This window comes from Gymnoscopelus microlampas, assembly GCF_963454915.1.
Source record: "Gymnoscopelus microlampas genome assembly, chromosome: 21".
Classification (NCBI taxonomy): domain Eukaryota; kingdom Metazoa; phylum Chordata; class Actinopteri; order Myctophiformes; family Myctophidae; genus Gymnoscopelus; species Gymnoscopelus microlampas.
The window spans coordinates 46,726,619-46,870,797 of NC_139958.1; the positions used below are offsets into that span (position 1 = coordinate 46,726,619).

The window sequence follows — 144,179 nt, forward strand, 5'->3', positions numbered from 1 at the left end:
AGTACTCACACTTGTACTTAAAGGGGGTAAGTGATATTTTAGTTTTTTGAGGGTTCGAGGCCTATAGGCTCGAAGCCTCTTTGTATCTCTTGGCTTTCACTATTCTTCCGTCGTTTTTTCTGTCCTGGCCTAACTGTGTGGTCTCTTTTTAAGAAAATCGCCAATATGGTTGAGGGCTATGCCAAACGGCGGAACTCAAAACCATTGGCCAAAGAGTGGCGCTATAGCACACAATTGAAAATGCAAACTTTGAACAGGTACAACTGTTTGACCTACAGACATGAAACTTACACACATGCGTCTCCTCATGCCGACCAACTTTGTCACTTTGACCTATGACCTCTGACCTTTAGATCTACCACCATTTTGAATTATATGAAAAGCAGTTAAAATCGAACTCCTCCTGGGATTTTTGAGCAATCCGCACAAAACGTTCTACACATTTTTTTTCTACGTGAAAAAATGAAGCTTTAGAATATTGCAGTTTTATGACAATTATTCATCTGCCACTAACACATACATGCAGACTCACATTTGTTTGAAACTTTGCAGTAATTTAGAGGGTTATTCCAAATATCACTGAAACCAATCTTACTCCAATTGTATCATTTATTTGGGCGACTTGTGCATTTAATTTGTCGGCAATACTTTGCCACGCTTTCTCCCTGGATCTATATTTATTGCAGCCGTGTTTCCTTTCTTGCTTATTATATTATTTATACATTGAACTTCCTTGTATGATTCCATGAGCTGCTGCAGTGCTGCTGTTCAGCCACAGAGAAGAACGTTGAGAATAACGTTGCTTATATTATACCATTATATAGTACATACACATTATTGCTGTACTATATTATACTATCATATATATCTTACACTATTATATGTGCTACTATTGTTACTGTTACTACTTGCACTGTATCTCTTTCTGTCTCTCCTATGTCTCTGTATCTCTTTCTCTCTCCTCTTTCCCCCGACACGGTCGAGGCAGAAGGCCGCCACCCTAGAGCCTAGGGTCTGCCTGACGTTTCTTCCAGTTAAGAGGGAGTTTTTCGTTGCCACTGTCGCAAAAATTGCTTGCTCAGGGTGGGATTGTCGGATCTCTTCTCTACATGTAAAGTGTCTTGAGACAACTTGTTGTGATTTGACACTTTAATAAAATTGAATTGAATTCAATTGAATTGAACGCTGCTCTGGTTTTGGGCTCGACGATTGCTCAAGTTCAAGGATTCTGCTATCGACTTTCATGGTCTTTTACAGGAATACATGAAGCCTGGCTTTACCATCCTAGTTCGACACAGTCTGGTTTGACAAAGTCTAGCTCGACAAAGTAGCTCCTTCTCAGCCTGGCTTGCCGTTCTTGGAACAGAATAAACCAGGCTGTACGGATCAGACTTTGTCAAACCTGAATTTGGCTTAAATCCAGGCTTATTTAATTCTGCTTTTGTGAAATAGGCCCCAGCCTTCAGTTCTGCTTAGCAGTAACAGTAACAACTCCACTGGAGAGCCCTCTGTCCTGGAGTCTCAGCAGGCCTGGGTCATGCGTCACTGAAGTGAGTTCACTTGTTCATGGTTGCATGTTGCAATTAGTTAAACAACACATAACCTTTAAGGTTGTTTGCCTTGAAATTCATAGATAGGTGTGTGTGTGTGTGTGTGTGTGTGTGTGTGTGTGTGTGTGTGTGTGTGTGTGTGTGTGTGTGTGTGTGTGTGTGTGTGTGTGTGTGTGTGTGTTGTGTAAGTAATGAACATAGCACATAAATACTTATTATAGAATTCAGGGAAATACAATAATCATTAACCTTAACTAAATATTGAATGTCACTTAGTTTATTGTAGTGTTAAATGTTGAATTGTATAATAATCTTGTGTTTCTATCTTTCATAGTGTAAAACCATGACTGTGAAGCCTCACCACCTCCTTGCCCAATCATAAAATGCTCATGTGTGCAACGGAACAATAAATGGCTTGAACAGAACTCTGTTGTCCCACATTCTTGTAGATGTGCCATGGTGATGTTCAATATTCTGTGAACCAAAGTAGAACTCTATCATACAGTAGGTGAGGGGGGGGGGGGCATTGCACAAAACATGACCATCCTCCTATAATTTGAGAAACGTCTGTCTGTCTGTAGTGGTGAGACCAAAATTAGTTATGCCCGGTTCTCCTCAGTGGCTGGAGCAATTGATCTGAATTTGCACACAGCCATTGACCATTACCATGTGCACGGAACAGCGAAGCCCGTTTTTCGATTTTCTCCAAATGTCAGCTGTTTATTAGAGTTTTTGTGTAAAAGAATGTCGCCATGGTTACGGGGCTGTCCAGCTGTGGGATGGCCCCGCGAGCTATGGGACGAACTGCCTCCCGGGTTGCCAGATAATGTGCGCATATCCCCCCACGGATGAATCGACCGGGTATGGACTAGTGTTAATTAATGCATTTGCAATTTTTAAAGATAACATGAAATGCCTTTTTGAGAGTAGTTATTTTCAATGTATACCCTATTTCCTTGTGAAAATAACCGATCTACAAGCTCACAACTTTTTGGATAGCAAGGCTTTGTGAGCTTGTAGATCGGCTACTTTCACTAGTTTTGGTACAGAGGAGGCATCACATTTCTCTATTGATAAATGCTTTGTGAACCACTGATCTTAGTGTTAGTGAAACAGGAGCTTGGTTCATGGCAGAAGGCAAGAGTCTATGATTTTCAACAGACACCATCAGGCTGGATGAAGCCTTAGCTCAATCACTAGTGTGTCAGCCTGTGAGTCAGAAGATTGAGGGTTCGATTCCTGTCTATTGCCATGGGTTGAGGTGTCCATGAGTGAGGTCCTTAACCCTGGATTGCTAGCCACCATTGCTCAGCTATTGAGAATGCTCATTTGTTAACTGCATGGGCTGCTTTGTCTCAAGTTCAATCTATTATGTTTCTATGTCTTATTGTGCTATTGTTGCATATCGCTTTTTGCCTATCATGCCACGGACCCGGTTATCGCTGCTTGCAGCTATATGTATATATATTTTTTTTTGTTAAAAAGGTTATAAAGGCTATATTTTGATAGTAATCATTGCTACAGAGCGTTTGTTCGGTCACAGAGGTCTCTCCAGCTCTTTAGTAAACAGAATATAGTACATTTTCAGGTAGGTGACAACATTTAAGCCAATCAGGAGAGAGCACTGAAAATGCATTTTCTGTTTAATAAAGAGATGGAGAGACATGGGAGACTCCTTTTACTGAACAAACACTATATAGCAATGAGAACTATCAGACTATAGTGCTATTTAATACTTATTTTAACAAAAGTAAATCACTTACCCTACCTTTAAAGTAGAAAGTACTCATTAGGCAGAATGTCCCGTTTCACAAGTTTTCAAATAAGTATAAAATGTATCAAAAAATCTTTTGAAAATAGCAGATCTACAAGCTCACAATGTGTCGCATCACGACACATTGTGAGCTTGTAGATCGGCTAATTTCAAATGACCGAAGTGTATAAAGGGCTGAAGTGGGCAATATATGTTTTGTAATAATAATCAAAATCCACAATGAAACTAGTAACTAAAGTTGTCAAATAATTGTAGTGGAGTGAAAGTTTAATATTTGCCTCTGAGATGTAGTGGAGTAGAAACAGAGTACTGAAAACTGGAAGTACTCCAGTAAAGTAAGGTACCTCAAAATTGTACTTACTGTAAGTACAGTACTTGAGTACTTAGTTACTTTAACCACTGCGCACGCACAAACACACACACACACACACACACACACACACACACACACACACACACACACACACACACACACACACGCACACACACACACACACACACACACACACAAAAGAAAGACAACGTTTTTCCCCATCTCCTGAAAAGTTACGGTCTTGGACTTCAAAGGTTTACCTCGACAGCGATGACAATGTTCTCTAACTGTCTTCCCTAACGGCTACAGTATGACACAGCGTCCCGTCTGCTTAGCTGGTTCAGTCGCTGCAGCAGGAGGCCATTGCCTCGCCACTCCTGTAGACAACCCAGCCTCCGTTTCTTCAGGCCTCTCCGCTTCTTCAACCTGTGTCTGAACTTTGATGTCCGCCACTTCATGTCCAGTTAGTCCTTCAGCAGTTTCTGTGTCACTCATTATCACCGCCATCGTTTTGCTGTCCTTCCTCTCGACCGTTTGAGCGTCACTGTCTGCCGCTTCTGGTGCTTCTGTACTCAGAGCTGGTGGAGCGTCTTCAGCTCGAGGAACCCCGGAAGAGGCCCGCTGCTTTAGATCGTCTCCATCGTCTCCTTCGTCGGCCGTCTCCACGGGCGACGCCATTTCTTTCTCCTCTTCTCTTTGCTCTTTCCCGCCGACCGCTTCTCCTTCCTCCGCGACCTCCACTGGTGTCAGAGGTGTGAGGTCCAGGCTTGTCTTGGGAGCTGAGTCTGCCTTCTTCCTTGGAGGAGCAACCGGCTTGGGCGCTCCCAACGCGAACGCATCGACTGCTGGCACCTCATCGTGTGTCATGTCGTCGTCCAAGTAAACCTCATCTGTCTGTTCCGCGGTTTCGTTGTCCATGGGCTGATTTGTTGGAATCTGTGGCGGTTTTCCTGTCGTTTGTGAGGCTTTTTTCCTGCGTCTGGCTTTGCTCTTTGCGTTTGACGTCGCGTCGTTCTCATCTTGTCGTGACTGAGGAAAAGGATCGATGTCACACGGAGAAGAATTGTCACTCGCACGTAGGAAGTCTGTGACTTCCTCCTCAGCGTGTAACGTGTCACTTAATTCACATTCATCAAAATCATATGAGTCCTGGGATAACATTCGGATTCTTTCCTCTTTGCTGTCGTCTTGGGCGGCGGCTTCCGTGTCCAGCGTGGGAGTGTCCTCGTCTTCCGGCGCGGGGGTCTCGTCCTTCAGGACGTACATCTCCAGGTAGCCCCTGGCCTCCCGGTCAGAATGCCGGCTGTGGAAGGACTTCTCCGAGGCCAAGCTCTCGGCGTCCTCCTCCTTGCTCCTGCTCCCCATGGCCTCCTCGTACAGGTCCGTGTACATGAAAGCCATGGCTTTGGGCTCCTCCAGCAGGATTTGGTCGATGATCTTGGCCGGGCCTTCAGGTAAAAATATAGGCGTGAGGATGTTCTCCTGGCTCCCGAACAGAGCGGAGCCGCTCGATTTCAAAGACAACCGAGGGGGTCTTCTCTTGCCTTCGTCCTCTCGGTCCAGAGGACTTTGTATGGCGTCGGTGCCGCCATAGAACACGTCGTCCAGATGATCGCTGGCGAGTTCGTCCCCAGGGAGGATTTCTGACGTTCCGTCTTGTACAGCTGCCGTCTGAGACGTGTTGCTGTCTTTGAGAAGGTTCGCTTCTTCAGAACCTTGAGGAGATAAGGTGAGATCAAATGAGACCTTTGTTTGATCCCGTGAGGGAAGTTCGGTTGCCTAAAGGCAACGCAGCAGTGTAAGACATTGGTTCTCAAAGTGGGGTCCGGGGACCCCCAGGAGTCCTTGTGGGGGTACCAGTGGGTCCCCAGCAAAATGTGTTAATAAAGCGTCACAATCATTTTTACCCCTTTATGCACCGAGTGCCGCGCTATACAGGGCCGTAGGAATGGGGGGGGACGGGGGGGATTCGTCCCCCGTGGGCCGCGGAGCAGCCTCGCGTGGGCCGCGAACCGGTATTTGGGCCGCGAGGCCACGGGGAAAAAGAGGAGGAAATTAACCGAATTAAAGTAATAAAAAACGGAAATAAAAGGGGAATAACCGCGAAAAAACACGAAATAAAAGAGGAAACAAAAACCCAAAAAAACCCGCGCGCACTGGTCACACACATGCACGTGCGCTGCGCGCGCGTGCATGTGTGTGACACTCGTGCATGTGGGCCGGTACAAATATATCCCCCCCAACTGGGAATAGCTTCCTACGGCGCTGCCGCGCTATGAGCTTGTAGATCTGCTATTTTTGAAAAATCATGAAAATGTGTGCAAATCTTTGAATATAAATATTTTTAAAGCAATTTTTTAAAACTCAAATCTTTGCTTCTGGGGGTCCCTAGAACTACTGTACATATTTTGAGATGGGGGTCCGCAGCCAAATACATATAATTGTGGGGGTCCTTGACATGAAAAAGTTTGAGAACAACAGGTGTAAGATACCGGGCAAAAGAAAGTACCTTAGATCAGTGGTTCTTAAAGTGGGGTCCAGGGACTCTCAGGGTTCCTTGAGGGGGTTTTAAATTGACCCATATAAGTCTGTAACTCTGACAGTATACACATGGAACCGGGTCCATTTGGTTCCATATACTGTCAGTTAAGGGGGGGGGGTCCTTGAAATGTAAAGGTTTGAGAACCACCGCCTTCATCACACTCAGAGAAACACCATCAATAATGAACAACATATACAACACTACACTCTCAACAGAGCTTGTTTTAAAAGAAATACAAGAGAACGCGCAGTAAGCATGTGTCCTTTACCAGTGGTGGACAGTAACTAGGTACATTTAGTTGAATACTGTACTTAAAGGACTGGTTCTCAAACTTTTTCATGTCAAGGACCCCCAAAATGATATGTATTTGGCCACGTACCCCCATCTCAAAACATGTTGTTCCAAGGACCCCCCAGAAGCAAAGAGTTGAGTTACAAATGTTCGCTTTATAAATATATATATTCAAAGATTTGCAAAAAAAAAATCACTATTTAAAAAAAAATGTAAAAAGCTTCAAATATGGATAAAGGGGTTAAAATGATTGTGACGCTTTATTAACTCATTTTGCTGGGGACCCCCTGGTACCCCCCAAGGACACCTGGGGGGTCCAGGGACCCCACTTGGAGAACCAATGACTTAAAGGACTACTTCACCCATTTTCAACCAATATTCATACAATTGGTCCTCACTAATGCTCATGATAAAATGGTAAAAAATAAATAATAATAATAATCTATACTCACTGTGTCTCGGAGGAAGATTTCAAACTTTTGATTTGGATTTGTATTAACGCCAGAACAATGGCTTCAATCATTGCATGCTAACTTTTCAGGAATAGAAAGCCTGCGGTTTCTTTTAGCTTGGATTCCCCATTGCTGATGTCACTGGTAGGCAGGTTTCTGAACTGTCCACAGCCCTCCTCTGAGACTGAGTGAGTAGACAAAAATGGTAGGCCTACCATATCATGAGCATTAGTGAGGACCAGTTATATGAAGATAGGTTAAAAAGGGGTCCTAGTATTTGTTTTTTGTCTGTCTGATGACTTTCACTCTGCTACATTTCAAATAGAAATATTGTACTTTCTCTATATTATGAATTAACCACTTTAGCCCTATATCAAATACAGTGAAAATAGCCAATCTACAAGTTCAAAAGGCATTGCAGCGTGATGTGTTGTGACTTGTGAGCTTGTAGATCTGCTATTTTGTATTTTTTATTTATTAAAATGTCTGAAAATGTCTGAAAATGTCTGAAAATGTCTGAAAATGTCTGAACATTTCTGAAAAGTTCAGAAAATGTACCCCGTAATTTGTACTTTTGAATACTTGAGTATATACTTTGCACTGGTCCATACTGTACTCAACTGTTGTTATTTCCGAGCAATTAGTCAACTGAACGAGCCGAGCGCCCATGGCATGCCTCATTATACAGTACATACCTTGACTCTCCATTGCTTCCAGGCTCTGCTGCTCCTCTGCTCCCTCAGTGACCATAGCTGGACTTCCTGGAGCCTGGCCATCGATCAGGGTGAACTTCTCAAAGTAGTCCACGTTGCCGGCTGCTTTTCTGCCAGGAGGGGGTCTAGAAACAGATCAGGGTTATTATAGTTAACTAAAAGGAACAAAATAGCAAAAACTAGAATTAAAACGTTTTAGTTAAGTGAAACAAAAATAAAAACAAAGCTTTGCAAAAAAGCTAGCTAAACAAAACTGTGTTGTGTGTGTGTTTACAAAACCAACTAACCATAATCATAGAGAAAATGTCCTTAGTTGTATTTTTTGCCAGTATACAATATGTTTCTTAAAAAATAGTGAAATTGAAAACATGAGGTCAAAACAAAATTAAGAACCTTGACACAGGAGCTCCTGGGGGATCCATCACGTTGGGACCCATCATGCCTCCACGCGACAAGGTCCCGCTTCCACGCGACAATGTCACTGCCTGCGCGGGCAGCGGCACTTCGTTGAAGGGTCCGAACACGTCGTCGTCGTATTCCTCATTGGTTTTAGTGGCGGGGGTCTCCTCCAGATAGGACAGGTTGTCCACCATCACCGTGCTCTCCTCCTCGTCCACAGAAGCTAAATTGGATTCTGAGGGAACCATGATGTTCAAGATCTCGGAGCCTTCGGAAACCAAACGGAATAAGCGTTGATTTTTATCTTCCATAAGATCTGCCGCTTCGTCTTGCTCTCTGTCTCCTTCAAGCTTCACGTTGGGCAGTGACACCTACAATAACATAACATAACATAACATAACATAACATAACATAACATAACATAACATAACATAACATAACATAGCATAGCATAGCATAGCATAGCATAGCATAGCATAGCATAACATAACATAAGACCTTTATTTACCCTGCGAGGGAAGATTCTGTCGCCAAAGGCAGCACAGCAGTTAACCAATTTAACGTTCTAGACTTTGAACATTAGTTGGCTCCGACTTGGACCACTCTACACCAAATGGGAGCGTGTCTATGTTCCCCGGGTTCTATGTTCCCCGCTTACCTAACCCTAAACCTAAACCTAACCCTAACCCTAACCCTAACCTTAGTGGGGGAACATAGAACCCGGGGAACATAGGGATGACCCCCACCAAATCTTTTCAGCAAAAATAGCCGATCTACAATATCACAATGTGCTGCAACACGACACAATGTTCCCCGCACGATATGTTGCAGGGGTTCCGGTACAGTTACATGGCAAGAAAAAGTACAGTGGATAACAGCAGGGTAAACAACGTCACATTCAAAAGAAACATCATCAGTAATGAAGACAATATGCAGCATTTAACACTATACGCCCTCAGCAGTGCTTGCATAGTGCAGGACAGACGAAACACAAGATAACACACTGTAAGCATGTCAGATAGTATCCATACTGTACTGAACTGTTTCCGAGCAATTAGCAGTGGTGTAAACTTAAGTAACTACATTTACTTTTTTTCAGTACATTAAAATGAAGTACAATTTTGAGGCATTTGTACTTTACTTGAGTATTTCCAATTTTCAATACTTACTTCTACTCCACTACATCTCAGAGACAAATATTGTACTTTTACTCCACTACAATTATTTGAAAACTTACTTACTTTTCAGATATAAATTATGATATTATGAAACATACATTAACCTCTTTAGCCCTATTTTATACCTAGGCTATTTCAAAATAGCCGATCTACAAACTCACAACGAGTCGCATCGTGACGTGTTGTGAGCTTGTAGATCTGCTATTTTCAAACATGTTAGTACATTTTGATGCCAATACTTTTGTACTTTTACTCAAGTCAATTTTGGATTCTGGACTTTTACTCGTTACAGAGTATTTCTATATTGCAGTATTGATACTTTTACTTAAGTAAAAGAATTGAGTACTTTTTCCACCACTGAATGAGCCGAGCGACCATTGTGTGCCTCCTTATACTGTACATCTTCATAGCTAGCGGCACAAAGGGCTATTGGATATCCCCTTGGGGAAGATGAATGTATCATGACTGTGTTTACATGGACCCTAAAACATGATATTCAGAATGACAGCTCAATCAGAATAAAAATGTGTTCTGGTCTAAGCGGAAGGAATCGTCATTGGAGTTGAGAGGGTCGGTATAAACCTTTTGATATTCAGATCAATAGGAAAATATCAGCATGTAAACATTTATTCTGATGGTTTATTTCTGGTTGGTTGGTCTCTGGTTGGAAAATTGACAGAAAAGTGATATTCCGATTAAATGCTTTGAGGCATGTAAACAAGGTTTACTTTTATTTAGCGTCCATGTAAACAGTTAAGTTGGAATCTCTGATCGGAAATATTTCATTCTGAAAGAATAAATATTGTCCATGTAAACGCAGTCATTGCTGTTACAGTGGTGGAAAAAGTACTCACATGTTTTACTTAAGTAAAAGTATCAATACTGCAATGTAGAAATACTCTGTTAGGCCGCGGCCCCTCCGCACCTTTATTTTACCTCTGGGGCGGAATCTGCCAATCCTTTGTCAATGCAAATGCGTGGATTCATGGAAAAATGCGTGGTCAAATAAAAGTGCGGTGGGGCTGCGCCCTTACAAGTGAAAGTATTGGTTTCAAAATATACTTAAAGTACAAAAGTAAAAGTACTCATTGTGCATAATGTCCCATTTCACAATTTCAAAATGTATAAACAATCTTTGGAAAATAGACGATCTGCTATTTTCCAATGGGCAAAATGTATATAGGACTGAAGTGGTTAGTGTGTTTTGCGATAATAATCAAAGTCTAAAAAGTAACTAGTAACTAAAGTTTTCAAAGAACTGTAGTCGAGTAAAAGCACAATATTAAGCTACTGAAAACTGGAAATACTCCGGTAAATCAAAATTGTACTTAAGTACAGTACTTGAGTAAATGTACTTAGTCACTTTACACCAGCTGCCATTACCTCCACCAACTCTGGCCTCCCAGAAACTCCATCCACATCTTCCGGAAGGAGGACCACTTTCTTCGGACTGCTGACTCTCTCCTTAGCCTTCTTCCTCCTGGAGATCTGCTCCTCGTCCATGACGAAGATGATCCTGCCCGCCAGGCCGGCCCCGCGGTGTGGCGTGGAGGCTCGTAATACGGGCGCTTCTGAGGAGGGGGGTGGTCCGGGTTCTGGAGCCCAGGGCGTGGCAGAGCGACTGCTGGCGCCCGTCTCCCACTCGATGCCGCTGTCCTCGCCCTGCACCGTCACCATGGAGAAGGAGGGGTCCATCATGAGGCACTGCATCTTGGGGCGGACCCCCTCGTCGTGGACCGCCTCGCGTAAACTGTACGCAAGCAAACAAACAAACAAACAAACAAACAAACAAACAAACAAACAAACAATCAAACAAACAAACAAACAAACAAACAAATAAACAAATACATTAACCCATTCAATCCGGGAACACATCTCTGTCATTTTCGATGTCTTTGGCTGTTCAAAAATAGCAGATTTACAAGCTCATAGCGCACCGAGTGCCGAGCTTTGAATGAGCTTGTATATGTGCTATTTTTTAATAGCCCAAAGTATAAAAGGTTAAAGTGGTTCAAATTATTGTGATGCTATATTAACACATTTTGCTGGGGACCCCCTGGAACCCCCCCAAGGACCCCTGGGGGTCCCCAGACTCCACTTTCAGAACCAATCCTCTATAGCTAGATTAAATAATATGATGTCTCAATTAGTTAACTTCAGTAGGCCTACTTAGTATGTTATTCACAACTCAACACAAGACCTCCATTTTGGTAGAAATCGTGTGGAAACGTCCAAAACAGTAGCAGTAGCAAAAATAGCAGATCTACAAGCTTGCAGATATTTTGTGTGACACTGTAGTATCATCAAGTAGGGCATTTACAAATAAAAAAAGTTAAAATATGGAGATACAATAAGAGGTTTCTGCCCAACAGCAGCTATATCCGCTAAGGACAGTGAATTCATGCCACTGAATATAATAGTATTGTTGCTGTCTGTTATCTCCATATTTTACATTTTTATGTTTTTTGGTAAAATAATGTCCTACCTTGCCATACTAAAGTGTCACACAAAAGTAGCAAATAGCTGATCTACAAGCTCAAAATCTATCTATCTATCAAGTACAAATTTCACAGAGCTTTCACGTCAAGTAGTACTTGACGAGGAGTCTCTACTTTGACTCAAGTACTTGGGTTGAGTACATTTGTCCACCACTTGTTATTGATGAACCACTATTTGCTATTTGTCATATGACAAATAGCTAAAATAGCAGATCTACAAACTCGCAACATGATGATGCGATGCGTTGCGAGTTTGTAGATCTGACATTTGCGTTATTTTTGAATAAATAAAAAAGAACTGAACAATTTTTGATTAAAAAAAGCCCAAAATAGGGCCACATTAACATGAACAAAATGATGCAACCGCGCATCAGTCCTTACCTGTTACGAAGGTCTTCGACCTCGTCGCTGAAGGCAGGCTCCTCTAACTCGGTCATTTCTTCGCATGTCAACATGGTCATGTGTGTGTCTGCGTGTTCTGACGTCCGAAACTCTTCAGACAACACGTCCATTGTTGTCCAACCTTTGATGGAAGCGCGCAGAAAGCTCTCGGACCAGCTCAGCCCTGCTTTCGGTGCAGTGGGTCGATGATCACATTCTAAATTCAGTTCCACTCTGCAGGTTAAGATTACATTTCATGCTCAGCAGCGTTAATCTGTAAATAGAACAGTGGTGGACAGTAACGAAGTGCATTTACTCTAAATACTGTACTGAAGTTTGTAGTACAATTTTGAGGTACTTTTACTTTACTTCCATTTATCAATACTTTATATCTTCTCCACTACATCTCAGAGGCAAATATTGCCCTTTTTACTCCACTACAATTATTTGACAGCTATAGTTACGAGTTCCTTTTAGATCAAATAAAATATACAATTACGCCCTTTTTTGTACTTAGGCAATTTAAAAATAGCTGATCTACAAGCTCACAACGCGTTCTGAGCTTGTAGATCTGCTATTTTTGTAAACGTTTGACACATTTTGACATCATTTACTATTCGTACCGCAAGTGTGTTTTGATGCTAATACTTCAGTACTTTTACTCAAGTAAATACAGGCATTTTACATGTGTAGCAGAGTATTTCTGCATTGCAGTATTGATACTTTTACTCTAGTAAAACATCTGAGTACTTCTTGCAGCACTGAAATAGAAGAGCAGACGTCCTGAGTTTCATCTCAGGCGTTCCAAACATGTAGGTTCGTTATTCTGCCATGTGTTTACACCACTGGCGGAAAGTAACTGAGTACATTTACTCAAATACTGTACTTCAGTCAGTACGATTCTGTGGGACTTACTTTACTTGTGTTTATCACCAAATAAATTCATTCATTCATTCATTAACGTTACTTGAGTATTTCAATTTTTCTGATATACTTCTACTCCACTGCTGCTTTTTTAACTCCATATGGTTGAGCAGAGTTCCTCAGGGAATAATGATAATTATTATTATTTTAGAAACATTTGAGTATTTTTACTTTGGTAATTTAAGTATATTTTTAATGCCAATACTTTTGCACTTTTACTCAAGCAATATTTTTGAATAATGCCTTTTACTGGTAACAGTTATTTTTATGTTAGTATTTCTTTACTTTTACTTTAGTCATTAAAATAAAATTACCTTTTCCACCACTTTAGTTGCGCTGACTGTATGACCTCTTGCAAGAAATCTTGATATTTTTCTCTGAAAGTGATTATTTCAAATGTGGACTTTGCTTTGAATAAGACATGTGTGGCATCTTTATGGGCAAAAAAAAACATAATATGTTTTATTCTTCATCCAGTATGAGCAGTATGTGTGCTGTTCTGAAATAATAATAACAATAATAATAATAATAATAATAATAATAATAATAATAATAATAATAATAATAATAATAATAAAGGTGAGCATAGCTTGAGTGTATAATTGATAAAGGCCTTATTTTATTGTTCTCATTCAGCTCATATGTATCTGATCATAAACTGATCAATTTGCAAGGATCGTTCCTCTCTGATTGTGACCTAAAATAAAGCATTACACACTTTTCTGATATCAAATACATTTTATTTCACATTGTGGATTCCCTGCATCCTGCTAAATGCTTTAGCCTGAACCTAGCAGCTGTCACTGTCTGTCATCTTACAGAGTGACATGGATATGACATGGGAAATTGTTGCTGTAGGGTAGAAACCTTGTATCTCCATATTTCAACTTCTTATATTTTCTTTTTGTAAATTAATGCCCTACTTCATCATACTAACTGGTGGAAAAAGTACTCAAATGTTTTACTTAAGTAAAAGTATCACTATCAATACTGCAATATAGAAATACCCTGTGAGTAAAAGTCCGGAATTACAAGAGTAAAAGTAGAAAAGTATTGGCATCAAAATGTACTTAAAGTAACACAAGTAGAAAGACAGTCATTATGCAGAATGTTCCATTTCACAAGTTTTCAAATGTATAAAATCTTTTGAAAATAGCAGATCTACAAGCTCACAATGCATAGAATCACGACACATTGTGAGCTTGTAGATTTGCTATTTTCAAATGGCCGCAATGTCTATAGGGCTGAAGTGGTTTTGTAATAATAATCTAAATCTATAAAGTAACTAGTAACTAAAGCTTTCACATAATTGTTGTGGCGTAAAAGTACAATATTTGCCTCTGAGATGTAGTGGAGTAGAAGTAAAAGTGAAAATTGGAAATACTCCAGTAAAGTAAAAACTACCTAAAAATTGCTTAAGTACAGTACTTGAGTACCGGTACATGTACTTTACTTTACACCACTGTCTATGGTTAACCCATTAATGACCCTGGCCCGATGAATGAACTGAAGGATAATCATCCTCCTTCATCTCTGTGAAAAAGCATTAACTGTCCACAAGATGGTAACCCAACTCCAAAAGTAATAGTCCTCATCCACTGCTAGTGTTGTAGTTACTTTAAATCAGCGGTTCTCAAACATTTTCATGTCAAGGAGGACCCCCAGATTAATGTATTTGTCCAGGGACCCCCATCTGAAAAGATCTTGTGCCAGAGACCCCATACAAGATTTGTGTTGTTTACATTTTATTCCACTTTTAACTAATTTAGCTGGGGACCCCCTGGAACCCCCTCAAGGACCCCTGGGGGTCCCCGGACCCTACTTTGAGAACCACGTATTTAAACAAATTGCTGTGTGTCATATCAACTGTTTTATAATTGTTATTAGTATTATTATTATTAATAAAAAATAATAATGGTGCATCTATGAATTATTATTATTATTAATGATGATAATAATAATACAAAAAAATAATAGGCCTAATAATTAAAGTATTATTATTAACATTATTATTGTTGTTATATTATTATTATTATTATTATTATTATTTACCGGATATGACGGCAGGTTTCAGCGTGGTGACGTCAGGCTGAAGGGGTGAATGGATGTAATGAATGGAATGAAGAGCAGTGAGACTCCAGATTGAACGGGGAACACTTCCATTCAGAACCCTCTGTACCGCTTGCCTGGGGAAGAAGAACACTATGGAGTCTCATCCTAACGCCTCTACACGTTGTTGTGACATGTGTATTATTCTGTAGGACTTAAAGAACCGCTTCACAGCAGGACCCGATGCTTGATGCCAAGAAGACAGCCTGTATGTCACCTCAAACAGCCTCATGATGACTGACCGGGATGAGTGACTGTGTTCTGGCTGTATGAGTGTGTTTTCTGGCTGTATGAGTGTGTTGATGCGGTGCAGCTGCATGTTAAACATCTACTCTGTGCTGTTTGGTGGAGATCCAACATGAAGACGCACCATTGGAGCATCAGATCGGCTTCTCATCGGTAGCACCACCACCACCACCACCACCATCATCATCATCATCATCATCAGGCTGAACACAACACACATCCAGTGGATTCCTGTAGATCTGACTGACAGACCATCACACTGGGCTGATTCTGCTACTGCAAAGCTCTACGGGGGGAAACACTTTTTTCTGTTCTTTTTAAGGAATAAAAATAGCAGATTCGTACAACTGCCTTTCTGATCCGAAAACGACGGCCTCCTTCTCTTATATATCTGCCACATTTTGGACTGGATCTATGTTACTATAATAGCTTAGTGATCATCATTCTCTTCAATGAAGCTTAGCGTCAGCTAACATCAAGTCCTGGCTGGTGTTATTTGTGTGTCTGTGTGTGGATTCATTTCCCAAAACCAGCCCAACCATGCATGCTCCAACACGCCTGTCTGGATGAATTCTCAACCAAAACCCCAAACAACCAACCTCCACCCACCCACCACCCACCCAACCATCCGTCCATCCCAGCCTGGGAGGAATAGGCTATCTAAGCCCAGGGAGGGTGCAGCCATGTCGGATTGAAGCTCCAGCGATGCACCGCTGATGAGCAGCAGCTTAGTGGAGCTTCTGGAGGAGAAGAGGATCAGAGACACAAAGCTAGCTTCAACCAGACAGGATCAACCAGCCAACCCCTCTATATCTGTCTGTCTGTCTGTCTGCCTGCCTATCCACCGACATGGGGTATGTATGTAATAACTTCACCAGACTTCTAGACTCTCTGTGATCAGATCTGCCGTTAGATTTCAGCTGTCAAGCCAGACATCTTACTGTCCAGAGTGCACACACATGTGTAATAACGGTGTCGTAACAGTGTTATAGCTGCTGTTATGATCAACGTGGCTAGCTTAGCTATACCCAAGGCTACACAAATCGGTCCTAAATACATGTGTAGCCTTGTGTAGTGTTAATGTGACTATGAGAGGATACAAATGTAACCAACTGCACCCGTAAGCAGTGGTGTAAAGTAACTAAGTACATTTACTCAAGTACTGTAGCCTACTTAAGTACAATTTTGAGGTATTTTTTTTACTTTCCAATTTTCTTTTACTTCTACTCCACTACACCTCAAAGGCAAATATTGAAAACTTTAGTTACTAGTTACTTTGCAGATTTAAATTATTACATTATAAAACATACATTTGCACTTTAGCCCTATTTTATACCTAGGTTATTTTATACCTAGGCTATGTTTGAAAATAGCAGATCTACAAAATCACAACACGTTGCGATGCGACGCGTTGTGAGCTTGTAGATTGGCTATTTTCAAACATTTTAGTACTTTTACTTTTGGTACTTTAAGTACATTTTTATACCAATACTTTTGTACTTTTACTTTAAGTAAATTTAGAAATCCGGACTTTTACTTGTAATATACTTACATTACAGTATTGATACTTTTACTTAAGTAAAACATTTGAGTACTTTTTCCACCACTGTCCGTAGGGGGGTCCTTTTGCCATATACTCCAAATAGAATATACTTCAGTGCTAAAGTATTCTACTGTAAATAAGTTGGCAGCTATACTGTTCTTGACATGTCTTGTGTTGTCAGGGTGGGAGCACAGAGCAAATCCTTCCACACTTTGGACTTGACTGGAGCAATGAATTCTTCATTGTTATGTGAATAATTGATCACGTACAAGTTAATTGCTCGATGTGGAATGTGCAAATTTAGCCTTTCAAGTCATTTCATTATATCTCTGACATTCTTCAGAGAATGAGGCATGCCAACCCCCTATATACATATAATATTTTTCAAGTGATTTGAGATATCACACAGCTATCAAACGAAATCACAGCTCAAACGTAAAGAATAATAAAAGTAAATTCTTTCTACTTTAAGGATAATCCCCATATGTAGCCTATATGTTAGGTTGGGCAATTAAAAGAAAACATATCTAAACCGATATTTAGAACCAATAAACCACTTATAATTGAATAATCGAGAAGCAAGGTTTTTTACTTTTATATATATATATATATTTCTTATATATCATCAAATCAACAAAGAATCCACAGAGATTTTAATTTTATTTTTTATAATCAGCCAAATCTATTAGTCTGATTAATCACTTAACCCTGTATTATACTTTGTTGTACAACGATGGAGTCTACAAGAGGTGGTTTGTCCCAGGAGAGATGGTAGCTTGACCCAGTAGATATGGTAGTTTGACATTGTATCGGTGGTTTGACCCAGTAGAGATGGTAGTTTGACCCAGTAGAGGTGGTTTGACTCAGTAGAGATGGCAGTTTGACCCAGTAGATATGGTAGTTTGACCCAGTAGAGATGGTAGTTTGACCCAGTAGAGATGATAGTTTGACCCAGTAGAGATGATAGTTTGACCCAGTAGAGATGATAGTTTGACCCTGTAGATTGACTGCTGTGCAATAGTCTTGTTTCTTTGTTTTATTGTTATAGTCTATAGTGCACCCTTCCTGTTACATGCATGATATCAAGGACCCCCACTTTGATATGCATTAGAACAGGGGTCTTCAACGTTTTTCAGGCCAATGACCCCTGAGGGACAGATGAAGCCGGGACCCCCAGTATATTGCATACATGTACATAAGTACATTATGTCATTGATAGCTTCATAGACTTGGTTGACAGAACTGTCATTGGTGTTGTGTATATTGATGTTTTTGTTAATGTGTATTTTCAGACATTTCACCACTTAAACCCTCAATAACAAGCTTCACCTTTGGCCCTGTATGTGCTTTTTCTAAGCCAAATTATTTTTGCTGAAAATAGCTGATCTACAAGTTCACAACATAGATCTGCCCTGGGGGGCACTTTGAGAACCACCGTTATAAGATGATGGTGACTACAACATTCAAATGAACTCACACAGGTGAAAGGATACACCCACTCTCTCTTTCATTCTGTGATTTCAATCTCTTAAAGTATTCAATGTCTTTGGACTTCATTGGTACTATCACTGAATTTGACAGTGTTTCCCTGCAGATCAGGCATACTGGCTCTATGTAGGAGGAGGGGGTATGTACTGTAAAACTTGAGAGAATATCAGTTTCAGTTGGAACAGACATTTAAACTCATATAAAATACCCCTGGCACCCCTGGACTGGAATCACGGCACCCTAGAATGCCACGGCACCTACTTTGAGAAACCCTGCACAAGGGTTCAGGGTGTTGTGGAACTTACTTTGATAATATTTTCAATTCACCAATTTATACAAGTATTTGATATCAGTTTAAGTTTTATCATCTTATAATAATAATAATAATGATGATGATGATGATAATGATGATGTATGAGCAATATCTCAATAATCTCAATAATAGGTGCATCATATAGTTATGCTAAATTTAAAAGTAGTAAAAGATTGTTTCTTTTTTTTTTACTCCATAATTTTTTATCCCACGATTTTTGTAACCCATTTTTTTCACCCGGTGCCAATTTCCTAAGTGATCCTGGGCGCTACACCAGCCCTACACCAGCGCTACACCGGTCCCCCACAGTAAAAGATTGTTTCAAAGGAAGGAGGTCGCACAACTCGTAGTCACGATGCAATACCGAGTGCCGCACTATGAGCTTATAGATCTGCTATTTTTTGACCAAAAAAATTGTGCAAATCTTTAAATATAAATTTTAAAACATTTCAAAATAATAATAATATATAATAAATAATAAATATATAATAATATGTTCGCTTTAAAAAATATATACCGTACTCAAAGATTTGCACCCATTTTTCAAAAATAGCAGATAACCCATTGAATGGGTTAGATTATTAAAAAAAAGGTTATTGCATTATGATTTTTTCGCCCAGTGCCAATTGATTGCCTATGTAATCCTGGGCACTACTCTCCCTCTGCCAGCCTAGGGAGAGCCCAGAACTGAGCTCATGCCTCCTTCAGTCCGTGGTCAGCACCTACGTACTACTGGTGTGAGCTCCTGTTCCATTGTTTGGCCAAAGTAGTAAAAGATGCCGTGCATATACGTTGCGAGAATGGAAAGTAACAAAAAGCTTGACGGAAGAAATAGCATGATGAGCCAGAAGGCATGGTGACTTGTGTGAATGTTTTCCAACTGTGACATCAAATCAACGCACACCAATAGAAGATAATTGGAAGCTACAACAGAACACTTTCCCTGCAGTCACACTCAATCTATCAGTCTACGTCTATGCAAATACAGGTGTGTGTGTGTGTGTGTGTGTGTGTGTGTGTGTGTGTGTGTGTGTGTGTGTGTGTGTGTGTGTGTGTGTGTGTGTGTGTGTGTGTGTGTGTGTGTGTGTGTGTGCGTGCGTGCGTGCGTGCGTGCGTGCAGTACTATACTTATGAGAGCCACATGTCCCCACTGGTATAGTAAAATTTGAGACATTATGCAGAATGTCCCATTTCATAACTTTTCAAATGTATAAAAAACATTTCAAAATAGCATAGTGGAGTAAAAGTACAATATTTGCCTCTGAGATGAAAAAGTATGGGAAATTGGAAATACTCCAAAATACCTCAAAACTGTACTTAAGTACAGTACTTGAGTAAATATACTTAGTTACTTTACACCACTGGATTTACTATTAGGAAATGATTCAGGTTAGGGTTAGACAGTTTGGGGTTTAGGTCTGGAGTTATGCCTGATTTATACTTAGTTGCGCACCCGTGCCGTGCACCGGAAAATAGGCGATCCACAAGCTCTCAGCGCTTTGCAGTGTGATGTGCCGTGAGCTTGTAGATCCGCTATTTTCAGATATACAGTACAGTTTTGGGTCAAAATGCCCCCGAGAAATTGATAAAGTGGCATTCATAAAATCACTGTCCTAAAATGTTGATGTCCTCACAAGTATAGTTATACAAACGTGTGTGTGTGTGTGTGTGTGTGTGTGTGTGTGTGTGTGTGTGTGTGTGTGTGTGTGTGTGTGTGTGTGTGTGTGTGTGTGTGTGTGTGTGTGTGTGTGTGTGTGTGTGTGTGTGTGTGTGTGTGTGTGTGTGTGTGTGTGTGTGTGTGTAGAACTGCTGTTGTGATAACATCAGCAGTCAGATGCTACTTGTCATTGAGACTCGCGTGTCTACAATACATGTCTTTGTGGAAGGGATTATGTGTTAACAATACACACACACACACACACACACACACACACACACACACACACACACACACACACACACACACACACACACACACACACACACACACACACACACACACACACACACACACAGACACACCTGGGCGGTAGCATAGAGATAACAGTGGACAGTTACTGTAAGCAAATGATGTCTGACGACATACTTTGTGACTGTGAGTATATTCATGACCAGGCCTTTCACAACTCAATCGCTGTACACCTCATTGACCGGGGTCCAGTGTTGCCAGATTTGGTCGACTATAGGCCACATGAGCACTTTTTTCAAGATTTGTTTGAAAATAGCCGATTTACAAGCTCACAATGCGTCGCGATAAGTTGAGATTGTAGATCTGCTATTTTCAAGAAAACAAAAGCAAAACCTTTTGTTTTCAGAACACTTTAACAACACAAATCTGGTTTGGGGGTCCTTGGTCCACAACATATTTTAATGAAAATGTTTGAGAACCACTGGTTTAAACAACATTATACAGCAAGCCCAAAATAAGCAACTACACTTTAGAAACAAGCCCAAAAAAACACGCAACCTGCAACTACCAATATTTTCAAGCAACTTTTCAGAAAAACAAGCCCAAAGTCGCTTATAATAAGAAGACCTGGCAACACTGCCGGGGTCCCCCAGGGGTCTGTATTAGGCCCCCCTTCCTTTTTTCATAATAATCTCTGTTTGTGCAAGATCACGTTGTTATGCAGCAATGCATACCACGCAGTTACAATCCATATTTACTAGGGATGCACAATAACTGGAATTTTGGCCGATATCTGATTACTGATTATTTGCATGGTCAAATCGACCGATACCGATACACAGGTTTCCAGTAGGGTTGGCCTTACACCTGTTATACAGTAAGTGTGGTCCTGTGTGCAGATGCAGACCTCTAATAAACAGTGCATTCTTTTAACCTGATTTATTACGCCTACTGATGCACATATTAGTTCAAACAATGTTATTGTAGTATTTCTATTTAACATTTTTACAACCTGTTAACCCTTTTGAAAGCTTCTCCAGAAAACACTGATTGAATCGGCAGCCTTCTTCACCACAAAAGGCTTTTTCAGCTTCACATTCAAACATAAATATTGTAAATTAAAACATTGGCTAAAACCGATGCCATTCTTTTGATACCTATATTGTATTTTTAAAGCCAATATTACCGATACCAATATGAGCGACTAATCGTGCATCCCTAATGTAAGCAGTAAGTAGTAATATAACCTATAAGCAGGCCTGGAATTTCATCTTTTTAGGGGCAAGGCCACTTGGTCTTTGGCCTTGTAAATGTTTTGAGGGCACAAAGGCCAAATGTTAGGACAGTGAGGCCATCAAATAAAACACTGATATTTAGTCCAGTGAAATAATACATTTAATTTAAGGGTTAAGCTTAAGAAAGAATTTGTATTAAATATGAAGTATAACTATCAGTGAAATAAATACATTTTTGTACAAACTCCTGAAAAGGAGTTAAAAAGTTTTTAGAGTCACTGGACTGGTTTGAAGAACGGGATGAGAACTGACGAGGAGTTAAGAATTCAGAATCTTGACAGTGAAATACATAACTGTAATTCTGTACACTGTCTGGTGACCTTATGTCCTGAAACTATTGGCCGAAACAGCGTGTGTATGATTAGCGCATGTGAGTTTATGTCTCTGACCACAAGCGCTTCATGTCCTGAGCAGTTCATGCAGGGACGTGCACAGATAGACTCTAGGTGGTGCTAGAGCACCTGCCCTTTGCCCTCTTGACCAGAAGTGCCCTTTTGAAAAAAATAAAAAAAAAGTTTTTTTTTTTCAGTTTACAGCAGGGGTCTTCAACAGGGGGTCCGGGACCCCTAGGGGGTCCTCAGACCCCCTAGGGGTCCGCCAAATCTTTATGTGATATGATTTTTCTTTTTACCATAACCACTCGAAACCTAGCATCCCTTTTCTGAGGAGAACTTTAGCCAAAAATAGCAGATCTACAAGCCCACAACGCCTCGCAGCGCAAAGCGTTGTGGGCTTGTAGATCTGCTATTTTTGGCAAAGAGGTATAGGTGTAGAGGGAAAAAAGAGCAGACCAAGTAAACAAAAAAAAGTATAATTTACTTGAGCACCTTCCCCTCAAAATGTCTGTGCACGCCACTGAGTTCATGTCTGTGAAGACTTCAGGAAAGAGACAGAATTGAAAACTGTTAAATCAGCTGGGATGGGCAGTGTAGATGGGGCATCAAGGCCACTGTGGCCTCAGGGCAGATTTGTTTTGAAGGGCAGAAGGCCAAACTGTCGGGCAACGGCGGCCATGGCCTCCCTGAAATTCCTGCCCTGCCTATAAGCCTTGCTATGCTTCCAGTGGTGTGAACTGTGAATAATGATGGCCTCACTCAGATTACTGTACGTAAATACAATTTTGAGGTAGGCCTACTTTTACTTTACTAAAGTGTTTCCTATTTTCAATACTTGTACTTCTACTCCACTACATCTCAGACGCAAATATTGTACTTTTACTCCACTACAATTATTTGAAAACTTTAGTTACAAGTTACTTTGTAGATTTTGATTATTATTACAAAACATACATTAACCACTTCAGCCCTATATATATATTTCGGCCGTTTGAAAATAACCAATCTACAAGCTCACAAGCATTGTGAACTTGTAGATTGGTTATTTTCAAATGGCCAATCTGCTAATTGTAATTGTAAAAGAGAGTATGTTTTACCCCCTGTCCGTCCGTCCGTGTGTCCGTCTGTCCGTGTGTCCGTGTCTCTGTGGCCCGGTCTCTGCGAAACTGTGCACACACACTCCTTGGATGCCAGAGTAGAACCTCTGCCCCCATTTTTTTTACATGGGCCTGTTATAGCGCCACCAGGAGGCCGATTTGTGCGAAACCCATTTTTTGATATTACTCCTACAGATTTTATCCAAACGACATGCTAATCGGTACACAGTATCACTATATCATCAACACTGATCTGTCCGATTTCCCATATTCCATCCTCATTGCCTAAGGTTGGCCTCCAAAGTTTGCAGGATTGGTCCGTTTTGAACAAAATGCCTCAAATCATGAACGCAGCTTGCGATTTCCGTGAAATTTCACATGCACATTCCCACTAGGCCAAGGAAGAAATGCCACCCTTTTCACATTGGCCTGTTATAGCGCCACCAGCAGGTCTAATTTAGAATACAACACATTTTTGGAACAAAATGCCTCAAATTATGAATGCAGTGTCCGATTGCCGTGAAGGCCTAAGAATATGAGGTTGGCACCCTTTTCACATTGGCCTATTATAGCGCCACCAGGAGGCCACAATAACGTACCTGACCTGGCGGAGACCTGTTCTCCGAGGAGCACTTTTTCTAGTTTCAAAAGATTTTTATACAATTGAAAACTTGTGAAATGGGACATTTTGCGTAATGAGTACTTTTACTTTTGTACTTTAAGTATATTTTGATACCAATACTTTTATACTTTTACTCAAGTACATTTTGAATTCCGGACTTTTACTTGTAACAGAGTATTTCTAAATTGCAGTATTGCTACTTTTACTTAAGTAAGAAATGTGAGTACTTTCTCCACCACTGCTTATTATGTAGTTGAGTCCAGGGCACACTGTATACTTCTCTGTCCTTAATTCAGGGTTGATTGCAGGTGCGGTAGTCTGACTAACATAGGGGGAAAAGGGTGGGAAAAATGAATTGCTCTCCACAAAACGTTTAAGGTAAAAAGGTGTGAAGTGCATCAAACGTTTGGGTCATGCGACCATCATCAGTTCAAACACTGCGGTCATGATGTGTGGCACTTTGTGCAAAACAGGCCCCTCCCGCAAACGTTGAAAGCAAATTGTAGCCAATGGGAATCTTAAAAATCTGACAGTTCCATCTTGATCACACGACTACAGAGATGAGGTGTACCGATTCGGGTACACATTCGACAAAATCTGTAGGAAAATGGCCTAAATGGGGAGTTGCATGTTCCAAACTTTGGAAGCCAGTCGGAATGGAATATGAAAAACCTCACAGATACATGTTGATCACATTACTACAGAGATAATGTATGAGGCATGAGGCACCTAATGGCATGAAGTTTGAACAAAATCAATAGGAGTAGTAGCAAAACGTTTGTTTTGCTAAAATTGACCAATTAATAGAATAAAATCTTCCTTTGCCTACTGGGAGTGTGTTTCAGGATGATTTTTCCAGCATTGCCCAAGATTAGCTGTTCACAGACAGACTAGCCTCGGAAACCCATGCTTTTTTTTTGTTACAAAAGAAAAAAAGCCTGGGCGAACGATGCAGGAACGATGGTCTTAGGACCTTGTTATCTCCAATCAGAGTGCAGAGGGGCGTCGCTCTAAATTTGGTGACGTCAGCGTGCTCCGTGCACAGGCCGTGGGGGCGAGGGGGGAGGGGAGGGGAGGCGGGGACATAGATTGGTGAAGCAATAGGAAGCCCCGCACAAATCCGGGCGGCTGGGTTTGGATCCGCCCTTCAAGACCATCGATCGGGCTCGTTCTTTCAGTCTACAGACAGACAGACGCGAAAGCATGCCACTGCTGTACCCAGTGGTGGAAAAAGTGCTCAAATACTTTACTTAACTAAAAGTATCAATACTGCAATGTAGAAGTACTCTGTAGTAAAAGTCCGGAATTCAAAATGTGCTTGAGTAAAAATACAAAATGAATGAGGTTTATTTGTCATTGTGAGCTTGTAGATCGGCTATTTTCAAATAGCCTAGGTACAAAATAGTGGTTAATGTATGTTTTATAATGTAATCATTTATATCTGCAAAGTCACTAGTAACAAGTTTTCAAATAATTGTTGTACGATATTTGCCTTTGAGATGCAGTGGAGTACAGTACTTGAGTAAATGCACTTTACACCACTGGCTATACCCCCCTCTCTGGTCATTCATTTTGATATCAGGTGGGGATCAGACTGAATAAAATACATCCATTTCCTTTTGGGAGATTTAGTCTGGTATGTAGTGTAATGGAGTGGAGTGAAAGTCAAAAGTATACAAAAATACAAATACTAAAGAGTAAAAACACAAAGCCTCAAAATGTACTCAAGTAAATGTACTTAGTATCTCTTAGTGCAGTGGTTCCCAAACTTTTTAGCTCGAGACCCATGGTGACCCATGGTGGTTGTATTTTGTCTCCCTGTCTCTATTGAGACATTTAGATCATGTCAAAGGTCATGTCTCACCTAGACACAGGATCTGACACGAATTTTGACCTGATGGTCAAGATTCAATTTATCTCCAGCCATTGAGCTACTAGAGTCAGCATGCAGGCTCTATTAGCTCAATGGTAAAAGAAATGTTAGCACTTGCGCAGGAAACCGTGTTCAAAGCTGAGGTAGAAGAGGGAAGTTCAGCTGTAAAATGTTCTAATTTATGTAATTTTTTAGATTTTTCTTATTTATTCCAGAGATTCTTTTGAAACATTTTAAAATTTGTTCTGAATTTATGAACATTTTTAATTATTATTATAATGTTGTTGAAAGTTTTGAAATAATAATAATTAATGATAACAAATATAAAACACAATGGGATTTTTACTCGGGACCCATAAAACATGGGTCCGTGACCCAAAATGTGTCTGGACCCACTGTTTTGGAAGCACTGTCTCAGTGGGTTGTGTTCCTGCCTGTGGCTGCTGCCTGTTCCTCCATTACAGCATTACAGCCCACACATGAGGTCAGGGTTCAAATAAGAGCTCTATTTTTACACACACACACACACACACACACACACACACACACACACACACACACACACACACACACACACACACACACACACACACACACACACACACACACACACACACACGTGAGGACTGGGAAAATGTAGTGGTGGAAAAAGTATTCACATTTTGTACTTAAAGAGGTGGTGCCATGGTTTTGAAAGAAATCTTCCTCCTAGTATAACCATAATACCTGATGATTATGTTTTAGGGGCGGGGGGAATCACTGAAAATCACGGCACCCCGTCTTTAAGTAAAAGTATCAACACCACAATGTAGAAATACTCTGTTACAATTAAAAGTACCAGTATTAAAAATGTACTTGAGTAAAAGTACAAAAGTATTTGCATCAAAATATACTTAAGTACTAAAAGTAAAAGTACTCATTATGCACAATGTCCCATTTCACAAGTTATCACATGTATAAAATCCTTCGAAAATAGCCGATCTACAAGCTCACAACGCGTCGCAAAGCGACGTGTTGTAAGCTTGTAGATTGGCTAATAGATTGGCAAATAGCCAAAGTATATATAGGTCTGAAGTGGTTAATGTATTTTTTTTAAATAAAATAATCGAAATCTACAAAGTAACTAGTAACTAAGATTTCCTCTAAGATGTAGTGGAGTAGAAGTAAAAGTATTGAAAGTGAGAATTACTCCAGTAAAGTAAAAATACCTCAAAATTGTACTTAAGTACAGTACTTGAGTACATGTACTTTCCACCACTGGGAAAATGGTCCTCACAATGTTTATTTCTCACATTCTATGCACTTGTGCGGACATTTGGCCCTGCACAAGCATGTCAATACAAGTAGGCAAGTCTGCCTACACGCACGCACGCACTCACGCACGCACGCACACGCACGCACGCACGCACGCACGCACGCACGCACGCACGCACGCACGCACGCACGCACGCACGCACATCCTCTCGTGTTCTGTTGTTCTTTGTCTTTTATGGACAGTATTTTCTGTCTCCCTCCCACTAAAATACATATTTATAGCTCAGTATGGATATTTGGCTTTGGATAATAACTAATATTGTTATTAAGAATGTATGCGTTAGATTTTTTACCAGTGTAACCACACGGACCCTAGCATCCGTATTCTGGGAATGTGGTAATCATAATAGGCGAACATTAGGCCAACAATTGCTATACAACTTCACAATACGTTGAAATGCAACACGTGAGCTTGTATGTCAGCAATTTTCTCTGAAGTGTAGAGGGATGAGGAGTATACGTATGCAGCATCACTCACTATGCGTCGCCAGGGGTGTAAAGTAACTAAGTACATTTAATTAAGTACTGTGCTTAAGTACAATTTTGAGGTATTTGTACTTAACTTGAGTATTTCCAATTTCCAATACTTTTACTTCTACTCCACTACATCTCAGAGGCAAATATTGTACTTTTACTCTACTACAATTATTTGGAAACTGTAGTTACTAATTACATTTCAGATATAAATTATTATATTATAAAACATACATAACCACTTCAGCCCTATTTTATACATAGGCTATTTGAAAATAGGCGATCTACAAGCTCACAACGTGTCGCATCGCGACGCGTTGTGAGCTTGTAGATCGGATATTTTCAAATATTTCAGTATTTCTATATTGCAGTATTGATACTGTTACTTAAGTAAAGATTTTGAGTACTTTTTCCACCACTGCGCGTCGCACTACGTGTGCTTGTAGATCGGCTATTTTCAAATACCCTCAGTATAAAATATCACTTAAATGGTTAATAAATCGTTGCTGTCGAGCAGAAACCTCTTATCTCTTACCTTTTGAGCTTTTTCCTAAATTAATGCCCAACTTGATCATACTACAGCATCTCACAAAAGTATAAAACATAGCAGGTTGGTGAAAGGGCCTCTCTGTGTGGAGTTTGCATGTTCTCCCCGTGTTCCCTAGGGTAGGTACCCTCACAAAACATGCCTGATGGAGGGGGAAAGGGACTGGTTGGAATAACATGTTCCTTCCACGCGCTACGTCCTACTGGGGAAACTCCCCCCTGTCAGGTGATAAGAAGGCTTGTTAGCTCTCATGCATTGAAGGAGGCATGAGCTCGGCTCTGGGCTCTCCCTAGGCTGGAAGAGGGAGTGTAGCGCCCAGGATTACTTAGACAATTGGCACTGGGTGAAAAAAATGGGGTTGCAAAATCGTGGGATAAAAAAGCGACACATTTTGAGCTCGTTGATCTGCTATTTTTGCTATTTTGGATTTTGAAGTTGAGGTTGAGGAAGCTCTCAGCTCTGAACTCTCAAAAATCCGTACCTGGCTTACCGATAACAAACTGTCACTACACCTTGGGAAAACTGAATCCATTCTATTTGGGACCAAACATTCCCTCAGTAAAATGAAGGTAAATGACTTCAAGGTCAAAGTCGATGACACAATCATCACTAGCAAAGAAGAGATTACCTATTTGGGATGTATTCTTGACAAATACCTGACAGGTGAGAGCATGGCAACAAAGGTGGTCAAATGAGTAAACCAGAGAACCAGATTTATGGGCAGAGTTTCCTCTTTTGTCAACCCTCAGGCCCTCAGGACCCTCTCAGGGGCCCTGATTCAGCCCCTTTTGGACTATGCTAGCTCCTCTTGGTACTCCAACACCTCAGTGTCACTGAATACTAAGCTTCAAACCTCCCAAAACAAACTGATTAGACTACTTCTTGGACTGGGGCCCATGACCCACCTCTCTCCCACTCACTTTGCCAGCTTAGGCTGGCTCAGGGTGTAAGACAGGGTTAAACAACGAAAAATGGGACTGGTCTTCAAAATTGTAAATGCAGATTTGCCGAAATGCCCCCTATACCCGCATATCTGTATAAATACCTCGAAAAAGTTAGTGACACCCACAGTCACGAAACTAGAGGGAGCGTAAACAACAATCTGGTACCACCCACCCATAAAACAAACATGGGCAAATTCTCCTTCTACTGCACAGCCACCAAGGATTGGAATAGTCTAACCCCATCCCTCAAAAAATGCAGTTCGCTGGGCCCATTCAAAACAGCCCTAAAAACTCATCTTTCTGGAGGCCTAAAGAGAAGCTAGTACCAGTTTCCCTGTAGACAGACGACCCCCCCTCCCCTTTTTTGTACATATTTTTTATTTCATCATGCTTTTTTTTGTATATAATTTTTATTTTCTCATGTTTTTCCCCCCTTTTTTTGTATATATTTTTTTATTTTCTCATGCTTTTTTTGTACATAGTGGTATTTCTTTTTTTTCCTCTGTATTTTTATGCTGATCTTTGAACTGTTTGGTTGCTACTATATATGTCTATGAAATGAATTCAAGGACCCCAACGGAAACAAGTCCGCAAGGACTTTTTTGGCCGGACCTTTTAGACAAAAGCATTATAATTGTAACTGTGCTGTTTTACATTCTTTTGCCTAAAACATTTTTCAATCAATCAATCAATCAAAAGAATCCTGAAAAGTAACAGTTTTTGAAATCTTTCCACCCGACAGAGAAAAGTAACTAGTAACTGAAGCTGTCAAATATAATTTATGTAGTGGAGTAAATACAATATTTGCCTCTGAGATGTAGTGGAGTAGAACTACTGTATATAGTATTTTTAAAAAAAGGAAATAATCAAGTACAGTAAAAAGTAAATTCAAATAAAATAAAAACAAATGAAGGAATAGTGAACATAGCCAATCTAGAAGCTCACAATGCATCACATCGTGTTGTGAGCTTAGATTGTCTATTACTTAACTTGACTTTTTGGGGTCTTAGATGCAGAATTTTTCTTTTGGGGGTCCTGCTGAAATTTTTGCGAACCCCTGCAGTAATGTCACTCAGACACAGGTGTGACTGCACACCTGTTATAATAGACAAGGCAAGCACACACGCGCGCACACACACCTTGTTGTAATGGATGCACAAAATACAGGAGAAGTTCAATTGTGCATTGCTGAAGTGGATTGTTTCAGCTGTTTTGTAGTGAAGACAAAGCCCTCAATTTGTTTGTCTGTTTTTTTGTTGTTGCTAAGAACAGTCTAACCTCGCTGTGTGTGTGTGTGTGTGTGTGTGTGTGTGTGTGTGTGTGTGTGTGTGTGTGTGTGTGTGTGTGTGTGTGTGTGTGTGTGTGTGTGTGTGTGTGTGTGTGTGTGTGTGTGTGTGTGTGTGTGTGTGTGTGTGTGTGTGTGTGTGTGTGTGCGTGCGTGTGTGTGTCTTTCCTCAGAGAGCAGCCTATCTTCAGTACGAGGGCCCACGTGTTCCAGATTGACCCCAGCACCAAGAAGAACTGGCTGCCCAGCAGTAAGCACGCCGTGACGGTGTCCTACTTCTACGACAGCACACGCAACGTCTACAGGATCATCAGCCTGGACGGGACCAAGGTGTGTGTTTGTACCCGATAACATGGTGGGAAAAGTGCTCCCATTTTTTTACTTAAGTAGGTATCTGTAGTTGTAGATCTGCTATTTTCAAATATTTTAGTACTTTTACTTTTGGTACTTTAAGAACATGTTGATGCCAATACTTCTGTACTTTTACTCAAGTCAATTTTGAATTCTGGACTTTTACTTGTAACAGAGTATTTTTTATATTGCAGTATTGGTACTTTTACTTAAGTAAAGAATTTGAGTACTTTTTCCACCACTGCACTGGAGAAAGATCACAACAACAAAAAATCTAATGCATGCACCTCGACCGTTGCTTTTCAGGATTTTTCAGAAATGTAACTTGTGTGTGCGGAAGTAGCGCAACGTCACTTTACTTACCGATTGCGTTCGACTCGTTTCACTAAAATTAAAACGGACTGCGGGTAATGGGACAAGTGTCTCTTGTTCACTATAAAGTATGGTTACATGAAATTAGTTAATCTCTGTGCAGGGAGGGAAATAGAAAAGGGTGCGCCGTTTGTCCCTGCCCTCTCCTACTACAGCGTCACACAAAAGTATCAAAAGGAGCAGATCCACACCATTTGAATCCTGAAAAGTAGTTTGGATATGAGGCTTTTCACCGTACAGTGATGATATGGTATTTTTAATGCTAAGCACTCCCACATGCACAATGCGTTGCAATGTGACGCACTGTATGTTTGTTTTTTTTTATGAGAAAAATCTAATTTGATTATCAAGGTATATGGTCAAAAATGTCATGATGTTGACCACATTCCCCCAGCCTTCTGTTTGTGTGTGTGTGTGTGTGTGTGTGTGTGTGTGTGTGTGTGTGTGTGTGTGTGTGTGTGTGTGTGTGTGTGTGTGTGTGTGTGTGTGTGTGTGTGTGTGTGTGTGTGTGTGTGTGTGTGTGTGTGTGTGTGTGTGTGTGTGTGTGTGTGTGTGTGTGTGTGTGCGTGTGTGTGTCTTTCCTCAGAGAGCAGCCTATCTTCAGTACGAGGGCCCACGTGTTTACACACACACACACACACACACACACACACACACACACACACACACACACATACACATGATTGGGCAGGTCTGTCATTAGCATGTGGCAGTGATTATTTTTAGTCTTTGGAGGGCTGTTATGTAATGTCGTCTGGCACACTGACCACTAGCTGTGCAGCTAGTGGTTATATTGTGTTGAGAATAGTGCCGTGGCACTTTGGTGCTCAAACACACACACAAACACACACACACACACGCACACGCACACACACACACACACACACACACACACACACACACACACACACACACACACACACACACACACACACACACAAAGAATCAAAATATGTGAGCACACACTATGTTCGTGCACAAGGAATTTAGCGCTGACCGGCCCAGTAGTTTGTGAGATTAGTCACAGCCAGACTATAGTCTCTTGAGCCAGACAACTCTACCACAGTCATGTACAGTGGTGTAAAGTAACTAAGTACATCTACTCAAGTACTGTTCTTACTTAAGTACAATTTTGAGGTATTTTTTTACTTTACTGGAGTATTTCCAGTTTTCAGTACTTCTACTTCTACTCAACATCATCTTAGAAGCAAATATTGTACTTTTACTCCACTACAATTCTTTGAAAACTTTAGTTACTAGTTACTTTTTAGACTTTGATTATCATCGCAAAACACACTAACCATTTATACATTTCGGCCATTTGAAAATAGCAGATCTACAAGCTCACAATGCACATTGTGAGCTTGCAGATCGGCTATTTTCAAACGATATTTTATACATTTTGAACTTATGAAATGGGACATGATGACATTATGCAAGTACTTACTTTTGTACTTTAAGTATATTTTGATTCCAATACTTTTGAACTTTTACTCAAGTACATTTTTAATTCCAGACTTTCACTTGTAACACAGTATTTCTACATACTTTTACTTAAGTAAAACATGTGAGTACGTTTTCATGTAACTAAAAGTCACAAACAGGAAGCTGTCATCTCAAAGTACACCAGATTGACACCTGCAGTAAAAAGCTGTAAGCGGGGGGAAAAAAGGTCAACATTTGTAACAGAAGAGTCTTGTGTTCTGAAGCAATAGCCTATTGGGAAGCGATCTTTCTTGTCTACCAAATGTTTGCAGTTTTAACGCAATTCAGCACTTTGTGTTTCCAGTTTCAATTCATTTGACTAACGTGTGGCCCTTCACTCACTTATGGCCCTCTGAAAGAAAAAATAAATGTTGCCCACCCCTGGCTTAACTGCGGTTAGGCCAGGGGTGGGCAACATTAATTTTGTTATGCTCATGTTACTGATTGTGTTGTGCTGTGTGTTCAACAGGCCATCATCAACAGCACCATCACTCCCAACATGACGTTCACCAAAACCTCTCAGAAGTTTGGCCAGTGGGCGGACAGCCGGGCCAACACCGTCTACGGCCTGGGCTTCTCCTCCGAGAGCCACCTGCTCAAGGTAGGAACCCCAACCCTAACAGACAAAAAGTAATACACCACAAAGCATTTTGACATCCCTGCATTAGGCCTTATGCTGAGATAATGAGTGGACAGCAACTTGGTTCAAGTTAAAGGTAGGGTAAGTGATATTTTTGTGTTAAAATAAGTGTTCATTTGTTATATATTTTGATAGTTACCATTGCTATAGAGTGTTTGTTCAGTAACAGGGGTATCCCTGTCTCTCCTGCTCTTTAGTAAACAGAACAATCAAATTTCAGGTAGGGATACCAACTCTATCCAATCAGGAGAGTAGTAGAAGTCACACAGATAAACAAGTGAAATTGGAAGTGATGACACAAATAAATGCGCTGACAAAATTGGAACTGGAACACTATTAAATTTAATCTAAAAAATGGGTACTCTTTTATGATTGGCTGAAAATTGGCAACCCAAAAAAAGCCATCTGAAATGTTTTAGTTTTAGTCTAGTTTTATTCAACTAAATCTACAGTTGATTTAGTCGATTGAAATTCATGTTGGCAGGCCTTGATGACGTCATAATGCCGGATTTATACTTAGCTGTGTGCCGAAAATAGCCAATACACAAGCTCACAACGTGTCAGCAACGCGCTGTGAGCTTGTAGATCGGCTAGAGTCCAGGAAAAAAATATGTTTAGACTTGTTGAGCTTATTTGCCCATGATGTGGGCATGTCATATCAGTTTGCAGATAAGTTCGCTGAGTTCAAGGAGGCAGCGAGGATAGCCAAGGAGAAATCTCAGGAAAAGATGGAGCTCACCAGCACTCCTTCACAGGTAACTTTCATAATAATACACATAATCGTATGAATCATTAGTTGATAGTTAATTAAATAATACGCATTCTCACATGACTTAACATACTTCAAATTCTCTTTTTGTTAACTCCACATGCTAATTTCATCAAGTTTTTAAGTTATGATTGTTAACGTTACTCATGAATGTGGCTGACATATCACCCATATGAGCCAATCAGATTAAAGTGAACATCACAATTGTAACCTGTCGTATGTGTGCACTCCTCCGTAAGTGCGTTGTTGCGGAATGGCGCGCTTTACGTCATCAAAAGCCATAAAGCTCTATTGTGTGTGTGTGTGTGTGTGTGTGTGTGTGTGTGTGTGTGTGTGTGTGTGTGTGTGTGTGTGTGTGTGTGTGTGTGTGTGTGTGTGTGTGTGTGTGTGTGTGTGTGTGTGTGTGTGTGTGCATGTGTGAATAAAATGTTTTTTGTTCAATCAAATGGGGTGGTTTTATTTGGTCTCCCTGCTCTTCTATTGAGACATTTAGATCCTTTGTCTAGGTTGGACATGACCTTTGACACAATCCTGTTTCTGGTTTGACATAAATCTTTACCTGAAGGTCAAACTTAAATTTCTCCCCTGAAGAAGCAGGCAGACTCAGTGATAAATATTTCAGCTCTTGCGAAGGAGACATAGTGCAGCTTTAAGGTATACTGTTGTATTCACCTAGCTAACCATGTGGTGAGGCCTCCTTTTCTGACCGTTTATACTCCCAACAATTCTTCTTCAGGTTGGTGCTTTAAAAAGGAATGTTTTAACAGTCAACAAGCCTGCTCAAAAGAAGGTAAAAGGAGACAGTCAGGAATCGTTACCCTTACTTCCTTATCCTGGTCTTTGACCTTTGACCTTACCCCAAGTGAACGCTGCATTTCAGGTCCTTATTCTGCTCTGTCCTATCTCCTCTATCCTCACCCCTAGAAGGTCATGTAAAGAAGGAAAGGACATGTGCAGTATGAAGGTAGATACAGTACAATTTGAGAGGTAGCAGATTTGATTTAAGCACTCAAACTCACTGGAATTTGAACCTGTTAACCTGCAATCCACACACGCGTAATCTGAATTTGACAAAACACATATTCACACTTGTAGATCGACATCCGCCCAACAAAAACTGTTTATTCTTTGTGACTTCAAATGTCAATTTATATGAGTACTATTTTATAAGAGTGCAAATTTCAACATACACATGTGTACAAAACAAATCTACACACTCAGGAATTTTGCAACACATACTACCTCCATATAGATGCCCTTTCCTTGTTTACATAACCCTTGTAGAGGATAGAGGAACTAGGACAGAGCTGAAGGACCTGAGATGCAGCGTAGCAGTCTCTGTAGTGCCCAGTCTCTACGTTCCCTAGGTGTCATTACATTATTCTCCCTGTAGGGGTCTCCCCACAACATCCAGCCCATTCTCGTTCCCTGTATTTGTAATCACTGTATTGCTACTGTAAGTGGGGCCTTGTTTACAGGAAGCATCCCCCCCCCCCTATAAAATAGGGTTAAAGTGGTTAATGTATGTTTTATAATATCATAATTTATATCTGAAAAGTAACTAGTTACTAAAGTTTTCAAATAATTGTAGTGGAGTAAAAGTACAATATTTGCCTCTGAGATGTAGTGGAGTAGAAGTAAAAGTATTGGAAATTGGAAATACTCAATTAAAGTACAAATACCTCAAAATGGTACTTAAGTACAGTACTTAAGTAAATGTACTTAGTTACTTTCCACCACTGATAGACTCCCGCGTTCTTGGATGATACCGACAATAATCCTCTCCGACCTTCTTATCCATGAAGGCGCTCCTCTTCCCAGAGCTTCACCAAAACACATCGCTCAAAAAACGCTTCCTGTTGACATGCCCCCATCACAGCTGTTGTTTTCTTTGTGTGTCTGAGTCATTTTCTTTCTTTCTTCTGCATAACTATAGGAGTCTGCCCCAGGTGACCTGCAGTCACCTTTGACCCCGGAGAGCATCAACGGTACAGATGAGGATGTAACGCCAGACACGCCCCCTCAACACCCCCCACCACGCCCAGAGCAATCCCTCAATGCACTGACCTTCTCACATAGGTAAGATGTTCTCTTAAAGATGCCATTAAATGGCCATTTTGCTGGCTTTATTCTTGAAGTTTTCTTGGAGGCATCACTAGAGAGAGATTGATTGATTGAGAATATTCAATCGAGAGAGAGAGAGAGAGAGAGAGAGAGAGAGAGAGAGAGAGAGAGAGAGAGAGAGAGAGAGAGAGAGAGAGAGAGAGAGAGAGAGAGAGAGAGAGAGAGAGAGAGAGAGAGAGAGAGAGAGAGACAGTACTGAAGCATGTTTATGTACTGCATTGCTCATTTCTAACCTAAAATGTTTGAGGGGGTTCCAGGGGGTCCCCAGAAGAATGTATTGATATCAATATCAGTTTAACCCTATCTATACTACAGTTTCATTCTACAGTCATGCGCGAGAATGTCTGTTTGTACGTTTCCTCAGTGTTGGCAAAGTGGACGTTTGTAAGTTGCATCAGTGTTGCCAGATTGCGCGCGAGCAACAAGCAACCAGCTTCATGCCAAAACACCGCGCTGCGCACTGCGCATACGTGGATGCACTTTCCCTAACCAATTACACGCCACTTCACGCTTACACCTCCTGGACATGGCAACCCCGGCAACCCCCGCCCATCACCAAATGCCTACGGCCCCAGCCGAAACATCACGAAGCGCCGGCCATTGAAATCAGCGGACTTCGCCCGCTCGCTCCACACACACACATTCTTCCACTATGATCCTCACCCAGCCAGCAACAACGACAAAACAATATTATGGTCCTACCTTTCTTTGAGGTAAACTGTGAAGAATAGTATTGCAGGACGTCCTGTTTAGCGAGTAATGGAGTAGGACGCAGCTCGCGGGAGTCGCGGCCTACTGCGCCAGCAGAAGCCTCGGATCATGGTAGTGGCCCCTCTCCCCCAATCAACGTGCTTTCAGCACGAACGACAACAACAAATCTACCGGATGTACCATCTCAGAGTGTTATGTAACACGGAATGAATAGCTTATTACTTCCGGTGGTTCCTTCACAATAAAGGTTGCAACAAATACACACAATATGCAATGAAATAATAATATGTGTTTCTTAAACTGTACATTAATACATTCCTTTTTTAACTGTTTTAACTACTACTGAAATTACATTTATATGAAATAAATCACAACACCCCCCTATAATATTAAAAAAAACAGCCGAAGGGGTCCGCCATGTTCCACAGGGGTCCGCGGACCCCCAGGGGGTCCGGGACCCCCTGGAAAAAAAATATGTTTTTTAGAAAAAAATAAAATATTTTTTTTACTTTTGGAAATTTTTGTCCCACGCTTTTGGTACCCCAAAATACAGGAGGGGCGAGATCCCAAAGTGGCGGTGGCGGGCGCCGCGGCGGTTGTGGCGGACGCCGCGAGCGCCGCGCCGGTTGTGGCGGACGCCGCAAGCGCCGCGGCGGTTGTGGCGGACGCCGCGAGCGCCGCGCCGGTTGTGGCGGACGCCACAACCGCCGTGACAACCGCCCAAAGCGCCGCGAGCATGCACGTAGGGTCCGCCATCCGGGCGCCGCGGCGGTTGTGGCGGACGCCGCGAGCGCCGCGGCGGTTGTGGCGGACGCCGCGAGCGCCGCGGCGGTTGTGGCGGACGCCGCGAGCGCCGCGCCGGTTGTGGCGGACGCCACAACCGCCGCAACCGCCGCAACCGCCGTGACAACCGCCCAAAGCGCCGCGAGCGCCACGTAGGGTCCGCCATCCGATCCATCGACCATATCTGCGCTCTTCTGGCGCAGCCCCCCCCCCCCCCACCTGTCCCCCCCCCCCCCACACCTGCGTGCCCCCCCCCCCCCCCCGCCCCGGGACGCCCCCCCCGGGACGCCCCCCCCGCCCAAGGGGTGGATAGTAATAATTGTATATTTTGCGCATTTGATCCAGAGCAGTTGAGATTTGATTCGGCCATATCTTTCTGAATTTAACTTGTATTTTTATAATTGTATTTTTTATATGATCTGTAAAGTTTATATTTTCATTTGCTACCAGGCATGAATTTATTATAATTTATTATTGTAGCACTCGTGTCGAACAGGCAATTAGAATATATGCTACTGGGCCAAGTTATACTCTCTAGGTTCGTGAGGAGTGGTGGAAAGTAATAGACCAGAGACGAGCTTAAATGTATAATAAGCCGGCAAGTTTACTGAAGCAATAATAAAGCAAAGAGAGTATGCATACAAACAACTATTTACAAGGATGGAGGTAGGTAGACAACATTCAAAACCTTTTTGTTTGATCCCTTCCTTATTCAGAGTAGGCTTTCAGGTTTTAGACTCCTATTTTAGTTATCAATTAAATGTTTAGTTCAATCAATTCAACTAAAATCTATTTATGTTCTATTTTATGACCGGTCAGTTTTAATCTTAATTTATAGCCTATTTAAACAGGTGAGTCCTATTTATTATTTTTAAACAGGTAAGTCCAATTTATTTTTAGCTATTTATCTTCAATGAGTTAATCCTAGTTTTTTCCTTTTTCAGGTGGACAGGTGAGTAACCTTTTAACCTCTTATTTTTCCTTTACAGGTATCCAGGTAAGAATACTTAAATGAAATTCCCTTATACAGGTAACCAGTAAGTATCTTAAGATAAAATAAAATAATAAATGAAATCCCTTTTCAAGATAATCAGTATCAAGTATCAATCAAAATCAGGTAAGTACCTTTAAACTCCCTTATTTAAACTAATCAACCTTTTTCAAGTTCAATCTTCAAAAGTAAAATAAAAATATCAAATATCAAAACAAAAACAATCAATTATCAAAAACAGTGCAATATCAAATGTTCAAATACAATATCAAAAATAACAAAATGTATTTTCTCTTTTTTTCCCTTAGGTCTGTGTTCAACTCACTCAGTAGATGAGAAAAGGTGTTCTGTTCAAAGTCTCAGTTCAAAAGTTAGTTCAATGTTCAATTAATCCAACAGTGAGAGTGAGTAGTTCAGTTCAAGAAAATAATCCAATAATCCAACTCTGAGTATGAGGCAGCAGTTCAGTTTCAAGTGCTAGTTAGCTTGTTAGCTTGCAGTTAGCTTGTTAGCTTGTCTCCATGAATGAGGAATTATCCCCAATCCTACCACAGTGGTGATGATCAGATTCTTTGGTTCAAACCGTGCAGGTGATCCAGATGAGATGATTCAGTTCTTGTAGAAGGTTCCTTGGGTTTACTGGCTCGCCATCTGATGTCCTATGTGTGTGTGTTGTTGTCTCCACTGCCACACACACATGGAGAGGAATCCATTTTGTCTCAACTTTTCAGAAACAAACTCCCATGCCTGTCTTCAGCTGCTAAACAGCCCAAAAGTTCGTTTTTTAGACTCAAACACTTGATAACTTTAGCTAACACTCAAACACTCAGGTGGTGCAAAAATAATACTCAGAATCTCAAAAATAAAGCTTAAATCTGTCTTTTGTCTGACGTTTTTTATCTGTGTCACTCTCTGCTCAAAACACAGCTTGCAGGAAGAGACTCTTAAAGGGGCAGTCCACTGTTTTAGTGGGGTGCACTCTTAAAGGCAGGTGTCAAACCCGATTTTTTGACCTCACACATAAAATGTTTTTGACACATTTTAAACATTACAGCATCATATTTTAACCTTTTAAAGATTATGTATCACTTTTAAATGAATCAGCTATTTATTGTTGCTTTTAAGGAGTAGTATTTAATACCATGAATTGACCATTAGTTTATTTAAACCACTATGACTTTTTATACAGATCTAGATGACTTTTTATTCTTTTATTTCACCCTGTTTGAAACCTGGGTTACATGCTCCCCTCCTTTCCTAATGCACGTCCCCGTGCATTGTATTAAAAGCTTACACTGTGAATATTCTGTGGGGCTCTGGGGAGTTGGGTTCCGTAAGGGAGTCTGTAATCGCTGTACTTAAGCTCTGGAACAGGGACTGGACTACAGCAATTAATGGGTTACCTAATTCAGGATAAGTAAATCTCTTTGAGGGTTCTCTATGTCTAGTAGACCTTCTTATGTCTTGTCTATCATCATTGTGGTCGCTAATGTCTGCATCTTCTTCTGTCTGTGCAGCATCAGGAACAGCGTTCGCTTGTTCCTTATCCTCTTCTACCTGTGCAGAGTCAGGAAGAGTGTCATCTGGTTCTTTATCATCCTCTTCTGTTTCAGGTTGATCCACTTCAGTGTTTTCAGTAGATGCCCCCTCAGGGTTCACATCAGGTAATGTCTGTTCAGGTAGGTTGTTTTCAGTAGGACTGATCTCAGGTAAGTCGCTTTCAGCGGGACTTGGTTCAGGTAAGTTGCTCTCAGCAGGACTCGTTTCAGGCAAGTTGCTCTCAGCAGGACTCGTTTCAGGTAAGTTCAAGTCAGTATGTGCCACTGGAACATCCTCAGGAAAAGCTTCGGCTACTTCTGGAGGTTTGTGCTCAACAGTGGTCACTGGTGTGGATTGTGATTCAGTGTTTCTTGTGCCAGATCCGACTGTTTCAGAGGCATGGTCGAGACCTGGGGTTTCTTCATGACCATACAGGTAAGTGACATATTCTTCAAGGTCAGAATCTTCTCTTTCAGATTCATCTGCGTTCTCATCTCTTGGGCTCTGACGAGTTCTTGGTCGTCTGGGTCTCTTTTCTGTGGTTGTTTCCACTTCAACTGGAGTTGTAGGAAGAAAACCACAGGGCAGTAACAGGTCTCTGTGGAGTGTGCGTAGTGGACCTTCTTTGTTTTCAGGTCTCACAACGTAGACTGGGACATCTCCGCACTGTTTCACTACGATATATATGTCTGTTTCCCACTTGTCTGCCAACTTATGTTTGCCTCGAAGTCGGACATTTCGAACCAAGACTCTGTCTCCTTCTTCCAAGGTGGATTCAACAACGTGTCTGTCGAACCTTTCCTTGTTACGGTCTGCAATCTTCTTTGCATTCTCCATCGCTACTCTGTAGCTCGCCTCAAGTTGGGTTCTCAGGTTGCGGACATATTGTGAGTGTGAGCCTGGCTTGTAGTTGGCTGGCAGACCAAACGCTATGTCAACTGGTAACCTCGGTTGTCGCCCGAACATCAGTTCGTAGGGTGTAAAACCAGTAACTTCGTTTTTTGTACAATTGTAGGCGTGTACTAATGGCTTGACATGGTCTCGCCAGTGGCTCTTTTTCTTGTTCTCTAAGGTACCAAGCATGTTCAACAACGTCCTGTTGAAACGCTCAACGGGATTCCCTCTCGGGTGATATGGGGTGGTTCGGATCTTCTTAATACCAGACAGTTCACACAGCTCCTTTATCGTGCGAGACTCAAAATCTCTACCTTGATCGCTGTGGAGCCTCTCTGGAATTCCGTAATGGACGATGAAGTGGTCCCATAAGCATTTGGCAACGGTCTTGGCCTTCTGGTTCGAGGTGGGGATGGCGACTGCATACTTCGTAAAATGGTCTGTGATGACCAGGATGTCTTTGGTGTTGCTGGAGTCCGGCTCCAGGGAGAGGAAGTCCATGCACACCAGCTCGAGGGGTCTCGTGGCTGTGATGTTCACGAGGGGTGCAGCCTTCTGTGGCAGGACCTTACGTCGTATGCAACGGTTACAGGTCTTGATTTTAGTTTCCACCTCTGCAGCCATTTTGGGCCAATAAAACCGTTTCCGAACAAGATCTAGGGTTCTCTCCACACCCATGTGACCCATATCATCATGTAGACTGCTTAAGACTGAGGGTCTCAGGTCTTCAGGCAACACAAGTTGGTGGTAACTTTGTGTACCCTCTTGTCGCTTTCGATACAAGACACCATCTAGGACTTCAAGCTTGTTCAACTCTCTTAACAAGAGGAAGAGTTCAGGGAGTTCTTTTCTGAGGGATGGAGATGGTTTCTCTCCCGTCTCCACTTGTTTTAGCACTTCACGGATGCCGATATCAGCTTGCTGCTTTTCCCTTAATTCAGCTGGTGTATACAGGGGAATGACTGGTAAGCCACCAAACTGATCCTCCTCTTCAAACCCTTCTGGGAGAGCATTAGGATGGTGGGCAAGTGACAAAACCAAGGTGGTGTTGGGCATTGACTCCCTGGGATCATTGTCGGTCACTTGGTGAACTAAGTGCTTCTCACAGATGGCTTTGACTGTGCTTTCGTTCACATGCCCATCCTCCGGCAAGTGTCTTTTGGTGAATTGTTCTATCCTTTCCAACTCTTTCTGCTGCATTTCATCATCAGGTAACCTGCTGTGTGGTCGTCTGGACAGCCCGTCTGCGTCCTGATTTTGCTTCCCGGCTCTGTATCGTAGTTGGAAATCAAACGTTGACAGAGCGGCCAACCATCTGTAGCTCGTAGCGTCGAGTTTAGCAGAGGTAAGGATGTATGTTAGTGGGTTGCTATCAGTGACGACAAGGAATTGGCAGCCATAGAGGTAATCCTGGAGTTTTTCGGTGACTGCCCATTTAAGGGCAAGGAACTCCAACTTGTGAGCAGGGTACCTGGATTCACAGCTTGACAGACCACGGCTTGCATATGCGATGACTCGCTTCTGTCCTTGTTGCTCCTGGTAGAGTGCAGCACCGAGACCTGAAGTGCTTGCATCTGTGTGTAAAACGTAGGGCAGCTTAGGGTCAGCGAACCCGAGGATCGGAGCAGTTGTCAGCTTTTCAATTATGGTCTCAAACGCTGTCTGGCAAGCAGCAGTCCATCTGTCGTTGAAGAGGTCTTTTGGATTGTGGTACTTCTTAGCACTCGCTGCAGCATTGGTGCGTTTTCTCAGCGGTGGGTATCCAGCTGTGAGTTCGTTGAGTGGCTTCACAATCTTTGAGTAGTCTCTTATGAATCTGCGGAAATAGCCGCAGAAGCCAAGGAAGGTTCTTAGTTCTTTGAGATTGTTGGGTCTTGGCCAGGTTTTCAGTGCTGCTATCTTCTCAGGGTCTGTCTCAATACCCTTCTCAGACACGATGTGGCCTAGATACTTTACAGAGCTCTGGAAGAACTTGCACTTCTCTGGTGAGAGTTTCAGGCCATATTCTTTCAATTGGTTGAGCACTCGCAACAACCTTCCCTCGTGCTCCTCCAGTGTTGAGGAGAAAACGATCACATCGTCCAGGAAGACTAAGGCTTGTTTCAAGTTCAGCTCTCCTATACAGCGCTCCATAAGCCTCTGGAACGTGCTAGGGGCGTTCGTTATCCCTTGAGGCATCCTGTTGAACTCGAAGAACCCTAGTGGGCAGACAAAGGCAGTTTTTTGTTTGTCCACTTCCTCCATTTCAATCTGGTAGAAACCAGACTTCAGATCTAACACTGAGAACCATTTGGATCCGGTCAGCTTGGAGAATGATTCTTCCAGGTTGGGTAAGGCGTAGGAGTCTTTTACAGTTTGCAGGTTCAGTTTTCTGTAGTCAATGCATAGTCTGACATCGCCACTCTTCTTCCTGACAACAACAATTGGCGAGGAGAACGGTGACTCAGACTCACGGATGACTTCCGCATCGAGGAGTTGCTGTATGTGATTACGCACAGCTTCTATGTCTTGCGGGTGTATGGGCCTCGCCTTGTGTTTGAATGGTGTCCCGTCACTGAGGTTTATATGGTGCTTTATTTTGTCTGTGCGACCAAAGTCGAGATCGTGCAGTGCAAATACCTCCGGCATGGAATGCATTTTTTCCGTTATCCTCTCTTTCCACTCGCTGGGTACTGGAGAGTCTCCAAAGTCAAAGTTGAGCTTTGGTTCCTGGTCAGACTTTGTTGGGGAATCTGGGCCAAGAGATTTGATGGACTGCACACTCTTGATGGCATGTATCTCTGCTATCACAGCTTTAGGACGCAGGATGATATCGTGGTCTGACTCGTTCTTCAGAATTACTGGTATACAGTGTGACAGCTTAGGTGATAAACTTGCTAGGCCGTTTGATACCAACATGCCACCTGGCAGGGACACTGCATTTGGGGACTCCACTGTCACCCACTTCACTGCATCTGAGGTTCTGCAGCTCACTGATCCTTCAAGGACCCTGGTTTCACCAGCAGGAACAGTTTCAGGGTCTTTGCTGTGCAGTCTGACTTCTCCCATGCTGGAATCTGCAGACTGTACTTTTCTGACTTCAAGGGTTTTCAAGACAACTTTGTAGCCGTATGGCAGTGACTCGTAGTTCTGAGGTGAGGTGTCTGCATACTGTTCATAAAGAACATCCAAAGTGTTGGTGCCTATCAACACTGATGATAGAGTGGAGCGCATATCAGGCACAATCAGAGCTAGAGTGGGGACTTCAATGTCTACTCCAAGTAAGCTCTCTGGGAACTTGATAGTAACTTCGACATAGCCAAGGTATGGCACATCTTGACCATTAGCTCCCTCCACTTCAAGCAGGTTGTTCAATGAGTTGATCGGTATATGGGACAGGTTTTCTTGGTAGAATGAATTGGGGATGGTCGTTACTTGAGAGCCTGTATCTAATAAGCAGTTGCAATCTTGGTCACTTATGGTAACTCGTGCGGTGCACTTGGCTCCAACTAGTCCTTTTGGGAGAATTGCTGGCGGCCGTTTGGCATGAGAGCACATGTTGGAGGTGCGCTGCTTTTGTTTGGGACTCTTGGTCTGAGTTCCAGTTCCTGTTTGTCCCTCAACAGGAACTGCCTCTAGTTTAAATTATCAGGCTTTGAGGCGCCGTTTTCAACATCCCATGCTAGCTGCTTTTCGATCAGCTGCTTTCTCTTTGAGGAAGCGAGAGTGGGGTTCGGTTCACTTTCACATTGGGGTTTGGTATGCCCATCCTCTCCACATCTGAAGCAATACCAGGGTCTAGGTCTTTTGCTTTTGTTGTTCTTTGCATCACGGCTGTGGGACTGCGGTTTCTGAGATGTGGGAGTGTCAACTGGGGGTTCTTTGGTAGCTGACTTTGCAGCTGCCGGTTTGGTTTGTTTCCTGCTGCTGTCTTTCTGGTTCATTTGTGTGAGCTGGGATTGTAGATCAGCTATTTGTCTTTTCAGATCTTGGATATCAGAAGTGGGATCAGCAGCACTTTCTGTTGGGGTGTAGTCATCACACCGCCCACAAGCGCCTTGGTACTGGGATGACACTTTTGTCTTTGATGCACCGAAGTGCTGTTTCATGCGTGTCGCTTTTGACATCCGCTTGTTCTCTGCTGTGCGGAGTAACATGAGAAGTTCCGCAAATGTAGGTGGGTTATCTTTCTTTTGCTGACTGTCTAGTTGCAGTTCAGATATCAAGCTGTTGTCCCAGCAACCTCTAACAAACTGCCTTAGGAGTTGCCGGTCAAGGTCACTTGCACATACACCTCCCCTCCTGAAGGTGGTGTTCAGCATCACTTGCAGCCGCTGAAGATAAGCCGATGGTTTCTCGTCAGCTGGTTCTTGCCATGTATTCATGTACTTTGCGAAGAGGTCGTCTCCATCCTCAACAGTGCTGAAAGCAGAGTCCAAGATCTCCAAATACGTACTCGGGGGAGATTCTGGTGGCACGTGTTTCACTATGTCAATGGCAGGTGAGGAGAGGCTCTCGAGGAGCTTACGTGATTTGTGAAGTTCTGACAGTTTTGTGTCCTTCAGGAGCAGCTCCACATTAGAGCGCCAAGTCTCGTAATCTACTTCGTTGTTGGGGCGAGGGCAACGCCCAGAGAAGGGTCTTAGTCTCAGGGCTGTGTGCAACTGCATAGCAGAGTCTTCATTTCTCACAATGTGCTCAACTATGAACTTTTGTACTTCCTTCTGTACTTCAGGTGGATTGACCATGGAAGCATTCAGAGCAGTCTGGGGCTTTTCTTTGGCTGGTGGTGAAGACCAGTTCTGATCGGGGTGAACATGTTGCTCTGTAACTGTACTGGGCAGAGGGATGGCCTTTTCAGTACTATCTGGACTATGTTGCTCCTCGTTATCAGGTGGGTTGATGCTTTCACTGGGGGTTTCTGTGCCGTTCGGGTTGACAGCTTCACTGATGACAGACAGTTCTTCTCGGAGGATCTCGGCAAAGTCCTTACCAGCCAGTCTTGCTATGTGTTTTAACTCTGAGAGGTAAGTCTGAGTCGCTGTCTTGCTAACTGTGGGCGTATAAGCATCTGACAGGGCTCTGATACGGATAGTGAGTTCAGGCTGAGTGTCACTTTGAAAGCTACGGGGCAATGGCATAAGGGATAGTAGAGCTGAGCCACTTGAGTACTCTATTATGACTTGTTCAGGATGGTCTGAGTCGGAACCGTCCAGTTTGATTGTTCTCTCAATTAAGCCATGCTTATTTAGGAAATCTAGCAAGTCTTTGTCTGCTTCTTTGTTAATTCCAGTAAGTCCACTAACTAGAACAGAGTTTGGGATTTTTACTCCTTGTGTCCTGATTACCTCCTCCATCATTAAATACTATTCGATGTCTCTGGTCTCTAAAGCTTATTATTACTAGCTTAATACAATAACACCACTCCTAGCTGGCTCGCCAAGATTTATGTAGCACTCGTGTCGAACAGGCAATTAGAATATATGCTACTGGGCCAAGTTATACTCTCTAGGTTCGTGAGGAGTGGTGGAAAGTAATAGACCAGAGACGAGCTTAAATGTATAATAAGCCGGCAAGTTTACTGAAGCAATAATAAAGCAAAGAGAGTATGCATACAAACAACTATTTACAAGGATGGAGGTAGGTAGACAACATTCAAAACCTTTTTGTTTGATCCCTTCCTTATTCAGAGTAGGCTTTCAGGTTTTAGACTCCTATTTTAGTTATCAATTAAATGTTTAGTTCAATCAATTCAACTAAAATCTATTTATGTTCTATTTTATGACCGGTCAGTTTTAATCTTAATTTATAGCCTATTTAAACAGGTGAGTCCTATTTATTATTTTTAAACAGGTAAGTCCAATTTATTTTTAGCTATTTATCTTCAATGAGTTAATCCTAGTTTTTTCCTTTTTCAGGTGGACAGGTGAGTAACCTTTTAACCTCTTATTTTTCCTTTACAGGTATCCAGGTAAGAATACTTAAATGAAATTCCCTTATACAGGTAACCAGTAAGTATCTTAAGATAAAATAAAATAATAAATGAAATCCCTTTTCAAGATAATCAGTATCAAGTATCAATCAAAATCAGGTAAGTACCTTTAAACTCCCTTATTTAAACTAATCAACCTTTTTCAAGTTCAATCTTCAAAAGTAAAATAAAAATATCAAATATCAAAACAAAAACAATCAATTATCAAAAACAGTGCAATATCAAATGTTCAAATACAATATCAAAAATAACAAAATGTATTTTCTCTTTTTTTCCCTTAGGTCTGTGTTCAACTCACTCAGTAGATGAGAAAAGGTGTTCTGTTCAAAGTCTCAGTTCAAAAGTTAGTTCAATGTTCAATTAATCCAACAGTGAGAGTGAGTAGTTCAGTTCAAGAAAATAATCCAATAATCCAACTCTGAGTATGAGGCAGCAGTTCAGTTTCAAGTGCTAGTTAGCTTGTTAGCTTGCAGTTAGCTTGTTAGCTTGTCTCCATGAATGAGGAATTATCCCCAATCCTACCACAGTGGTGATGATCAGATTCTTTGGTTCAAACCGTGCAGGTGATCCAGATGAGATGATTCAGTTCTTGTAGAAGGTTCCTTGGGTTTACTGGCTCGCCATCTGATGTCCTATGTGTGTGTGTTGTTGTCTCCACTGCCACACACACATGGAGAGGAATCCATTTTGTCTCAACTTTTCAGAAACAAACTCCCATGCCTGTCTTCAGCTGCTAAACAGCCCAAAAGTTCGTTTTTTAGACTCAAACACTTGATAACTTTAGCTAACACTCAAACACTCAGGTGGTGCAAAAATAATACTCAGAATCTCAAAAATAAAGCTTAAATCTGTCTTTTGTCTGACGTTTTTTATCTGTGTCACTCTCTGCTCAAAACACAGCTTGCAGGAAGAGACTCTTAAAGGGGCAGTCCACTGTTTTAGTGGGGTGCACTCTTAAAGGCAGGTGTCAAACCCGATTTTTTGACCTCACACATAAAATGTTTTTGACACATTTTAAACATTACAGCATCATATTTTAACCTTTTAAAGATTATGTATCACTTTTAAATGAATCAGCTATTTATTGTTGCTTTTAAGGAGTAGTATTTAATACCATGAATTGACCATTAGTTTATTTAAACCACTATGACTTTTTATACAGATCTAGATGACTTTTTATTCTTTTATTTCACCCTGTTTGAAACCTGGGTTACATTATGTTTTTCCTTATTTTCTTTCTTTATTTACACGTGCGTAATAAACGAAAATGTTGAGATTTCATCCGCCCAGAGTTTTCTGAATTTTTCTTGAATTATTATAATTTTAATGTTTATATGATCCGTAAATTTTATATTTTCATGTGGTATCAGGCATGAATTTATTTTAATTTATTTTATTATTTTATTTCATTTATTTACATGTGCCCGTCCGTCCGTCCGTCCGTCCGTCCGTCCGACAGACAGACAGACAGACAGACAGACAGACAGACAGACAGACAGACAGACAGACAGACAGATAGATCTGTCTGTCTTCTTATTGACGTAACCATGGCAAATATAATTAGCTTGCATAATGTTAATAGCCTAATATAATAATATAGCCTATCATAATTATGTTTGGTTATAACCGTGTAGCCTACAGTATAATATATTTATATTATCTATCTATCTATCTATCTATCTATCTATCTATCTATCTATCTATCTATCGCGCTGCAGAGCTTGTTGATCGGCTGGCTGTCTGTCTGTTGCATTTAACCAGTGAAATGAATGAGGATGCGATGAGTTGTGAGTTTATAGATCAGTTATTTTCTGACCGACACACCAGGTTCATTGACCAATGACCCAAGCTTTATTTATGCACGTAACATAATATACAGACAGACAGACAGACAGACAGACAGACAGACAGACTGTTTCTGTCTGTCTGCCTGGAGAATAAGTGTGCTTATATTATTAAGTTCTGCAAGCACTTAAGTTGCTCTAACATATATGTTGCAAGGTCTATTAACAATAATAATAATAATAATAATACTGCCACCGGTGATAAAAACACAATGTATTGACACAAGGAATTAACAGTCAGTCACACTTTTGTGGATTAGGCTACAGTAAAATTGTAATGACACATTTCAAGGTGAACTCTGCAGCCGCACCGAGACCCTCCAAGCCATCGGAGAGAACCCCTGCTCGTAAAGCAAATATATAAGAGATTAATTTACACTTTGCATTTGTATATATCGCTTTCTATGAGGACATTATCTGAATATGACTTATGACCGATAAGAGCTATAGAGCTAGCTTATAAGAGCAAAGAGCTGAGTCCAATAGTTAGATGCGTGTGTAATTGCGCGCATGTAAATAAATGAAATAAAATAATAAAATAAATTAAAATAAATTCATGCCTGATACCACATGAAAATATAAAATTTACGGATCATATAAACATTAAAATTATAATAATTCAAGTAAAATTCAGAAAGATCTGGGCGGATGAAATCTCAACATTTTCGTTTATTACGCACGTGTAAATAAAAATAAAATAAGGAAAAACATATATAATAAATTATAATAAATTCATGCCTGGTAGCAAATGAAAATATAAACTTTACAGATCATATAAAAAATACAATTATAAAAATACAAGTTAAATTCAGAAAGATATGGCCGAATCAAATCTCAACTGCTCTGGATCAAATGCGCAAAATATACAATTATTACTATCCACCCCTTGGGCGTGGGGGCGTCCCGGGGGGGGGTCCCGGGGGGTGGGGGGGCACGCAGGTGGGGGGGGGGGGGGCTGCGCCAGAAGAGCGCAGATATGGTCGATGGATCGGATGGCGGACCCTACGTGGCGCTCGCGGCGCTTTGGGCGGTTGTCACGGCGGTTGTGGCGTCCGCAACCGCCGTGGCGCTCGCGGCGTCCGCCACAACCGCCGCGGCGCTCGCGGCGTCCGCCACAACCGCCGCGGCGCTCGCGGCGTCCGCCACAACCGCCGCGGCGCACGCGGCGTCCGCCACAACCGCCGCGGCGCACGCCACCGCCACATTAGGATCTCGCTGTCTCTCCCAAAATAAGCAAAATAACCTAGAGCCCCGGGCGGCCGGACCTCTAGTATACATACATCTACAAGCTGTGATGCTGCTGATGCAACTCGTTGTGGTCTGCTATTTTAAAAATAATCTGAAATATTTTGAATATTTCAAACCCCATACACATCTTGTATGGGGTCCCTGGCACAAAATATTTCATGCTTGAGAACCACTTGTTCGTTTGTTTGTTTGTTTGTTTGTTTGTTTGTTTGTTTGTTTGTTTGTTTGTTTGTTTGTTTGTTTGTTTGTTTGTTTGTTTGTTTGTTTGTTTGTTTGTTTGTTTGTTTGTTTGTTTGTTCGTTCGTTTGTTTGTTTGTTTGTTTGTTTGTTCGTTCGTTCGTTCGAACATTTTCAAGATTGTTCAAATATTTTGGACGCGCTGTGAGTTTTTGATCGGCAATTTTTGAATAGCCAAAGTAATAATTATGGTAAAAGTGGTTGACATGATAGTGATGCTATATATATGACACAGATTTCTGGAATTTATAGCGATACGCAATTACATTCCAGCTAAGGGGTGGGGATGGAGAGCTATGTCACGTGAGGAGTAGGGCAGAGGCTCTACGTCCTCCCGATTGGGGCTCCTCACTGGCAGGTGAGCCAGTATGGTACAACAGTGTGTCCACCCAGTGTGGGCTCCTCACTGGTAGGTGAGCCAGTATGGTATAACAGTGTGTCCTCCCAGTGGGGGCCCCTCACTGGCAGGTGAGCCAGTATGGTACAACAGTGTGTCCTCCCAGTGGGGCTCCTCACTGGCAGGTGAGCCAGTATGGTATTAATCTCTCAAGAACAGATTCTGCTCTGCGTTGGAATCTGTCGGAGAGGTTCGTCATAACGCAGGCCACGCTTTACCCAATCAAATGTAGTGGGCGGGATTCACGTGTCCGTCGATCCTTCCCTACTAGAAACGAACCAAAACTAATTTAACAATAGCGTCCGCGGAGCAGACAAAACCACGGAAAGATATTCACATTTTAACTTACTCTTTCATCATAGAAACAAGTGGGCTTATAACCAAAACGATCCATGTTCTCTGGGAGAAGTGGTGTTAGTGTTCAAGTTCAAGTTCAAGCTCAAGTTTACTTTATTTTGTCTCCCGTGGGAGAAATTTGTCTTGGACACACAGACCAGCAGCATACACAATACCATACAGTACAGGACAAAGAAAAAAACATAAACACACAGTGACATGTACAGTCTGTTTTTCCTAGTCATCACCCTCCATAATAATAAATAATAATAGCCACCTCATTCAGCATATAGTGCAATAAGACCAACACCTTAGCACACCTCAAAACCTTCTGCCCCGCCGTCTGCCCACCGCAAGGACATCATTGAGGAGTGTAATTGACAGAGGGACAAAGGAGTACTTGTACCTGTTGTTGGACGCATGGGTCCCGTACCTCCTACCTGACGGCAGTAACCTATACTCAGTGTGTAGGACATGAGAGGGGTCAGACACAATCTTCTTAGCCAGCCCAATGGTGGACTGCTCAAAAATGACCTGGGGGGTAATGGGGGGTGTGGACATACCCATAATCTTCCCTGCCATTTTGACTAATCTAAGGATCTCAGATTTATACTTTACCGTCAGGTTTCCGAACCAACTGGTGATACCATATCTGACAACAGACTCTATACTAGCTCTATAAAAGATCAGCATTATGTTTCTACATACACCAAAGAGTCTAAGCCTATGGAGAAAATGAAGGCGCTGGTGTATTTTTGCACACACACTTGTCACATGAGTGTGCCAGCTCATTTCACAATCAATCTGTACTCCTAGATATTTATAGGAAGTGAACTGTTTGATGTCATGACCATGAATGGTGATCGTGGTGTGGTCTCCTATGGACCTGGGATCCACCACAATCTCCTCCGTTTTCCTTACATTTATTTGTAAGTGGTGTTCATCACACCATCCTACAAACCTGTCCACTCCAGTTGTATGGCTACTGATGTCACATTCACTTGTGAGTAGACTGAGGATAACAGTGTCATCAGAGAACTTAAATACATACTGATTGGGTTGTGAGCTGACACAATCATTTGTGTATAGAGTAAACAAAAGGGACGAGCTAACTGTCCCCTGAGGGGCCCCTGTACTACTCACTGCCTTATCAGAGAGTACCAAGTTAAATCTCACCTGTTGTGGCCTATTAGATAAAAAGGAAAAATACCACTTAATTAAAAACGGATTCACCTTCAGACCTAATTTACGGTGAAGAATATCTGGATGGATTGTGTTGAAGGCCGAGCTAAAATCAACGAAGAGAAGTCTTGCATATGTTTTTGTGTGCTCTATATGCTTCAATACACAGTGAGCTAGTGTAGAAATCGCATCACTAGTTCCGCGGTTCCTTGCATAGGCAAATTGATGGGGATCTAGTGATTGCTCTGTTTCCTTACGGAGCTCCTCAGTTATAATTCTCTCCAGGGATTTAACCACATTGGAGATTAGCGCTACTGGCCTATAATCATTATTTTCTAATGGACAGGGCTTTTTTGGAACTGGAACTATGATCGATTTTTTCCATAGTTCTGGCACCGTGTGGGTGTCGATAGATACCTGGAAAAGACGATGCCATGCTGGAGTTAATTCCTCGGCACATGTTTTTAGGAGGAATGCACACATTCCATCCGGTCCTGTCGCTTTGTTAGTCTGCAAAGCTTTAAACACCTTAGTAACCGAACCTGCATCAATTATTATTCTATCATCATCACCATCACATGGTAAGGCATTTATTACATCACAGCATTCTTTGACAGTGTCAGTCTCAAAACGCATAAAAAAATCATTTAGCTCATTTGCCTTTGCGCTCTCATTCTGAGCAGCCATGGGCTTCCTGGTAGGTTGCATGTTTGTCATCTTCCTGATAGAGTCCCATGGTCTCTTGATATTGGAGCTGGCTAACTCCTGCTCTGCACGCTCTTTATGCTGCCTTCTGGATTCCCTCAGCTGCAGACTAAGTTCACTTTCTGCAGCCTTCATAGCTGCTGTGTCCCCCATCCTGAAGGCTGTCTTTTTCCTCCGAATGCAGTCCTGGATTCCCTTTGTGATGTAGGGTTTATTGTTTGGATATTTCGTAAAGGTTTTCTGGGGTATTATTGAATCCACACAGAAGGTGATGTAAGCAGTTATTGTCTCTGTGGCTATGTTGACATCTGCATCGTGAAAGAAGACATCCCAGTCTGTGCATAAAAAGCAGCCCTTCAGCTCCTCCACTGCATCACCAGACCACACATGTATAGTCTTGGTGACTGGTTTGCTAGATTTAAACACAGATCTATATGTGGGGGTGAGATGGACAGCCTTATGGTCAGAGGTGGCTAGTGGAGCCATAGCTCTGGCTGTATAGGCGTCCTTGATGTTACCAAAGCACTTGTCCAGTATGTTGCTTTTCCTCGTAGCACACTTCACATATTGTTGGAAGCCTGGCAGATATTTCTCCAGAGGGCAGTGGTTTAAGTCACCCAGGACCAGCATAGGTGCGTCAGGCTTATTTTGAAGATGACGGTGTACACAGTCTGCGATCTGGCTAGCTGCACTGGCTGCCCTCGCATCTGGCGGTACATATACAACACATACAAAGATATTAGAATACTCCCGTGGCAGATAGTATGGTCTCAACGTGATACACAACAGCTCCAGGTCAGGGTTACATATATTGTCTCTGATCGCATAGTTCCGACATACATATACACACAGAGACCTCCTCATGTTAGCTTCTCAGAGCTATCCTCTCTATCAGAGCGTATATGTGAGAACCCTTCTACCTGTACAAGACTGTCCGGCATGTCCTTAACAAACCAGGTCTCCGTAAAAACCAATAACCCAGACTCACGGTATTCATAGCTGACTCTCGCTTCTGTGCGTAGTTCGTCCAGTTTATTCCTCAGTGAGCGGGCGTTGCAAAGTAGTATCGGCGGCAGTGGTAGCTTTGTAGCCTTCCGAGTACGTTGCCTGACGCCACCTTTCCTCCCCCTTTTCCTGGCTCTCCCAGCATGGTGCGGTGCCTGTCCTGGCGGCCTCAGTAGCTCTCCTGGAATCAAGCTCAGCATGTTCGGCGATGGTCCTCCTTCGCCCTCCCGTAGCTGTAGAAGCTCGGTCCCGCTGTACACTAGTCGGCCCATGTTGCTGGGTCCGCGAGCTAGGCACTCAGCTATCCAGCCAGACAGCATTAGCCATGCTAGTAGCCATACTAGTTTGCGGTCCAACCGTCTCCATTCTCCATAAAAATGTATAGTCCATGGTGCACACTTTGCAACCGTGTGATCCCTAGTGTACCAGTCACCACATAAAACAGCACGGAAAACAGCACAAAACTAAACAAATAAGGACATATAACAAGTTGCTGCGGAGCCTGTGTGCCAGTGTCGCCGCAGAGCAGCGCCAGTCAGATGACTCATACCGTGTAGAAATATTGTTAGTGGGAATGAAAACATAGTTGCACCATCCGGAAGTGATGCACTGAAGGCAGACCAAAACCCCGGTTTCCTTGCGCACGGGTGTTACATTTTCTTCCGCCCAGAGCCAACTGAGATAGAACAAACAGCAGAGGTCGCTGTTTTTCATTTTCAGTTGGGTCTGGGTTCCCAGATTGGTATGGTATAACAGTGTGTCCTCCCAGTGGGGGCTCCTCTCTGGCAGGTGAGCCAGTATGGTACAACAGTGTGTCCTCCCAGTGGGGGCTCCTCACTGGCAGGTGAGCCAGTATGGTACAACAGTACGTCCTAAAACAACCAAAGCCAAAACCAAAAACAAGACAAACTAAAAAACGCGTTGCTCTGCGACTCATTGTGAGCTTGTAGATCGGCTATGTTCAGTGCAGGACAGCGTCAAACGGACAGAGCATGAATGAATCTTTTCTCCTTGCAGTTCACCCAGCATCAACAAGCACTGGGAGGCGGAGCTTGCGGCCTTAAAGGGGAACAACGCCAAGCTGACGGCAGCGCTGTTAGAATCCACCGCCAACGTCAAACAATGGAAGCAGCAGCTGGCGGCCTATCAGGAGGAGGCAGAGAGGCTACACAAACGGGTACACACACAAAATACACACACACAACACATGATCTTCAGCCAGACCTGTACAGTATATCTTTGCTGTCGGGCAGAAACCTCTTATCTCCATGTTTTTACTTTTTTACGCTTTTTTTATAAATGAATGCTTTAATACTTCATCATACTGCAGTACAGTGTCACACAAACGTAGCAAAATTGCTGATCTACAAGCTCAAAGCTTCCCATCGCGACACGTGAGCTTGTAGATTTGCTTTTTTTTTATTTGAATTAGTGTTGGACATACGATGAGTACAAATAGTAGATGTACAATGCCTTGATTTTTGAAACATTTTGAAAAGGGCTTACGTTTTTAAATAAAAAGTTATTTATTTTTGCTCATAAGTTAATCAAATCTGCGGTTTTCATATTCATTAGAAAATGTTGCATTCAACCAAATAGAACTCTACAAAATTGGTCTGCCATCAGTCTGCCTCTAATGTGTTCGAACGTAAGCAAAATATGTAACATTTGTGTTTGTGTGTTTGTGTGTTTGATTGCTTGCTTGCTTGCTTGCTTGTTTGTGTTGCTAGGTGACAGAGCTGGAGTGTGTGAGCGGTCAGACAACGGTCATCAAAACTCAGAAGACTGAACTCAACCAAACGATAGAAGACCTGGAGCTGACCCTGAAGACCAAAGAAGAGGTATGTGTGTGTGTGTGTGTGTGTGTGTGTGTGTGTGTGTGTGTGTGTGTGTGTGTGTGTGTGTGTGTGTGTGTGTGTGTGTGTGTGTGTGTGTGTGTGTGTGTGTGTGTGTGTGCGTCTGTGCACGCGCGTGTGCATGTGCGTTAGTGGATAGCAGGGTCTGAACGGACCCGAGGAAAATTGCAATTACAACTGCAAAAAAAAGGTTAAACAGTTTAATATGCATTATGGTCGCCGGGTACTCATAGGTCTAAACTGGTCCATCAAATTCAGATGCCCCGACAAAACCTGTGGCAATTGTAAACAATTGCACAATTGTAACCAATTGTGTCTTTCTTTCAGGAGTTGGAGAGGCTTAAAGAAGAAGTGGAGAGCGCCAGTGAGTTCCAGTCTCAAAAAGACTCTCTAACACAGAAACTACAGGTACAGTATGTGACATGCAGGTCTGCAACATTTCATCCAACTAACTGCTTATAAATAGATAACAGTTGTTAATAGGCTTTAATACAAATAGTTTTTAGGCTACAAACTTGTAGGTCAAGGTGAAATCCACATGGATCCAACATGGAAGGTGAACTTTGACTTCCGTGGAGGTCAAAGTTCAAAGAGTGGATAGAGCCGTGGCTCTGGGGGAGGAGTTGCTGCATGACGGTGCAGCACGCTGAAAATAGCTGATCTACAAGCTCACAATGTGCCACGGATGCAATTCGGTGTGAGCTTATAGGTCAACCGCTTGTGTAATTAAGCAATATTACCCTCAAAGGTGTGCTTTGCCATGATTGTTGCACCACAGTGATGCAGTGAGGAAGTGTTAAATACAGTCCTTTTACTTGTCACAGAGGGTTGTTATATTGTGGGATTGCTAATGTTACTTAAAGCTCTATCTTGTCATTTTGTTAGTGAATACAATGTTGTTTTTGACAATCTGTATGGTAGAGTATGTTAATACAATATAACTTATAACTCAATAGTGCCAAACCTCAAACACAATTTTTTTGTTGCCGTTGTTTGCTGGTTCAAGTGTGGCCAGCATTTTGCATATTGGACTTTCATGCCAACTCCATACAGTATGTCACGCTCTTTATTTATGATATTGACCACATCACATTATGCATACAGTATCTCTAACCATCTGATGAGGATACAGTATGGATGAAATTTGTAACTCAAATCTATGCTTCTGGGGATTCTACAAATGTCTTCTAAATCCTAACAGCTTTTTTTTTTAAACTTATGTTGTTATAATATCAGTGGTGCTCAAACTTTTTTCATGTCAAGGACCCCCAAAATGATATGTATTTGGCCGCCGACCCCATCCAAAATATTAAAAATATTATTAGGGTATTTCCGGTTGCCTTTTATGGTGTTAAATGGGGCGTGGAACAATGCAAATGATCTACACACCATCGGTTCTCAAAGTGGGATCCCGGCACCCCCAGGGGTACTTGGGGGGGGTCCAGGGGGTCCCCAGCAAAATGTGTTAATTATCTTACCTTTTTAAGTAGTCACAGAATATCTATCTTTAGTATGATCGATCCTCTGATGGTTGGTAATCACGGGGGCTTTCACAGTGCTTCCATGGAAAAAAATCATTTTCACGCAACTTGCCTTTCACTTTCACTTTCACATTGAATACAGCATGTCTGGCCAAAAATGCAGGGGGAAAAAAGCAACTCGAGTTACAGCTGATTTTCTGCACACGCTAACCAAGGAAGCTTTTGAAAGGAAAGGACATAAAGTCTGTCCGTTCTCTAGATATACTGACATGACACTCATGGGTGGCAAATCTCGCACCGGAAGTTTGATGAAATACATTGCAGTGGATGGAGCCGGCTGGACCAGCTCATGAACAAACACTATTTCTGAACGATTGCGACCTTTGTCAAATAATCGGTTCAGGAATATAAGAGAAGACATATCACTGGTTGTTTTTTAATCACTTGCTTTTCGATGTGCAAAGCACATCATTTTATTGAGGCATCTAAACAGCGGTATCGTTTCTATCTCGGAGGTATCGCGAGATTTGGCTGCCAGACAGGACATTGTGGACAGTCTTGCGATACTTTGGTCGTTCAGAAACATACTTTGTGCCCTTTAGACACTCTATACAATTTTACAGTGTACAAATCGAAAAGCAATACAGCAGAAAACAATGTGTGATATGTCTTCTTTTATATTCATGAACCGATTATATGACAAAAGTCGTAATCGCTCATAAATAATGTTTGTTCATGAGCTGGTCCAGCCGGCTCCATCCACTGCAATGTATTTTAACAAACTTCCGGTGCGAGGTTTGCCACCCATGAGTGTCATGTCATATATCTAGAGAACCAACAGACGGAACGACCTTTCCTTTCAAAAGCTTCCTTGACGCTAACCAGGAAGCAGATGGAGCATAAAATGTTGTAGATCTCTCTGAAATGGTGGCTCATAGTATGCGCAAGGGTGCCATCTAGTGGTAAACACAGTTTTGGACGTGTAGTTTTGGGCGTGTACACGTTAATGGCACTGAATTTAATATAGTGTCGCAGTAATTTCAACCTTTTATACTTTGGCTATTAAACCTGTGATCCGCACATATCAGGGCTGTACACCCCCTTTCGTGAATTGCACGTCAATTTGTGCTTAGAGAAAATACACACCCCTTTAGTCACCTTTACTTACACACTATTTATGAACAGCCTAGTGAATAAGGCCCATTGTGTTTCTGTGTGCAGGACACAGAGTCCAGGAACTCGGCGCTGGAGGAACAGCTGTCGGGGTTGGAGAAGCGCTTAGAGTGCGACCAGCAGGAGAGAGAGGAGTTCCGCAAGAGCCTGAGATCTCTGCTGGAACTGCTGGACAGCAAGATCTTTGAGCTGACCGAGCTCCGCGACACGCTAGCCAAACTGCTAGAGAGCAGCTAGGAGGACACACACACACACACACACACACACACACACACACACACACACACACACACACACACACACACACACACACACACACACACACACACACACACACACACACACACACACACACACACACACGCGCACACACTTTTCTCTAATTCTACTATATACTTGTGGGGACATTTGGTCCTCAAAAGTATAGTAATACAAGTACACACACACACTTACGCACACACACACACACACACACACACACACACACACACACACACACACACACACACACACACACACACACACACACACACACACACACACACACACACACACACACACACACTTACCACTGCCTCCATCATAACATTTCATTTGGTGTTTAGAAAGGCTCTCTCAGAATAATTTCTACATACCGTACCGTAGTCAGTGGTGGACAGTAATTAAGTACATTTACTTTAGTACTCTATAGAAATAGAAGAAAAAAATAGAAATTGAGTATCTGTACTTGAGAATTTGGTGGGGGTTTTGATTGATTTCACTCCACTACATTTCAAAGGCAAATATTGTACTTTTGACTCTGGAGTCTGGACCCAAACAAAAATAAAAATAAATAAAAATAACCAGTTCAAGCCCTAATTTTTAAAAAAAATAGTGAAAATAGCCTATCTACAAGCTCACAATGCGTGTGTAGATTCTGACAATTTATTTAATGTTTTTGGAGGATTTTGAAATTTCGCTACAGCAATGCATTTATATTAAAGAGAAAATGTAAATGACTTAATTTGTACTTTTGAATGCTTACAGTATGTGTGAAAAAAAAAAAAAGTATTTTCATTTATTAAGAAATATAAACCAAGTATCCCAATTACAAATTTGGCAGAGCAACTAACACTCAATGTAGTAGAGTAATATTTGACCAGGAGTATCTATACTTAGACTCAAGTACTGGGGTTGAGTACTTTGTCCACCACTGGCTGTAGTGTGTGTTGGTACTCACATTGTCATGGACAGATAGAGCACTTGCATTTGATAGTTTTTCCACACATTTACTACAAATCGTCACTGTCGGGTGGAAACCTTGTATGTCCAAAAATGTTACTTTTCAGGAAATCAGGAAAAAAAATTAACCTGTGGTGCAATAGATCCAATGTAGTTATTATTTAGTCACAAGCTCTTCTTTAATACATTTCATTGGTTCAATATTTATAAAACCCACTTTCACACACACACACACACACACACACACACACACACACACACACACACACACACACACACACACACACACACACACACACACAAAATCTAAAGCAGCCGATCTACTCATGTTGTGAGCTTACGTATAAACATGTTTGCTACTTTTGTGTGACACTATAGTCTGATTAATTAGGGTTTTAATTGACGATATATTTTATTTACAACAAGTAAGACGCGCGAACGCTGGAAGCGAACGCAGCTCGAAAATATTGTATATTTACAGACTTTGTGTGTGTGTGTGTGTGTGTGTGTGTGTGTGTGTGTGTGTGTGTGTGTGTGTGTGTGTGTGTGTGTGTGTTTAAGTGTTTTGACTGTAGCTGCACTCTGGCGCACTCTGTTGGCCACACACAGGCAGTGCACTGCACACAGACACACAGACACACAAGCCGAGCAGACTTTCATAGTAAGGTCCACTTGGGCGGAGGCGCACCTTCGGCGCGCCTCCTTCCGCGTTCGCAATTACAACATAAAACTTTGAAATATGGAGATACAAGGTTTCTGCCCGACAGCAACAAAATACTTACCGTCGTTCACTTCTTCTTCGTCAATGCTGCACACTCTCACACACACAGACGCACACACGCACACGCACGCACGCACGCACGCACGCACGCACGCACGCACGCACGCACGCACACACACACACACACACACACACATTCATAGAGTTCTATTGTTACACGTTTACAACAGCCTACAAAAGACGTCTGGGTTCGAACCCCCTGACCCCTTCTGGGATATTCCGGAAGATTCTGGAATATTCTGCACTCTGATGGCAGACAAACTGCAGTTGTACTCTTCAGTGACAGACTGTTTCATAGGAGAGGACTCTGAAGATATCATTCTTCAATCAAGAAGACTGGGAAGTTTGATTCTTTTTTTATTATTATTTTTATCTTTGGCGCCCTCTTCTGGCCAGCTGGTGTAAGTGATTATCTTCCATGGATTCAGGTTCATGTTTCAGCTTCCAGGCGGTTGCGTCACTAAAAGCCCTGCGTCAAAACGGAATCCATCGTCAGCCAAACGGAGAGAGACAAAAACTCCAACCAGTCGGTCACGTCTTTCATTCTGTTCCCCGGACTCTGAGATGTTGACAGTGACTGAAGGTTCCAGATGAGGGGTTGTCCTGAAGAAACGGTGACCCCTCATGAATAGGGATGGGGATCGATCCCACTATCGATGCTTTTCTATTATTGGTAGCTGTTGGCAAATAGGCTCTATAAACAGCAGCCATATTGGAAAGAAATTGGGCCTCTTCCTTAGTTCCTTCATAGGTGTTACCAATTATACTAATGAAGGCTCTATTCCGTTCTGGTCAAACAGAGTCAGGGTGCTGATATTGTGCATGTTGGCTCACTGGAAACACTACACCAGTGGGTCTCAAAGTGTGGTCCAGGGACCCTCATGGTTCCTTGGGGTAAAATGGCCTCTTATGGGTGTGTAACCCTGAGAGTGTAACTCTGATAACTCTGATAGTGTTCCATTTGTACAATATCAGAGTTATGGAGGTCCTTCAAAATAAAATTGTGCCTTCATTATAATCAGTGGTAACAAAATGGAGAAGAGGCCCAATTTCTTTCCAATATGGCTGCTTTGCATAGAGCCTATTGGTTCTGATATGGGGCACTCCATCACTTTCATGTAATTTCACAATCAGAGGTAGAGCTTCAGGTTGAACTGATGCACACCATTGAAGCAACATGCGCATGCAAGCTATTAATTTAATGTTTTTCTTGTTTTTAGCCGTAGTCGGCAAGAAATTCAACAGAAGTCAAAAAGCTTTATTAGAACGACATACTTGTATGTTTGTGCCAGTGGTTTAATTTCAATGACGTGTCTCTAGTCTGTCGAGACATGACGTCAGTTCCTGCTATAGAATCAATGAGATAATTGATGAGCCAAAACCTGGTTGCTTCCCGGAATTTCCGGACTCCGGGATCGTTACGATTCAGATTCTCGATCCCCATCCCTACTCATGAACGCTCCCTTATGTACCACCAAACACCTGGTTGGGTCCGGTCGGGGGAGGGGAGGAACTTTTCCTTCCCTTTTCCTTCCTTTTCAATAAATGAGCAATACAAAGAGGGACCATCAGAATTAATCAGTGGTGGACAGTAACTAAGTACATTTACTTGAGTACATTGTTTTAATATCTGTACTTAACTTGAGTATTTGCATTTTTGGATACTTTCACTCCACTACATTTCAAAGACAGATATTGTACTTTTTACTTCACTACATTTCTGAGAAGGGGAAAAAAGAACATTATGAATTAACCGTTTAAGCTGTATTTCAAATATGGTGAAAATAGCCAATCCACAAGCTCACAAGGTGTTGCACACGACTTGACACCTTGGGAGTTTGTAGATCTGTTATTTTCACTATTATTGGAAATTCTCTGAATTTATTTGTAAAATGTCTACATTTCAATACAGAAATGTGTTGACATTAAAAAGAAAATGTGCTTTGTAATCTCTACTTTCGAATGCTTAAGCATTTTTAAAGCAAGTATTCCAGTACTCAAGTACAGATTTGACAGAACAACATTCACTTGTAATTCTGTAATATTTGACCAGGAGTATCTATTCGGTTTTTAAGTCTGACGTAATTTTGTAGTCCGACTTCACTTCCGGGTCCAAGAGGCACCAGCGCCGTCCACTCTTCATTGTAAACACATGACGGAACCCGTAAATCTTTTTACAATTACCTCCTTTTTCAGAAATGAACCATTCAGGGTTAAAAAGGGTCTTAATGCTAATATCATAGACAGTAAAAAGTAGGCTAATATATATATAAATATATATATTTATTTATTTATTTTTTGTACATGATTATTATCATTAGTATGTATATATATATATATATATATACATATATATATATATATATATATATATATATATAGGCGTTGTTTTAGTCTCAGATCTGTTAAAACAGCGAGGGACACAGCACTGTGCATATTGGCAAAACACACGCTTGGACCCGGAAGTTGTTCTGACAGGCGCATACGTCATGGCTTAACAACAGAATACTTTGACTCAAGTACTGGAGTTGAGTACTTTGTCCACCACTGATCAGAAGAAGGCTTAATTTACAGGTGCATCAAAAAAAAATGAATAGGCTATTTATAGAGAGGTACCTTAATGCAATTCAAAAAGTGCTTTGCACATAGTTTTTGAATGGTCAACATTTCTGTATTATGAATCCTTTTTTTTTTTATTGGTCTCATGTAACCTAATATTTTGAGATACTGGATTGGTTTTATTTGAGTTTTATGCCGTAATCATCAAGATTTAAAACAAGGATTGAAATATATATGATCACTTTTTGTCCTACATTACGTGGAAAAGAATACATTTTGATTTTTTTTAGATGCACCTGTATACTTCGTTCTATAACGCTGTCATGCTGTCAATTGGCGATCGTCAAGCTCACAACGCGTTGCACGTGAGCTTGTAGATCGGCTATTTTTTGGGGTGCAACACCATTTTATGACAGAGTATAGAGCAGGCTTAACCACTTGAACTCCATATGTTGTTGAGTGGAGTCCCTCAGGGCGCTATACTAGTGTTGTTTCTGTTTTAGCTCGACATTAAATATTGTCGCTGAAAATAGCCAATCGACAAGCTCACGAACGCGCACCTGTGAGCTTGTTGATCTGCTATTTCCTGCAAAGGTTTTCCCAGAATACGGATGCTGGGGTTTAAGTGGTTAAAACACTCTTCAGTCACTTTCAGGTAATTTTAGTGCTCACAAATGTGTAATGACCAGTTGAGACCACAAGGTGGCGTCTAAATCAGCTGTAGCTATGGATGCTATGGTCTTTCTATACACTTTTCTAAAAAATATAACACTTAAAATACTTAATGATACAGATTTATATAATTGTGCACTTGTAAAAATGTATGTATGTATGTCTGGGTGAATCAGTATTGATGATATGTTTTTCTTTTCTTTTCCCCTCCTTTTTATTGCAACTTGAAGTGCAATGATTGAATCCTTTTGTTACTATTTATTTATTACTGAAGCTGAAATAGCTATTATTGGATATAGTTGCTGTTGGGTGGAAACCTCATATGTCCAAAACTGAACCTGTGTTCCAATGGATCCAATTGTAGTTGTGTGTACAATTAACTACTTTTACTTTCCAAAATGTTCAATAATAGGCTATTTTTGCAACTTTTCCGTGGCACTCTTGTAGGACAAAGTAGATCTGCTATTATAGAACTCACAACTTTAGAAATATGGAGATACAAGGTTTCTGCCCGACGTCTGACTATAAGGATTATATTGGAAGTTGTATGAAACAATGATAGTTCCTTTCTTTACATCTCATTTTTACGTAATATTTTTTATGTCTGGTATGTGGGTGGCAAGGTTGTTGTATTTCTATTGTTATTATTATTATTATTATTATTATTATTGTTTTGTGTGTGGAAAAACTGGCAATATTTTTGAACTATTTATCAAAGGAATTCAATATACATACAGTACTTGTATAGCAGGTGACGGCTGGTTGGATTTGCAGATGTTTCTTTTGCCAAATATTTGTTCCTGTACAGATGTGAATTTAGCTTGTGTTGCCTTTGGTACAAAGATGCATCAATGGAGGCTAATGTCTCATTTATACTTAGTCGTACGACGGTGTCCCGCACCCCCAAAAAGCAGGTCAACAAGCTCACAAAGTGTTGTATTGCAATGCGTTGTGAGCTTGTATATCTTTTTTTTTTTTTTTTGGCACAGGACACGTTGTAAGACTAAGGATGAATCTGGCTTAACTGCGGTACTTTTGTGGGGTTTACTATTGCCAAAAATTCTGTTATGATGTACGAAGAATATCGTTGCTGTCAGGTGGAAACCTTGTATATCCAAAACGTACTTTTCAGGAAATAGGGGGCGGACGGGGGGGGGGGGGGGGTTCTGCTACTTTTGGGTGTGACACTGTAGTGTAGTATGACGAAGTCGGGCATTATTTTACAAAAATCAAAAACAAAATGGAGATACAAGGTTTCTGCCTGACAGCAATGATATGCATAAATGAATTATGAATATGTATATGTGAGGAAAAAAAAACACTATTCAAGGGCTTGTTGTTGGTTGTGAATGGTACATATCAGACACTTGAATAAGGTTGGTTGCAACTTTTATCACGTTTGAATTATAAATCCTATATTACAGCTTGAAAGGGAATATTATTGAAATAAAAGTTTTAAATGTTGATTATATCACATGCTTAAACACAATTGTAATTTTTGATTTATAGTAAAACAGAAAATAAATGGTTCAAATTAACTATAAAGCTTTTGCTATTATTTACACTGTAGATTAATCATGCAGTCACAGTATGGATGTCCTCACCCTGATTCTGGCACAAATAATTTAAAACATTCCTTCTTTTTTATTTCATTTCTATAGTGTGGGATTCTAAGAATGGAAATGAGTGCTAGGGGGCGAGGTGGAGTCTTAAGAGGTGAATGCTAGGGGTGAGGTGGAGTCTGAAGAGGTGAGTGCTAGGGGGTGAGGTGGAGTCTGAAGAGGTGAGTGCTAGGGGGTGAGGTGGAGTCTGAAGAGGTGAGTGCTAGGGGGTAAGGTGGAGTCTGAAGAGGTGAGTGCTAGGGGGTAAGGTGGAGTCTGAAGAGGTGAGTGCTAGGGGGTGAGGTGGAGTCTGAAGAGGTGAGTGCTAGGGGGTAAGGTGGAGTCTGAAGAGGTGAGTGCTAGGGGGTGAGGTGGAGTCTGAAGAGGTGAGTGCTAGGGAGTGACTGATGTGGAGTCTGAAGAGGTGAGTGCTAGGGGGTGAGGTGGAGTCTGAAGAGGTGAATGCTAGCTGGGTGACGTGGAGTCTGAAGAGGTGAGTGCTAGGGGGTGAGGTGGAGTCTGAAGAGGTGAGTGCTAGGGGGTGAGGTGGAGTCTTAAGAGGTGAGTGCTAGGGGGTGAGGTGGAGTCTTAAGAGGTGAGTGCTAGGGAGTGACTGATGTGGAGTCTGAACAGGTGAGTGCTAGGGGGTGAGGTGGAGTCTGAAGAGGTGAGTGCTAGGGGGTGAGGTGGAGTCTGAAGAGGTGAGTGCTAGGGGGTGAGGTGGAGTCTTAAGAGGTGAGTGCTAGGGAGTGACTGATATGGAGTCTGAAGAGGTGAGTGCTAGGGGGTGAGGTGGAGTCTGAAGAGGTGAGTGCTAGAGGGTGAGGTGGAGTGTGAAGAGGTGAGTGCTAGGGTGTGAGGTGGAGTCTGAAGAGGTAAGTGCTAGGGGGTGAGGTGGGGTCTGAAGAGGTGAGTGCTAGGGTGTGAGGTGGAGTCTGAAGAGGTAAATGCTAGGGGGTGAGGTGGAGTCTGAAAAGTTGAGTTGTCTGACTGCTGTGGAAATGTGAGAGTGAGTCTGCAGTTCTAACTGCAATAGGGAGTTTGTTCCAGTTCGGGAGCCAATTTAAGTACAGTAGCCTAGTACTTAAATGTACTTATTTAGATTCATTCAACTAATCTATCAAGACATTTCAACGGGCTGCAATACTTCATATACCACATGGGGGAGCCAAAGGGAACAATATGCCAGGTGGCCGGACGGACAGCGCATGTGGCAACAGTGCACGTCATGACGTCGACCAACGTTGTCGACGCGTTTTCCACGTGACGTCACCACGTCGGGCCACGTCAGAAGTGTTGTCCACGTGCGGATGTTTATGCTCCTCGTGCAAAGCTACGTCAGCAGCTGAAGGACATTGCATGAAAAAACTAAACAACTGTACAAGAACAATATAGTCGTGTTTTTACAACGATGATTATCAGAAAAATCATCAAATTAATTACAATTCTAACTGAGAGCCTTTTATAATGTTTGTCTGTTGTCGTTTGATAAAAATAAAAAAAAACGTGGTGGAGGAAAAGCAAAACAAAGCAGACTAAAGGTTCACATCTCGCGAGAAAAAAAGAGCAGATCCACAAGCTCACAACGCGTCGCGGTGCGACGCGTTGTGAGCTTGTGGATCTGCTCCTTTTTTTTGCCTCCCCTAAACCCCGCCCCCCGCCCGGACCCTGACAGCACGCACCTCTCATCTGCTTGTAAACACGACGCTCACGCACGTGACCACCGCACGCGCACCGTGTCTGAGAGAACACACAAAGGAGAGAGAGAGAGAGAGAGAGAGAGAGAGAGAGAGAGAGAGAGAGAGAGAGAGAGAGAGAGAGCGCATTAGAGAGACAAGCAGGTGCTAATATGCTTACAGCGACATTAGCCAACTACCCGTTATTTATCTTTTTTTGTTTTTAAATGTTTCTTACGTTTACATTTGACAAGTTCTAAGCGTTACGAGGCAGGAGAAGTCTATTTAATATTTATCAAGCGGTCCAATGAATATTCATGAGCTCTTCTCGTTAATATTCAGCAGCTGGCGACGTGTAAACAAAACCTCTCTCTCTCCATTGTTTAGTGTTGGTTAGCTTCTCTGTGCTGCCAGGAGCTAACTGGAGCTCCTCTTTATACCGGCCAAAAGGAGGACATTATATGTGTCTTTGTGGATATTTCCCCCCAAGCTAACATGAGCCAACGTTGACTTTATAATTATAGATTCTTTGTGACATCGTATGTGTTGTCACTGAGCATAATGGAGGAGTGTTAACTAGCTCCTTTTTATCGTCATAAAGGGGGGTATTTTTTTTCTCCTCCGCAAGCTAACTTGAGCTCACGTTATAACGTTATTATTATAATTGTAGTTTTTAATCTAGTGTTTCTTGGTGGTTTGAGCCGTTACTAAGTGGTCATAATGGAGGAGTGCGTGGAGGCGGACTGGGTGTCCGTTCGGCCCAACGTGTTCGAGGAGAAGGAGCGACACAAGCTGGTGTTCATGGTGGCGTGGAGCCTGGTGGAGGGCAGGTAGTGTATTCACTATAGTGTATGTCTGTCTGTCATCAGTGGTGGAAAAAGTACTCAGATTCTTTACTTAAGTAAAAGTAGCCTACCAATACTGCAATATAAAAATAATCTGTTACAAGTAAAAGTCCAGAATTAAAAATGTACTTGAGTAAAAGTACAAAAGCATTGGCATCAAAATGTACTTAAAGTACCAAAAGTAAAGGTACTAAATGTTTGAAAATAGCCGATCTACAAGCTCACAAAGCATCGCTTCGCGACACGTTGTGAGCTTGTAGATCTGCTGTTTTCAAATAGCCTAGGTTTAAAATAGGTTTAAAGTGGTTAATATATATGTTTCATTATATCATAATTTATATCTGAAAAGTAACTAGTAACTAAAGTTTTCAAATAATTGTAGTGGAGTAAAAGTACAATATTTGCCTCTGAGATGTAGTGGAGTAGAAGTAAAAGTATTGGAAATTGGAAATACTCAAGTAAAGTACAAATACCTCAAAATTGTACTTAAGTACAGTACTTAAGTAAATGTACTTAGTTACTTTCCACCACTGTCTGTCATTTAATGTCACTATGAATTGAGTGCAAACAGTGGTGGAAAAAAGTACTCAAATGTTTTACTTAAGTAAAAGTGTCAATACTGCAATGTAGAAGTGCTCTGTTAGGGCGCGCTCCCACCGCACTTTTATTTTTACAAGGAAAAGTCCGGTATTCAACTTTTACTTGAGTAAAAGTACAAAAGTATTGGTATCAAAATGCACTTAAAGTACCAAAAGTAAAAGTACTAAAATGTTTGAAAATAGCAGATCTACAAGCTCACATGCCACACGTCGTGAGCTTGTAGATCGGCTATTTTCAAATAGCCCAGGTAGAAAGTGGTTAATGTATGTTTTATAATATAATAATTTATTTAAAGTAACTAGTACATATAGTTTTCAAATAATTGTAGTGGAGTAAAAGTACAATATTTGCCTGAGATGTAGTGAAGTAGAAGTGAAAGTATTGAAAATTGGAAATACGTAAAGTAAAAGTACCTCAAAATTGTACTTCAGTACAGTACTTGAGTAAATGTACTTAATTACTTTACACCACATGGGTTTTTTAATGACTATTAGCTGACCTTGTATTGAACTGTACCTTCATGTGCAAACTTCTAATGAAGTATTCAATCAATCAATCAGGTTCGCCCTGACCTGCCACGACAGGACGGAGCAGCGGAGGAGGTGGTCCCTGCACTGTCAGGACCCAGGGTCTGGGGGTCCCCACCCGCCGGGGTCTGGGACCACCAGCACCCCGAGGATCAGTCCCGCTAGGAGGACGGAGGAAGTCGGGTCGGTCTGCACACCTAAAGGAAGACATACAGCGAAGAACAGTGGTGGAAAAAGTACTCACTTTTATTTATTTTTTTAACTTCAGTTATTGTCGAAATACTCTTGTTATTCTTGTTAAGTAAAAGTCCGGAATTCAAAATTTACTTGAGTAAAAGTACAAACGTATTGGTATCAAAATGTACTTAAACTACCAAAAGTAGAAAGTAGGCTACTCATTATGCAGAATGTCCCATTTCACAAGTTTTCAAATGTATACAAATCTTTTGAAAATAGCTGATCAACAAGCTCACAATGCGTCGCATCGCCACGCATTGTGAGCTTGTAGATTGGCTATTTTCAAATTTTCACGAAATGTATATAGAGCTGAAGTGGTTAATCTATGTTTTGTAATAATAATCAAAATCTACAAAGTAACTAGTAACTAGAGTTTTCAAATAATTGAAGTACAAGCCTCTGAGATGTAGTGGAGTAGAAGTAAAAGTAAAAGAACTGAACATTGGAAATACTCCAGTAAAGTAAAAATACCTCAAAATTGTACTTGAGTACAGTACTTGAGTAAATGTACTTAGTTACTTTACACTTCTTCTTTTCTTTTTTAAGAATCATAATAACGTGGATGTTGAAGGAAGAGACACCGTGTAATTGACTATATTTGCACAAGAATACATATGCTATTATATAGACCAGTGGTTCTCAACCTTTTCAGACCGTGACTCCCACAGTAATCATATTTGATCTAGGGACCCCCCACCCTGATAAGCACTTGGAATGTGGGAGTTGAGGCATTACATTTTGTTTGACTCGGTTCCACAGATAAATATTGTGAAAATAGCAGATCTACAAGCTCACAACGCCTCGCAAGTTTGTCTATTTCCATAATTCTTGCACTTTCTTATATTATTTGACAATTTGGCAAATGTTTGACCAGTTTTTATAGAATAGTTTGTGGATTACTTTTGATGCAGTAATGGTCTTTTTCTTCTCTTTCTTTTATTTTATTTTGTTGAGGTATTAAAAAGGTCTTAAAAGTCCTTAAATTGTCCCGACCCACAGGATGAGAACCATTGATATAGGCTATATATAATCAATATTGCTATACTGCTGCACATCTGTTTTTGCTGCTACATTTTACCCCCCCCCCCCAAAAAAAAAAAAAAAAAAAAAGCAAAACAATGTGCCTACTCAACCCCAGTACCCACTTGAGTCAAAGAAAAGTATAGATCCTGCTCACATAGTACTCAACTACAAATGAAAGTTGGCCTGTCAAACTTAAAGGCTTCTAGAGTATTCAAGTATACTATTATAACTAGTATAATTAGTTTGTACTATATTCAAAGTACATTTTCTTTTCAATATCAATTCAATTCAATTCAAAGGAGCTTTATTAGCATGAGAAAACATACGTTTACATTGCCAAAGCAAGTGTCAAAGCAAAATATAAGAAAACAGTTGAAGATGGGGAAAGTATATACAGTTTGAGGGAGTACAGTATTGTGTTAAACAGAGCTATGTCACATTGTGTCGTTATATACATATTATATATACAGGGTATAAAGATTTTTTTAAACAAATAGCAAATGTTCGAAAAATATCAATAATAGTGCAAAAAGCAGGTCTACAAGCTCACAATGTGTTGCATCTTGACACCGTGTGAGCTCTCTCAATTCAATTAAATTCAAAGGGCTTTATTGGCATGAGAAAACATACGTTTACATTGCCAAAGCAGAAAGCACAATACAACAATACAGCAATACAATCAAAACAAAAAGATCTCTCACTACTCTCTCACACAGAGTTGTTATGTTGTGACGTGTTCTGTTATTTTCACTATATGCAAAATAGGGCTTAAGTGGTTAATTCCTAATGCATTGTTTTGGTAGTTGGAGGTCCAGCCGGACTGAACAGCACCAGTGAAAGCAATGACATCATCCTGGGGTCCTGGGACATCGTGACAGCACAGGCTGTGGAAGACATCCAAGCCCTGGAACCCATGGAGGACATTCCAGGTGCGACACTGTTTTCTTTCAACAGATGCTAGTGCAGAGTTTCTCAAACTTTTGTTGAGGTTTTGTGCCAGGGACCCCCAGAAGAAAAGATTTATGTTAACCCATTAAGACCTGAAGCCGATTCTACAAATGTCTTATAAATCCCAACAGATTTCTGAAAAACTCATGTTTCTATATCAGTGGTGCTCAAACCTTTTCATGTCAAGGAACCCCAAAATGATATGTATTTGGCTGCCGACCCCCATCTCAAACCATTTTGTTCCAGGGACCCTTAGGAAAAGATTTGAGTTAAAAAAATGTTTGCTTTAAAAGAATATGTATATTCAAAGATTTACACACATTTTCACGATTTAAAAAAAATAGCAGATCTGTTTATATTGACATTCATCCCTTTGCAGGGACTGAAAAGTCTGTGGGGGGAGAGGGGGGCTCTGCCGGAGCTCTTAATTGATCCCTTTGAACTTCATAGGGGTTGTGCATTGAGTTGATTGATAGGGCCATAAAAGTGTCAACCACGTCAGTGCTCTCTCTAATCATTGAATGCATCAGAGACAGCAATCACTTTGATACCTGTCAGAGGGGGGAGGGGGGAGTGTGTGTGTTCAAACACAGATACCTAGTATCCCTTTAAGTAAAAGTATCAATACTGCAATATATAAATACAAGTTAAAGTCAGGAATCAAAAATGTACAGTACTTGAGTAAAAGTACAGAAGTATTGGCATCCAAATGTACTTAAAGTACCAAAAGTAAAAGTACTTATTATGCAGAATGTCCCATTTCAAGTTTTGAAATGTAAAAAAATCTTTTGAAAATAGCAGATCTACAAGCTCACAATGCGTCGCATTGCGACGCGTTGTGAGCTTGTAGATTGGCTATTTTCAAATGGACGAAATGTATATAGGGCTGAAGTGGTTAATGTATGTTTTGTAACGATAATCAAAATCTACAAAGTAACTAGCAACTAAAGCTTTCAAATAAATGTAGTGGAGTAAAAGTACAATATTTGGATTCGAGATGTAGTGGAGTAGAAGTAAAATACTGGAAATGCTCAAGTGAAGTACCGTAGACAGGTCATGTGACAAGTCTAAGCCAATGGGGAGCCACTAGCAGTGTTGCTTATTCTCTCGCAGAATCTGGCAACGCTGCTCGGCCAGAACGGACGCTGCGCAGCTCGTCTGCAGAGGTGTAAAGTAACTAAGTACATTTACTCAAGTACTTTGTTACTTTCCACCACTGCTTGTAAAGTGTCTCTGGATAAGAGCATGGATGCCTGAACTGTAAACTTGTGCTAATCGTAGGAGTTCCGTCGCTTTGCGCGGAGGACGGCGACGAAGGAGACGATCCGGAGGCGGACCCCGGCGGTGGCGGCGGCGCAGGAGAGAACTTCAGCTGGGCCGGTCTGTTCTCCTTCCAGGACCTGCGGGCGGCTCACCTCCAGCTGTGCGCCGTCAACTCGGACCTGGAACCTTGCCTGCCTCCGTTCCCGGAGGAGCGGTCCGGCGGTGCGCTGTGGTCGGTCCTGTTCGGCACGGCCGGCGATCATCACGCCTCGTCCCAGCGGGAGACGGACGCCCTGTGCTACCAGGTGCAGGTGTACCTGGGCCACGCCCTGGACACCTGCGGCTGGAAGATCCTCTCTCAGGTGCTGTTCGCCGAGAGCAGCGAGCGCCACGCCGAGGAGTACTACGAGAGCCTGAACGAACTCCGACACAAAGGATACGAGGATGCGCTGGAGAGGAGCAAGAGACGGCTTCAAGAGGTGAGACACATACAGTAGATGGATGGATAGACAGTGGTGTAAAGTAACTAAGTTCATTTACTCAAGTACTGTACTTAAGTGCAATTCTGAGGTATTTTTTACTTTACTTGAGTATTTCCAATTTTCTGTACTGCTTCTACGTCACTACATCTCAGAGGCAAATATTCTACTTTTACTCCACTACAATTATTTGAAAACTTTAGTTACTAGCTACTTTGTAGATTTTGATTATTATTACAAAACATACATTAAACACTTCAGCCCTATATACATTTAGGCCATTTGAAAATAGCAGATCTACAAGCTCACAATGCTGCTATTTTCAAAAGATTTGTATACATTTGAAATCGTGTGAAATTGGACATTCTGCATAATGAGTACTTTTAATGTAATGGAGTATTTCTACATTGTAGTATTGATACTTTTACTTAAGTAACTAATGTGAGTACTTTTTCCACCACTGTGGATAGATGCCTTTATTGATCCCGTGGGGGAAAGTCAGGCACCAGAGACAGTACAGCAGTACAAGTTAGCGGCGAGGACAAAGAAGTACAATAACACGTACAGGAGAATAACATCACCATAAATACACCTTCAAACAAATATAAATAGAGTATGCAGAGCTGAAAGTATAAAGGGTTTATGTGGTTAAAGTAACCATTTGTATCAATCTGAGAGAGTACAAAATGTCACCATATGGACCCTTCCATTTGGTTACCTTTTGTGGACTCTGAGATTGATTCAAATTGATACATACACACACACTGTGTGTGTGTGTGTGTGTGTGTGTGTGTGTGTGTGTGTGTGTGTGTGTGTGTGTCTGTCTGTCTGTCTGTCTGTCTGTCTGTCTGTCTGTCTGTCTGTCTGTCTGTCTGTCTGTCTGTCTGTCTGTCTGTCTGTCTGTCTGTCTGTCTGTCTGTCTGTCTGTCTGTGTGTGTGTGTGTGTGTGTGTGTGTGTGTGTGTGTGTGTTCTGTTTGGGTAATGACCTTGTGTTCAGAGGATGATGGGGGTCAAAGTGCACTCCCCCCACCCTCTCTCTCTCTCCCTCCCCCTTTCTCTCTCCATCTGTCTGTCTGTCTGTCTGTCTGTCTCTCTCTCTCTCTCTCTCTCTCTCTCCCTCCCCCTTTCTCTCTCTCTCTCTCTCTCTCTCTCTCTCTCTCTCTCTCTCTCTCTCTCTCTCTCTCTCTCTCTCTCTCTCTCTCTCTCTCTCTCTCTCTCTCTCTCTCTCTCTCTCTCTCTCTCTCTCTCTCTCTCTCTCTCTCTCTCTCTCTCTCTCTCGCTCGCTCTCTCTTTGTCCTGTATAAGTCAGTGTTGTCACTTGTCAGCCATCTGTTGCAGTTCATTCACACAGAGGTGTAATATGATCTGTTCCTCTCTGCTCTCCATTTGGCTGAGCAGAGCAGTGGAAGTGCAGAACAAGAGGGGGGGGGGGGGTTGGGCTACATTCGAGGAATAGCAACTTAACACTTACTGGGGGTTTCTTTAAAGGTAGTGTGTAAGTGATCTTTTTTTTTTTTAGGAATCGGAAAACAAGCTTATAAGGTCTTTGTTGTTCTCTCTCCTGATTGAATGAAATGCTATCCCATCTTAAAATGTGTTTGTGATGTGGTTACTGAAGAGCTGGAGATGGGGAGAGCCCTGTCACTGAACTGACACGCTGTAGCAACGATTGTGCTGCAGTTACAAGCTATGCAGAAGTCTTTCTTGACATTCTGTTCTAGACCAGTGGTTCCCAAACCTTTTAGCTCGAGACCCAAAAGGGACATTTGATGTCTCCCTGAGACACAAACTAGAGAAAATAGTCACATCACAACTTTCTGTTTGCAATATATGGAATTCCTTTGATTGATTGATTTATTAATGAAATTATTTGGACAAATCTTTGAATTTGTTTAAAATCTTTTGAAATAATAATGATTAAATACAAAATATAACTGAAAAAAGGATATACTCGTGGCCATTGAAAACCCACTGTTTGGGAACTACTACTGGGCTTTACTGTAGTTGTGAAGCTGATTGTGAAGTTGGCTGTCAGTTCACAGTCACTGTCACCACGCTCGTTGATTGATTGATTGAATACTTTATTAGCAGTTTTGTTAACAGTACAGGTAGTAAAGTCAAAGGTTATGCTAAAAGGATAACACAAACATCTCCAGGGGGCTTTTCTCCATTGTGGTCCATTGTACTCAATTCATCAGTAATACATAATACATACAATACATATTGGTAGAGAACTCAGTAGCAACAGGCATATTTACAGAGATGGGTGGGGGTGGGGTGGCAGAGGATGCTACTACCAAGGTGTTCAAGGTGTTAAACCAGGGCTGGGCAACTTTGATGATGGAGAGGGCCACTATATTTCCACACTCACTCCAGGGGGCCACATTGCATATAAGAGGGCATACACACCATACATCTTTATTTTAACTTTTTTCATAAATGAATGCTTTACTTTACCATTCTATGTCACGCAAAAATAGCAGATCTACAAGCTCAAAGCGCGTTGCAGTGCGACGCGTTTTGAGCTTGTAGATCGGCATTTTTTGCTATTTTTTAATTGGAATCCAGATTTATTGTTGGTGCTATTTTTGAATTGGAATCCTGAAACTAAGTTTTATTTTATTTCAAATGCATTTAGTTATACTTATGTTAACTTTATGAACTTAAATACAAATACATTGGACATAAAAAAGACAATAGAATTTTAATACCAGTACTAGTCATTAAGCTACTAATGTAGACTGAAGTAATTAAAGCGGGTCATGTTTGCATGTTTGGAATTGTAACAGCTGAAATCATATATCAATATATCAGTATTCCGATATTAATCTGCGGGCCGCATTAAGTCAAGGTGGCCCCCGGCCAGTTGCCCATGTATGTGTTAAACTATGCTCACTTGTATTTTGAGGTCAGCCATTCTTTTAGTTTAGTTTTGAGTTTGGGGAGGGTTAATGGGTTTTGGTACTTCATTCCATATATTATGGTGGCAGCATAGTAGAATGCATTTTCCCCCATGTTTGAGCTCAATTTTGGGGGAACGAGGTCAGTTGATCTCCTTCTGGTGTTAAGCCCATGGGCATCACTCACTCTAGAGAAGCAGTTTGACAGGCATCTGGTCATGGATCCTCTGTGAGTTATGAACAGTCCATGTTCAGAGTCACCACACTCGTCGTGAGTTGTGACATCGTTGACACTTTGTTTTCCTGCTGCTTGTGAATCACCAGTCAGAGTGCAGCTGCAGCGCTCAGTCACAAAACCAACACGTCGAGTGTTTCTCAGAAGCGTCTATCTGATCTCTCACTCACATATTTAAACACTGTCTTAAACCCTATACTTAGTGCCTCAGGGCTCTCTACGAGGGACCCTCCTTTTTTCACTCGACACCAAATATCGTTTGGAAAATAGCAGATCACAGTTCACAGAACTTTTGTGTATTTTTGCACAATGCTTGCCTCAGAATATGGATGCTAGGTTTCATATGTTTTTTTTTAAGGGGTGTGAGGGCCTAGTCGCTAGTCATCATTCTCATTAATAAATGACTCAAATACATTGATAAGGCGACTATTATTACTCACCTAATGCAGTGGGGTCCTTGGGGCGGTACCAGGTGGTCCCAGGAAAATTAGTTGATATATAGCATTTTCATGTCTTTGGCCACAGAACCCCATTTGAAAATATGTTGTGCCAGGGACCCCCATACAAGATTTGTGTTGTTAAAAAAAGTTTTCCAAAAAAAAAGTAAGCCTTTTTGAAAATGGCAGATCTACAAGTTTGATGCTATATTAACTCATTTTGATGGGGACCCTGGAAATCCCTCAAGGACCCCTGGGGGTCCCTGGACCCCACTTTGAGAACCACTGGATCACAACGAGGGAGGACAGCTTCAGGTAAATGATGAGACGTGGGAACACGGACTGGAGTGTTTTCATGCTGTACTCCCTGTCAGACATGACACACATCACGTGTAGTACAACACGTATCACTAAAGAGTGATGTTGTCTGCGCTCAGTGCGCTGATTATAGGGCTGCAGGTTCCATCATCCGTGATACCTCCAGACCTACAAGAAAAACAGCATTTTGGTCTCTGCAGTTTGGAGGCCACGAGACTGATGTTGTGTTGAGATTAGGACCGAAAGGTGGACTAATGCTTTTGCTTCTGTTGCAAAAGCCCATACCTGACTTTAGAGACAAAATAGAATGAAACTACCATCCATCCATCCATCTTCAACCGCTTATCCGGATGCGGGTCACGGGGGCTACCCGACTATCGTAATTAACCCTTTAAGACCAGGGACGCATCTGTGTCATTGTCTCCGCCAGAGGTGGAGAGTATGTTTTCGTTCTTGTCCTTCCGTGTGTCCGTCCGTCTCAGCCAAGCTAACATTGGTCAAGCTTCACGTGACACGTGACAATATGTTGTCACCAATGCTTTTGATTGGCTAGCGAGACGCATTACGAAATAAAAATCTATAAATAGGTGTGTCACTTCAAAAAATCATTTATATTTTTTGAAGTGAGCTTCCATCAGCCAAGCTAACATTGGTCAAGTGACACGTGACAATATGTAATATAAATAGGTAAGACAGGATTAATCAGGAACAGTACTGGCGGAGACCTGTGCTCCTAGGAGCACATTTTCTAGTTTTAAGATGTCTTTGGCTATTCAAAAATAGTAGATATACAAGCTCATAGTGCGGCACCGAGTGCCGGTCAAATCTTTGCTTCTGGGGGTCCCTGGGAACCCCCCAGACGCAAAGATTTGAGTTACAAATGTTGTTTCCAAAAATATATGTATTCAAAGATTTTCACGATTCACTGAAAATCTCGGTGCCGCGCTATGAGCTTGTATATCTGCTATTTTTGAATAGCCAAAGGAATCTAAAAATGACACACAGATGCGTTCCCGGTCTTAATGGGCTAAACTATGATATTTAAAAAATATATTGTAAGGCTTGTCTTGCCTTTTATTTATTGATAGTCCACAGTGTAAAGAGACAGGAAACGGGGAGAGGGAGAGAGAGTGGAGGAGTGACATGATGCCACAAAGGACCGGGGACTCACTGTCAAGCATCAGAGCCTCATGTGGTACATGCCTTAACCCAGCAGCCCCAGGAATCTAATTTCTAACAATCCTACACAGATGCTGCTCAGATGAAAGGCCATTATGTGCCACCAGTGGTGGATAGCAACTGATTACATTTACTCGAGTACGGTACTTAAGTATATATTTTGATCATCTCTACTTTACTTGGGTATTTGCATTTTTTTTTTACTTTCACTCCACTACATTTCAAAGACAAATATTGTACTTTTGACTCCACTACATTTCGAGCAAGGGAAAAAGTACATTATGAATCCAACTTTCAAGCCCTATTTCAAATATAGTGAACATAGCAGATCTACAAGCTCACAACTTGTCGTGATGTGACACGTTGGGTCATGGGGCGGCAGTGGCTCAGGAGTAGAGTGGCCGGGTAGAGTGAACTGGAGGTTTCCTCCGCCATCGGTGTATGAATGTGTGTGTAAATGGGTGAATGTAATGCACAATCTATGTAAAGCGCTTTGGATAAAAGCGCTATATAAATGCACCATTTACCATTTACCACGTTGTGATCAGCTATTTTCTCTATTGTTTATATATTTTTGAAAAGGTCTACATTTTTTTAATCAAGCAATGCATTGTGTATATATATATATATATATATATATATATATATATATATATATATATATATATATATATATAGGCTACTCCAGGACTTTAATGCAGTCCAAATCTGACAGAGCAACTTTCACTTGTTTTACAGTTGGCCATTATACACACACACACACAGTGTGTGTGTGTGTGTGTGTGTGTGTGTGTGTGTGTGTGTGTGTGTGTAATGTCACTCTGTGGGCATTGGGAATGTCACAGCAGAATGTCATCCACGGCATCGTGCAGTGATGTCATCAGCTGGTGACGGGAAGGCTGATGTTGGCTGCTTGTTGGACGGAGCCCTAAAGCACCAACTGGACAATCACTGTTGTCATGGCCTTCAGGTCACTCTGTGTGTGTGTGTCCTTCACAAACTCACCCGTCACTCTGTGCTTGTGCCAAAGATGCAAAACTACTGACGAATGGAACTCCAGCTTGTAGTGTCATTTCTTTTTATCAATGGCCATATTTTGTTTGTGGCCAAATGAACGGATGTCTAACTTTAGCCGTCAATAGTGACATTTCAACTAGAGTGTAGCTTTGGTATTCACAATAATAACATAAATAATTCTGGAAAGGCTGTTATGAAAATAAAGCAACATGTCATGGAAAGTCAGCTTAATTATGTTAAGTTGTAAACATGATTTAAAATAAGCTTGATGGACCAACCTGGGTTTCGTATGGAATATGAGTAGTTAAATATATGTGGTATGTGAAAGCCTTGAATTTTACTTCATGATTAATTGTCATACAAATAATTGTGATTGACAATTTAATTGTGTTTTTGGCATTGAACATTGGAACATAAAACACAGAATGTACATTTCTGTTTGGCTTTTAGGCTTCGTAAACAAAATATCCACTGGGCAGATACGGCAAATAACTCACTGACATTAAATAATGTTATACTTTAAATGAAATTCAAAAAAGAGAAATAAATAGTGGAAATAGCTGATCTACAAGCTCACAACGCGTCACATTGCGATGCGTTGTGAGCTTGTAGATCTGCTATTTCTGCTTTCAAAAGAAAAACAAACTTTCAACATGGAAATGTTTATGACAATTATGCAAAATAATTGCGATTATCTCAAGTAATTGCAGTCAAGCAATTATGTGATAATTGTGACAGGCCTAGATCTATTCTCAGCTCCTGACAGTGAAGTGTTGTTTTTTCAGCGTAATTAGAAGTTCCAGCTACCAATCTAACCTGAGGCTCTGTCATTACTCACACTGTATGTTAGTCTAGGTCTGTAACTTTATTTTTGTGATTTATGTGAACAAACCGGAAGACCAGTGTTGCCAGATTTTGCAAGAGAAATAAGCAACCATGCAGCAGCCTATGAAAACAAACCCAAAAGAAGTGATTAAGGACTTCAAACCTATATACATCTGCTATTTGAAAATAGGCAATCTACATTTTCCCAAAAAATCACTTTATAATGTTTCAGATATGTTCCAAATATTAGATATTTTTTTTCAACACAAATCTTGTATGGGGTCCCTGGCACAAACTATTTCCAGATGGGAGTCTGTGGCCAAATACATATGAATTTGGGGGTCCTTTACATGGAAATGTTTGAGAACCACTGGTTTAAACAACATTAGGAAGCAAGCCCAAATAAGCAACTACACTTTAGAAAAAAGCCCCAGCTACCAATCCCGCAGCTACCAATATTTACAAGCAACTTTACAGAAAACAAGCCCAAAATTGCTTACTGTATAATAAACAGACTTGGCAACACTGCAGGAGACCTGTTTCATATTGTTGTTGTCAGACAGAAACCTTGCATCATTCTCTGTATTTTAACTTTTAATGTTTATTTGTAAATGAATGACCTACTTCGTCACACTAGAGTGTCAAATTAGCCTAAATATACTATTTTTAATTAGTTTCTTTTTATTTTTAAAGTGAAAGTGAAAGTGGTTAAGTGTGCAAGTGGGTTTAATAAATATTGAACCGATGGAAAGTATTAACAAGAGCTTGTTACTAAATACTAACTACCTGTACATTGGATCCATTGGAACGTTGATTCCAGTGAGTAAAATAGTCTAGATGATAAAGATATATAAAATGATATACATTAGGCTGAGCACTGTGTCTGTCAGTAGAATTTCCTGTGAGCGTCGTTTTTGGATGTGCCTGCTCATTATGTTTTGTTTGTCATGCCGAGTGTGTGTGTGTACACACACACACACCCACGCACACGCGCACACACACACTACACGCGTCTCTCTCACTTTCTCTCACACGTCGCACACACACACACACACACACACACACACACACACACACACACACACACACACACACACACACACACACACACACACACACACACACACACACACACACACACACACACACAGACGTACACAAACGAGCTGCCTTAATACTAGATCAGTAGCTCTTTCTCTTCCATGCTATTTGACTAAATTGCTTTGGAACACATTTAGTAGGAGAGCAGGGGTCTTTTCTTACGATGTGACTCTGCTATGGAAGTCGGTGTACAGTAATTACAGTTGTCAGCTGGCTTACATCAGAACTGAGGTGTTTTTCTGCTCCAGACACTGGAAATAATACAATCATACTGGTGTATGATTATTTTGAGCTGGGAACCCCAGGTCAAGTATGATTATTTTGAGGGGGTCGTGGCCTGAAAAGGTTCAGTACCACTGCAGTAGGGAGAAGGTCACACCTTCCCCCCACATAACACGATGCTGCAGTCAGTGGTGAGAGAAAGAGAGAGACGGAAGTGTTTCTGAGTGCCTCACTAAAGTGGTAAAAATAGCACTGCCGCTGCACCTCCTAATCTCCTCCTGGCTGCAGACATTTTGGCATCATGTTAAGGTGGCTCCCCACCAACCAGACTACTACAGATTACTACAGACTGGCAGTCGAATGAAGTCGGGAGATCAGTCGGTTGGAAGGTGTGAAAAAAAGTTGCTGAATGCACCTGAGAGCCCACACTGACAGACGGCTACTGTGGTGCTGAAAATAGCCTATGTATGGCTTGATGTCGTTTTTCAACAACAAACACATAACATGTGCAAATGTGCATGCTTAAATCATTTGAGAAATTATAAAGAGAACTACTGTACTGCAGGGTGCTTAGTGCATGGGCACAAGGTTATCTATTTTGGTGTACAATAACTTTCGTATTTAATGTTAATTAACACAATTAACACTGCATGCCAGCAGCAAGCAGCAGCGCAATGCACACACGGCCATATCATAATCAATATACAATAAATGGCTAGAGTGATTATAAAAAAAATGGAAGCCTGTTAAAGATACAGCATACATACGCGTAGTTTTGTTTCAGATTTTAAAACGATCTCAATCTCCAAACGCGCTATGAGATTGTACATCGGCTATTTTTGTATCTATGCCAACATATAAAACACAGAGGAAGTGGATAAAATGATTGTGATGCTATATTAAAATATTTTGGAATGGATCCAATGTAGTTATTATTTAGTCACAAGCTCTTAACACCTTTCATTGGTTCAATATTCATGTAACCCACAGACAGAATTAATCACTGACTTTCACTTTAAAAAATGTTCAATGCGACACGTGAGCTTGTAGATCGCCTATTTTGTGCGACGTTGTTGCCCAACAAAGTACGGTATCAATTTAAGGTAAAGATAAGCAGTTGAAAGAGGGAGATACAAGCTTTCAGCCTGACTGCAACAACTTGGAGATTAGTAAACTGAATGAAGATTCAGATAGATGCATGTACAGGGTTTCCCCCAGAGCAACAGCAGCTGCAGGGGTGTGACCAGTGGTTGCCATGGGCATGCAGGGCCCTAGGTAAACAGTAGAGTAGTGTTAAAGAGCTGAATGGACTAGTGTCTCCACACACACACACACACACACACACACACACACACACACACACACACACACACACACACACACACACACACACACACACACACACACTTAATCCCCAAAGTACTGGCTATGGAAATACCATAAAAGAGCCCCTATTCAGACTTACTGGTGGAAAGTAGATAAGTATACTGTATGCACTCAAGTAGGCTACTGTACTTTTGTTTTGAAATACTTTTACTTTGCTTAGTCTGTTTGTTTTGTCCTAACATTCTACTTCTACTCCACTACATCTCAGAGGCAAATGTTGTACCTTAACTTCACTCACAATTATTTGACAACTTCAAATTCTTCTTTAGTTTTAGTCATATTTTAGTCATCTGAAATGTTTTAGTTTTAGTCTAGTTTATAAATACCCCGTCCCCAATATTTTAGTCAACAGAATGTTATTTTGCCAGGCCTTGATGGCGTCTTAAAGCCTGATTTATACTTAGCTGTGTACCGCAAATTCTCACAACACGTCTGCAATGCGTTGTGAGCTTGTAGATCAGCTACTTTCGGAGTGTGACACCCACACGCAACCAGGCATACAATGACTTGTCTTTTAGTACTACTGGATCTCTTCTCTACTAGTCCCTCCCTAACATTTTAGTCTAATTTGTATTTGTTGACGAAATTGTCAATATACTGAGTCATAGTTTTAGTCATCATAGCTTAGTTTTTATTTAGTTTTCGTCAAGGTAGTTGACAAACAGTTTTTGTCATATAGTTTTAGTCGACAAAATGCCTGTCTGCAGTATAGCTCTGTTGGTCCAATAGAGTACTGAAGTCGTGACGTGACCCCTGGGTCACAGAAGTATTTTTTCTATAGAAAATCCCATAAATAAATATTTTTGGAACACTATTCTTATATGACACGATCTAAAATGACCCTATGGTATTATAACTCAGCGACCCAGGGGGATAGCGGCCTCTAGCGGCAGTGATGTCAGACTTCGGGTCTCTATATTGCTGCTATTTTCATTCATGGACAATAGCTGTTTGCTACTTTTATTCATGGACAATAGCTGAAAGAACACTTTATGATTTATCATACAAATATCGCACGCACGCACGCACGCACCGTACACACCGTACACACACACACACACACACACACACACACACACACACACACACACACACACAACACCGTACACAGACAGACTCTCCCTCTCATCCTAATGTGTTTTATAAATCACGCCTCCATTTGTTGCCACGTTACGAGCTTGTAGATCTGCTATTTTTGAAAAATGAATAAAATCTTTGAATATACATATTTTTTAAGCGAACATTTGTAACTCAAATCATTGCTTCTTGGGGTCCCTGGAACACAACATTTTGAGATGGGGGTCCGCGGCCAAATACACATCATTTTGGGGTCCTTGACATGAAAAAGTTTGAGAACCACTTACATAGCCACATACGTTTTTTTCAAAAAACTAGTTAGAAGACATTTTGTAGAATCGGAACCTCAGGCCTTAATGGGTTAATAGACATTTGTTTACATCTCATTGCTGTTAAGTGTGGTAAGCCTCTTTCAATCTGGACACTTGAACTCCTTTATGTACCATTTAACCACTTGGACCCTAGCATGCCTATTCTGGGACTCGTAGATCAGCTATTTCTGACGAAGAAAATTGGTGTACTATAGACAGAAGAAAGTGGTCAAAGTACAGTTGTAACGCAAGTCCGGTTCTCTGAGGCTAGAGGGTTTAAGTGGTTAAATGCTGAAGATTCAAGACATTTTTATGTGTCACTGACTTATACAGGTACAAGCAGAATGTTGTTGGGACTTGTCCCACAGATTGTGCTACATATAACGAAACATATTTATAATAAACAAAAACTAAAAACAATCATTATAATATATACAAAGATTTAGGCTTATATGCTAATACTTAGGGCCTTGTCTTAGACAGGCACAGTAACTTATCATAATTGAAAGTGTTTCCGTGTACAGTCAATTTCTGATCAGAAATAGCAATGTTCACCCAAATGTGCAAAGTGACCAGTGGTTTTCAAAAGTATAAAAATCTTTTGAAAATAGCAGATCTACAAGCTCACAATGCGTCGCAGCTTCGGCTATTTCCAAATGTATCTGCTATTTTCAAATGTATGCATAGGGCTGAAGTGGTTAATGTATGTTTTGTGATAATAATCCAAATCTACAAAGTAACTAGTAACTAAAGTTTTCCAAAAGATTTAGTGAAGTAAAAGTACAATATTTGGATCCGAGATGTAGTGGAGTAGAAGTAAAAGAATTGGAAATTGGAAATACTCAAGTAAAGTACAAATACCTCAAAATTGTGCTTAAGTACAGTATTTAAGTAAATGTTTGGCTATTGAAAATATAGCAGATATACAAGCTCATAGCTTGCACTATGAGCTTGTAGATCTGCTATTTTTTTTTAATCGTGAACATTTGTGCAAATCTTTCAAATGTTTTTAAAACAAACATTTTTAACTCAAATTTTAGAACCACTGATTATAGAAACATACGTTTTTCAAAAAAACTGATTTAGAAGACATTTGTAGAATCCCGCAGAAGCATAGATTTGAGTTAAAACAAGATATACATATATATATATATATATATATATATATATATATATATATATATATATATATATATATATATATATATATATATATATATATATACAAACTCATAGCGCTATGAGCTTGTAGATCTGCTATTTTTGAATAGCCAAAAGAAATTAAAAAATTACACACACATGCGTTCCCTTCCCAGTCTTAATGGGTTAATGAACCTTAAATCATGAACATCTCTGTGCCTGTGTAGCTGCTGGAGAAGCACCGGGCGTTGGACAGCATGGTGGATCTGCTGCAGGTGTACACCGAGGAGGACCAAGCGTTTGGAGATCTACTGGAGGCCACCACTCAGCTCTACCACTACCTCCTGCAACCCTTCAGAGACATGAGAGAGCTGGCCATGCTACGCAAGCAGCAAATAAAGGTACACACACACACACACACACACACACACACACACACACACACACACACACACACACACACACACACACACACACACACACTAGGGCATTCACGAATAGTGATTTTTAGCATTCGAATTATTCGACCTAAAAGTAGTCGAATATTCGATTATTCGACGGTGATATATAAAAAAAAATCATCCAATACAAACGAGCCTTTATCATTAAAATGCCGTATTGCAAGCCTTGAAAACAATCAGCGATTAAAGGGTTAACTAATGAAAGCCAGCTGTGCGTTCTGATTGGTCTAAACCCAAATCAGCTGGTCCAGGCATAGCAGATGTACAACTGCACATTGCCTCACGGAACGCGTTGTGAGCTTGTAGATCTGCTATTTTCGCTACAACACTCTCCTACGACGAAGCCTAGCATAACATGCGTTGCTGCTGCTCTGCTCTGCGATACCACGGCTCTGGTTGAAAAGAAACGTAGCGAACTTATTAATTCAGTTCATTTAACTTGGAATAAGTCAAATGATTTTCCAAGCCTATCCCATCTACAATATGTTCAACAACAACCACAGTTCCATCCTTCGGTCCGGTCGTTACAAGGCATCTTTCTGGCATGCGCGCTGCTGTTTCAGCGCACCACTACACTTTGAGTGACGGTACAACGTCACATACAGTATGAAATGATTTGACAACAATCAACCATGAATGGATTAGGAGAACTACAAACACAAGAGCTCATAGCTGCTTGTCTGCTGTTGAGAAGCCCCTGCTAAAAAAATAAAATTAACAAAATCTAAAAAAAATAATTAAAAAAAATGATAATAATAATAGCGATTATTCGACGTCGGTTTACAACGTCGAATAGTGGCTTTGATATTCGAATATTCGAATATTCGACTATTCGGTGAATGCCCTAACACACACACACACACACACACACACACACACACACACACACACACACACATTTGTATTATTATACTTGTGAAGACATGAAATGTTTAGGAACCAGAATCTGTTCCTAATTGCAAACCTGATCTAAGTTTTCTCTTGTAAGGGCCAGGAAAAGTGTCTGTTTCTCAATCTATATTATTATGTGTAATACGTGTGGGGACATCGGACATGTGACCCCCACAAGTACAGTAGTACAAGTACACACACACACACACACACACACACACACACACACACACACACACACACACACACACACACACACACACACACTAGCTGCCACCCTTAAGTAAGCAAGTCCCGCAGCCATTTGAAGTTTCACAGAAATATCAAATTTCAAACAGTTTTTTATATCACTTGGGGATGAACTAACAGATAAAACACTCTAACAATGTGACCTGGCAGACAATAAAGTCTGAGTTATACTTCATTGTACAGCAGTGTCACACACTGGAAATAGAAGATCCACAAGCTCACAGCACGTCACGACGTGACACGTTGCAAGCTTGTAGATCTGCTATTTTCAGTGCGTGACACCGTGGCATGATGGACAAACATAATTCTGCATCACGGAGCCGACACACGGAGCCAGAGCGTGAGAGAGACAGGCAGAGATCTCTGCCTCGGTGACGGTGGTGCTGAAAGACACATGCAATAGGATATATGGATAATCTGACTGATTAATTATAAGGAGGTGAGGTAGTTTCTGAGGTAATCTGAGGCAATGCCAGCTATAGCCTACCAGCTAGCGTTAGCTATTCCTAATCATCTCCATTAACCCATTCAATCCGGGAACGCATCTGTGTCATTTTAGATTTCTTTGGCTATTCAAAAATAGCAGATCTACAAGCTCATAGCGTGGCACCAAGTGCCGCACTACGAGCTTGGAGATCTGCTATTTTTTTAAAGTTGTGAAAATCTTTGCAAATCTTTGAATATAATTTATAACAAATGTTAATTCAAATCTTTGCTTCTGGGGGTCCGTGGAATACAATATTTTGAGATGGGGGTCCGTATCATTTTGGGGGTCCTTGACATGAAAAAAGTTTGAGAACCACTTTTTTGGGGGTTTTCAAAAATAGCAGATATATACCGGTAAGCTCGTAGCGCGGCACACGCGCTATGAGCTTATATATCTGCTATTTTTGAATATCCAAAGAAATCTAAAATGACACATTTTGCACTTTGAATGTCTCTAGTGTAATATCGGACACTAGAGATAAATAATTGTAGTGGAGTAAAAGTACAATATTTGCCTCTGAGATGTAGTGGAGTAGAAGTAAAAGTACAGACAATTGGAAATACTCCAGTAAAGTAAAATATACCTCAGAATTGTACTTAAGTACAGTACTTAAGCACATGTACTTAGTTACTTTACACCACTGGTTTTGAGTTTTGGAGTTTGCATAATTCACATTTTCAGTAAGGTTTTTTGTTAACATCAATGAAAGCTGCAATCTTCCCCGCCAGTTTGTCCTTTTCTCTGTCAGTTCCATTGAGAGGGTTAAATCTGACAGATGCTTCTCCACCTGTTCCCCCCAGGGCAATTCCAACGGTTGAAAACAAAACAAAAGCTGTATGCAAATAAAAGGCTTCCTCATGTTTACAGACAGACAAAGGCTATTTGGTTTCTCACATTAATGCTGACTTGGGGGATGTGGCAGCATTTAATGTTAATGGTCATTGTCTATAATGTGAAGAAATGGGAAGGGAGCAAGATTTCTGCGCTGTTGTGACAGGAGAAGGATGCATACAACCTTAAAGACAATCATTTCATTATGCGTATTCCTGCATCTGTACTGTAACTACTGTACATATGATGAGAGCAACTCATTTAGTATTAAAAAAATGCTATTTTTGTACTATATATACACACACATGTTTTTTTTTATTCTTGCTATTTTCCCAAAAGGCTTTATACCAAGAAGTAGTAGTAGTAATAATAATAATAATAAGGGTAATAATAATAATAATAATAACAACAATAATAATACATTTGATTTATATTGCACTTTATATTAAAAACAAATCTCAAAGTGCTACAGTACAGGGTAAAACATGTTTTTGTAATAAATCACAATCACAAAAAAGGACAACATTAAAATCACACGAGCATAAGAACTAACAGATGAAACACTCTAAAATAAGGCTTTGTTAAAAAGTAAAGTCTTTAGTCATCTCTTAAAAGCATCAACAGACTGAATGGTGGTCAGGGAGGGCGTAAAGTGACCAAGTCACTGCAAAATCCTGAAACATTGCTGCTACCCATGCCTACATGTGTATATCGTTGCTTTCGAGCAGAAACCTCTCATCTCCATATTTTAACTTTTTGTGTTTTTAGTTTTGAGCTTGTAGATCTGCTTCCTTTGCTATTTTTGAATTTGAATCCTGAAAAGTAACGTTTGGGTTTCCACCCGACAGAGAAGATATATAACTAATTATATCTTACAACAAATGAACAATTGTTGACTTGTGAGCCAGACTTTTTCTAAGTTGCAAACTTGCAATGTGAAATAGCTCTGTTTACACATTACTGTATTCCCTTTTAATTGTACATACATGTCTTAGTTTTTAATGATTTGCTTTGGCATTGTAAAAACATGTGTTTTCTCATGCTAATAATTTGAATTTGAATTGAATTGACATTGAGCTCTCAGCCAGCCAGGTCGTAGTAGACAGGATGCCACATTTGCATAGAGTTTGCATTGTGCTCGTTGATGTTGGCAGAGAGAGGTTTTGATGTGTGGGCTCACACAGGGTTGGGATCCCAAACCGGACCCAAGATCGAGGAACCGGAATCGGTTCCATCACATTTGGACTGCATGCATTGTGTGATGGTCCTAACACATGGCAGTACATCCTAATCTCCTCAGAGTAAGACTACTAGCTCCTAACCTAGCCTGGGATCCAGCCTGCTTCCCTACGTTCGGCGGACTTTTTTTTCTCTCTTCACTTCTCAGTCTGGAAAGCCTCCTATCTCCAAGGGAGGCGGGACATGGCATACGGCTGGAATCGTGCCGTGGCTTCTGATTGGTCTGTGGTGATGGGCGGGACAAATAAAACGGTGTGATCGTTGTGATTCGTCTTTTGTTTGAACAACATCCAATCAGCAACGACGTTGCCTAACGTAACATATGTAGTTCCAGTGTAGTTCTGCAAAACGAGTCAATAGGAGGCTTTCCAGACTGAGAAGCGAAGAGAGAAAAAAAAGTCAGCCGAACGTAGCGAAGCAGGCTGGATCCCAGGCTACTCCTAACCTCTTCAGAGTGAGACTACTAGCGAAATGGGACACAAATTGCATACAAATGGTCTCCTATAGTGGCCGCGGTCTGACGTCAGATCTCGCGAACGTCCTATGTTTACTGGTGCTAGATCCCGCAAGAGTGTGTTGCTGGGACAGAGAAAGGTTGTTAATAAAGTAGATTTTATCCTGATGTGTCTCTCTGAAAAAAGCCATTTTAGTGTCAAAATGTTATGAATATTGTGTGGCTTGTGGCGGTTGGGTCCAATATTTAGTTCAGTGACCATGGGGTAAAGACTCGTTCAGGAGGAGTTGTGTTCACGTTCACTTCTCCCATTGGATTGGAATGAATAGACTCCCACCTAATTCTGGCCTCCTAAAAAAGGTGGCCGCCTACGTCACACAGATACAGGAAGTAAGTCTTGGACTCCATGCATTGGGTGACGGTCCTATCGCATGGCAGAGCCGTTGCATCAGTGTCTCGTTTCGTGCAGCGGGGTCAGAGGGCATCATGAATAAGACATGTGGTTTGTCCTAACATGTATGTTGTGAAGCTTGTTGTGGGAGTTCTAGTTTCAGTTTCACATTATAGGCTTGTTAGTAGAAGACAGCTGTTGTCAGGGTGCTCCCCTCAAACCTTCTTCAAAACCAGTGGTGGAAAAAGTACTAACATTTGTAACTTAAGTAAAAGTATCAATACTGCAATGTAGAAATACTCTCCAGTCCAGAATTAAAAATTTACTTGAGTAAACGTACAAAAGTATTGGTATCAAAATGTACTTAAAGTACCAAAAGTACTTATGCAGAATGTCCCGTTTCAAAAGTTTTCAAGTGTATAATTTTTTTTTGAAAATGGCAGATCTACAAGCTCATAATGCGTCGCATCGCAACACATTGTGAGTTTGTAGATCGGCTATTTTCAAATGCCCGAAATGTATATAGGTCTGAAGTGGTTAATGTATGTTTTGTAATAATAATCTAAATCTACATGAACCGAGGACCTTTTGTTGTCCCAGACAGCCTCTCTAACCCAGTGGTTCTCAAACTGTGGATCGGGACCCACAGGGGGGTCCCCAGATGATTCTGGGAGGGTCCCCATGATTTGCTTAAAGTGCAACCTTGTTTTCTCACTCAACGGTAAACAAACCAACATACAGTATAAGTGTATATGTGCATATTTCTAACGTGAAAATGTAAGGATTTTTAAGACCTTTTTAATGCTTCTTTAAAAAAAAAGACCATTACTGTGTCAAAAGTAATCAACACACTATACTATAAAAATAGTCAAATATTGGTCAAATTGTCTAATATTACTTAAGAAAGAGGCAAAACAAATTTGCAAATAGCTAATCTACAAGCTCACAACGTTTGGCAACATTATTTATCATCACAATCACATTATTTATCTGTGGAACAGAGTCAAACTAAATGCCTCAACTCCTACAATTACAAGCTCACTGAGCTTGTAGATCGGCTATTTTCAAATAGCCAATGTACTGTTTAAAGCAATGGTTCTCAAACTTTTTCATGTCAAGGACCCCCAAAAATGATATGTATTTGGCCGCAGACCCCCATCTCAAATATGTTGTTCCACGGACCCCCAGAAGCAAAGATTTGAGCTACAAATGTTCGCTTAAAAATATATATATTCAAAGGTTTGCACAAATGTTCAAGATTTTTCAAAAATAGCAGATCTACAAGCTCATAGCGCAGTAGAAGTATGAAAAGGTTAAAGAGGTTAAAATGATTGTGATGCTATATTAACACATCTTGCTGGGGACCCCCTGGAACCCCCCCCAAGGACCCCTGGGGGTCTCCGGACCCCACTTTGAGATCCAGTGGTTTAAAGTGCTCATGTAGCCTAGTCGCTTCTTTTGGGCTTGTTTTCATAGAACTGGCTGCTTATTTCTCTCACAACATCTGGCAATAATACGCGTTGTGCCGTTTCCTCCGCCAAATAATTGGTAAAACACTATTGAAAATATAACATTAATATGAAAACAATATGTTTTTTTGTCTTTAAAACCTTGGGGGGGGGGGTCCTTTGTGATACCGATAGGAACCATTGATCCAAGCCGAAACGCAATCGATTGATTGATCGTTAAAATAAACATGCTCTGAAAATGCATGCGGCCCACCCATCTGACCATTTAACACTTAGCAGTAGCAGCATGCTCTGTCCCCTTCCTTCCTTTGTGTATTTTAGTGTGGCTTACAAGTACAATTTAGGCATTTCATAGACATGCCATTCAAATGTGAAATCAAAATAAGCAGAGTAACCATGAACTTTGTTCAATAAACAACAAGTTAAACAGGCACATTAATAGAGTCCAGGGTGAACAGTGTAGTACCTCATAGAAACTATCGGATACCAGGTAAGCATTGAACCTAGCATCTCTCTCTCTTTCTCTCTCTCTCTCTCGCTCTCTCTTTTCCCCCCTCCCCACTACCATAGACCCTCCCCCAGGAAGAAATGAATGAATGAATGGTGTTGTATTTTCTGCTGTTACATTATTCATGATCCAGGCGAGTGTTGGATTGAGTGTCTGAATATTCAAGTAATTACAGATTATCAGGGGAGTAATCTCTAATCGCCAAGTTGATTGATTCACTTCATGTGACTTTTAAAAAACATATATCTTTTAGCTCATTATGTTGCAGTCTTAAACGTGGTTAAATAAATGATCAAAGCAACATCGTATATACTGTAATATAGAGAATGTATGTGTTCAGAGTTGTTATTAGCAAATAAAAAGCATTGCATTTAAAGGGTTTAAACTCGCGTATTAGGAGGGCAGGGTGAGTTACCAGAACCAAGGACGGGTGTTTTTATTGAATCTAACATGTTAAAAATGGAGTTTGAAGTTACAATGGGTTTGTATAGGAAGGGGGTGTGTCTGATAAAATCGATATCAAATATATAAATACTGAATCAAGCAACTTAAAAACTGTCTGGGTGGCTCACAAAAGCCTTAGTATAAGCTCAGCCTGAGCCCGACAATAAAATGACCCAAAGTGTGTGTGTGTGTGTGTGTGTGTGTGTGTGTGTGTGTGTGTGTGTGTGTGTGTGTGTGTGTGTGTGTGTGTGTGTGTGTGTGTGTGTGTGTGTGTGTGTGTGTGTGTGTGTGTGTGTGTGTACACGCTATATATAATGTGGAGTTATGCATTAGATGTGTGTATTTAGTTGCTTATCTGGGCTTGCTTCCTGTTGTTGTTTAAACCAGTGGCTCTCAGACATGTTCATGTTGAGGACCCCCATCTGAAAATATGTTGTGCTAGGGACCCCCTTAAATATTCCAAATGTTTTGTTTTTCCAAGATTTAAAAAAAAAATAGCAGATCTACAAGCTCACAACGCGTTGCAGATGTGACACGTTGTGAGCTTGTTTACCTGCTATTTTCAAATAGCTGTCTGTGTGTGCTCATGTGTCTCTTTTGTCTTTAGTCTTCTTTTGGGCTTGTTTTCATAGACCTGGTTGCTTATTTCTCTCGCACAATCTGGCAACACTGCTTGCAACTGAAAGAGAAAAAAAGCCACATTCATTCAGAGTGTAAACCTCATAACCTACCACTCTAGTTTATTATAGGTCAATGGTGTAGACATATTGTGTTGCACTGCAGAATACAGCTTATTGATTTATTCATATCGTTTTCGTTTACTGTTCTATTTCAGCTCCATTGTTTAGTAGTATCACTGTTAACATTTAACATAAAACATGCATGGCACGTCCCTTGGTCAATGCCTTGACCTGGAGTGACACCTACTGCTCCATAGTGGTATTACAACATGGTCAAATTGAATGGTGTTTTAACAACTTAAGCCCTATTCTATCTTTTGCCGAGTTACGCGGTGAATATAGCCGATCTACAAGCTCACAATGGACAATGTGACGCGTTGTGAGCTTGTAGATCGGCTATGTTCGTTGTTTGAGAAAATGTTTGAAAATGTTAGCATAATAACCCATTAAGACCTGGAACTGTCATTTTTAGATTTGAGCTAAAAAGCATTATTTTACACTTGGGGCTATTCAAAAATAGCAGATATACAAGCTCATAGCGCGGCACCGAGTGCCACGCTACGAGCTTGTAGATCTGCTATTTTTGAAAAATCGTGAAAATGTGTGCAAATCTTTCAATATATATATTTTTAAAGCGAACGTTTTTAACTCAAATCTTTGTTTCTGGGGGGTCCCTGGAACAACATATTTTGATGGGGTCCGCGGCCAAATACATGTAATTCTGGGGGTCCTTGACAAGAAAAGGTTTGAGCACCGCTGATATAGAAACATACGTTTTTCAGAAAACTGTTGAGATTCATTTAGGAGACATGTAGAATCGGCTTCAGGTCTCAATGGAATAATTGACAGGCCCATAATAGGGACGCCAGGTTGAAAGTCAGCCCACCCATCTGACCACTTAATATGTTAAGTGGTGGGTAGATGGGTGGGCTGCGAATGCTTTTAATATTTTCAAGCAGGCCCTAATCCAGAAGTTTGAGAACCACTGCAATAGGATGATTTATGGATCATCTGACTCTAATTGAATTATAAGGAGGCGAGATAGTTGTGCCTGTTACTACCTAACAAAACAAAAAACTAAATCACCCACCATTTCCCTCTATTGCAGCAGTCATCATCATATAGTGTGGTGGTGTTTAGCTGCAGCAACACACTGCCGCCTTGCTGTATTTTGGTGTTTTTGTTAGTTTTGGTTGCCCAAAAATTACTCCAATAGCTGATGACTGCTGGTATAGAGGGAAATGATGGGTAAGAATGTATATATTCTGTTATGTAAGTAAAGGGCAAAGTTACATACTATGCCTTTAATAAGGTTATCGTTAATAGTTCTCGTGCTCGGTGTGACCGTGGCTCCATGCTTTAGCCCTGAGGTGAAGTCATGAGCCGTGTGTAATTAAGAGTTGTTCTGATCGGTGAGTCTACAGTATGCCAATCCAACACCATGTAATTCATCACATGATATTTCATTTATAGTAATATTTTGCTCTATTTATATTATTATTTTAATGACTTATAGCTGCACTTTAACTATTATTAATGGATTTATTTGTATTTATTCCTATATCAGTGGTCCTCAAACCACCCCGTAACTCTGGAACCAAATGGACCCGTACACTTTCAGAGCTACAGACCTGTAAGGATCCATTTGAAAGGATCCCTGAGGGTCCATGTACCCCACTATGAGAACCACTGTCCTAAATGAGTTTTATTTGAATTACACACTGGTATTGGATAGGTACTAAGTAGTGGGTATCACAATCTGTATTGGTAAGGAAAAAATTTGCATCGGTACATTTCTAGTGTTTTAACCCTTTCAGATCTCGTTGGAGACAGAGCGGCTGGGACCTCGTCGCGTGGATGGCTTGAGGAAGGAGGATGAGGAGTGGACGGGGAAGGCTCACGCTGCCGTGCTCTCCATCCAGGACCTCACCGTCAAGTTCTTTGAAACCACCACCAGAGCACAGAAAGGTAAACACTACACAACAAACTAAATAACATGACTCTCATCCAGTGGTGAGAGTCAAAATGTTTCAGAAATAAAGAAAAATGATTTTAACACATTTTTAAAAAATCACAGAAGTAGAAAGTGGAAGTGGAAAGAGGAAACATAACACAAAAACACAGCAGACAATCCGGGCACTCAGGAGTAAAAAAGAGTAACGCCCTTTCTATTTAATAAGAGGCAACTGCCAACATGTTTCGACCTCGGAAGAATGAAATATAAAGACAGACAAATGAATTAAATAGTACCAGAACAAGTGCACGTGGGCACCTATCAGTTGATAGATGGTAATTACACAGGCATGCACAGTCAATCAATCAACAACTCTGAAGCTGCACGTGGGTGTGTGACAGCCCAGAGGAAAAAAACGATAAAGCATAAGCTACTATCATTTAAACATCAAGAACAATAAATATATGTATTACCCAAATATACGGCAAGACAATTCATTACAACCGTTGGAACTGACCAAAGGGAATGTTTTTAATCAGATGAGGTGGGTAGAATGAATCCGCTCTCAGGAGAGTGTTTCTTGAGGTTTCCTTCCTATACAAGGTAGTGTGGAGAACTTTGAAGAAGTAGTGAAAATAGCAGATCTACAAGCTGAAAAAGGGAGCGGGGAGCGCCGTTTTTGGACGGTGGGCCCTGGCTGAAAAAGAAAACTGACGACGGCGCTGAACGGGGGGCCGGGGGCCATTTCGTCTCCCTCGGGGGGCCCGGCCTCAAAAGTGCCCGGCCTCCCGCGCCTGAAAAAAACGTGCCCCCTTTTCCCCTTTTCTCACTTGTATTGGTTTCTCACATGTACTGTAACATATATACTATATATTGTATGTTTGGTTTCCGTAGCGATGTACGAGCGCATGCGTGCGGACCAGAAGAAGCTGGGCAGGTCATCGTGGGTGTCGGCCGTGGAGCGCATGGAGAGACTACAGTACGCCACGTCCAAGGAAACCCTGCAGCTGATGAGAGCCAAGGAGATCTGTCTGGAACAGAGGAAGCATAGTCTGAAGGAGCAGGTAATGACACACTGTGCCACAGGATGGCGCTATGGGTATCTAACTCCCTTATATCTCTTCTGCAGAAGAAGAATAAGGCCTTTAAGGAGGGAAACACAATAGAACAGAGAAGTATACAAAAAGAAATTAAAAGAGAAGTATGGGCTAGTAAAAAGATCAACAAGGAAAAAAATCGAGAGCCAACTTAGAGCAAATAACCTGGGCTCTGCCTGGGATGGTATGAAAACCATAACAGGGTTGAAAGAAAATGGCCAATCATATTAGCCAATTACAACTGTGACCAGCAACTGGCTCAGAGCCTCAATGATTTCTATGTTAGATTCGACACCCATGACTTCAGTGTAAATCACTCTGAGATCAGGAATAGACTTCTGTCTGCCCCCCCCCCCCCTCCAGATCTTTCTTTGGCGAGCAGGATGTGATCAACTGTTTTAAAAAATGCAACCCTCGTAAAAGTTCAGGCCCGGACCACATCGGTGGCCGCTTGCTAAATACATGCGCTGAACAATTAGGTCCCATTTTTCATTCTATTTTTAAACTGTCTCTTGGCCAGCAGAGAGTACCCTCCCTTTGGAAACGGTCCACTGTGGTACCCGTAGCCAAGAACAGCAGACCTAAAACACTTAATGATTTTAGACCCGTAGCCCTTACTTCCCTGGTCATGAAACAGTTCGAGAAGATCATCAAGGCTGAGCTTGTGGCCAAAACTGAGAGCCTTCTCGACCCGTTTCAGTTCGCATACAGGGAAGGCAGAGGCGTCCAGGACGCAACTGCCACTCTTCTCAACCTGGTTCTCAAGCATCTCGAGGGTAGTAAAAAGCATGCCAGGTTGCTCTTTGTTGATTTCTCCTCTGCATTCAACACAATCCAGCCCCATGTTCTGGTTGAGAAATTAACGAACACCTTCAGTGTAGACCCATGTCTGGTAGGCTGGATCCTTGATTTTTTGACAAACAGATCTCAATGTGTAAGGGTGAATAAGACGATGTCCAGCCTACTGCCCACTTCCACTGGTTCACCACAGGGCTGTGTTCTCTCCGCTTTCTTGTTTATTTTGTACACGGATGACTGTCGCAGTAAGCACGACAACCGTTTTATCATAAAATACGCGGATGACTCAGTCATTGTCAGCCTTCTCGACAATGACGAGGTCGGGCATGGTCAGGTCACAGAGGACTTCCTGTCCTGCTGTAATGATGCGTTCCTTGAATTAAACATCTCAAAAACAAAAGAGCTCTGTATTGACTTCAGACGTGATCCCCCTCCCATCCAGAACACTGATATCTGTGGTCAGCCAGTGGAAATCGTGCCCAGTTACAAATATCTTGGCACGATTATCGACAGAAAATTGAAATTTGATGTAAACACTGACATGCTGTGTAAGAAGGGCCAGCAACGCCTTTTTTGTCTTAGGAAATTGGCCAGATTCAATGTCGATAGAGAATTGATGAAACTGTTCTATAGTGCCTATGTACACTCTGTTATCTCATTCTCTACCACCTGTTGGTATGGTAACCTCGCCATTAAGGATAAAAATGCTCTGGGAAGAATAGTCAAAACCGCCTCCAAAATTACTGGCATCCAGCTGGAGAGCCTAGACCCCTTCTATAACAGACAGCTAATCAAGAAGGCCAGGTCCATTCAACAAGACAGAGCCCACCCACTCGAGCCAGCATATAGGATGCTGCCTTCTGGCCGTCGTCTGGGTGCCCCCGGTGTCAAGAATAACAGATTCAAGTTTTCCTTTATTCCTGCTTCAATCAGAGCAATCAATGCTGCTAGTGACAGGTAAAGGGTAATGTTACTGTGATATTGATGATGATGATGAAATAAGCACTTGTTGACCGGCACTTTACATTTCTGAATGTAGCCTTTTGTTGTATCTCTTGCACTTTATCTCTTGCACTTTGATGATGATGAGGATGTTGAGATGATGATGAAACAAGCACTTTATGACCGGCACTTTATATCTCTTGCACTTTATCTTTATCTCTTGCACTTTGATAATGATGATGATGACGAGGATGAAACAAGCACTTTATGCCCGGCACTTTATATCTCTGATGTATACCTCTGAATGTAGTCCTTTGTCTCAGATCTTGCACTAGATGCGCCCAGACTTATGTTTTATGCTATGGCGTTTGTTTGTTGTCCTGTATTCTGTGTATGTTTTAAACCACTACTCCGGCTGTAAAACTATTTGCCCTTTTGGGACACTAATAAAGACCTTGACCTTGACTTGACCTTGACCAAAGGGTTGGGATCTGGAACCGGATCCCCAGAACCGGTTTTATCACACTGTCAGAGCTGGTATGTGGACTTCATGTCTGCTATACTATTACAATACTATTTCAAGGACCACCATAACTGTGTACAAATAGAACCAAATGGACCCTTACAGGGTCCATTTGACCAATCGGCGTGAAACTTTGCACGCACACTCCCGGGAGGCCTAGGAAGAACCTCAACCCCAAATGTTTCACATTTCACATTATAGCGGCACCATGAGTCATTTTTTGCTAAATGTTTTGGTTTTACTTTATAGATTTGGTCCAAACCTCATGCCAGTTGGTACATAGTTATTTGATCAAGACCTATATGTCAGGGGGCACAGTGGCGCAGTCGGTAGCACTGTCGTCTTGCAGCTAGAAGGTCCTGGGTTTGATTCCCGCAGGGGGCGCTGCGGGCGCTAGGGGCCTGTTCTCTCCTCCGCGTCATCAGTGCCCAGGTGGGGTTGGTGAAAGGGCCTCTCTGTGTGGAGTTTGCATGTTCTCCCCGTGCCTCTCCCTGGTCAGCCGGGGCGCCTGATGGAGGGGAAAGGAACTGGTTGGAATAACGTGTTCCTTCCACACGCTACGTCTAACCAGGGAAACTCCCCCCTGTCAGGTGATAAGAAGCGGCTTGCTAGCTCTCATGCATTGAAGGGGGCATGAGCTCGGCTCTAGGCTCTCCCTAGGCTGGCAGAGGGTTTGTGCTCTACTAATTCACTGTACATACCCTATTGTGTGCTGGGATTAAAGCTATTAAATGGGAAATTCATCTCTATGCCAGTATTACAAGGTCCAGTTCAGGCTCAAAGTTTCACGGCAATCAGACATGATTTGTAGCATTTTGGCTATGAATGCCTTCCAAATTTAGTGGGAGTGACCCGTTTTACATAATCAGAATGGAACATAAAAAATGTGACATATCTAATGACTATAGAGATAATATGTACCAATTGGTGTGAGGTTTGGAAAAAATCTTATATCTTATATAGTAATACCAAAAAAGATTTGTGGTGGAGGTTCTCCCTAGGCCTCCTGGGAATGTGCGTGCCAAGTTTGATGCCAATCGGTCAAGTGGTGCCTGAGATTAGCTGTTCACACAGCGGCCTGATAATAGGCCGATGTGAAACATTTGGGGAGGAGGTTCTTCCTAGGCCTTCCAGGAGTGTGCGTGTAAAGTTTTATTTTTATTTTTATTATTTTAAGTGTCTTCCCCCAGACACTTGAATCAATCACCGGAAATGTACTAGAAAAGTATTCCTTTATGTATTTTAAAGTTAATAGATACTCAGAATATAGTTTTGAGTGATACATATTGACAGATGTTGAATGACAAACAGAGCTACAAGAGGTGTTGCCAAAAAGACTAAAATGAATGTTAACACAGTATGACTTTAAACTGAGAACTGTGGCATGATAAAAGCTGTTCCATTGAAACTACAGGTTTTTCGGCGAGCGAAACGCTCTCGTTCCACAAGGTAATACATTAATCCTAATGATCATGTTACGTTGGTTGTGTGTGCGTCCAGATGCAGAGTTTACAAGGTGGGGACGATGCCATGATGCGTCTGGACCACATGGAGGCGCTGTACTACAAGCTGCAGCTGCAGTTGTATGACATCCAGGCAGAGGTTCTGCGATGTGAGGAACTGCTGCTCAATGCACAGCTACACAGTCTGAGGAGACACATGAACGGTACAGAAAATATATGATTTAGTTCTGCTTAATTTCAATACACCAAAAAATGTACTTGTTTGGCACCTTATTTAATATTCTCTTTTAAAATGTATTACCTTAATTCCGTACTTGATTCATCCTCCCTAAAAACGTTTTACTGGGGGAAAGACAATCGATTAACGATTATGTTTTCATAATCGGTGAGTTAATTAACTGTTGCACCCCTAATGTGTGTACTATCAGAGTATCAGGATGAAGTGGTGTACTATGACGCCTATGAGAGCCCTGACGCCATGGAAGGTGCTGAGGACTGTGTGGTCGCTCAGACTCCTCCTACAGATGAAGAACTTCACGTCCTGCAGCACAGGATACGGCAGCTGGAAGCCCGGCGAGGACGCATCACCGCCAAGAAAACCTACCTCAAAAACAAGAAGGTACACTAAGAAAACCTTCCTCAAAAACAAGAAGGTACACTAAGAAAACCTTCCTCAAAAACAAGAAGGTACACTAAGAAAACCTGCCTCAAAAACAAGAAGGTACTCTAAGAAAACCTACCTCAAAAACAAGAAGGTACACTAAGAAAACCTACCTCAAAAACTAGAAGGTACACTAAGAAAACCTACCTCAAAAACAAGAAGGTACACTAAGAAAACCTACCTCAAAAACTAGAAGGTACACTAAGAAAACCTTCCTCAAAAACAAGAAGGTACACTAAGAAAACCTACCTCAAAAACTAGAAGGTACACTAAGAAAACCTACCTCAAAAACTAGAAGGTACACTAAGAAAACCTACCTCAAAAACTAGAAGGTACACTAAGAAAACCTTCCTCAAAAACAAGAAGGTACACTAAGAAAACCTACCTCAAAAACTAGAAGGTACACTAAGAAAACCTACCTCAAAAACTAGAAGGTACACTAAGAAAACCTACCTCAAAAACTAGAAGGTACACTAAGAAAACCTTCCTCAAAAACAAGAAGGTACACTAAGAAAACCTACCTCAAAAACTAGAAGGTACACTAAGAAAACCTACCTCAAAAACAAGAAGGTACACTAAGAAAACCTACCTCAAAAACAAGAAGGTACACTAAGAAAACCTTCCTCAAAAACAAGAAGGTACACTAAGAAAGCCTACCTCAAAAACTAGAAGGTACACTAAGAAAACCTTCCTCAAAAACAAGAAGGTACACTAAGAAAACCTACCTCAAAAACAAGAAGGTACACTAAGAAAACCTACCTCAAAAACAAGAAGGTACACTAAGAAAACCTTCCTCAAAAACAAGAAGGTACACTAAGAAAGCCTACCTCAAAAACTAGAAGGTACACTAAGAAAACCTTCCTCAAAAACAAGAAGGTACACTAAGAAAGCCTACCTCAAAAACAAGAAGGTACACTAAGAAAACCTACTTATTAAAAACAAGAAGGTGTAAGCAAAGAAAACACGATACTGTCCAGGAGGTGCACGGCTGCACGCACATCCAAAAACTATTTAGACGGGTACTGGATAACAAAGGCACTTAGACCGAAAAGAAAAGAATCCGCACACCGTTTTCAAAGCTCCCTATATAACTATTAGGAATCAGAGTACAACATTTTGACCTGTACAAGGTCTTCGCCAGGTACAATGAGACTGTCTCACTGTACCTGGCAAAGACCATGTACAGGTCAAAACATTGTATTGTGTAAAACGGTGTGCAGATTCATTTCTTTTCAAGCTAAGAAAACCTACCTCAAAAACAAGAAGCTAAGCTAAGAAAAGCTACACTTTCAGAGTTACAGACGTGTAAGGGTTTATTTGTTTTTCTTACCCACATTTGAGAACCAGTGTAATATACATATACCCAATATTTGACTGTCTGTGCCATTGTTTTTGTGTTGTAGGAGATTTGTATAGTGAATCACAACCAGAAGTTGCAGCAGCGTCAAGGCAGCCATTGTGAGGACATCGACCCACTTCTAGCACCACAGCAGGTACAAGGGACAGAATGCCTGCATTATTCTCTCAATAACACTTTGTGTTGTTGGTTTTCATTATTTTTTAATTCTCTGTCTAGAGAGGAGATCCTGATGAAGACGAGGAGAAAGGAAATGCTCGAGTGAGTCAGGAGAGACAGAGAACGTTGGACAGACTTCGCAGCTTCAAACAGGTATGAAGTGAAACAATAAGTAACGCGAGTCAGTGTTTACCATGGATTTTACCACGGCCAAGAGGTAGTGCATCCCATCCTCATAGCCATTGTAAAATCATGGTCAAATGAAAATCATAGACTTAGCCCAATTAACCCATTAAGACCGGGAACGCATCTGTGTCATTTTTAGATGTATTTGGCTATTCAAAAAATAGCAGATCTACAAGCTCATAGTGCGGCACTCGGTGCAAAAATGTGTGCAAATCTTTGAATGTATACTTTTTAAAGCAGACATTTATAACTCAAATCTTTGCTTCTGGGGGTCCCTGGAACATAATATTTGACCAATGCTCTCTTTAAAAATATATATATTCAAAGACTTGCCAACGTTTTCACGATTTTTCTAAAATAGCAGATCTACAAGCTCAGCACTCGGTGCCGCACTATTAACTTGTATATCTGCTATTTTTTAAATAGCCAAATAAATCTTAAAACAACACAGACGCGTTCCCGGTCTTAATGGATTAATACAGTTTTTTCATAATTTGACTACAATAGTAATTTCTTCAAGAAATGAGTCCATGTGACTGTCACACAATGACCCTTCACACAATAAAATGTTCAGACCAGTGTCATTGTGGCTGATGTTTGTCTATTCTGGTCACACACAGCGCTATCCAGGTCACGTGACTCTGAAGTCCAGTAGACTGCGTCTGGGACAGTCTCACACCAAGAGGAGAGCCGGCGGAGCAGGTAGTCACAAAAAAAGTACCAGTCATTGTCAGTCATTTCTTTGTATAGGCCTATTTAAGTAATTTGTCATATCTGCCCTGGCAAACAGAAATGTCATTTTTATTCATATGTTCATATAATATATTCATATTGGTATCAGTGGTGTAAAGTAACTAAGTACATTTACTGAACTACTGTACTTAAGTACAATTTTGAGGTACTTTTACTTTACTTTACTACTCCACTACATCTCAGAGGCAAATATTGTACTTTTACCCCACTAGAATTATTTGAAAACTTTAGTTTTTAGTTACTTTGCAAAACATACATTAACCACTTCAGCCCTATTTTATACCTAGGCTATTTGAAAATAGCCGATCTACAAGCTCACCGACACCTTGTAGATCTGCTATTTTCAAACATTTTAGTACTTTTACTTTTGGTACTTTAAGTACATTTTGATACCAATACTTTTGTACCTTTACTCAAGTAAATTTTGAATTCCGGACTTTTACTTAAAGGGGCTACACCATGAATTTCATTTTTTTTTAGGTTTTTAGTATTTTTTGGGCTCCCCAGTGTCTCTTGTACCCAAAAAAATATATTTTTTTAACATTCAGTCATTCATGCTCATTTCATGGATTTCCTGAATGGGCGTGTCTGAACAGGCCATTTCAGAATGGCTGTGCAAGTGATGTCACTTGCACGGATTTTGCATTGACGACGGCCAGACAGAACTGCTCAGTAGCTCCCCCCTGCCCAATAGGACGTTTTGGTATTGCAGCTGAAAAAGCTTGGAATGACAGACAGTCAGATTGTGAGAAAAAATATCTGGATGTTTTTTAGGCTTACAACCTGTTTAAAACGTATTAGGGGGCAATATTTATATATAATATTTTTTTTTTTAATTCATGGTGTAGCCCCTTTAATTTGTTCGGACTTGTTACGGACTAGTACAGAGTACTTCTACACAGTATTGATACTTTTACTTAAGTAAAACATTTGAGTACTTTTTCCACCACTGATTGGTATTACAACTTAATCCTCAACTAAAATGTCATTGTGGTGACACCCCTAGGAGCCGGCAGAGCATGGGAGCAGAGCGGCACCCCGGGTGGCAGACCATGGCAGCAGCCTGGCACCCAGTCCGCCAGCGTCCAGACTGACAGCGCCTCAAGTCTCCCTCCGCTCTCCAGACCGCCGTCTGACGCCCGCGGCCACGAGAGTGCGTCTTTACCGCCGCCAGAACTCACCGCTAGAGCCCAGGAGGGCTTGGGCTCCCGTCTCCCTCCCTTCGCCTCCATGCCTCTCCTCTCGGATCTCCCTCCCTCCGCTACGCCGCCGTCGCACCTTTCCTCGGGCCCTCCACCTCCTCCTCCCCCTCCCCCTCCTCCTCCTCCTCCACTCCTCCCCTACGTAGGGGAGGACCAGCAGGGCGAGGAAGGGGAGCGGGACTCCCGCCGTAGCCCGGTGCAGAGACCTGCAGCAGGTAAGCCCCTGTCACAATTATTCACCTGCAGTGATTTAAAGTAACTAAGTACATTTACTTAAGTACTGTACTTAAAGGTAGGGTAAGTGATTTTCTTTGGTTAAAATAAGTGTTAAATAGCTCTATATTCTGATAGTACTCATTGCTATAGAGTGTTTGTTCAGTAAAAGGAGTCTCCTTGTCTCTCCAGCTCTTTATTAAACAGAAAATGCATTTTCGTTTCAGTTTAAGTTTCATTTCCAATTTTATCCAATCAGGATAGAGAACTCAATCAGGATATAGATTAAACAAGTGAAATTGGAAGTGATGACACTAAGAAATGAGCAGGCAACATTGGAACTGGAACACTATAAAAAATGGTACTTTCTCCTGATTGGCTGAGATTTTGACACCAGAATAAGTGCTTTAACCTTTTAACAAAATACTTTTTGTTTTAACCAAAAAATATCACTTACCCTACCTTTAAGTACACTTGAGGAATTTTTACTTTACTGGAGTATTTCCCATTTTCAGTACTTTTACTTCTACTCCACTGCATCTCAGAGACATATATTGTACTTTTACTCCACTACAATTATTTGAAAACTTTAATTACTATTTACTTTGTAGATTTAAGTTATTATTACAAAACAAACATTAACCACTTCAGCCCTATATATATTTCAGCCATTTGAAAATGGCCGATCTACAAGCTCACAATGCGTCGCAATGCGACACATTGTGAGCTTGTAGATCTGCTATTTTCAAAACATTTGTATACATTTTGAACTTGTGAAATGGGACATTCTGCACAGTGAGTGCTTTTACTTTTAGTGCGTTAAGTACATTTTGATGCCAATACTTTTGTACTTTTACTCAAGTAAATTATGAATACCTTACTTTTACTTGTAACAGAGTATTTCTACATTGCAGTATTGATACTTTTACTTAAGTAAGAAATGTGAGTACTTTTTCCACCACTGTTTGACGTTTGGAAGTTTTGACCTTTCGTAGGCACTAGGCAGTGTGGTGTCGGAGCGCGACATCCACGTGCAGTCAAGCATAAAATATGTGTAGATCGGCCATTTCTACTATTTTTGAAGATTTTATAAAATTATTAAATGCATGGACTGTGTCTGCTTTATTTTGACTTTGATTAATGGTACCGGTCCTTGTCAGTCGTTGTCTGTTTATATTTAAGTTATTTTCCATAATCTTTCCAAAATCCTAAAAGGCAGACATAGTTTGATTCCTATATGTTCCGATGTTCAACGCCAAAAACACAAGGAAATTGTTAATCGCCATAATTCGTACGACAATGAATGGTCAACTAAAATGTCATGATCTTTTGACAGGGAGTGAGTCACCTTCTGCACTTCAGGTGGCGATGGCGTTCTCCCCGCAGTTCTTTGACAGCAGCCAGCTGCTCACAGCCAGGAAGAAGCTGAGGAAGACAGCGTCCATGGAGACCTCACAGTGGAGGAGAGGTACGTGTACATCAATCTGGGAACCCATCGTCAAATAAAAAGGAAAAACAGCGGCCTCTGCTGTTTTTCACTTTTCCATCGGACTCTGGGCGGAGCTGTACGGAGGAGGACCCATGCTCACGGGAAACCGGGGTTTTGGTCTGCCCTCCACTTCCGGTGGTGCGCCTATGTTTTCATTCCCACTAACAATATTTCTCCACGGAACACTAACATCATTTCTCCCAAAGAACATGGGTCGTTTTGGTTATAAGCCCATTTGTTTCTATGACGAAAGAGCAAGTTAAAATGTTACTAACTTTCTGTGGTTTTGTCAGCTCCGAGGACGCTATTTTTAAATGAGTTTCGGTTTGTTTCCAGTGGGAAGCGAGCCGCACACATGTAAATCCCACCCACTACATTTGATTCCTGATCTGAAGGCACGCCCACTTGTAGCCAATGTGCATGGGTTGTCAACACGGCTCCCGACAGATCCAAGCGCAGCTATGGATCTGTTCTTGAGAGATTACGTGTACATAAATAAAAACGGAACGTTTTTTTAACACATCAAGTGCCAGAGTTTGCCAGCGCTTCTTACCGTTTACGCCGATCTGTTTAGAGCTGTAGAAGCCTCCACGAGGACCCGCATTTAAACAAAAGGTGTCTGCGTGATGGTCGAGGGTCCCGACTAACGACTGGAACAATAATATTTTTAGTGCGATCCACCATTGCAGAGTGATCGCGCTTTGGCACTCAATGTGTTAAGGTTTAAAGGAGTAGTTCACCCAAGAAATGACTTTATTTCTATCGTTTGCATACCTGGTGATCACTTTCAGTCACAGAGAATTTTCGTTCGTAAAAACATCACACAACGAGTGTGTGGTGTTTTCAATGGTTTACGCTAGAGGGCGCTGTTTGCCAACCTATGAGTGATCCTATGACTTCTAGAGAACAGTAGACCCGGAAATAATCACAACAAACCCAGCCCTGTCCGATCTAATGTTAAAGGATTTAGAAAAAATAAAATGTCTCTGCTTTATGTTGCTTTTTGGTGAAAACAAGCTACATTCAACTGCCAACAACAGGTTAGTGAAAACGCTCGGAATCGCTGGCAAGGCCAGCTATAGACGATGTTTTAACTCTGGCAGTCAATGAGTTAAAGGGTCTACACCATGAATTTTAACTTTTTCTTCATTTTTGTGTGTTTTTGGTCTCCCACACCTCTCTTCTGTTCCAACAAATACCCGACTTCGAGCATGCAGGCTTTCATAGGCTATCTGTGGTTTTTATGTAAATTGGTCTGAAAACAGTCCGTCAGATTTGTTCCCCCACCCTACGTCACGTCTGGGAACAATTCATCCCGTTTTTCAGTTCTAACCAAAAAAAAAAATCCAAAAAAAAAAAAAAAAAGTTTTTTTTTCTTTTTAATTTTTCCACACAGAACCAGGACATAACATGCATACAAACTGGCTCAATAGCGCCCCGTGCCAAACAGGACAATGTGGTATTGCAGGTGAAAGTGCTTTATAAGCCAGAGAGAAGTTAGTTGGAATGAGTATATCTGAGGCTTGATTTAGGCTCAAACCTTTTGAAAAACGTTTGAGGGACATACACAATATGATATCAAATATTATTATCATTTTTTAAATTCATGGTGTAGCTCCTTTAACGGTGAATGAAGAATCCAAAAATGAAAAAAGAATCTTGATGAATGGCATTAATCTGAGACCCAAATTAACAACAGCAAAACTACTAAGTACTACAAAAATACGGCCATTGAGCCATAACTCTGCTCATATTTTCATTTAGATTCTCTTCTACCGAACTACGCTGAAAGAAGTTACCAAAAACAATCACAGAGGAAGAGAAAATAAACTGTTAAAAACACTTCAGGTTCAAACCGTGACATGCACGAGCGAAGAATGCCCATGGGCGTGCCCGTAGGGTTCAACCGACGTTCATTAACATGCACACTAGCGCCCAGGCGTGTGTGTCTTTCGAGCATGAGCCGGTTTAGCCGAGCCTGGTAAACCCCTCCCTCCGGATATCTAATTTCCATTTGATATCAGGAGTGAGTCTGGCCTGCAGGGCTGTCTGGGCGTTTCTGCAGAGTTCATAACATGAACTCTCCAATCAGCGTCCTCGCTCATTGTTCTGTGATTGACAGCAGAGGTAGGCCAATCAGGTGGAACCCGAGTGAACCCGAATGGAGCTGAGTGCAGCCGACCGAAATGGGACAGCCGCCATTGAGATTCTGTCCACTGTTTTTGTCTCTCTTTTAAAACTTCAAAACACTCTCAAACTTATTTTTTGAGGCACGGAATTTACTTTCAAGATATCGTTCGGATAGAATTTAGTTGTTTAACTTCATATATGTGGTCAATTAATCATGACAAAGCCTATTTAAAAAAAAATATTCTGAGAACCAGCAGGGGCGGGCAGTGACACGCATGTATCCGAATAAAGCAACCTATTTTCGGCATGACCCTTTCAAAAGTCTGTTTGCGTCACCTTGCTCTGGTGGTGCTGTAACAAACTGCTGATTGGCTGAAGGGGAACGAACTGCTGATTGGCTGAAGGGGAACAAACTGCTGATTGGCTGAAGGGGTTGTCAGTCAACGGTATTACTCCCGCCCAGCTCCAGCTCACAGCCAAATTGCCCATGTAGTAGAGGGTAGCATGGGTCCAAAAAATTGGACCCGAACCGAAACGGATCCGAGGATATTTGAACCGAACCGAACGGACCCTAGAAAGAAATCAAATTTACTGGACCCTACCCGAAACGGAGCCGATTAAAATTAGACCCGGTCCGAAACGGAGGCGATTAAAATTAGACCAGGTCCGAAACGGAGCCGATTAAAATTGGACCGGGGGAAATGGAGCCGATCCGGCCGGGTCTTTAGACCCGAACCGTGTCCGATGCTATATTATGCTTATTTTCTCCATAACATCGAGACTGGTAGTCTCAGCGAGTCAGCGCTTCTCCGAGGCGAGCTACAGCGGAGGGTTGCGTCATGCAGAAGTTGAACAGCCAAGTTTTCACAGACTTTCATATCCCCCCAGCTCAAGCTATAAATTAACATAGGAATGAGCCTAGATGCATATCAATTGTCCATTGTGTAACCTGTCCTGTTGTAGGTGTTAAAATGAAATCAATAAAGTGGGCATGAGTGAACTGCTGCGCAACGAAGACCAAAACTATGAAAACACCCGCTCGGCGCTCGCCCCAATACAGTCGCCCCGCCCCCGGGGAAAATCCGTCGGTATTCGCCTGGTATTCCTAAACATATCAGTAAACTATGCCTAAACCTAACCTTATTCCTAATCTTAACCTCAGTAAAACTATGCCTGAACCTAAACCTATTTCTACCCTTATCCTCAGTAAAACAAATACAAGAATATAGCTTCAAGCAGCGATAATACGGGGCCAGGAGAGAGAAAGAGAAATGATAATTCCTTTAACAGGTCAGTTCATGAAAGTCCTTGCGGTCTTGTTTCCAATGAGGGCCTGTGAGCAATTAGGGGTTAATAGTCTTGCAATTCAACTTAAATGAGTCTGCATCAAGTGAGGCTTGAACCGGCAACCTTGCGATCGTGAGGCACTCTTAGGTAGCTGCAACACTACCTATAGTGCTATAGCTTTGTCCAGGCAGATGTTGTCTGTTGAGGATCACAAACTCTTGCCTTCTGTCATGACCCAAGCTCCTGTTTCACTAACACTAAGATCACTCGTTCACAAACCATTTACCAATTAAGAAATTGTACATCTCCTCAGAACCAAAACTAGTGAAAGTAGCCGATCTACAAGCTCACAAACCATTAAAAGTTGTCAGATTGTACATCGGCTATTTTCACAATGAAGTATGTTATACATTGAAAAAACATACTCTCATTGCTATCTGAAAAGTTGTGAGATTGTAGATCAGCTATTTTCACAATGAAGTATGTAAAAAATACTCAATTAAGTATTTCATGTTATCTTTAACAATTGCAGATGTATTCATTGATAGTCATGTTGTGTGAAATGCAACTTAGATGAAGTCTGCACCAAGTGAGGCTTGAACCTGTGACCTTGAGGTTGTGAGACATACACTTAAGCGGGAAGCTATTAAACCAACAGACAAATCTCTGAAAAAAGAGTTCACACTGGTCATACAGTTTCACACAAATAGCTGAAAAATCCTGGGTTTAAGTGTTTTTCAAACTGCTCAAGATTGCGGACAATCTAAGGGCGGTGCTTACTGGTCAACGTGATAGATGTGTTCCTCATTAGTCAAGGCACATGTGTAAGCAGGTCTAATGGCAATCGGCCAAACGAGGCATGACTTTTGCCTGTTTAAAGTTTGCATTTTCAAAAAATTGCTATAGCGCCCCCGTTTGACCAATTGGAGTAAGATTGGTTTCAGTGATATTTGGAATGGCCCTTTACATTTCTGCAAAGTTTCAAAGAATGGTAAGTCTGCATGTATGTGTTAGGGGCAGATGAATAATTGTCATAAAACTGCAATATTCATTGGCTCATTAAAGCTTCATTTTTTCACTTATGGAAAATGTTTTGCATACGTTTGTCGGCATAGGTCCAAAGCTCATGTGTAAAAGGTTTCGTGCAGATTGCTCAAAAATCCCAGGAGGAGATAGGCTTTACTGCTTTTCATATAATTCGAAATGGTGGGAGATCTAAAGGTCAGAGGTCAAAAGTCAAACAGTGAAAGTTGTTAGGCATGAGGAGACGCATGTGTGCATCGAAGTTTCATGGCTGTAGGTCAAACAGGGCATGAGTTGTACCTGTTCAATGTTGGCATTTTCAACTGAGTGCTATAGCGCCACCTTTTGACGAAAGATTGTGAGAATTATTTCTTGATAGTTTTTCATGACCATCTACCATATGGCCGAGTTTCGTAAAAAGCGTATGCACGGTTCAGCCAGAACTGGCAAAAACGGCAGAAGAAGAAGAAGAAGAAGAAGAAATGGAATACTGCCAATACTAAAACAGGTACAGAGTTGAGAGCTCTGTCCCTGTAATAATACCAATAACAAAACGTGTCCATGCTGGAAGCCTGGCCCCGTAAATATAGCTGCAAGCAGCGATAATACGGGGCCAGGAGAGAGAAAGAGAAATGATAATTCCTTTAACAGGTCAGTGCATGAAAGTCCTTGCGGTCTTGTTTCCAATGAGGGCCTGTGAGCAATTAGGGGTTAAGAGTCTTGCTCAGGGACAAATTTGCTGACCTGGCCTGGAATCGTACCTGGGGCAACCAGAGCCTCTGGCCTTCTGTCATGACCCAAGCCCCTGTTTCACTAACACTAAGATCACTCGTTCACAAACCATTTACCAATGAAGAAATTGTACATCTCCTCAGAACCAAAACTAGTGAAAGTAGCCGATCTACAAGCTCACAAACCATTAAAAGTTGTCAGATTGTACATCGGCTATTTTCACAATGAAGTATGTTATACATTGAAAAAACATACTCTCATTGCTATCTGAAAAGTTGTGAGATTGTAGATCAGCTATTTTCACAATGAAGTATGTAAAAAATACTCAATTAAGTATTTCATGTTATCTTTAACAATTGCAGATGTATTCATTGATAGTCATGTTGTGTGAAATGCAACTTAGATGAAGTCTGCACCAAGTGAGGCTTGAACCTGTGACCTTGAGGTTGTGAGACATACACTTAAGCGGGAAGCTATTAAACCAACAGACAAATCTCTGAAAAAAGAGTTCACACTGGTCATACAGTTTCACACAAATAGCTGAAAAATCCTGGGTTTAAGTGTTTTTCAAACTGCTCAAGATTGCGGACAATCTAAGGGTTTTAACTGCTTTTTACTGCTTTTCATATAATTCGAAATGGTGGGAGATCTAAAGGTCAGAGGTCAAAAATCAAACAGTGAAAGTTGTTAGGCATGAGGAGACGCATCGAAGTTTCATGGCTGTAGGTCAAACAGGGCATGAGTTGTACCTGTTCAAAGTTGGCATTTTCAACTGAGTGCTATAGCGCCACCTTTTGACGAAAGATTGTGAGATTTATTTTTTGATCGTTTTTCATGACCATCTATCATATGGCCGAGTTTCATAAAAAGCGTATGCACGGTTCAGCCAGAACTGGCAAAAACGGCAGAAGAAGAAGAAGAAGAAGAAGAAGAAGAAGAAGAAGAAGAAGAAGAAGAAGAAGAAGAAGAAGAAGAAGAAGAAGAAGAAGAAGAAGAAGAAGAAGAAGAAGAAGAAGAAGAAGAAGAAGAAGAAGAAGAAGAAGAAGAAGAAATGGAATAATGCCAATAACAAAACGGGTCCATGCTGGAAGCCTGGCCCCGTAATAATCTCAATAACAAAACGGGTCCATGCTGGAAGCCTGGCCCCGTAAATACAAGAACCGCTGGTCCACCTGAAAAATGGGGGCGAGGATGTTTTGGGGCGAGCTGTGCCAGAGCCTTTCCCTGCGCGACACCGTCGTCCAACTTTCACCACTTCATCCATTGCAGACAGACAGTCACTGTGCTTGCATAATATCCACGACCCACACGTGTGCGGGTCCCTTTATTTATCCACAATTGGGTCCGGCTTGGTTCAGATTCTATCAGTGTCACCTCGGAACCTCGGTTCTGTTAATCAACACCGAGCGAACACCCTACTCAGCGCTGATTAGAAGGAGAGCCTGTGTTGTGGCGTATCAAAAATAGCAGACATACAAGCTCACAAAGTGGCGCGTTGCGACGTGCTGTGAGCTTGTAGCTCTGATATTTTCAACGCGCGACACCATCGTACAACGAATAGGCTATTCTATAACTGCAGCGCGCAGCAGAACAGGCTGTCAGAATTAAACCACACAGATAAAAACTTTAAATGATTATGATTTTAATGGTTGTAGCCAACTACTTTATCCAAATAATAATATTAATAATAGGCTTAAATGATAAAATAGCCTAATAACAGCATTTTTCCAACCGGCCACGGTGGCCGGCGGTGTTTATAATTACGGGCCAATTAAACATTTTACCGGTCAATGGCCGGTAAATACTGGCTAACGGAATCCCTGAGATATATATATATATATATATATATATATATATATATATATATATTTTTTTACTCGGGTCCATACGGGTCTATCCATTTCAAATGGATCCGACCAAGCCCCGAGGGAATTGGAACCGATCCGAACCTGCCCGACGGACAAGTCAATATTTTTGGACCCGAAAATGTTCGGTTCTCCGTTCGGGTCTCGGGTATTCGGGTATACCCGGACCCATGCTACCCTCTACCATGTAGGTCTGCAGGTCAGACCAATTCCTGAAATCAATTGCAAAGGAGATTTCCGGAAGGGGGATGGTTTACCAGGCTATGTTTAGCCCGGAAGTGTTTTAAGTTTTAAGCAAAGACACTAGTATAGAGCCCTGAGGGACTCTGGTCAACCATAATAATAATAATAATAATACATTTTATTTATAACGCACTTTACATTCTCACGAATCTCAGAGTGCTAATATAGGGTTTAAGTGGTTAAATTGGCTAAACTAATTGGCTTCTCTAAATGGAAATGCATGAATTAAATAGTAGTGTTCTGTGCGTTTCCCCCCAGCCTGCTCTCCTATGGACGAGGTCCTGGCATCTCTGAAGCGCGGCAGTTTCCACCTGAGGAAGGCGGAGCTTCGGGTCCTGGCCCCCGACCCGGACGACGACGAGAGCAACAACATCCTGGCCCAGATCCGCCAGGGCGTCCGGCTGAGGAAGGTGCGCACGCGTCCGGACGCCGCCGGGGGCGGGCGCCGCGCCCCGGGGGGACTGCCCCGCTCGGCGGACGCTCTGACCCGCAGCATCCACGAGGCCCTGAGGAGGATCAAGGAGGCTTCACCCGACTCAGACTCTGATGAGGACGACGAGGACAGCCTGCCTGGCACTGACTGGGACAACTAACTCATCAACCAATGGGCTCTGCGCACACAGCAGGGTCTCTTCCTTACTTCCTTCACAGCTCTTACCAATTATACTGATCAAAGCTCTGTTCCATTTAGTGTAGCACATTCAGATGTGTTATAAACAGTGGTGGAAAAAGTACTCAAATGTTTTACTTAAGTAAAATAATCGATACATTGCAATATGGAAATACTTGTTACAAGAATCCGGGATTCAAAATGTACTTGAGTAAAAGTACAAAAGTATTGGCATCAAAATGTACTTAAAGTACCAAAACTAAAAGTACTAAAATGTTTGAAAATAGACGATCTACAAGCTCACAACGCGTCGCATCGGTATAAAATAGGGCTAAATGGGTGTACAGTATGTTTTATAATTTATATCTGCAAAGTAACTAGTAACTAAAGTGTTCAAATAATTGTAGTGGAGTAAAAGTACAATATTTACCTCTGAGATGTTGAGTAGAAGTAAAAGTACTGAACATTGGAAATACTCCAGTAAAGTAAAGAATACCTCACAACTGTACTTAAGTATAGTACTTGAGTAAATGTACTTGGTTACTTTACACCACTGGTTATAAATACATCTGAACGTTCATAATGGGCTCTATGCACAGCAGCCGTATTGGAAAGAAATCGGGCCTCTTCCTTAATTCCTTCACAGCTGTTACCAATGATACTAAGGAAGGCTCTGTTCCATTCTGGTCAAACAGAGTCGGGGTGCATGTTGGCTCTCTGGAAACACTCTGCTACACCAGTGGGTCTCAAAGTGTGGTCCAGGGACCCTCATGGTTCCTTTAGGGGGTTCCAAATGGCCCCTTATGGGTGTGTAACTCTGAGAGTTTACCCGTAAGGGTTCATTTGGTGGGGGTCCTTGAAATAAAAAAAGTCTGAGAACTACTGTGCTGCATTAAATGGAACAGAGTCTTCATTAGTATCATTTGTAACACCCAAGGAAGGGGCCCAATTTCTTTCCAATATGGCCGCTGTGCATAGAGCCTATTAGTGTGACATACAAAGAAAAGTCACTCTGCTCACCAAGACTTATTTATCATAGGCTGCCATGATAGTGGCAGAGTGGTCAGATGGGTGGGCCTCCAACGCTTTTGAGATTTTCCAGAAAAGGTTGAGAACCACTGTCCTAGACCATGAGTCTTCAACAGGGGGTCCGGGACCCCTAGGGGGTCCTCAGAGTTGCTACAGGGGGGATCGCCAAATCTTTGTGTGATAGGATTGTTTTTTTCTTCTTCACATTAACCACTTGAACCCTAGCATCCCTGTTGTGGTGGGAACATTCGCCGAAAATAGCCGATTTACAAGCTCACAACGCGGCATGTTGTGACGCTCAAATATTACTCAACTACAAGTGAAAGTTGCACAGTCACAGCAGATCTATATGCTCAACACGTCACACATCACAGCACGTTGTGAGCTTGTGGATCGCTATATTTTAAATAGGGCCTAAGTGGTTCATTCATAATGTACTTTTTTTCCCTTCCTAGAAATGTAGTGGAGTCAAAGGTACACTATTTGTCTTTACAATGTAGTGGAGTGAAAGTATCCAAAAATACAAATACTCAAGTAAAGCACAGTTACTGAAAATAATTACTTAAGTACAGTACTCAAGTAAATGTACTTTGTTACTGTCCCCCGCTGTACTGTTCATACTGTAGCATCAAAATCAAACTTTTCACCAAAACATTCCATAATTCCATCCAATCGGAGCTGCTTTAGCTCATTCACACAAAAAAAAACACACATTTAGTGCAAAGAACTTAAATAACAAAGATTCTTAAAAGTGTTTTAATGATTCAAAAAATAACTGAAATAACAAAAATCCTTATAGCTTTTTAACAATGCCAATATTTTTCTACTCCAAATATTTGTAAAATTAATATCTTGACTGTTTTAACCGTTACTGAGCTTAGTATTTGAAGTTGAAGACATTCCTGTGAGTTACATTGGAGCTGTTACATAAATGATCACTAGAAAGTCTGATTTCCTCCTTATCTTTAGCATTATGCTAATGAGATTGTAAATGGTTTGGGATCTAGAACCGGATCCAACATTTAGGAACCGGAACCGGTTCCATCACATTTGGAGCCGTTTCCGAAACCAGGTTTTTTCACGCTGTCAGAGCTGGTGTGTGGACTTCACGTCTGCTATACAATTACAATACTCAAAACAATTACAAGAATCAAACATTTGTTGAACCAAATGGACCTGTAAGGGTCCATTTGTACACTCTCAGAGTTATAGACCTGTAAGGGTCCCTTTGGTTCCATTTGCACACTCTCAGAGCTACAGATCTGTAAGGGTCCATTTGGTTCCATTTTTACACTCTCAGAGTTACAGATCTGTAAGGGTTCATTTGGTTCCATTTTTACACTCTCAGAGTTACACACCTGTAAGGGTCCATTTGGTTCCATTTGTACACTCTCAGAGTTACAGACCTGTACGGGTCCATTTGGTTCCATTTGTACACTCAGAGTTACAGACCTATAAGGGTCCATTTGGTTCCATTACACTCTCAGAGTTACAGACCTGTACGGGTCCATTTGGTTCCATTTGTACACTCAGAGTTACAGACCTGTAAGGGTCCATTTGGTTCCATTTGTACACTCAAGAGTTATGGGGGTCCGTGAAATTAAAACGATTGAGAACCACTGGTATTGTAAACTAAAGGATAGTTGTCTAGTTGTAAGCCACACCCACAATGACACAAGACCTGTCACAAATTATGACATCATCACCTGATTGTAATTATTGGAGCTGATCACAGTTATTTTACATAAATGTTAGAATCGTTTCCATTCAAAAAGAAACTTCAGAAATGATGACCCCACATTGAGAACCACTGGTCTCCTTGGGGTCCCTGCACCTCATGTTGAGAACCCCTGGTCTAAATGCATTGAGCAGATGTGTCTCCTTATGAGATTTTTTCATTGTTTTTCTTTCTTTCATTGTTTTTACTTCAACCACTAGTTGGGGTATATAGCAAAACTTACTGTAAATTACTCTGAAAATGAATTGAAATCTATTATAAAAAAAACTTGACAATATCATGTTTTAAAATCCATTATAAAACGTGACAATATCATGTTTTAAGAATGTTTCTATTGTAGTAACACTTTTGAAAAGCAGCAAAGCAGTGGTGGAAGAAGAACCCAGATTTTTACAGATGGCACAATTTAGAAATACTCTGTAAGTAAAAGCCCTTGTATATTTGGTTTTACTTGAGTAAAAGTGCTAAGGTTTTTTGCATTAACATTATACAGTACTTGAAGTAATGATTATTTAAATGTACTTTCCGCCACTGCTTTTAGGTTTACTGTAGGAGCATTTTATTTGCAGGATGTGTTCCAATAGGTCCAATAGTGCCCTCCGCTGGCGAACCTGAAGCTGTACACTGACATGTGGGTCAATCAGGGGTGTAGTCATGGTGGGGCTATTATAACACACGCACGAGCCCCACACATGCACATGCGTGCACGTTTGTGCCCTGAGAGAGAGCCTTCATCTTAGATTCTAAGTTCCTAGAACAATAGCGCATCTATTAAAAACAACCATTTCCAAAGTGTCAACAGTGCAAATGAACAGGAATGGCCCTTGCTTGGTGCATATCAATGATAATTAATGTCGATGAGGTTATTTCAATCGGCGACAGCGCACGTGCGCGTGCATGTGCGAGCTTGTGCGCGTGGCATAGTGCTTCACTAGCTATTAAATCGGGACTACATCCCTGGGCTCAATGTTTCTTTTATAATCATTATTATTACTTGACTTTATTTACATATTTTATTTTAAAGTGTGTCTTTCTACTGCCTTGTTTTCATAGCTGTTATTTTTCCTCTTTTTTGTTCTTTCACAGATATGTTTGTTTTTATTTTTACTTTTTAAATCAGATTCTTATGTAAGTGTGTGTGTGTGTGTGTGTGTGTGTGTGTGTGTGTGTGTGTGTGTGTGTGTGTGTGTGTGTGTGTGTGTGTGTGTGTGTGTGTGTATGGCTGGTAGCTAATATTGAAAACAAATCCCCTGTTATTTTGTACCAATCTAACACAGTAGAACTAACAACTGTGATGGTTGTATTTGGTCTCCCTGCTCTTCTATGAGACATTGTAGATCCTGTGCTCTGGTAGAACACTTACATGAGGTGTTGGGTCAAAGTGCAATTTGTCCTCTATCCTCCAAATCGCGGGTAGGACATTGACTATGGATTGCGTCTTTAAAGCTGTATTTCACTCATAAACACTTATATTTGATATGCATTTTATCAGACATGCCTGCCTCCCATTGTAACTGCAAGCTCCTTGTTAACCATGTTATACTCATTGAAAAGGTGACGATATTGTCCTTCTAATGAATGTTAGACTCATTGAAAACACACATCTCTGCTTCTGGTGACTGATATTGTCCTTCTAATGAATGTTAGACTCGTTGAAAACACACATCCCTGCTTCTAGTGACTGATATTGTCCTTCTAATGAATGTTGGACTCATTGAAAACAACGTCCCTGCTTCTGGCGACTGATATTGTCCTATAGATAATAAAATGACCCCAGAAGTGTTTTAAAGTGAAATACCACTTTTAAGTGTATACGTTTTTCACCCCTCAGACTAATACTAGTTTGACCTTTACAGTTTGTGTGACCTTATGAATGTGACCTTTGAGTCACTACGTAAGTGCAATATTATTATGTTAAACTGAAAATGTATTATACTGTAATTTAAATCATGAAAATACATCAGCATGTTAAAAAGAATATTCAAGTATTTATTTAAAAAATAATATTTTAAGACGTGGAAGATTTTTTTTAAGCAATACCATACAAATGTAAATGTACTTTTTAAGGTTTTGTGCATATTTTCTTATCATTGCATTCCAGTTTGCTTTCTATATCTCAATCATATGTTTCCTTTTAAAAATAAAACCAGAAATCAAAATAGTTTGGTGTTTCCTCTCATAATTATTATATTATGTATGTCTTTGGAAAGACCTGAGACCAAACCAATATCTATCCTTCTGTCTGTCTGTCTGTCTGTCTGTCTGTCTGTCTGTCTGTCTGTCTGTCTGTCTGTCTGTCTGTCTGCCTGCCTGCCTGCCTGCCTGCCTGCCTGCCTGCCTGCCTGCCTGCCTGCCTGCCTGCTTGCTTGTCTGCCCAGACTTCACTGTGGGAACACAGTGAAGTCTACTATTCGCATCTCAGTGCTCATCCGTCTAGAGCCTGCCTACTGTATACTACTGTATCCGGTTCTATTTAAAAATATATATATTATACTATTTAGACCAATGCTAGGTTATTTCTATGATCCTAATTTACTGAGGCAATACACTGTCTCTTTTTGTAAAGTCGGTCTGCATTAATTAATGCAGACCGACTTTTTTCTGAAGCTATGTCTGCATACATACACTCTCAGTAAAGTAGTCACAGTTCAATGTATTATAACTTTTGTATTATAATGTATAATAATTATTTGTGTTTGTTTACCTGGCAGTGTCTCAATGTGCAAATCTCATCAAATCATACTCAAGGCAGCTTAACCAATTAAGACCGGGAACGCATCTGTGTCATTTTAAGATTTATTTGGCTATTTAAAAAAAATCGTGGACAGTTTGTGCAAATCCTCAGTGACATCGGCTACTTGAAAATAGCCGATCTACAAGCTCACGTGAGCTTGTACATAGGCTATTTAAAAAAGAACTCTTGCAATAAAATAAAGAATATTTTGATTTTTTTACATTTTAACAACACAAATGCTCCCTGGCACAGAACATTTTCATGAAAATATTTGATGAAATATCAGCTATTAGGTGTACTCAAATGAAAGTAACTACAACTAGCCTGATACATATAAATTAAATTAATAAACACATTATATCTATCTGACTCTCTCTCTCTCTCTCTCTCTCTCTCTCTCTCTCTCTCTCTCTCTCTCTCTCTCTCTCTGTTCTAGGTTCGAATCCAGAAGGGCTCCGTTCTACTCACTCTAGCTCTGTGTTCTCGCGATACCGGGCTTCACTGCGGGAATTGCCCGGTTTAGTTGTGCAGCTCAGCACTCATATCCGGTCTACAGCCCGCCTACCGTATCCGGTACTTTCAAGCCAAACACATAGGGACGCATGAACCGTGTTTCCGTATCCGGTACAGACCAGATGTGCAACTCACAAAGTGAACGGATCCCATCGGTGGCAGAAGTCTTCTTCGCCGCTTTATTATCCGGACGGCTGTTTTAATGTTCGCCCGTCGCTTGTCAACACGCCGCGTGAACCTGTTTCTATGATGGAAAAGGAGCATTCCGACGTCAATAACGTTATTAATGCAAACCATAAGACTTTATTGGTTTGTCAGGGTGAACGTGAAGATCTAAATGGTGGACATTCGTCCTCAGAAGACGTGGAAACCGAAACAGACGCGTTTGGAGATCTGGCCGCGCTGCCGGTGGAAGTTTGTGAAAGACGACCGACGTGTTTACGATGCCGGTGAGTGGAGACGAAAATAGCAGACCTACAAGCTCACAAGGCGTTGCGTCCGCTTATATATGTTTTTGGAGCGTATTACATTAAGGCTTTTGTAATGACCCTTATTTTGTATTCCTTGTTTCACCGGAAGGAAACATATGGTCAAAATTCCATTGACCAGATCTGTAGAGGGCGCTGTGGAGTAACCAAAAACATTGTTTCCTTCCAAAAAGTGTTTTAGACGTGTTACAAACAAACCCATTCTATTTATAAACATGTTTATAAACATATTACCTGTCACCCTCAACACTCACTGGCAGGTAGGAACTAACTTTGATGTTAAGCAAGGGGGTCCTAATAACAAATTAAACATATTGTAGGGGATATTTTTGGGTGAAAAATATTTAAGGTTTTGTGTTAAAAAAAAAAAAAAAATTCAGGTCTATATTGTGATAGTAGTCATTGCTATATTTTGTTTGTTCAGTAACAGGGGTCTCCCAGGCTCGCCAGTACTTTAGTAAACAGAAAATATATATTTCTCGTGTGTTGCTAATTTTAACCAATCAGGAAAGAGTACCAATAGTGTTAATCCTATATGAGTTCTCTCTCCTTATTGGATAAAATTGGAATCCCGATCTTAGTAAACACAAAATGTATTTTCTGTTTATTAAAGTGCTGGAGAGACGGGGAGACCCCTGTTACTGAAATAAACACTGTAGCAATGATTACACAATATAGAACAATTTAACACTTATTTTAAGAAAAGAATACCACTTACAGCACCTTTTTAAATATGCTTACTTGTTAGGCAAACGACTAAATAATAATTCTTGAATAAATGAGTGAGTGAATGAATATACATAATGTGTACGTTAAGCATTGGTGGAAAAAGTACTCAATTGCTTTACTTAAGTAAAAGTACCAATACTGCAATTTAGAAGTACTCCGTTATAAGTAAAAGTCCGGAATTAAAAATTTACTTGAGTAAAAGTGCAAAAGTATTGGCATCAAAATATAGTTAAAGTACCAAAAGTAAAATTACTAAAATATTTGAAAATAGCAGATCTACAAGCTCACAACGTGTCGCAATGCGACACGTTGTGAGGTTGTAGATCGGCTATTTTCAAATAGCCTAGGTATATAAAATAAGGCTAAAGTGGTTAATGTATGTTTTATTACATAAAAATGTATATCTGAAAAGTAACTAGTAACTAAAGTTATTATAGCATAGCTTTAAGCAAGTGCTTACTATGGGATATCATCGCCCCCTGGCGATCACACAGAGCAAAAACAGGACTCCCGGAACTCCAATGACCATTGGATGAGGGTCTTGTGACGCAAAACTCCGGCGACTGGAGGGGGTATAAAACCCCTTGCGTCACAAGGGCTTGTTCTCTTCTTCCACTCTGCTACGCGAAGCACACAGAGCCTTAGAAGCTTAAACTACGGAGAAACTGAAGAAATCCAACAAAACCCATAGCGAGGGCACTACTGTGCTACTCTAAGGGCGCTTTCGTTTAAAAATAGTTTCAGTTTATTATAACTCTCCCGTTTCTCGAATGTCATCGTTTTTTATTTCTCTTTCCTATCCTCTCCGTTTTCTTACCACGAGGCACCGCGCTAGAGCTAACGCTAAAGCTAGGCTAACGCTAAGCTAACAAAGCTAAGCTAACGGCTAGGCGAACTAGCCTTTGTTTGTTTGCCTCATGTTGTGACGGACGAAGGAAAGAATGGAGGCGCCTCGCAAGTGCGCATTCAGGGGATGCAGTCTTCGGATCACCGCGGACGACGATCACCGCCTCTGCATCTCCTGCCTCGCCCGAGCCACGCCTGGCTCGCCTGCGAGCGTGGACGAGACTGCGGCTGCGTGCCGTACATGGCCTTCTCCGAGGTCCAGCTGGACCGGCGCATGCAGCGGGCCATGGACCTGGCGGCCAAGGCCAGCGGCACCGCTAGCGGCGATGCTAGCCCAGAAGCTCCCCCGGCTAAGGCTATAAAGCCTGCGACCAGCAGCCAGGGAGCCATGGGCCCTCCGCTCCGCTCGGCCCCACGCGCCAGCGGAGCCATCAGCAAGGTCAGGGATGTGCGGGCGACAAGAACCGCCGCTTCATCCCCCGACCGCGAGGACGCTGCCGAGGCCGGCGGGCCTTCCCAGGGCAGCGTTCCCGACATCTTCTCCTCCACCACCACCTCCAGCACCGCCTGGGGTGACACACCCACTCCATTCGTCAGCAACGAGGAGGACCTCGTTGTGGTGGATGAAGAAGATGAGGTAGGCCTCACATCCTACCAACCGTCTCAGGAGGTTGCGATGTCCAGCCCGGACCGTCCTGAGCCTACACCGGAGCCTGCTCCGGATACAGCGGCGGTCCCTGTGGTTGCCAATCAGGTGTCGGAACCACGGGAGACCGTGACCGCTGTGCTCAAGCGGGGCCATCGCCAGATGCAAGCTCGAGCAGCCGATGGAGCCAGCGAGGGCGTCCGTTGGTATCCCCATCGCGGGGTTTCAAGGCCTGACTCCTCTGCCCTCCCGCCACATGGAGTCCAAACTCGTCCCGGAGGCCGCTGGCGTGAAGAATGCCATCCAGTTCGCCTGGGCCGAGCGTTTGGTGCCGGGGACTCCGGGATTCTCCACCGACATCCTGACGGGGGAAGAGCTGGGAGTCTGTGGCATGCCGCCAATGGACAGAGAACTCGCCGCTGCCATCGACAAGGCCAAGAAAGGTACGGTGAGAATCAGCCGCAAGGATGGGCCTGTTTTCGCCGACGGCGCCAGGAGGGCCAAGACTCAGACACACGCCACGCTCTACGGGGCCTCGGCTGCGGCAGCCAAGGTACTGAACGTGGGGTCGCTCTTCCAGGGTTCCGCCGCGGCGGTGCTCGATGAGATGCGAGCCCGGCCCCTGGAGGAGACAGTGTCAGCAGCACAGGTTCACACCAAGCCTTCGGAGAGGACACCGCGGAGCTAGCGAGGCTGATTCAGCTCGCGATACTCTGCTCGTGTACCGCCTTGATGTGGACAGGCCGAGCCATGGCCCTTACAGCCGACCTAGAAAGGATGCAATGGCTCGACCTCGCCTCTGGCTGCAAGGCCATCCTGACCTCGGGTCTGAAGAACCTACCGCTCAAACCGGGCAACCTCTTCGACACCGCTGCCGACCTGATTACCAAGACTCAGGCGTGAGAAAAGCAGCTAGAGGAGACTGCCACAGGCCTCCTCTCAACTCCCGCGACCCCCGCTGCGGAGAGGCCTCAGCAGCAGGGAGCCGCGGGCAACAGACGCACCTCAGGCCGCAAACGTGGTGCATCCGGAGCGTCTTCAGCCAGGGCCACCTCCTGGGAGCGACCCAGCAGCTCTCTTGGTGGCCAGGACGTGAGGCGCAAGAACGTCAAGAAAGCTCCCCCGCCTCCCCCTTCGCGTAGGCCCCACCGCAAGGACAGCGGGCCTCGGCGCGGTGGGTGGAAGGGTAAATGACACTCATTTCCCGGTTCTACCGGGCGAGCACCAGCTGATTGCCCCGCGACGGCTCCTCCGTTATCGTGCGGGGCCAGCTTTTGTTCAGCACTTCACCAGGAAAAGGACTGGCGCTTTCCTTGCCAGCTCGGACAGGGTCGAGGACGAGTCCACCAGTGCAAAGAGACTAAGAGAGACGCCTTTTCCAGAACTATTTGTAAAAAATGTGCCGCCTGTGTTTGGAATAAATCTGTTGCCAGAAACTCAAATGCAAATTTTTTCCAATGCAATGAAAAGCCATCTTTCCATGAGCCCTCGGTGTTCGTTATGTCCCCCAAAAGAACGGGGCGACATCTCAAACACCGCAGGGACGAATCCTCTGCATGCTGCAAACATTGTGAATCAATTTCAGGTAGAAAAGCCTTTAATTTCGAGTCAAATGTATCTAAGAGACGGTGTAAGAAGGGGGTTTTGTGTAGACGAAACTTTGTTTCCGACTGCTCCAGCGCAGTGGCTCCTTCCGTCCGGCAGAGGGCGGCAAGCTGCCTCTGCAGGACGGAGGAGGCAAAAAATGGACGCCTCTCAAGACCTTGCCAAAATGGCGGAGGTGGGGCGGAAGTTTACGTCTCACAAAACCCCGGTGTTACACCAGCGAAGGTCCCCAGGAGGGACGGCGTTTCCACTCCGGGTACAAACGCCACGCAAAAGGTCGGACGACGTGATACGAAAGTCACGCCTACGGGCCCCAGTGTCACTCTGTCAACACTCCCCCTGCGGGAAGGGCTTTCACCTTTCAGGGTCGGGTAGGTACATCTCCAAGGCAAGGTTCCGGGATCATACGTGACGAAGTTTCCCCACAGTCGGCCACTCGGAACCCGACGGGGCAGGTGACGACAGCAGCCTGGAGGTCGGGGATGCCTGGGGATCAGGGCTCTGCCGGGGGCAGGCCCTGGGCCTTGGGCAAGCGTGTGGGTGAGGGTTACCATAATGGGGGGCTCCCCCGGGGAACGTTTATGTGTCCCATAGTAAGCACTTGCTTAAAGCTATGCTATAATAACCCAGGCTTACGTATGTAACCCCGGTTTTATTAGTATCGTAAGCAAGTGCTTACATTTTTGAACCCCCTCTGTGTGCTTCTGAGCGTGCAGAGTGGAAGGTTTCAGAGAACGAGCCCTTATGACGCAAGGGGTTTTATACCCCCTCCGGTCGCCGGAGTTTTGCGTCACAAGACCCTCATCCAATGGTCATTGGAGTTCCGGGAGTCCTGTTTTTGATATCCCATAGTAAGCACTTGCTTACGCTACTAATAAAACCGGGGTTACATACGTAACCCTGGGTTTTCAAATAAATGTAGTGGAGTAAAAGTACAACATTTTCCTCTGAGATGTAGTGGAGTAAAAGTATGAAAATTGGAAATACTCAAGTAAAGTACAAATACCTCAAAATTGTATTTAAGTACTGTACTTGAGTAAATGTACTTAGTTACTTTACACCACTGACGTTAAGACTAAATAATCATTCATGAATAAATGAGTGAGTGAATGAATATACACAATGTGTACGTTACGTTAACTAAGGTATTTCTGTCCCTATCTTGTCCTTCTCTGTAGACGTCCTCAGAAGGTGTGTCTGTGTCCCTTCCTGCCTGTGCATCCATTGGAGGTTTCCACATGTCTGTACATAGTGCAGCATCCAGCAGAGGTAAGGATATAGATATGCATGTTTCATTCTTTAAATAATATTAATCTTGAATTTCCAGAAATCAAATCACCTTTTACCCCCTAAAACCTTCTGTTGTGAAGCTTTGCAGACGCTTGCAAGTAGGGATGTGCATGACTGGACAAAATCAAAGTTGATTATTCTACGGCTATTATTAACGAATATTCGATTATTCTGTTTCCCCCCCCCCATCAAATGACCATCCTAGGTTACAATAACAGCATTGCATTCATTGGCCTATCAACAGGTTTTCAGAAATATACAAATACAGTTGCATATATGCATATTTTACATTATAGTAAGCTAACTAAACCATTAAGAAGACAAAAGCTTCAACAGTGAATTTATTCTGGTATCATGAATTTGTCCATGTACAGCCTAGCATACTAGCCTTGCACAGACTAACATGACTGCTAATGCAGAACAGAATAAATATTACACCCATACTTGGCATCCTCTAAAATTTAGGTTTCGGATGACAATATAGCCTCTGCCAAAAAAAATAAAAATAATAATAATTATAATACTAATAATCAATTTATACATTTGTATCCTCAAAAATGGTTATTCAAATAATCGATTGTTCTGACCCATACCTACTTTGCAAGTTGATGTTTGTACTATAATCTAACTATTATAATGAAGGCTCTTTAATCATTTTCCAAGCCATGTTATTAACACAAGTGCCAGCGGTTTTTACCGTTCATTGGCGATCTGTTTAGAGCTGTAGAAGCCACAACGAGGACCCGAATGTAAACAAAGGGTGTCTGGGCGATGGCCAAGGGTCCCGTCTAATTACTGGAACTATAGCATTTCTACCGGGATTCGCCATTGCAGAGAGATAGCTCGTCGATAATGGCTTGTTTTGACCACTCTAAAAAGATATGGAGATATGGACCTTTTTTGCCCCAATGATCCCATCATTGGTGCGGATGCACCTCAGAAAAGATATGGAGATATGGACCTTTTTCGCCGGTCAGATGCAGGTCAGTTTGGGACAACGTCACATCGGTTCATGTCCTTTTTAACACATACACACACAGAGGAGAGATGGGCGACACAAAACAAAAAGCCGATCCACAAGCGCCAGCCCACGATCATCAACCCTCCCCCTGGAAACGAGGGGGTCCCCGTGGACCCCCTCGTTTCCAGGGGAAACTTTGTTTTCATAGACCTGGTTGCTTATTTCTCTCGCAAAATACCTGGCGCCCTTTGGAATTTGTAGGCCTGACGTCACCGTGGTTCTCAAACTGTGGGTTGGGACCACAACAGAGCCCAAAATAAATGTCAAATCATGTTTAAAATCAGTTTTATGCCTCTATGTGTATCTCACTAAAATGCCCATATCTCTGATTCTAGAGAAAAAGAGCTGTTTTTGATGAAAACCAAGCTGTATTCAACTACCTCTAGCTAAAAAAACATGCTCAAAAACATACTCACTTTCTTTTCCAGATGAAAGAAGGGAGTCTAATCTTTGTTTTGAGATATTCCATGTGTTCATAGTCATAGAACAAAATATTCTAGGGGTCCTCAAAGATTGGTCAAAATGGGCTCTAGAACAGGGGTTCTCAAACTTTTTTATACCACGACCCCATATTATGAGGGATTTTTTTTCGGCAACCCGATAGATACACACGGAGATAGACGGGAACGCCCAGGAACGCCCATTCGATTTTGTCCCGGGGGAAAACAGAACGATCTGCCTCATAGAGTTACATCATACACGATCGTTTGGATCACTTTCAGAGCTATTTTATGGACGATGGAGACATTGTCAGCCAAGAAAAATCCATCAGGACAGCTGGAACACAATCGTCCACTCGCCGTCGGCAAAGCTGACTTATTATTAAGATATATGTGACTAAAAAGACCAAACATTGACAATCTATGAGCTCACAGTGCGTCGGAACGCGACGCGTTGTAACTCTGAGCTAGATAGGCAATGTTTGGTTTATGTTCCCCCCAGAATACGTAAACTGGGGTTCATGTGGTTTATCAGATTATCCTTATATCTTATTGCATTAGTCAAGTTTCAGCACAAGCACCACTGAAACCGGAGATCTGTTTCCCTCTTTCCAGCTCCGTCTGAATATCAAAACACTGGCCCCAAAACACAGTCGCCCTGGGGCAAACCCGCCGGTATTCACCTGGTATTCCTAAATTCAGTAAAACTATGCCTAAACTGCTAAACATAACCTTATTCCTAAACTGAACCTCAGTAAAACTATGCCTAACCCTGAACTTATTTCAAACCGTAAAACAAATACAAGAATACAAGAACCGCTGGTCGGTGAGAAAAATGGGGGCGAGCGTGTTTTGGTGCGAGTCTTCTGGTTACCTCTTGTCTCGCTCCATGTTACAAAACATGTTTACATATGCACCGTGTTTAATCGCCTGGTAGAGACACTATTACAAGATATGATCAATTAAACTTACCATAATATCAAAACCCAACAGCCATTAAGTCATCAATAATGTTTATAGTGAATTTGAAGGACAGTTTAGACACTGTTTTGTGAACGGCATGTACCAACGCCATTACCATTTGGCGAAGTGCGTCATTTAATATCATGCAGGATTTAGCTCCGTGTTCATTGCCAGATTAACAATTGTGTTTTCTGTAGGTTTTTACACAAGGATAGTCTAGGGTTTGGCTTGTTTTGTGTAAATCGCTGCATGTTGCGTTTCCAAACTGTAATGGCGTCGATGTCTCCTGTACTAGTAGGAATTCACTAAAACGTGTTCTATAAACATCATTGATGAATGAATGGCTTTTGCTTTTTGATATTATGATAAGTTTAATTGATCATATCTGTAGAACATGTAATAGTGTCTCTTACCAGGTGATTAAATCCGATAACCTCGGGCCATTGTGTTGTGTTGGATCCTCTGTCCAGTCAGGACAACATTCCAATCGGACTCTTGTTTAATTTGCTAATGTAGCATTCCTTGTCGAGTGGCAACAAGGTTCTGTGCCTGTGATCTGGCAAGCCATGACGCCTGCTTTTAGATCAGTATACTTTTACAGCATATGAGTTTGAAAACCCACATCCCTCCGTCTATACCAGCTGGGGGAAATCTGTGTTTTCCCCCGAGTGCAACTCCGCCCTATAGGTACAACTGAACCCACTGATGACACTACGCCGTGTGGATGTATTCCATTCGCCATGGGGGCCCGTAGCACACATCCTTTCAGATGGGGATCCACCAGCCAAATACTTCAATGTGGGGGTCCTTGACATGAAAAAAACATTTGAGAACCACCGTGTTACGGCACCCTGCCAACAGGACTGTGATAATAATGCAACTGTTACAGAGTGGTTCACTACCTTAGCCTGATGGCTTGAAAGTCTAGTATCTCCCCTGAGTGATAGGGATGTCCCTTTGGCTTAGTGGTTGAGATGTTGGCTTTCCACATGGGAGACCCGTGTTCAAATCCTGGGTGTTAATCAACTGATAATGGCAAAGGAATGACATGTACTGTCTGTCAAAATTAAGCATCGATACTAGGGGTGTGCCGATACACTAATTTCACGAAACGATACGATACGATATTTGACTCACAACTTCGATACGATTTCGATACGATACGATACGCACTTTTTTTATTATGAAAATATATGGAGGAGAAAAAAAGAAAATGCAAACAAATAATTCTGTTTTTGCATTATTCAGACATGCAAACTTGTAGCTTTTCAGCTACAATAGCCGTTTTGAATCCAAATAGTATGACACCTGACCCGAAAAAAAAACATGTTGTCACTCTTTTCACTTCGGGGACGTTTGCATGCCTGATTATTATGATTGTAAAAAAAAAAAAAAAAAAAATTTTTTTTTTTTCAAAAACGATATTTTTTTTTCCAAAACGATACATATCGTCGCGAAAACGTATCGCGATATATCGCGGGACGATATATCGGCACACCCCTAATCGATACGCTTATATATGCTTTGATAACATATCACAGGAGGTGGTACCATGTTGCGTTGATCTCAACATCATTACTGATAATGTAGCCTGGAAAAGATCCTTCATATTGTACAAGATATTTATGTCAAGAATCAACCCAAAGAAGTGGGTGATTTTTTTCGTTTTTTTGCATGAGCTCCATCATGGGGAGAAGGAGAAAAGGGAGAAGGAAAGGGAGATTAAGGAGGAAAAAAATGACAGTAAAGAAATATGTCAAAGAGGAAAACTAATAAATAGAAAATCAAAAATAGCTACATATATACACAAAGACGAAGACCAGCAGATACAGTACGTACATGAGGTTAAACATAAGGTACAAATTGTATGTATTGCCAAGATTAACCCTTTTAAGACCGGGAAAGCATCATTTGTATCATTTTAAGATTTCTTTGGCTATTCAAAAATAGCAGATCTACAAGCTCATAGTGCAGCACTCGGTGCCACGGTATGAGCTTGTAGATCTGCTATTTTTGGAAAATCGTGAACACTTGTGCAAATCTTGGAATATCTATTTTTTAAAGAGAACATTTGTAAAATATTTAGTTCCAGGGACCCCCCAGAAGCAAAGATTTGAGTTACAAATGTAAAAAAAAGAGATTAATTTTTCATGATTTTTCAAAAAGGGTTAAAGCGGCACATTGCTTTATTGTGTTTTTTTCCCAGGAGAGCAGAGTTCTTCGCACAGTTCCTCTGCTCGCTGCCTGTCTGCCTCCAGGAAAATGCAACGTCTTGGTGGGAAGAAGATTCAGTGAAGAAAGGTGAGCTGGAGGTTAGAGCAGTGGTTCCCAAACCTTTTAGCTCAAGACTCAAAATATGGTTTGCCCGGTATCCAAACTAATGAAAATGGCACATTTCTTTCACTACTTCTTAAACATTGTTCTTATTTATTAATGGAAATTATTAGATTTTTCCATTTTATTTATGAAATACTTTAGAAAAATGTAGGAATTGTTTTTAATTGATAAAAAGTGCGCGCATGGACGGACGGACAGGGGGCAAAACATAGTCTCGGCCACGCCTTCGGCCCGTCGGAGACAATTAACACTAACCATATTGAGTACCGAAGTCGTGATGTGACTCCTGCTACCCCTGGGAAGTTTTTGATAAACACAAATTCAATCATACATACAGTATTGTAGTGGTTCTCAAAGTAAGGTCCATGGACCCTCTGGGTTACATATAGACTCTTACAGGTCTGTAACTCTCAGAGTTATTGTGTTCCTTCAAATGATAAAGTTTGAGAACCACTAGTATTGTAACTGTATAGCAGACATGAAGTCCACACACCACCTCTGACAGTGTGATAAAACTTGGTTCAGGAAACGGTTCCAAAATGTGATGGAACCAATTCCGGTTCCTGAGTGTTGGACCAGATTTCCTTGGGATCCCAGCCCTAATCACATCATAAACCAGCACCAAGTTGTCTTTTTCTAAGTGTGGCTGTTTTGCTCTGTGCTCTCAGACATCCAGATCTGGCTGCAGTCTGTCAGGACCGCCGAACGTTGATCCTGTACCCAGGCCCGGGTGCCCAGAACCTGGAGGAGCTGGTCCACAGCCACAGAGGACCAGAAGAGCCAGAACCCAGCAGGACACATTATAACGTCATCATCATAGACGGCACCTGGAGTCAGGCTAAAGACATGTTCCTGAGGAACACCCTCCTACACCTACCTAAACAGGTATTATAGCCATCGGGTGAAAAAAATTAAAGAACATTTATTAGTTCTGTCAGTTTGTACTTTTTCCCCCTACCAACAAGCTGTTTATTTCTATTTGTTTCCTTATAAGTTGGATGTTTTCTAACTTTAACCCTTTAAGACCGGAAAAAGACAATAGAATTTTAGTAGTCATTAAGCTACTAATATAGACTGAAGTAATTAAAGCGGGTCATGTTTGCATGTTTGGAATTGTAACAGCTGAAATCAATACTATATCAGTATTCCGATATTAACCTGTGGGCCGCATTTAGGCCGCCAGTTGCCTATGTATGCTCTAGGCAATTTTAAAAGATAAAGAAAGATATAGGTCAGGATATACGTTTTTCAGCTACAGTAGATTATAGGGATGTTAACAATTAATCGATTAATCGAATTAATCGATTAAGAAATTATCCGATTAAATCAAACAATTAACAATTAACACATTGGGTGCAAGTATTTTGCAATACTTACATGGAGTGCCAAAACCGTATATATACGTTTTTTGAAGAAAGAAAAAAATCATTTTTTTATTTTTTTTAATTTTTTTTTTTTTTTTACCTTCTAAGCACCAGGAGATATCATTTACCGAAGATTTTGACTCCAATCCACTTTCTGGTTAACTTATGACTTCAAAAGCCTGTATCTCGGCTCCTAAAAAATGGTTAAAAATCCTGGCACTCAGTGTACTCTGTTTTTAAAAAAACCTGGCACCCAATGTGTTAATTGGAAAAAGAAAAAAAAACTTTTTTTTTTTTTTTTTTTTTTTTTTTTAATGTTCAGAACCCAAGATATGATGATTTGAAGATTTTCCGCTCCATTCACTTCTTGTTTAACTTACTGAAAAAGGATGTATCTCGGCTCCTAAGCACTTTTTTTTAGGATTTTTTTTTAAATCTGAAATTAAGATTCTCAGATTAAAAAAAAACGCCGCTTATCAGTTAACCGGTTAATCGGTTGATAAGGTTATCAATTATCAATTAATGAATTGATCGATAATTTGCATCCCTAGTAGATTACAAACCTTTCCACTTTTTTCCATAACCAGTGGTCTAGGACTCGGTATTGGTATCAGACCCAAAAACCAGTGTGTATATCTGTGTTCTGAAATTACATGAGTGATAATACATTATATCTAAATGACCTTCATTTGGAGGCAGATTAATTCAAGAATTGTCATTAAGAGTTCATGTTCATCAAGTGATGATGTTATCGTTTGTAAAGAGTTTTTTATTTGAACTGGATTTGAGTTTTACGAAGTTCCAGTCAATCATTCTCAGCTATATCTAAACATTTATAGAGCCAGCTGGGTGATATGGCTTAAAGTTTGTTTTCCAGTTCAGGTTAAAACACAGTGTTGCCAGATTTTGCGAGTGTAATAATGTAATTTAATTCAATGAAATGTTAATATGTTTGTGTTTCAGGTGCAGCTCAGTAAGGCGGTGTGCAGTCAGTACGTGATCAGAACTCAACCCACCAACATGTGTCTGTCCACACTGGAGTGTGCTGCCGTCTGCCTGTCCATCTTAGAACACAACCAATACATCCAAGAGGTACATTGACATAATCCTATATTAACATTGCCTAGAGGGTGGGTGGACGGTGGACGTCACAACATCCCGACTTGCTCCGATTAGGGCTGTCATGATGCTGACATTTTAGAGATTAATTGTCGCTCAAATCATTTTTATTAACCTATTAAGGCTGGGAAAGCATCTGTCATTTTCAATTTTAACCATTATCTTATACTTTGGCTATTCAAAAATAACAGATATACAAGATCATAGCGCGGCACTCATGACCTTGTAGATCTGCTATTTTTGAAAAATCATGAAAATGTGTGCAAATCTTTGAATACATATTTTTCAAAGCGAACATTTGTAACTCAAATCTTTGCTTCTGGGGGATTCTACAAATGACTTCTAAATCCTAACAGTTTTTTGAAAAAACTTATGTTGCTATAATCAGTTTAATTTCAAGGACCCCCAAAATTATATGTATTTGGCCGCGGAAAAAATAGCAGATCTACAAGCGCATAGCGTGGCACTCGGTGTCGCGCTATGAGCTTGTATACTGTATCTGCTATTTTTGAATAGCCAAAGTATAAAAGAATGGTTTCTCAATGGGTTAATGATTTAATTGTGTTACTGTTGTTGAACATTGGAACATTATGAATAAAAAGTACATTTCTGTTTGGCTTTTAGGCTTGGTAAACAAAAGGTGCACAGGGCAGATAACCTAGTCCTATGCTGCGTTGATAAGAGCAATGGTCACCGAAGTATGGCCATTTGAAGTGTTAAACACTGCTATAACACTTATGCCGAGCAGCGATGCACTTGCAGCACCCGGGTCCACTGTCATACCTTGTGTTTGGGAGGTAGGGGTCAAGCCCCCAGAACCCAGTGATTGCATTGAAGCGCATTGGACATGCTGGCCATTCATAGCTACTGCAGCTTGGGCCACTGTACATGAACGAGCGAAAACGGTTTCGACCAATGGACTCGACTCACAAGCTTGCGCATGAGCTTGTGCACGCGGCTGCGCACCTCTGTGACGCACAGTGACGCACAGAAGCCCCAAATAGGCCTCGCCCATCACATTTCCAACACGGAAGAAGGGGTGATTTCCGCCGATGCGCTGGGTGAGAAATTCAATGCAAGTGGATGGGAGGGGATATCCGGTGCCCTCTCTATTATTTTTAACTCTATGGTAGGGGTCCATGACCACTTCCTGGAAAAAAAAACGGTAGTGAACAGATCCACTTTCGGGTTGCACAATTGAACAGTCCACACCGCTCAGTGTGTGGGTGAAGTTTCTAGGCAATCCGACGAACCGGACATAGGAAAGGAAAACCGAAAGTGGTCATTTTTTGATGAAATTGGAAGTCTGTGGGACCACCCACCAAGTTTGAAGCATGGGACATTGTGATATATACCTGATTTATTTTCTCTGTCAGGTTCTGCCGAAGCCACTGCAAGCTTTATAAATGTATTTATACATATTTTAATAGATTATTTTAATGAATTTCCCCCCTCAGGTTCTGTTGAAGCCGTTGCAAGCGCTGTGCTCCTTCCAGCTCCAGCACGGAGCTCAGGTTCATCACAGCAAGGAGCATCTGCTGAGGAACGGCCTGTACGACAAGCCCATGCCCAAAAATAAACGCAAGATCAAGAGGATGGAGAAACTGGTGACAGAAAACGTTTGTCCCAGATGAATGCAAATGATCGACTGCTGCTGGAAAGAAATGGCTTTATTAGCCTTCATGGCGGGCTCGCCGAAAATAGCCCTATCTGGTCGTACGAAGAAGTGAGGGAAACCTGTAGTCATAAAAAAAAATCAGAAACCTGCCTTCCAGTGACATCATCGGTAGACAAGTTAGGTCATTTTAGACTATATATATATACATATATATGTGTGTGTGTGTGTGTGTGTGTGTGTGTGTGTGTGTGTGTGTGTATATATATATATACACACACACACACACACACACACACACACACACACACACACACACACACACACACACACACACACACACACACACACACACACACACATATCTCGGTTTTATCAATGAAAGAACTATGGCTTCTATTTCAGCATGTTAACTTTCGAGGAAGAGAAAGGCTGTAGTTTCTATTAGTTCGTCGGTGATGTCGCTGGTTGGCAGGTTTCTTAACTATCCATACCTACCAATGAGAAACAGAGTGAGTAGACCGAAATAGTGGCGTCTTATATTAGTGAGGACCAGTTACTGTGTATGAAGACATGGTTGAAAGTGGGTGAAGTGCTCCTTTCATTTAAACTACCGTTTGTGTCATGAAAACATCCACAGTACACTGAGCACCAATGTAACAAGGCGATGGGGCAACATCATTATTTTTCAACCGCGAATAAAAGCATCAATTTGTATGAATGAGACTGAATGATTAGTTTGATGTAAACTGTTTGTGATGCATTTGTCTAAGGGACCTTTAACTACTTGAACCCCATCATACGTATTCTGGGGGAAATAGCCGATCGACAAGCTCACAACGCGTCTTGCGACACGTTGTGAGCTATTCGATCGGCTATTTTCAGTGATGATATTTATTGTAGCGAAAACGTAAAATACACTAGTATAGAGCCCTGATGCACTCCGCTCAACAGTGTATGGAGTTTAAGTGGTTACACTTTGAACATCAGAAGAAGATGCTGGATTGTAGGGAAACCATCAGGTGGAAACCTTCCAAAAGCGTTCATTTTCAGTAAAACAAGAACCTCATGTTCCAATGGATCCAATGTAGTTATTATTTTGTCACAACCAACCTTTCATTGGTTAATTATTTAGAAAACCCACACATACACACTTCCAATGATTGCTAATCTACAAGTGCACATGTCACTATGCGATGCTTGTAGCTCTGCTATTTTTGCAACTTTTGTGATTAAGTAGCCCATTAATTAAAAAAAAACGAAAAGTTGAATTATGGTGATACAAGGTTTCCGCTGAACAGAAATATGTTTTTCTGTAAACATTTTTATTTTGTCTTTTAACTTGTACAGCAAGTGAAATGGTTGTTTTAATTGTGCTCTGTAAATACAATTTGATTTGATTCACCCTCAAGTTTGGTTTTATTCATTTAAAATAAATTATGAATTATAATTTCGGTTGACTTTTGAATAGACGGATAGAAAGAGATAGATAAAATAGGACTTAAAGGGATATTTCCCTTTAAAACACATTTTAACATCTATTCAGGGTTTTGTGTGCAGCCCAGGCAGTTTTTGAGTTGCTTGCTTGAATGTTAAGATATTTGATCTAAATATCAAATATGAGTGTAACATTCATTAAAAGGACGATATCAGTCACCATGCAGAAGCAGTGCTATATGTTTTCAATGAGTCTAACTTGGTTAATATGGAGTTTCATGTTGGATGGGTTTATGTAGGTGGAGGGCGTGTTTGATTAACTGAATATCAAATATCTAAATACTGAATCAAGCAACTTCTAAACTGTCTGGGGTGCTCACAAACGCCAGAGAAGATAGAAGTTAAACGTGACCCCAGAAGTGTTTTAAGTGTAATAACCATTTTAAATGGTTAATGTATATTGAAAAGTAATTAAGTAAAATGTCCAATAGTTATCGGTATGTTTTTCGCACATTATAGAACATTTTCATTCTTCATTACATGGTCTGTCCAGCAGAGAGAGCAGTGTTTATTTTCTTTCTTTCGTTTTCCTTCTTTTTGGACAGTGGGATTTAGATGTCTGACTTTAACAAATAATTTAAAATTGTATCAGGATTTAGAACATGACATCTAAACAAAGGCTGCACAGTCTAGTAGCATACCGTGTGATACATGTCCTACAACCTAAAAGAGTTTACACACCATGTTAAATAATACTTAACGGTCACCATGGGGTGACCATCTAACCAGCCAACCCTGCATAGTACGGTACTTCACTCTGAGACCCTGTGGCCCTCGCGGGTCCGTGTAATAATTCTGCACTGCTGCTTGCCTACCTGCAGTGGTGTAAAGTAACTAAGTATATTTACTCAAGTACTGTACTTAAGTACAGTTTTGAGTTACTTTTACTTTACTTATCTATACTTTTACTTCTACTCCACTACATCTCAGAGGCAAATATTGTACTTTTGCCCAAAAATAAACGCAAGATCAAGAGGATGGAGAAACTGGTGACAAAAAACTTTTTTATACCTAGGCTATTTGAAAATAGCCGATCTACAAGCTCACAGCTTGTAGATCTGCTATTTTCAAACATTTTACTACTTCTGGTATTTTAAGTACATTTGGATACCAATACTTTTGTACTTTTACTCAAGTAAATTTTGAATTCCAGACTTTTACTTGTAACAGAGTACTTCTACATTGCAGTATTTCACTTACTTTTTCCACCACTGCCTGCCCGATGTCACTTGCTTAGCCTGCTCTATCGTGTCATTATTATACTGTATTTTAATGGCCAAAGCAGTTTTTGTACCCTCAGCCACCATGGCACCAGCTACCTCGTCATCGCCCGGTTGAGTGTCTCGACTCCATGAAATAAGAGACCATTTGACTCGACTCTCTCTGTCCAGACAGAGTACATCCTCCCTGCCGCCGATGCTGTATCATCCGACTCTGAGGCAGGTTTGATTTTGACAGCAAATGTTGATGTAGCCTAGTTTTAGTCATAGTCTTTTGAATCAAATTCAATTTAATTCGAGTCATGTTTTAGTCATCTGAAATGTTTTAGTTTTAGTTGACTAAATGACGGAATTTGTTTTTGGCAGGCCGTGATGGTGTAGTAAAGCCTGATTTATACTTCGCCACGTGCCAAAAATAGCCGATCTACAAGCTCAAAATGCATCGCGCAGTAGATCGGCTATTTTCGGAGTACGACACCCGAGCGCAACCAAGCATGAAATGACTTGTCTTAGTTCTACTGGATCTCTTCTCCACTAGCCCCTCCCTAATATTTTAGTCTACTATTATTTGTTGACAAAAGTTTAGTCATCATATTAACCTTAGTTTTTATTTTAGTTTTTGAAAGTGGAAAAAAGATTGTCGACCAACATTTTTCGTCATAGTTTTAGTCGACGAGAAGAAGACACCCACACACTGTATTCACTTGCACAATAAAAAAACTTGAATAAAATAGCAACGTTCAGAAGTGGAAGCACCATGAATATACATATAGACAGAGGGGTCGATCCTCATCAATGAGGATATAGGATACATCTGCATAATGTCCTCAATCACAATTGGTCATTCTATACAATTAATACAAGGCAATAAAAATACAATGAATTTGATCAATACAAGCTAAGTCAACCAGCTCAACACATAGTGTAACAAAATTACTAAATTAACACACACTACAACAATACAACTTTAAAAAGTATTACAAAAATACAAAAATAAATTGTCCATCAGGCCAGGCAGAGGATTAATTGTAGTGCTTGGGAGTGGAGAAATCACAAAAATCAACAGAACAGCATCAGAAATATAAAATAAGGCTACATCATCACATTGAGCAAAAGCTCATCATTTAGTCCCTTTGAGGTTAAAGGGTGGACTTGTTCTATGACAGTGAACCAAACAAACACTAGAAACATGTTTAAAACCATTAAAGAGGAATGCGACGGGATAGTCCCAATCGTTCTTTGAATGGAACTTTTATGTTCACTGAACCTCTGTATAAGTTGTCTGGATGTTTTGCCCAATATTTTCAGATAGGTGTCCGGACAAATAATTCCTTGACATGACAAAAGTGGGAACAACTGGTTTTAAAAAAACATTCCTTTACCTGGAGTATTTCCTATTTTCAATACTTTTACTTCTACTCTACTACATCTCAGAGGCAAATATTGTACTTTTACTCCACTACAATTATTTGAAAACTTTAGTTACTAGTTACTTTGTAGATTTTGATTATTATAACAAAGCATACATTAACCACTTCAGCCCTACAGTATACATTTCGGCCATTTGAAAATAGCGATCTACTGTACACAATGTGTTGCGATGCGACGCATTGTGAGCTTCTAGATCTGCTATTTTCAAAAGATTTTTTATACATTTGAAAACTAAGCATAGGCTAATCAGTACTTTCTACTTTTGGTACTTTAAGTACATTTTTATACCAATACTTTTGTACTTTTACTCAAGTGAATTTTGAATTCCAGAATTTTACTTGTAACAGAGTACTTCTATATTGCAGTATTCCTTCCTTTTACTTGAGTAAATAACGTGAGTACTTTTTCCACCACTGGTGATGTGTACGCTGTATTAAAAATGCCCTTTAGGAAGCTTGTTACTAAAGGAGGGGCCTGACAGGAAGTTCCTCTAGGCTACTTTGTGAATAAAAGTCCCATCAGGTTCAGCTGAGGTAAAAGTCAAAGAGCTTTGTTGTTGTTTCCTGCTCTTTCCTTGTTGATGAAGTATGAAGACTAACCCAACCAGGACTGTTAACACAGCACCAAACACAGCAGCCACACAACTAGCCAGAACTGTGAGGAAAAGATGAGAAATACACATGAATACACATGTCATACAACGAAAACACTCAAACAGGCACATTGATGAACACAAACTTACTTCTGCAACGACTGTGTTCTGCTTCAGGTTTTATAAATATATCTGGGAAAATAAAGCATCCAGAGTAGTTAGTAACATCATGTATCCATCCAACTATCCATCCACCTACATATACCGTATGTGAAGGTCAGTGGTGTAAAGTAACTAAGTATATTTACTAGAATTTTGAGGTACTTTTACTTTCAATTAAATTTGATTAAAGTGTCAAATCACAACAAGTTGTCTCAAGACAGTTTACATGTAGAGAAGAGACCCGACAGTCACACACTGAGCAAGCAATTTATAACATATAACTTTACTGGAGTATTTCCAATTTTCAGTACTTTCACTTCTACTCCACTACATCTCAGTGGCAAATATTGTACTTTTACTCCACTACAATGATTTGAAAAATTTAGTTACTTTGTATATTTGAATTATTATTACAAAACATACATTAACCCCTCCAGCCCTTAATACATTTGGCAATTTTGAAAATAGCAGATCTACAAGCTCACAATTCGTCACGATGTGACGCATTGTGAGCTTGTAGATCTGTGATTTCAAAACTTGTGAAATGAGTACTTTTGTACTTTTGATACCAATACTACATTTTGATACCAATACTACATTTTGATACCAATACTTTTACTCAAGTCAGTTTTGATTACCGGACTTTAACTTGTACAGAGTATTTCTACATTGCAGTATTGATACTTTTACTTGAGTACTTTATCCACCACTTGTGAAGGTTACTAACCTTCAATCTATGTTTTTGATCATGACAATGTAATCACTCAATGGAACTGAAAAACATTTCTCAGAAATTCTCACCACAAAATGGGTCTCGTTTTTCAGAATGAAGAACCCTGGACACCTTCTTTTCAGCCCCAGAGTGGAGACGCACCACACAGCAGACCACCGTGCTGTTGGAACAGAGTCTTTCCAGAGTGACAATACTGGTGACAGTGACGGTACCGTCAGTGTTGACTGTATGGACGGTGCTGTAGTTAGAAGACCCTACATGTTTGGCGACCTCCAGAGTCACCATGAGAGCAGGTTGAGACACAATGGAGCAGGACACTGCCATCAGCTCTGTGCCGTTGGGTTTGGTGATGCGTAATATGGGTTTAGGTTGATCTGAAAGACAAATAATAATTAAATCAACTGTGTGTGGGTGTGGCTGCGTTATTAGGCACCCACTCATCTGTGTTCTCCCTTGTGACACCACTTTACACCACAATCTCTCTCTCTCTCTCTCTCTCTCTCTCTCTCTCTCTCTCTCTCTCTCTCTCTCTCTCTCTCTCTCTCTCTGAGCGGACCGCCTTAAATAACTCCTGAGACCCTGACATACCAGGTGGCTCCTGGCGTGCAATGATAAGCATCATACTTCCAGGCTCAACGTCATGGGATCGAATTTCACACATTTTTATCTAATGTTATCGTCCCACCAAACGGTTCATTCATTGGACGCAGTGAACCACGGGACAAAAACCTGGAAGAAAATGGCGTTTGCTGAGAGGAGATCACCAGGCAGCACTAGCTATTATACCGTGTCAAATGCATCACTCCTGCCGGACTAAGTAGAGGCTGGTGCGAGGGACTCATTGGCAGAACGGAGATGTGCCCCCGGTGGGCATCCACAATACCCACATGGGTTAACGTCTGTCCCAGGCTCATATTCTTCACAGTCTGTACAGGAAACACACATGCCTCTTCAAACTCCACGTTTATTTCATTGCGAACCATTGGCTGCTTTCATGTTCTTTCACCCCATGGCAATGGTTTAACCCAGGGTCGTATAACCACAGTGGGTCATACCAAAATGACAACAAGATAGCGGGAGAGTGAGAGAAACATTTCGGGAACCAGCAGCAACACGGGAAAGGCAACGCACATTGTAGATCCATACTGTATGAACTGATTTTGCTGCTCATAAATTATATAGCAGGAATTGTGTTTGAACACTAAATAGTGGGTGGCTCTTAAAAGAGACGTTTTAGGTGTTTTCTGACCCCAAGGAAGCACAAAATGGACCCACACGGCTGTCACAGGCCCATTTGGTTACACTCCCAGAGTTAAATTAACACCGGTAACTTACAGTAACACTGGAGGGGTCCCTGTGTACATTTTGTCCAATTAACATAATGTGTCCATTGTGTCCAATTAACAGAACATGTTGCAAAATGTTATCTTGTGCCAGTGTGGAGATATAATCGCCTCGGTCTTTATTTTCTTACCATAAACTATGAGGCAGGTTTTCCTATAGATGGCTCCTTCAGGGTAGGCATTAAATAAACATCTGTAACAACACTCATCTGCTTTGGTTATGTTCCTAACCACTATGGTACTATTCTGCAGTCCTGTGTCTTCAAAGTCCACTTTCCACTGAAAGGGAGGGTTGATCTTGGTGCCAAAGCGTTTATTACAGGTGGCAACATCTTGTGTTCCTCCTGGTATTATTTTCTGCCATGTAACTTGAAGGACATTCTTGGGTTGAATGAGATGGCAGGTGAAATGGGCGTCCTCTCCCACCATGGTCCTTACAGGATCCTGTGTTTGGATCATCTCTGATAGACCTAGGTGGAGGAGACAATTATAAGTACACACCAGGACCACATTGGAAATATGTGTTTCATTGCACTTTGTTCATCCTGGGTTGTAGTTATCCTGGGGCCTATTTCACAAAAGCAGAATTAGGGGTTAAGCCTGGATTTAACAGCTATCCTGGCTTAATTTATCCAGGATTAGCCATGAGTTGGTTTCATGAATGCTGAATTATCTTGCCAGATTAGCTTAACCAGTTCACAAAAGAAAATTGAAGCAATCCTACCTTACCATGGAAATGTAGCTGTGAAGTTAGCCTGGTCCGGACCAGGCTAACTGCCAGGTTTAACTAATCCTATTGCCTTTACTGTTCATTAAGCAGTCAATCTGATCACAAGCCAATGAGTTTTTCCACACTTCTTCAATTCTTATGTGAAAATCGAAGATCTACAAGCCCGAAAGAAATGTGTCTTATGGCGGCCGGGGGTCCACCGGGTCCCCGTGGCGGCCGTTGACCCCCGTGGACCGGGGACCCCCGGGCCGCCAAAAGGCAAGCTTTTCACTTGTAGATCTTCGATTTTAGAAATTTGAAATTAGAATATGTTTCTAAGTGTTTATATTTATAATTCCAATATTCACTTAAACTCCTCATGTTTAAGGCTAACTGAATTATATATTTATGAACTTGTATATAAATTGTATATATTTTTGGACGACGTGCATTTAATTTGTCGGCAATACTTTGCCACGCTTTCTCCCTGGATCTATATTTATTGCGGCCGTGTTTCCTTTCTTGCTTATTATACATTTTAATTCCTCGTATGATTCAAGATATATTTAAAGAAGGTAGGGTCATCTACGTCATTTTCGCTATCATGCAATTCCAGCCGGCAGATTCGTCGCACCATGGGAGCCAGACTGCAGCCGTGAGTTCAGTGGAATGCATTGGAGTTAATGAGAGCCCGGTGGATCAGCTCATGAACAAAATATATTTCTGAATGACTGAGACCTTTGTAAAGTAATTGCTTCTGGAAAATAAAAGAAGACATATCACACATTGTTTTCTGCTGTGTTACTTTTCGATGTGTCCACTGTATAAGTTTATTGAGCTATCTAAAGAGCACAAAGTAGGCGATACTGCCGAGACAGAAACCAGTGTTGCCATGTCCACTTATTATAAGCGACTTTGGGCTTATTTTTCTGTGAAGTTGCTTGTAAATATTGGTAGTTGCGGGTTGCGGTTTTATGGGCTTTTTTCTAAAGTGTAGTTGATTATTTGGACTTGGGCTTCACAATTTTAAAATTATTTTAACCAGTGGTTCTTAATTATGTTTATGTCATGGACCCTCAAATTAATATGTATTTGTCCCTAACCCCCATCTGAAAGTACCAGATTTGTGTTGTTAGTGTTTCAAAAATATTTCAATATTTCACATTTTACTTCAAGATATTTTTTTTAAATAGCAGATCTACAAGCTCACAACGCGTTGTGAGCTTGTAGATCGGCTATTTTCAATGTATACAGTAAAGGTTTAAAGTGCTCATAATGGCCTAGTGCAAGTCTTCAACAGGGGTCCGCAACGCCTAGGGGGTCCACGAGGTACTGCAGGGGGTCCGCGAAATTGTTGCTTGATTAGACAATAAAAATAAATTATCTATACATATATATACAAATATTTGATATATATATATGTTTTCAAATATCTATCCATCCATTTGTCCACATTTATGTATTAAATAAATGATGAAATCTATAAATGATTCTGTCCATTTTGAATAGCTTGTATACATGATTATTGTGCAATTGACAGATTGTTGTTCTCGGTTAATAAGGTATGTTTATAAATGGCAGTGCGGCCACCCTACTCACTGTACCCTGTACATGTTTGTTTAATATAAAAGCACGAATATATTAAGCTGTCTATTATTTTTAATAGCTTTGTATTGATGCACAATAACATGTATGTTTATGAAACACAATTGTATACATAATTATACAATATATGGGGTCGAGGTAGGGTAGGGGGTAGGGACCAGGGATGCATGGAGCAGGGGCTCCATGCATCTCCCCATCAGTTTGAAAAAACTTTGAAGACCCCTGGCCCCCGGTGCTTCTTTTGGGCTTGTTTTCCTAGACCTGGGGCCCGTTCCACGAAACCTGGATTAGGGATAAGCCGGGTTTAACCCGGGTTTAATCGGCTATCCTGGTTTAAATTATCCAGGAAGCGGTTTCACGAAAGCTGAGTTAGCTTGGCAGATTAATTTAGCCAGTAAACCTGGATATGTTTATCCATGATCCAGTTTCACGAAAGAAAATTGAAGCAATCCTGCCTTAGTTACCATGGCAATTTAGCTGTGAAGTTTGCCTGGTCCGGACCAGGCTAACAGCCAAGCTTTATTAATCCAGTGCC

General features: G+C 41.3%; 4 protein-coding genes across 5 annotated transcripts; 3 read left to right on the forward strand and 1 right to left on the reverse strand.

Annotated features, from left to right (window-relative positions):
* Positions 1-1,767: 1,767 nt before the first annotated feature.
* Positions 1,768-12,274, reverse strand: LOC311037763 (uncharacterized protein). The gene is made up of 5 exons (XM_084047050.1): positions 12,092-12,274; positions 10,596-10,962; positions 8,029-8,405; positions 7,618-7,760; positions 1,768-5,352 (listed from the first exon to the last, which is right to left on the reverse strand). The coding sequence occupies exons 1-5, from the start codon at positions 12,220-12,222 to the stop codon at positions 3,941-3,943; spliced, it is 2,430 nt and encodes an 809-aa protein (XP_083903176.1). The 5' UTR covers positions 12,223-12,274; the 3' UTR covers positions 1,768-3,940.
* Positions 12,275-15,158: 2,884 nt separating this feature from the next.
* On the forward strand, positions 15,159-64,871 carry homer1 (homer scaffold protein 1). The gene is made up of 9 exons (XM_084046749.1): positions 15,159-16,224; positions 30,583-30,739; positions 33,087-33,218; positions 33,920-34,012; positions 35,963-36,105; positions 55,011-55,170; positions 55,724-55,834; positions 56,177-56,257; positions 58,552-64,871. The coding sequence occupies exons 1-9, from the start codon at positions 16,220-16,222 to the stop codon at positions 58,738-58,740; spliced, it is 1,071 nt and encodes a 356-aa protein (XP_083902875.1). The 5' UTR covers positions 15,159-16,219; the 3' UTR covers positions 58,741-64,871.
* A 2,282-nt stretch (positions 64,872-67,153) lies between these two features.
* On the forward strand, positions 67,154-115,251 carry jmy (junction mediating and regulatory protein, p53 cofactor). Of its 2 annotated transcripts, none has more exons than XM_084047048.1 (15): positions 67,154-67,843; positions 69,019-69,221; positions 71,049-71,174; positions 72,475-72,935; positions 85,312-85,485; positions 95,006-95,156; positions 96,037-96,206; positions 100,003-100,168; positions 100,394-100,584; positions 102,030-102,119; positions 102,203-102,295; positions 102,949-103,030; positions 104,088-104,498; positions 105,833-105,964; positions 113,502-115,251. In XM_084047048.1, exons 1-15 carry the CDS (start codon positions 67,734-67,736, stop codon positions 113,810-113,812), a joined length of 2,871 nt encoding a protein of 956 aa, XP_083903174.1. In that variant the 5' UTR covers positions 67,154-67,733; the 3' UTR covers positions 113,813-115,251. The 2 variants fall into 2 exon arrangements, with proteins under 2 accessions (XP_083903174.1, XP_083903173.1); XM_084047047.1 differs by having other exon boundaries at positions 113,524-115,251.
* Positions 115,252-120,088: 4,837 nt separating this feature from the next.
* Positions 120,089-134,605, forward strand: LOC311037669 (tRNA-uridine aminocarboxypropyltransferase 2-like). Its single transcript, XM_084046919.1, has 6 exons — positions 120,089-120,338; positions 125,382-125,472; positions 130,124-130,218; positions 130,923-131,139; positions 132,582-132,710; positions 134,195-134,605. Exons 1-6 carry the CDS (start codon positions 120,136-120,138, stop codon positions 134,369-134,371), a joined length of 912 nt encoding a protein of 303 aa, XP_083903045.1. The 5' UTR covers positions 120,089-120,135; the 3' UTR covers positions 134,372-134,605.
* The last annotated feature ends 9,574 nt before the right edge of the window (positions 134,606-144,179 follow it).

What these genes read in the sequence shown, in the direction of transcription:
- LOC311037763 (XM_084047050.1), bottom strand. Translation starts at nt 12,222, where the DNA reads ATGGACGTGTTGTCTGAAGAGTTTCGGACGTCAGAACACGCAGACACA. An exon ending in GTCGAAGACCTTCGTAACAG is followed by an intron (nt 10,963 to 12,091) that starts GTAAGGACTGAT and finishes GCTTGCGTACAG; the next exon opens with TTTACGCGAGGCGGTCCACG. An exon ending in CCAGGAGCTCCTGTGTCAAG is followed by an intron (nt 7,761 to 8,028) that starts GTTCTTAATTTT and finishes ATCTGTTTCTAG; the next exon opens with ACCCCCTCCTGGCAGAAAAG.
- homer1 (XM_084046749.1), top strand. An exon ending in TCACCAGCACTCCTTCACAG is followed by an intron (nt 34,013 to 35,962) that starts GTAACTTTCATA and finishes GCATAACTATAG; the next exon opens with GAGTCTGCCCCAGGTGACCT. An exon ending in CCCTGAAGACCAAAGAAGAG is followed by an intron (nt 55,835 to 56,176) that starts GTATGTGTGTGT and finishes TCTTTCTTTCAG; the next exon opens with GAGTTGGAGAGGCTTAAAGA.
- jmy (XM_084047047.1), top strand. Translation starts at nt 67,734, where the DNA reads ATGGAGGAGTGCGTGGAGGCGGACTGGGTGTCCGTTCGGCCCAACGTG. An exon ending in CACTTCTAGCACCACAGCAG is followed by an intron (nt 102,120 to 102,202) that starts GTACAAGGGACA and finishes TTCTCTGTCTAG; the next exon opens with AGAGGAGATCCTGATGAAGA. An exon ending in GACCTCACAGTGGAGGAGAG is followed by an intron (nt 105,965 to 113,523) that starts GTACGTGTACAT and finishes GTTTCCCCCCAG; the next exon opens with CCTGCTCTCCTATGGACGAG.
- LOC311037669 (XM_084046919.1), top strand. Translation starts at nt 120,136, where the DNA reads ATGATGGAAAAGGAGCATTCCGACGTCAATAACGTTATTAATGCAAAC. An exon ending in TAGTGCAGCATCCAGCAGAG is followed by an intron (nt 125,473 to 130,123) that starts GTAAGGATATAG and finishes TTTTTTTCCCAG; the next exon opens with GAGAGCAGAGTTCTTCGCAC. An exon ending in AGAAGATTCAGTGAAGAAAG is followed by an intron (nt 130,219 to 130,922) that starts GTGAGCTGGAGG and finishes CTGTGCTCTCAG; the next exon opens with ACATCCAGATCTGGCTGCAG.